Below are 122,203 nucleotides of genomic sequence, written 5' to 3'. Positions count from 1 at the left end.
ATCAAAAGGATATTTTTTTTAAAATAAAAAGACCATTGTAATTAATTTAAATAAAGTAGCCTAAATAAATAATAAATTATAAATTGAGCTAATTGAAATATAATTACATGAACTGGACTTACATTTTCTTAAAGTTAGCATGAAACGGAAGTTGCAATCACATTTTCTTCCTTATATTGTGATGTAGAGTAAAATGGCTTCTCGAACAAGTCATAATGTAGGACGGGACTTGATCTTGCCCACCGGGAAGTGATTGGATGGTTGTGGTTGTACCGGCCTCGTGTCAGTAAACACGGCATCAGAGAATGCAAGAAGCAAGGGAAGTTATTTTGATTCAAGATTACAAGGCACCTGAACAATAAAAAAAAAGTTCTGCACGGATACATCATTTATAATAAAACTGCATTATTCCATAAAAGTAAGAATTTTTTAATTGTGTGACTTTTTTTTTTACCCATGATGTAAAAATCCTATGGCCCATCCCTTAAAGTACCGGTAGGGTAATAGCACACCTCTAAAGCAACATTTGAGGTTCAATATAGCACAAACGAACGAATGAAACTTTACATTTCCCATTTGTTCTGATATAATGAACTGTGGCTGCAATAACCTAAAAGAGAAGTTTGGCACTTTCATTAGAGATGGTTAGACAACAATTAGAGATCTGAGAGGATCTACCCTACGGCAAAACACTGTTTCGCCACGCTACATGGTAACATGATGATCCAAATAAAGGATTGTTTTCTTTTCAACTGGCGTGACAACACACACGTTGATAGAGTTTGTTTGTGTGCGTGAGCATGTGTGTTTGTGGGCTAGGACTCATTATTATCATGTGACAGATTACAATACAAACTAAAGTGGGGAAGTTGGAGTGAGGGCTCTGTTTGGTGTGTGTGTGTGTGTGTGTAATTTACGTGACTTTTCTATGCTCTCAGCTCAAAAGGGGAATGTGAACATACAAGGGGAAGTATGAGGTTTTTTTCGTACAGAACTGACTGTTATCCTCTCATCTGCGGCAGCCTCCTTGTCCATTACCTTGTTATTGTTTACTTATAAAGCATCATATCTCAAGTAAGCAATTTTCTCAGAATGTTTCCCTGATGGTCATACAATTTTCTTTTAACTCAAAGTAATTCTCCAAGGATTACAAAAGAAGAACATATTGTATAATACGAGCTGGAGATGGTGTTTTGTGTGGGCTACGCCTGGCTAATGCTATACTTGCCAGTTAACTCTTTCTACAGCATTACATTTTTATATATATATCTGAACACACTATATATCAAAATAAATAACAGAGCTTCTTCTTCAAATTTAATTTATTTTTTATATATTCTATCTGGCTATCTGGTCTCGAAATGTATTTTTTACATAATTCATGGATTTTCTTTTTTTTTTTTTTAAGTTTGAGGTTTTTTTTAAGTTTAAGTTAAGGGTTTTTCTTTTTTAGCTTTTTTGTTACTACTTGTTTAAGAATGTTCAGTGAACATTCAAAAGTAATTTGCAAAATGATAAAATGTAATGTTCTAAACGTTCATGAACTGGACATTTTTGAATGCTCAGTGAAAATTCTGAAATAATATTTTCATGCCTTAATGTGAACATTAACAAAAGCGTTTTTTTGAATATTTTTTTCATAGCTGAAACGGGCCTTTACCTTGACCTCTGGATGGTGCAGTTTTCGAGATGAGTCACAAATACAAGACCAGCAGTGTTCATTACTCCATATTCATGAGCATGCCGATACATTATAGCCTAGACTCTTTTAAATAAATATAAATTGCCATACGTTCATGTAGCCTAATATACATGTGCATATAATACATCCATGTGTATTTATATACTGTGATGTCACGAGAGGCTGGGTCCTGGAAGGACGCTACATTCCCCTGAGATGGCTGCAACCCCGAACAGCTATGGCTCCATCTGCTGGTGGAGTCGGGAACTCCACCCCTCAATACACAACATTCCCGCACACCTGAAACTGATCAGGGTCTGATGAGCTGAAGGGCTTTTTAAGGGTTAGAGACACAGTGAGTGAGTGTGTGAGTTTTGGGAGAGAAGCTTCAGGCTGTGCTTTCTGTGGAGGACCGGACCAGCCCACAGTCATTTCCACAAAGAACAAGAAAGGTTGGAAATACTTATCATTGGAAACATCAGACCTTTGAAGGACTTACTGCTGGATTGGCCACGGGCTGCAGCACTGATTGGAAAAGGTTGGAAAAGACTGTTTATTTACCTGAGGGAATCAGGATTATGATTTCACCACCAGAAGAGGCATCATTTAAGTTTTGACTGTTGAAGACCAACCTGATCCTTAGTTACACTCTTGAGTGTGGAAGACTGTTTCTGTTAATTCCCAAGACCTTTAATAAAGTCCTTGTTTATATTTGAACTTTGTGTCCCTGCACTACTTGAACTGTCCCGCTAAGAGCTGTGTAGCCTCTCATGACGTCACATATGGTGGAGAATGCGGGCAAGCTCAAACGTTAATAGTGCATGTCAGAGGAGGACACTGAAAATTTGATTGCCCACTTTTCCAAATTGACCGTAGGCCCCCCACATAACAGAATGGAGGAAATTTTGAAAACCCTTATTGCTGGCCAACAAGCTCAGGTGCAAGCAAACGTGGCTCTCTTGGCGGAACAAAAAAGAGCCAACCTTCTAAAAGCAGAGGAATTGCAGCTACAGAAACAGATGGCCGTCCGGAATGTCCGCCCAATAAAGGCGAGTGACTTTATATCCAAGATGGGGGCTACAGATGACGTTGAGGCGTATCTGCATGCCTTTGAAGCCACGGCTACTAGGGAAGCCTGGCCCAGGGCACAGTGGGTTGGACTGTTAGCCCCCTTCCTAACCGGGGAATCATTGAATGCTGTCCGGGACCTGGGCCCCGACCGGGTGACTGACTATGATGCCCTGAAGACTGAGATCCTCAGCAGAAATGGGCTCACCAAGTTTGGTATGGCTCAGCGCTTCCACAGCTGGGCCTTCCAACCAGACCAGCCTCCTCGTGCGCAGATGCACGAACTTGTCCGTATCACGCAAAAATGGCTGGAACCGAAGAAAAATACGGTAGCTGCGGTAGTGGAAGCCATTGTGGTGGATCGTTACTTGCGGGCCCTGCCTTATGAGGCGAAACGGTTCATCAGTCAACAGGCCTTGACCACGGCTGATCTAACCGTGGAAGCTGTAGAAAGGTATCAGGCCACAACAGAAATGCTTCGTGCTTCCAGAAAAGAGCCCAGGAGTGCGTCCCCACCACAGACGGGAGGAACCCGTCTAAAGAACCCCAAGGTTTCCAACCCAGCCACTTCAGGAGCTGTCCAGGCCCCAGGGGGAGCCAGAAGCCGGCCGGGTCCAGGAAGAATACACCAGGAGAGTGAAACTCGACAGTGTTACCGGTGTGGGGAGATGGGACACATCTCCTGGCAGTGTGGGAAACCGGCAGATGAGCCTATGCCTACTGCTGAGTCCTCCAGCTCACCAGCCGCCCACCGTTTTGCCTCACTCGTGGGAGTCATAGATGGTGGCCCAGACCGACCCCCCACCTGCCCGGTGACTGTGAATCACCATGACGTGGAGGCCTTGCTAGATTCAGGTAGCCGGGTCACCCTGGTGCGTAAGGACCTGGTGGGTTCATCGTGTCTAACACCAGGGAAAGTCCTCCCAGTTTCCTGTGTCCATGGAGACACCAGAGACTACCCCATCACTGAACTCACAATGACCACTACCCGGGGAACCATACTCACGGTGGCGGGTGTGGTTGATTCCCTACCCGTCCCTCTCTTAATTGGACGAGACTGCCCAGCCTTTTACCCGCTGTGGAGAGAGACTCAGGAGAGGCTAGGCCGTGTACCTCGGAAGCGGAGAGGTAAGACTCATCCTGAGAATACTCAAGTGCAACCCTCAGAATCACCCACTCCGGCCTGTGCTCTTGCAGGAATGGCGGGTGCCCAGGCTGACACAGAGACTGGTCCAGACACGGGAGAAGAGAACATGGCCCAGGAAAGTGCTCCGATCTCCAGTGAAGAGGACGTCCGAGGCACCAAAGAGCTTCCCCCTCTCACAGGCCAGTATGGTACAGCCCAGTTACAGGATCCCACTCTTACAAATGCCTTAAGAAATGTGCAGGTTTTAGAGGGAGTAGTGCTAGGGGATAGGACAAGTCCTACTTACCCCCATTTTGCAGTAAGCCGAGGGTTAGTGTATCAGGTAGTAAAGAAGAACGATGAAGTGCATGAACAGCTCCTCGTACCACAGGCCTATCGGGCCACCGTACTTAACCTAGCACACACGCACCCGCTAGGGGCCCACCTAGGGGTAGAGAAGACTAAGGAACGAATCATACAACGCTTCTTTTGGCCAGGAGTACACAAAGAGATAGAGAACTACTGTCGTAGTTGTCCTGAGTGTCAGCAGGTGGCGCCAAAGCCCACATATAGAAGCCCGCTCATTCCCTTGCCCATTATCGAAACTCCTTTTGAGAGGATTGGACTGGACATAGTTGGGCCCTTACCGAAAAGTTCCAGGGGGCATCAGTACATTCTGGTCATCCTGGATTATGCATCCCGATATCCTGAGGCCATCCCGCTGAGGAAGGCTACGTCCAGACAAATCGCCAAGGAGCTGTTCCTTCTTTCAACTAGTCTGGGAATCCCAAAGGAGATATTGACGGACCAAGGGAGTCCATTCATGTCCAGGGTGATGAAAGAACTCTGTGCTTTACTGAAGATCAAACAGCTGAGAACCTCAGTCTACCACCCCCAGACGGACGGGTTAGTCGAACGTTTTAACAAAACACTAAAATCCATGCTGCGGAAGGCGGTTGGGGAAGATGGGCGCAACTGGGATCAGCTGCTACCATACCTACTGTTCGCGGTGAGAGAGGTACCTCAGTCTTCTACGGGGTTTTCACCCTTTGAGCTCTTGCTTTCCTACAGACCCAGAGGACTGCTGGACATCGCCAAGGAGGCCTGGGAGGAGCAGCCATGCCAACAGCGGACCTTGATTGAACATGTCGGGGCCATGAGGGAGAGAATGAAGGCCATCTATCCCATGATGCGTGAACACATGGAGACCGCTCAGCGACAACAGCAAGCCTCCTACAACAGATCTGCTCAACCCAGAGAGTTTAAGCCGGGGGACAGAGTGCTGGTCCTGGTGCCAACCGTTGAGTGTAAATTCCTGGCAACCTGGCAAGGACCATATGAGGTCATTGAACGTGTGGGAGAGGTAAACTACAAGGTAAGCCAACCGGATAAAAGAAAACCTGAGCAGATTTATCATGTTAACCTCTTAAAGAAGTGGCACGCCAGGGAGGCGCTGTTCAGCTGTCTACCCCCCACAGAGTCCAAGGAACCAGTGCGAGAAGAGGTTCAGGTGGGTCCAAACCTGTCCCCACATCAACGGCAGATGGCCCTGGAACTCGTGGATCGTAACCGAGATGTCTTCTCCTTCCTCCCCGGGCATACAGAGGTGGTCCAACACGAGATCCGCACCATGCCTGGCCAAACGGTAAACCAGCGCCCATACCGCGTGCCAGAGGCTCGTAAACTGGCTATTCAGGAGGAGGTAAGGAAGATGCTGGAGCTGGGAGTCATCGAAGAGTCCCAAAGTGCTTGGGCAAGTCCCATTGTACTGGTTCCCAAACCCGACGGGTCAGTACGATTTTGTAATGATTATCGGAAGTTGAACGAGGTGTCTGAATTTGATGCATACCCAATGCCTCGTGTTGATGATCTGATAGACTCCTTAGGGCATGCTCGCTTCCTAACCACTCTTGACCTCACAAAAGGCTACTGGCAGGTGCCTCTGACCCTGGCGTCCAAGGAGAAGACGGCCTTTGCCACACCGGAGGGGCTCTACCAGTATACCCGGCTCCCGTTTGGTCTCCACGGAGCACCTGCCACGTTCCAACGCTTGATGGATCGAGTCCTTGCTCCCCACAAGGGGTACGCAGCGGCATATTTGGATGATGTGGTCATACAAAGTCCAGATTGGGCCAGCCACATACCCCGAGTGCAAGCTGTGGTTGATTCGCTCAGGGAAGCAGGGCTCACAGCGAACCCAAAGAAGTGCAGGCTGGCCTTCAGCGAGACGAACTACCTGGGGTACACCATTGGGCGGGGGTTGGTCAAGCCTCAGGAAGCCAAGTTGCGGGCCATACAGGACTGGCCACAGCCCGTCACCAAGAAACAGGTGAGGTCGTTTTTGGGCCTAGCCGGCTACTACAGACGTTTTATTATGGATTTTGCTACCATAGCTACACCTTTAACAGAGCTGACAACCAAACGCCACTCACGGATGGTGAGATGGAACCCTGAGGCGGAGGCGGCCTTCGTCAACCTGAAGCGAGCTCTGTGCTCCAGTCCGGTCCTGGTGGCGCCAGACTTCAAGAAAGAATTCATTGTCCAGGCGGATGCTTCAGAGGTGGGTCTGGGTGCGGTACTCGCCCAGGCACACGGCGGTGAGGAACATCCTGTTCTCTACCTAAGCAGGAAGCTACTTCCAAGAGAGAAGAACTATTCCACTGTGGAGAAGGAATGTCTCGCTGTAACCTGGGCCCTGGAGTCCCTGCGTTTCTACCTCCTCGGCCGACGTTTTACGGTGATGTCTGATCATGCCCCTCTGCAGTGGATGGCCAGGAACAGGGAAACTAACAGTAGAGTTACCAGATGGTTTTTGAGCTTGCAAGCATTTAACTTTTCGGTTGTCCACAGGGCTGGCAAGTGCCACGGCAATGCGGATGCCCTCTCCCGGCGTGACGCCTTCTTCACCTCCTTCACCCCGACGAGGACGTCGGTCTCGAGGGGAGGGATGTGTGATGTCACGAGAGGCTGGGTCCTGGAAGGACGCTACATTCCCCTGAGATGGCTGCAACCCCGAACAGCTATGGCTCCATCTGCTGGTGGAGTCGGGAACTCCACCCCTCAATACACAACATTCCCGCACACCTGAAACTGATCAGGGTCTGATGAGCTGAAGGGCTTTTTAAGGGTTAGAGACACAGTGAGTGAGTGTGTGAGTTTTGGGAGAGAAGCTTCAGGCTGTGCTTTCTGTGGAGGACCGGACCAGCCCACAGTCATTTCCACAAAGAACAAGAAAGGTTGGAAATACTTATCATTGGAAACATCAGACCTTTGAAGGACTTACTGCTGGATTGGCCACGGGCTGCAGCACTGATTGGAAAAGGTTGGAAAAGACTGTTTATTTACCTGAGGGAATCAGGATTATGATTTCACCACCAGAAGAGGCATCATTTAAGTTTTGACTGTTGAAGACCAACCTGATCCTTAGTTACACTCTTGAGTGTGGAAGACTGTTTCTGTTAATTCCCAAGACCTTTAATAAAGTCCTTGTTTATATTTGAACTTTGTGTCCCTGCACTACTTGAACTGTCCCGCTAAGAGCTGTGTAGCCTCTCATGACGTCACAATACATACAAATATACATTTATTATTCATTCATTTAATATTAAAAGGTCAAATTTGAAAGTGCTAAACTGAGACCTAATTGGCTGTTGCAATGTTTAATATTAAATACATTTGGTTATACTAGATATGTCTTTTATCTTATTAATTTCAAGCATAATCAAGATGCTTCTCCTGCACCTGGGACTAATTTACACCTGCATTTATGAACCTTTGGACATACAGGCTCCAGGCTCCATGTACACATGGAGAAAAGTGTGATGAATACTAAGAGTTTCTTTTAAAGGGTTGGTAAAATGCCCTTTTCACAAGATGTAAAATAAATATCTGATGTCCCCAGAGTGTGTGTGTGAAGTTTTAGCTCAAAATACCTCACAGATATTTTTATATAGCATGTTAAAGTTGTCAGGGTTAGCAAAAACGCACCGTTTTGTGTCTGTCCCTTTAAACGCAAATGAGCTGCTGCTCCCGACAGAGAGGGCGGGGTTTCAAGAGCTTGTGTGTGTTAGCAGCTCCGATTACCTCACGCATACACACACTAAGGCCCTGTTTACACGTACATGGATATTTTGAAAAACGGAGACATTTCCCTTCGTTTGTGCCCTTCGTTTACATGCAAACGGAGAATTCGCCTCTGATTCCGATTATTTCTAAAAACTCCGGCCAGAGTGGAGATTTTGGAAAACTTTGTTTGCACGTTTGCATGTAAACTGAGAGAACTGAACTGAGTTTTAGGCAGCCGACGTCACAGTGTGTGACTATTTTCGGGATTCTGATTGGCTAACGTGGGTTTGAGCTTCTCGTTACGCTGCCACCTACAGGTTTGGCATGCTCTTGTCGGCATATACACGGGTTCGTGTAAACAAACACTTTTCTGAAAACTGACAGGTGTGCACAATGTTATTTTTGAAAACGGAGAGGCGTGAAATGTCCGTTTATATGAAAATAGCAGTCAGAAACTGTTCTGCCTTTTATGTTTAAACGGAGTCAGATAATGATGGAGTGATTTAAGAAGAAGTGACAACATGTAGAACGCAACAGGACGTCTCTGAAAGGTTAGTTGATGAATTTATGTTGCTGACGTGGAGTTAACTATCTTCAATTAGCATATTCTGTCATGATAATCTATAAATCACTCGTATAGGAACTGTTGTGAGATGCCCACAGAGTGACTTTCTATTGCATGTGAAAAGACGGATGCTAAAGTTTGAGCTGACTCACAAATGTGCTCGACTACAACAACTCTCCCTCTTCTCAACATGGTCTGCGTGTTCCCGGGGGCGGGTTTATGTACATTTTAGGGTTGCTGATGTCACTAACCCGTGAGGAATGTCGTGTAGTCCATACCAGCCGTTTGTTGTAGTCCTTTTCTTTAAAAGCAAATATCTTCCTTTGCTTTGAACTTTGAGCGTTGTAACTTTGCAGATGATGTTTATGCTCAAACAGCAACATTACACACTAACTAAAGTTAGAAAAGTGAAATCATACTCAACCACCCCTTTATTATCCTGCTGTACTAGTTGACAATCTGTTGTAAGACTGGTTTATTGATCTGAGTTGTATACATTATAAAGGAGAATGAGAAGAAAAAGCATAACTTTTTTTTTTTTCATGTGAAATCACATCCGCCTGGAAGCCAAAGATAATCACAGATGGCTTCATTCCAATCTAAGAAATAATCTTTATGAAAAACAACGATGCCCAGATGCTCTAAATATCATGGAATACTAAAAACGCAGGTATTTCCTCCATCACAAAGCACCTGCGATGTGGACAACATTAAACGCGGTGGAAAGGGACAGTAACCATGGCAACAATAACTTCCCCTCTCCAGACATCGTGGCTGCTTGAGGCGTTTGACATGGTTGGTGAACCGGTCAACAGGGCAAGTGGATTGTGGCTACACAGAAGAGAGGAGATGAGATCGGCCCACCTCAAGCCAGGTGTCTGAACAGTTGTTTTCACATTAGCAGCGTTGGAAGTCTGTTCCCTGTCACGCCGGCGCCAGGGCGCAGGGTCACGGCCGGGTCTCCGTGGACATGAAGGAAAATCTCAGCATTAAGGAGCATCGGAGAAAAAGGGAGGATTGCAGTGTTAGTTCTCGTGCCAAACAACAGCAATAAAATCTCAGAAATTAGAGCCGCAGAAGACAATGGGTTATAGACTACCTTTGATTTACAATTAAACAAGCTGTTACGCACTGGCATCCTTCCCAACCTGTAATTTACCATCCACTCGTGATAAGCCAGCTTAGTTGAAAGCATCCAGCAAAGCAGACAGAAGAAACAAGATGGATTTTAAAGGAACAGTTCACCCAGAAATAACCACACCGGTATGATTTTCTTTCTTCAGTGGAAGACAAAGGAGATGTTTAATCTAAAAGCTGCTTTCCCCCCCTCATAAAACAAAGGTAGATAGAGACAATGGACTGTCGAGATCCAGAAAGGAACAAAAAAGCACCACAAAAGTAGGCCATGTGATACTTGGTACACAATGGTAACCCCCCAAAACGGCAACATAACAGAAACCCCTATAAATTCCAACATAACAGAACATTAAACACTAATGGATCTCCATCTATATTAATTCTGTGCAAAAACACACAAAGTAACACTTAATTTCAATACTCTCAGCATTCTGGGAAAATCTATTTTTCCTCTCTCGATTTCCTAATTTATTGTTAAAAATATTGATATGAAATTAGTAATAATTGTAGTTTTTGAAACTGATCAGTATCATTTCTCCATTATCAAATATTTTGATTGAAATGTCATAAAAAATATTAAGTATATCTTAAAAATATAATATGTTGGTCAAATACCAATTTCCTTTTGTTACAAAAACTTAAATATGCAAAATGACCTGTTGGAAATTTAGCTATTTATTTTTGGTATGTCCAACTTAGACAATCATTTAAGTGATATTTAAATATTTAATAGATAGTACACTTATTTAATATTTTTTTTTAGGATACGTTTATGTACTAAAATGTACATAAAATTATGTACTAAAAACGGAAAAGTTCTCCTTCGCATTTTTCACGTACAAACGGAAACGTTGTCACAATAATCCCCATTAACACAGATCTGTGAAAACAACTGAAAACACTGTATTATTCATGCCAGGCCAGTAGTTGGCGATGTCACTTTCTAAAGAAAAAATATACGCCTATGGACTGAACGCTTGTGACAATACCGGTGTCGTTTTCAAAAACTTGCACTGTTAAACCTGTTTTTAAAAGTTTGCATTATCAGGCCCCCGAAACGTCGTTGTCGTGTAAATTAACGACCAAAACGCATAACAAGTTTTAATTTTTTTGTTGAAACCGGCGTCGTGTAAACGGCCCCTTAGAGAATGAGAGTATGCTGTATTTTAAGTCTTTGGAGCTTGACAGCACTTTTTTTTTCATGTTATATGAAAAAGCGCAGCATGAACGTTCTGCAAAACATCTAGAGTTTCACAAAAAAATAATATTGGAAGGTAAATAAATGTAAAGATTTAAATGTTTTCTCTTTAAGGCAACCTTTTCCTTTTCCAAGCCAATGATTTCTTCTCAGACGAATAAAAAAATTCACCCTTTGCCTAGTTTCCCTGTTTAGCTTCTTGTGATGACATATACATGATAACAACACAAATGTGTGTCAAAGAAGGCTGTTGTTGATGTTGTTATTGTTGTCGGCTTCCGCAGACTCAAGGACTCAAGACTTTTATCCCTGTTCTCACATTCAAAGACTTCCTCTTGGGACAAAGCTCCACGCTTTCCAAGAATCCCAAGAGGAACGCATGCCATCAGGCAAAACGATTAAGTTCAGCATAAATAATAGCATGCTTGATAGTACCTCATCGCTTAAAAACTACATTACATAACGCGTGTGTTCTTATCAGGTTTTTTTTTTATTACTGAAGGTAGATGAGAACACTAAGTACTGTAAATGCTAAACTAGGCCTCAGAAAGATAAATAAAGTACGGACAAGGGTCACACTAGTAACTAACATATAATCAAGTTCTTAGTAATACAAATTAATGACCTAATATGCAATTACTAGAATAGCTTGTAATTGCACATTGTTATTGCTATTGTAATTGATATTAATGTATACGAATGGACTCATTTTTAAAGGTTATGTTAAAATACTTCTTCTCTACACCCAGGCCTATAAGCAGAGACATATGTTTTTTGCAAACAGAAATTAGGTTGTTTTGAAAGAGATTAATTACATTTACATGCATGCATTTAGCAGAGCATATTTATTCATTTTAATTCACAATTTAGAATGTTACAAAAGATTTATATTTTAAATAAATGCTGTTCTTTGGAACTTTCTATTCATAAAACAAATGTAATTACAGTTTCCACCAAAAATATTAATCATCACAACTGCTTTTAACATTGATAATAATAAGAAATATTTCTTAAGCATGAAATCATCATATTAGAATGATTTCTGAAGGATCATGTGACACTGAAGACTGGAGTAATGATGCTGAAAATTCAGCTTTGATCACAGGGATAAACTACATTTAAAAATGTTTTTACTGTATTTTTTTTTTTAATCAAATATGTAGTCTTTGTGAGCATAAGAGAACCAAGACAACCAAACATTTGAACTATAGTGTATAAGTAAGTCATTCGTTGGATGATCTCCAAGGAACCAATGGTGTTAGTTAGGGGGCGGGGCTATCTGCTTTCCGAACAATGACAGACAAGCGGAGTGTTTCGAAGCCCTGTTTGATGTTTTAAAAATGGGACATACTGTATGACAGTAGCAGATGAAAAAAATAAAATAAATCTATATTTACTGAACACATTAAACATTTAGGCCTAGAATGTAACAACACGGCCAACTTATTTTAGACAACTAATAGGAAAAGTAAAAGTAAAAATGTTTTATCAACACGTAAACCCAAGCCAGTCTAGACTGGCGCATCCACCAGCCCCACTCTTATTAAACAAGCTCCCCTCTGAGCTCAAACGGCAAGTCCGTGTCTCTCCTTCGTCTGTACACCATAGAATCATAAACTCCGGCTGTAACGTCCACATCAGCTTTACCGTACACCCTTCCCTGTGGAGAAAAGTGCAATAAACGACAGCTATAAATAAAAGAGAAACAGCAAAGTGACAGAATCTATTATATACAAATATTCTGCAATACCATAATTCAGAGCTTGTGTATATACCATGTATCCTTTGAACTAAAACTGGGAATTTATATATGAAATGTACAGTTATGAGTTAGAGATCACACATTTGGCATTATATGCATCTAATGTTTGTTGGTTCACACACCAACCTCATGGTATGTGGAGACTGGTGCGCGTGGATCCGAGTGGCCAGCAGGGGGCAGCAGTGAGTAGCTCTGCAGGTCCTGGGACGTCCCCCAGCCTCTCACCTCCTCATAGTCATGAGCGAGAGGGCTGGTGCCGAATCTGCCATCTGGAGGGAAGAAAACTCAGCACATCAATACTTCAGCCGTGAACCTTCAAGTTGCAAAAACGTTTGAACGTTTGCTCAAATATTGAACACTTACTTTGCATAAAAACAAAAGAGCTTTTAAAAGCAGAGAACTTGGTTGATGAAGTGATCTAAAAAGACTCCACTCACACATTCAGAGTGAAAGAATATATGTCTTTGTAGGCAAGGATCACTATTACTATTACGCATACTTAAGATGGGGACACAATTAACGACTGTAAGGCCGATCATGAATGTAATTCGATACTTACGATTGATCATGCCCAAACGTGCCGAGTTGCATTAAGTCGGTGTTCACAGTCGGTGTTTAAAATCTGCTGCAGTCGATGGAAACAGTTTGTAAGTGTGTTCAGTTCAATCTTAGAATGCTTCAGCTAGTTGTTAAGTGTGTTCCCGGCATAAGGTATGTTCAAATCCCTAACTAACTATTAAATTAGTTACATGCTGTTTGTGCAATAGGCGTGAATGATAAATCAAATCATGTGGCTTGATGCGAGATAAGCTATTCGTCTTCTAAGTGATTTTGCCTGGCAGGTGATAAAACCGGTGAACAAATCCCACAAACTTACATCTAGGGACACACAAACACTCTGAATACCCTAGCGATGGGCTACAGACACTCAGAACACCTTAGCAACTGCATAGTGATGGGCTATAACCACTCAGAACACCCTAGCAACTGCATTGCAATGAGTTACAAACACTCAGAACACCATAGCAACTGGATAGTGAAGGGCTACAACCACTCAAAACACCATAGCAACTGCATAGTGATGGGCTACAAACTCTCAGAACACCCTAGCGACTGGATAGAGATGAGCTACAGACACTCAAAACACCATAGCAACTGCATAGTGATGGGCTACAAACTCTCAGAACACCCTAGCGACTGGATAGCGATGAGCAACAAACACTCAGAACACCCTAGCAACTGGATAGCGATGAGCAACAAACACTCAAAACACCCTAGCAACTGCAGAGTGATGCATTACAAACACTCAGAAAAGCCTAGCAACTGCATAGCGATGAGCAACAAACACTCAGAACACCCGAGCAACTACATAGTGATGAGCAACAGACACTTAGAACACCCTAGCAACTGCATAGCGATGAGCAACAGACACTCAGAACACCCCAGCAACTGCATAGCGATGAGCAGCAGACACTCAGAACACTCTAGCAACTACATAGTGATGAGTTACAAACACTTAGAACACCCTAGCAACTGCATAGCGATGAGCAACAAACACTCAGAACACCCTAGCAACTGCATAGTGATGGGCTGCAACCACTCAGAACATCTTAGCAACTGTATAGCGATAAGAAAAAAAACATTAGCAGTCACATAGAAATGCCCTGGCAACCACCTACAACACCCTTTTGTGGCACTGACATTAGAAGTAAAATATAGTTTATTTTGGGGATTTTTGCTAAATAGGCAGGAAGTTATTTAAGAAAGGGAGATTATATGAACCTAAAAAATATAAAAAGTTAAGCTTTAAATCCCTGTAAAGTGTGCATAACCACATTAAATGTAGTCTCACCATGATCCTCGGGGCCTTCAGGGTGAGTATACAGCGCAGGACTGTAGTAATAATGAGAACTCGGCTGCTATTGAGATGTAGGGAAAAAGAAAGGACATCCTCAGTAGCAATACATATTGTTTGTGAATTCAGTTGGGATCTTTTTCATTACAAGGCAGCAAACGTTCTTTTTTTATGTATTTTTATCTGAACGTTTTGCTAGAACAGCCCTTTCCATTGGCTGTGTGAGTGTCCATTGATATACCCGTCCGTAGCTCTCATAGACGCTGCTGTCAGGCTCAGAGCTGCTGTCGATGAGGAGCGTTCGCTGTGCCGAGGCGTTGATAAGCTCTCTGCTCGCATAGCGTGTTGAGCTGCTCGACATGGACCTGCAGAAACAGAGAAACTTCACATTCACAAATCACAACTGCAAGTTAAAAAACCAGACAAGAAAGAAGAACTTATGCAACCAGGGAGGAAAAAGTAGGAAAATTGGAAATTAATGGGAAATTATTAGAAGGTTTAAATTTTCAATCACAATTTATTCACTTAATGCATGTTGTATACATACACAGAATCATCATATATAGGCGTGTATAATTTTGGCATTCATTTAAATTTATACACACACACACACATAGGCCTATTCCATATTAATATATTCAAATCTGTTGATACATTAAAAATAATATAAATTATTTAATGTTACAAACTAATATAATTTTGATCCGCTTTCTTACCCGTATTTCAATTAGGCTATAATCATCTTAACCACGAAGTAATGCCCACTTTTCACTATCAACAAATATATAATGTATATTTCTCATTGAATATCCTGGGATATTTACTGCTTTATAAATGTCATTTTCTGTTAAATTTAAAGGTACATTACAGTATGTCACTTCTGGCCCTCTAACAGTTAAAAACAAAACTGCATGTACAGTATTTTGCAGAAGAACATTGTTTTGGTTGTGCTTAGGCTCTGCGTGAGGAATATGGTTATCCTACTGCTAAAAAAACCCCCCCACTACTAGGCTTTAAGAGAAATAATCCGTTTAGAGGATCTCAAGCTGAAGATGTTACTGTAGCTTTACCCATTAATAGACACGGTACTTCCTTGAAAATAAATTCCAGCACAGTGTTACAACAACCATAATGAAATGACCCTTCACAATAGATAATGCTTTACAATCAACTCTGTTAGAGAGATACATATGGCAATTTATCTCTTCAATAAAATACTTTACACACATATTGAGTAATATAAAACACCAACTCCATGTCCCTTTGACAACATTTTTAAATCCCTCAGTTCTCATCATCTCTGTAAAGCCAAGCTAATGTTGATTCTTGTTTCATTACAAGCTCTGTCACGTTCTCTTTTTCCCAGCAGACTCTCCTCTGTTCGGTGTTTGTTTAAAATGGGTGATTCCCCTGAGATGGGGAATCTTCTTTGCTCATTGTGACAACTAACCTCTGGCACTTCCACACGCCTCAAAGTAGCCGGAGCAGCTTTTCTCTATTTAGGCCCCGATCACACCAAACGCGTTTTTCAGGTTCGAAAACGCGAGGTGCACAGCACTGGCCCATTACACAGAACAAGCAGTGCGCTGTGTTTTTTATGTTGCTAGGCAACCATCGAACGACTGTCCTGTCAGTCAAGTAAACGTTAAATCAGCTTTTTATTAACTTTATTTACTTTCTGTTAACATTGTGGTAGTTACGGTCCGTGAAGTCGTTAGCCTCTGGTAACCCGCGAGAGCGCTACAAGTTGATCCTCTATCAACGCACTCTCTGGGCGTTCAAAGCAACTGTAGCTTTCATCACTACAACGGAAGGCCCGCCTCTCCATTCATTCGATTGGACAGTGGAAAAACACTCAATGACGTCAGGCGCTTTTCCACTCTGAGTTAATTTTTTTTCAACTGCAAAAACACGAGGCGCAGAAGGCGGTAAAACGCAAGGCGCCTGGTGCAAATAAACAGCGCACAGAACGCTCACTGCCATAGGAAAACAATTTTAAAAAGGCGCCTCTCACGTCTGGTGTGATCGGCTTAGGTGTGATCGTGTGTCCACCAAAGCGTTTTTTCACGCGGATGGCTGAGTGATCACCGTTTTTGACAGGTCGCCGAGAGTTGAAGGATGTTCAACTTTGGTTAAAACGCCGCGCTCATCACTGTCACTTTACCCAAACGACCAATCACAGTGGAGGAGGGTGGTTTACCACACCGACCAACGGATATTCTGTATCATAGCAACGAAGCGTCTCAACTGAAAAAAACTGCGCTGCCAAAACGCTCTCAAGCGCACATAGCTCGGCGTTTTCAGCTGGCTAAAAACGCTTTGGTGGACATATGTGACTTACAGATGTGACGGGCGAGTGACACAATTTCCTTTGAAAACCATCCCGACAAGTCTAAAATATAAACACATACAAGTTACCATAGTGAATCATGGCAAGACAAAAACACGTTTTGGAAGAATGATTGATCTCATTATTTAAATTGAGTTAATTTTACACAAAAACAAAGTCACATTGTGCACCTTTCAAGTTACATGCACTTAAGTTACACACCTAAGGTTTCTCTTTTTCCAATATCCAACTAAAACTCCCAAACTTTTGTCTATTCTGCCTGTTTTTTTTTTAAGCTCATGACTCTGTCAAATGTAGGCTGGTGAAATAAAAACTCTGTACTTCTCTGGAGTCTATTTATGGAGATGCAAGCTAAGCAGCATTTCTATACACCGTCTTGAGGGCTTCTATAGCCACTGGAAGCTGGAAGCCTCACCCAGACAGGCAGAAGTTGTTCTGAATGCCTTCAAGCCATCACAGCATGCTGGTCTTGCTTGTTAGTGCGGCTTTCTAAGCCACACAACACCATTGCTATTGCTCACATTAAGGCGTAGGGGCTTGTTCACTCTCCTAATCCCAAGCATTACACGTTGGCAGTAAATAACAACCTAGCAACCAAGTAACAAGTTTTGCGGTCACATGTTCATGAGAAACTAGTTCGTCTCTTATGTTTTCAGGGTGAAGACACCTCAGGGTCAGGGGCTGAGTGGGCATACTTGCAACAGAACTAACACGACTGACCTCTTCTCCTCGCTTTTCGTCTCCTGTGAAATGCTCCTGGTGTCCTCTGGAGGCAAAAACCAAAGGAGAGTGGGCTGTTAGAGGGCAAAGGTCACAGCATGACAGAAATGAAAGGACACCAGAAAAGACTGAACACCAGAAAGACAGAACACGAGATTGTTTGTGTACGGAACATTCATCATACACCATTTCAATTATTGGTTCCTCCCTACAAATTGTGTTGTGACAGTAGCTTTAATAAACTGATAAAAAGGACCGTCCAAATTGAAAGCGAGAAGAGAGGACGACAGGTTCATGAATAGAGGAAAAGGGGGAAAAAAAGTCGTGAGCGAGAGATGAGAGGGGAGAGACAAGACACCTGACAGTTTGAAGGAAGGGGCGAGGCGAAAAAAAGACAGATGGGGTGAGTGAGAGAGAGAATGACAGAGGACGAAAGGGAAAGGGGCGAGATAAGGGGAGAGACGAAGGGAGGAAGTGACAGCTGCCGCGGAAAGGAGAGATGGCGGGATGATGCAGATGGCTGAGGAGCCAGCGAGCGAGATAAGAGAAAGAGAGAGAGAGATGGATTTAAAAGTGAGAAGTCATATTAAGATTCAGACAGTTCATCCCTTTTGCGCTGCGTGCTGTCGCTGAGAGTCGACCAGTCTGGGACACGCTGTCTAACAGCGCAGAGTAGAAGCGCTGACACGCTGAGGAGTTTCGCTGTCGGATACCTTTCAGGCTCCGCCCTCTTTTAAATCTGGCCAATAGAAAGCAGCTCAGCGGATTTAGGAATAACAGGAGGCCGCCCACGACCAGGATCACCACGGCATACACAGGAAGACCACGACCTGTTGAGGAACAAGTGTTATATAACAAAACAAAACAAAAAACTGTGTGTATTTTATTAAAGGGATATACAGTCAGTGGCCCCAAATAGTATCTGGACTCTAAAGACAAGTGACTTTTCAAGCTAAACATTGTATGGTTGTAAGTATGGTTTTAAACGTGTAAAAACAATACGGTAACTGTTTACAATTAAGATCAAAATGTTGAAAGTATTTGGACACTTTCTGGTGGGTTTCAATCACACAATGTTTTTTTTTTTTTTTGCTAACTTCTGACCAATTAAAAACTGTCTGGACAGGAATGTGAGAAAGTGCAGCATATAATTTTATATAATAATAAAAAAATAATAAATTAAACAACACAATAAATCATTATTTATAATATATTATAAAAATGCTAATAATGATGATACTTAATATTTTTGTTAAATGTTATTATTAATTAAGAATTAACTATTAAAAATAATAATTTTCATTAATAATCTTTTTTAAATATATTTTTTTTATAACGGCTCATTTACTTTGTCCAACCAGCGCTGAATACTGAAACTAACGCCAATTTTCTAATAAATTAATTGTAATTAATTGTAACCAGTTTTATTTTAGTATCATTGATGAAATATTATACTTTTTGTTAATGTATTCAATTAGATTGTATTTTTATATTTTCTGTTTTAATTGTCTTGTCTGTCTATATACGAGTTTTAGTTTATTTAGTTTTAGTTATTTTAGTTCTGCACTTAATTAAAAATGAAAATGTTGCCTTGCGACTTATACTGTATATAATTGCTTTATATTTTAAGTTTAAATAATTCATTTAAATACAAATAAATATTTATTTTATTTCAAGTAATGCATTCTTTATGGTTTTAGTTAATGATAATATCTCGATTGTAACTTTTTTTAAAATACTTTTTAAGTACTTTTGGTGGAAAGGTCCTAAAAAGGAACATACTTAAAACATCCACTAAAAATCACACCAGTTGCTTAAAGGTATTTGCAAAAACAGCTCAGAATGTGTTAGCTGGCCTTACTTAGAGCATCATTTTTTGCTACTTTGGTAGATATTGTCAAGCAGTGCAATGGCATTTTAAAGCATGACTTAAGAATTCAAAGACTTTTTGGGCACAAGATACATATATTAATGGCAGCTGTGCCATTGTTCATGAAGTTGAAAGATGTCATGGATTGAATTTGCACAACTATTCTCTGTCACCGTCTCGTTGGATTTGCAATATGTCACTGTTTTGCAGAACAGAGCGTACAGATTTGACACGCTCGAGTCATGCCTCGCCGCGTGAAAAGACCTCCAATGCCGCATGAACTAGTTTATTCACATAGACGAGAGACGTTGATAAATCTCTCCCTGAAAGAAAAAAAAATCCCTCACACAGTGTATCATTCCCAAATCAATCTGATGACATAGGAACTATCCAAGGAAATTGAAAACCCTAATGAATCTTTTCTACACAAACCCAATCAAAATGCAAAGCAGTATCCGGCGGACCTCGAATTTGCCGCGAGCTAATGTCAGTTTATTCCGTACCCCGAATCAAGGGTCAATAACTGCCACTGTGTCCCATTAAATGGCACCAAAGCGTTCAGCTCGAGCAAAACTGCACCAAACCGCAGAAGAGAAAACACTGAGCCCCAAGGCTTTATGAAAGCACATGAAACAGGCCGGTAAAGGCCATGGAAACTGAAGTACGAGCTGAGAAATTGATCTGAATTCTGGGGTGTCAGGCCTTTTCTACATTTGATAAATAGCAGCTGCAGTGAGCCGGAGGAGGAAATGCAGCACCTGCAAAAGCTGAATCCTGGTCTTCTGGCGAGACCCCACCGTCAGCTTCCTCCGCATCTGAGAGAGAAACAGAGACGAGGTAAATCACTTAATGCAGAGGTTACGGAGCGCGGTCACTTTCTCCTGCTCTGACCACGAGTCTAAGCTCAGAAAATCAAAAACGAATATCGATTCACGCATTGTTCTTGCTTGCGATGTGTTTAAAAACACGCTGTGTTGTGTAGCACCTACAGCACTAGTACTCTGCATTAGAGTCCATTAGAGTGGACGGCAAGTGCAAAGTGGAAAATAATGAATTCCAATGTGTAAAATCAAAGATTATAGACTTAGTCTAGCCTGAAAAGCCCCACTGTGATATGTAAAGACTTGTGTCAGAGTGAATGGCTTATTTAATTTGACACACACGAAACGAGGTACTTGAATGGACTGTACAGTACGTTCACACCCTTGTTTTCATTTGCATTAAATGACACATGGCTTAAACCGAGTTGAAACAAGGTGATTGATTGCAGGATCAATCGCATTACATATACCTACGAAACTCACTCGTTTTCATAGTCTTGTTATTGCCGAATGCTTCTCAAGCCGTGTGTGTGATCAAATGGAATTGAGGATTTGTTATTGGAGTTTTAGTGAGAATTGTACAAACTAACCTGTTAGTTGTTATTCAATCCATATGCAAGTACAGTGAATGTGGACTGAAGCTTTCACTCTTCAAATAAAATACAACAATTTAAATGTAATGCATATTCAAATTTAAAGAAACACTTTACTAAACGTTTGGGATAAATAGGGAATTAATACTTTTCTTCAGCAAAAATGCTTTGAATTCATCAAAAGTGAAGGGAAAGACATTTATAATGTTACAAAACATTTCTATTTCAAAATGTTTTTGAACTTTCTATTCACCAATCCTGGAAAAAGGCACCATAAAAACACATAAACTGATGATGATAATAATAAGAAATGGTTCTTGAGCAGCAAATCAGCTTATATGATTGATTTCTGAAGGATCATGTGACAATGAAGACTGGAGTAATAATGCAGATAATTCACTCAAATATATTAAAATAGAAAACAGTTATTTGAAATTGTATTAATATTTCACAATATCACTGTTTACTGTGTTTTTGATCCAATAAAGGCAACCTTGGTGAGCAGAAGAGACTTAAGTGACATCAAACAGGGCAATTACAAAAATGTAAGACATTTTAGCAAAAATAAAAAAGGGAAAACAAATATTTTAGGTCTGTTCTTCACAGAAAGCAACCACCGTGTGTTTTTGTTGTATGTAAAGCTTAAATATTCTTAAAATATCTCCTTTTGTGCTCCATGGAAGAGATGGGTTTGTTATGATGAAAGTGAGTCAAATATATCAGAATTTCCCTTTAAATAGCTCCTAACTGTTAAATAACTAAGGTTTGTCAGTTCTACTACCAGTGAACTCTGTGGCAGAGCCATGTTGTGTTTTCAGCACTTCCGTCAGCTGCCTGGGCTCATGACTAATTTGTTTTGCAAATCAAATGCTATGACATTACAATTGCAGAATTCATTATGTTTGCCGAGGGAATGTAGCTTATCATCATTTATCATACATCACACGGTTTTGTTTTCTGTCTCTCTCCCTCTATCGCTCGATTTTTCTCCCTCTCCCTCGCGCAACCGGGCAAAATACCGACTGAAATATGCATTCAGAAAACACACTGGTGCACTGATTGGTGCAGACGTTCAGTCATTCGGCTTATTTGCATGAGACTCAGCCGTGATCTTTGCCTTACAAATGAGATGTGATCGGTCAGATTGATGAATGGCTCATCAAATCAGCGGAAAGTAAAGCCTGTATCTAAACCTACAAGAAAACCCGCCGTGGTCGGAACCCAAATGATGAATAATTTGGTTTATGTGTCGGGAAAGCTTTATTAGACAGGCTGAGCTGAATTTACCAGCAGTGGTGACCGTCAGTATTTTGTTGTTGTCTGCATAGCTGCTCTCTCCCATTGCATTGAGAGCGTTGACCGAAAAGTTGTACGCAGTGGAAGGGTTGAGGCCCTCGACGGTATACACCGTAGCTGTCGGAGGAAACACGTCCACGTACATGAAACTCGCCGATCCTGACCACTGGTACCTGACAATAAAACAGATGCTAATGTTTACATACTTGCATATGTTTTTTTTTCTTCTTTATTATTCATTTACATACATTTCTAAATTAAACTTGTTTTCCTTTCATTCTTTATTCATCTTGTGTTTTTAAATGACACCTGACTTGAGTCCAAAAGTCTGAGACCACCAATTTGTATGACCAAATGTATTATTATCACATAAACATCTATGTGAAAAGTTGAATGTAACAAATATCAATTGATGTCCTTTTTTTTTCTTTTTTCATACATTTTCATATTAAACTTGTATTTATTTTTGTATCCTTATTAATTTCTTAAATTCTATTATATTTCACTTTCATACAATGGGGTCCAAATACTGATGAAATTACTTCCATTTTTCCACTTTAATTTTACATATGAATAAACGTATCAATCATTATTAATTTCATTAGTGATTTGTCAAAAGGTGAATATTATCTGATGTTTGGTTTGTAAAACCTGATTATCATGTGACCCAGCATGATTTGAGAACGATCCAAAAAAATAATTACCGGTAATGAATAAGACATATTTAAGTTTCTGTATTCAAGGTGCTCACCTTGAGTTCAGGATATAAATATTTCTTATTAATTTTACGTCATAAATGTCCCGTGTTCCCTTTTGAGGGATCTCAGTGCTGCATTATGGCGTATCTAAAGGGACAACACCATGATGAAGTCTCGTTCCCTTCTGAGGGAACCGGGTTACATGTAACCCTGAGTCGTTCCCTTTCGAGGGACCTCAACGCTTCATTTTGTCGTTCCTAGCGTCAATGCCATGACGCAATGCATCGTTCCCTTCTCAGGACACTAGGTTACATATGTAACCCTGAGATGTTTCCTTTTGAGGTTGAAATTGCACTTTATTATTTATGTATTTGAAGTTTAAATCAGATTTTGAATCCCACACTTTCAACGTGATCTCAAACTTTTGAACCAGACGGGACTGAATTACCATGAAATAAACCTATACCTTTCCTATCAGGGAATCATATAGAAATTATAGTGTCATGGACTTATATAAGCATTTATATCAGCCAAAAAATGTCTGCTGTGTTGTGACACTAGACTGAGAGATAAAACATATCCACAACAAACTCCACGTTTAAGACACCTCACAACTGCATTTATGACAACGTCACCTGACACGGAAGTTCTGAGTCAAACCACCGTCAAACCCGGGCATCCACTCCAGAGTCACGGAGTTATGGTTGACACGGAGCAGCTTCAGGTCGGACGGGGGATCGGGGTGATCTGAGAGAGACGGAGAACACAAGCTCATTAAAACAAGAAAACACAACTACTGCCTAAATCATTTAGCACTGCTTCCAGAATGTGTATTTAACAGGGGTAGATAGACTGAGAGAGAGAGACAACGAGGAAGAAATGAACAGGCTACTGTACGGACAGAAAGAAATATGCGTGTCAATACACTATGAAACTGGTTAATTATCTTGTTGGCTCTCTTGGGAGGAGGTGAAGGGGTCAATCCGAAATAGCAAAGCAGGGAGCAAAAATCTGCAGCATTCTGTTCCCCAATTGAATGATGATAAGAAGCGAATACAATTTATTATCGCTGTGTCAGATTAATTATGAATATTCACGGCAGTAAAATCAGAGAAGGAGGTGTGGACAAAAAGAGGCGGATATTGGATTGTATTTCATGGTTTTTATGATAAACATTAAAACGTGCCTGACTGAGTCGATTCCAGAGACCTGAGAGAGAGAGAGAGAGAGAGAGAGAGAGAGAGAGAGAGAGAGAGAGAGAGAGAGAGAGAGAGAGAGAGAGAGAGAGAGAGAGAGAGAGAGAGAGAGAGAGCGCGAGAGCGAGAGAGAGAGAGAGAGAGAGAGAGAGAGAGAGAGAGAGAGAGAGAGAGAGAGAGAGAGAGAGAGAGAGAGAGAGAGAGAGAGAGAGAGAGAGAGAGAGTACAACAGAACTACCTGTAGCTATCGTGGCAGGGAATCAGTGAATAAACTGACTAAATATTATAAAATAAAAAAATCAGTGTATGATAAATATTCCGAATTTCATCTCTCTATTTTTTTTTTTTAGCCACGAGTTTCCAAACGGTAATTGAGAGAGCATTTTTTTAAAGAGATTTTCTGATAATTATACTCCGAGGAACTCTCAGTGCTGGAGAAACGGAGAAGTGGTTTGTAACGTAAAAAAGTAGCATCATTAGTATTACGAAGAGAGAGGGAGGCAGTCATTGTGTGTGAGAGGTAGACAGATCGATCCACCCAATTGTTCTGTAAATAAAGGGGACAGACTGAAAACGAGCGGATGTTGATTACCACAACTTCATAATTAATTGGTTCCCAGGTCGAGAACAACAAAATCTCATTGCAGGGCAGAAATCTCTTTCATGGCTCTTGCTCATCATCTTTGTGTGCGTTTATGAGTTGGAGATAAGAACCGCGACACCCAGACGCCGGTGTCTGTTTGTTTTCATTTATTATGCTTTTATTTATTCATACATTTATGCTAATTCACTTTCACCTTCCAGTGGGGTTCAAGAGCAGGTGACCTGACCATGCAGCTCAAGCTGACCGTTCCAACTTGGCCCTGAACCGCTCACTTCCTGTTTGTACGTACTGGTGCTGAGGAGCTGGATGTCCAGAGAGTCTTCTCCCATGCTGTTGTGGGCAGTGCAGGAGAAGATGGCATAGTCCAGAGCTGCACTCACGTTTATGACGGTCAGAATGCTGGTGTGGACGGTACCTGTCACCACCGTCTTCTCCTCGAACCTGTAAGAGGTCACATCAACACTAAAATGAGACATTCAGTATTAAAGCACAGTCAAAAATTTTTGAATTTCTCGAAGGAATTTAAAGCCATGCAAGGCAGCAAAAGCAACAAATCGTATATAGATAGGCCAATTACATTTGGGTATGCAAATTAATGCAGCGCACACACACACACACACACACACACACACACACACACACACACACACACACACACACACACACCGTTTTGTCAGTAATTTTCATTGATGAGATAACCACTGGATTACTATGAACTACTTCTATCATAGATTTTGTTCTTTTTTTAAATCTTAATTATTCTAATATATATATAATTTCTATGTAAAAATATATAAAATATATGATTTAAATATATAAAACACTTGTATAGACTTCATCCAAACTTTTTTTTATTTATTTAAATGTAATGAATAAACTATATAAAATAATTTTATGTATGTATGTATGCATGTATGTAATATGTATGTATGTATGGATAAATTGACAGAAAGACAGACAGACAGATAGATAAACAGTTGGATAGATGGATAGACACTGTCATTACACATTACACACACATACAAGCTATTTAAATGGGAACTCACCATTGACCTCTACTGATCTTACATTAGGCAAATTATAATACTATAGGCTAAAAAAAAAACTCTACCCAAAGACCCAAAGTCTATTGTTATCTTTTTTTAGTAGACATCTTTTTAAACTTCCCGACAGGACGTAGCTACAACAAACCAAATACAACAGGTCTTGACAACCAATGCTGGATGAAGCTACTGTATGAAAACATATAATGAAAATGTTTAATGAAAACCGCGGATCAACCTGGGGTTGCCCAAGTCCAAAGGGAATCCATTCTTTGCCCAGGTGAAGTGCACACGAGGAACACCCTGTGCCTGACACACCACATTAGCATCATTGCTGCCGTCCCCTCGGCTGGCCACCTTCCTCCACTGCGGTCCCTTCTGAAGCTCTGGAGCAACTGCAGGAACATGGAACAAGTGTTTTGAAGACCAGTACTCATTTACAGGAAACTGAATATAGCCTACAGTACCGGTCAAACGTACGGGGTCGGTAAGATTTGTTTATGCTCATCAAAGCTGCATTTATTTGAATAAAAATACAATAAAAACTGTGATATTGTGAAATATTACTACAATTTAAAATATAATATATTTTATATACTACATAATATATTTTAAAATGCATTTTATTTATGTGAATTTACAGCATCATTACTCCAGTCTTCAGTGTCACATGATCCTTCAGAAATCATTCTAATATGCTGATTTCGCGGCTCAAGAAACATTTATTATTATCATCAATGTTGAAAACAGTTGTGCTGATTAATATTTTTGTGGAAACGAATTATTTCATGATTCTTTGATGAATAGAACATTCAAAGCAACAGCATTTATTCTTAGTATTTTTTTTTTGTAACAATGTAAAAGTCTTTACTGTCACTTTTGATCAATTTAATGAGTCCTTGCTGAATAAAAGTTTTTTTTTTTTTTTTTTTAAACCTTACTGACTTACTGAGTTTGAATGGAAGTGTATTCTTTTTGTCATACATTTTTTTATACTTAAAATTAGTCCACACAAATTAGTCCACCTTATTCACACAAAGTATGGCTCCAAAATATTAATATATAGCATACAAATCATATGCAGTGTTAATTTTAGACAGTTAAAAAAAAAATGTAAATCCTTTAAACTGAGTCAATATTTTATCATTCCATTTTGTTTAATGTTTTATTCAAACTAAAATGACATCTAAATTAAGTCGATGAAAATAAGTTAAATTTTAGTTGATGAGAAAGTGCAAATTTCAAAAAGTCTTCTACATTAATTTAAACATATTTAATAATTTCACAAAAGAAATCAAAACCAATTTTCATTTACGAGATAACCACTGGTAACATTTGTGTTACCATGTACAATGTACTAAAAATAAAAGTTTTTTTTCCACATTAAACAAGCATTGTACATGATGTGACTCACAGCGCACGATGAGCTGTCCTTCTACACTGCCTGGAGGAGCAATGCCGTTGTCTGCTGTACACTGGTAAAAACCTGCCCGGTCACGGGTCACCTCATATATAGTTAACAAACCAGTGCCTTCATCTTCACTCTGCTCTCCCAGATCATCTACTTCCTCTTCACCCTAAAATAAAGCACACACACACACACACACCAGTAGAACAGGTAAAAAAGCCACAAACTCACAAACAAAAAAAGTCAGAAAGAGCCAAAAGCAGGCACAACCTCATACCAACTTCAATTTTCCCAAACGCACACATAAAAACGAGAGAAAGAGGGTCGGCTTGAGGTATCACAGACACTGACTAAGAATATGGGGAACTATAGACGCACAAATGGTAGGAAACGGCCGCAATATAGCGTGCTAACACTGAGAAATGTGGCCTTTGGAAAGGAGGCTTTAATGAAAGATATTTTTCTCCATTTAGGCCAGAAGTATTAAGCATAAAGGTGAGACATTGTTGTAGTTAGAAGGGTGAAATATAGCACCTCTATTACAGAGTAGCTGTGACACATGCTGAGAAAAGAGAAGTCAGAGAGAAAGAGGGCGTTCGAGACAAAGAGGAGAGATGCGAGAGATAAATAGAGGTGATAAAAAGAGAGATAGTGAGTTAACTCACCTAACAAAGGACAATATAGCGGGAAAGGGTGAGAATAAGCAAAAGAGAAAGGGGGGAGAAAGAAAAACCGACGTGACAAAGACATCACTCACCATCCACTTCCATGAAAACATACTGGAGGTGATGGGGTTGGCATCAGCGACACACAGTAAGTCAGCGGTGTCTCCCAAGTTTACAGACACAGGATCAGACTTCATATGAACAGTCGGGGCATCTGGAAACCATACCAAAAGATCAATAGGTTGTTATCGCAGAATAAACCCCTTCAGAGTGATGCACAAACCTGATCACCCTGTCTGGGTTTATAGATAACAACCGGCTGGATGTACATTATCCCTTATAATGTAATGTAATGTAATGTAATGTAATAAGGACCGGGAATCGCAAATTTTTTTTTTACTAATTAATTGCACAATTTGCTGTAATTAATTGTAAATAATATTAAACATCAATATATTATTCTTCATTCAGTTCCCTCTCAACATAACCAAATTTAACAGATGTAAAAAAAAAAAAAAAAAAAAAAAAAAATGTTAATACCATATCATAATATCAAAATAAAGTATAGTCCTACAAAGCAATTATTACCAGAGCATGTGATCAGAGCAGGTCATTTTACCCTTGTTGTCCAGCATGGCTATACCAGCTCAGTAGGGCTATTGCAAACAGAAGTCTACTACTGAGAAATTTCACGTTATTTGAGCGGACTTTGCTTTTCCAGTGCGTGATCGGTGCATGATTGGAGCGTTTGGGCCATACACGACAGAGCAGAACGCGCAGCGCAAACACGGAGCGGAGCGCCGACACACACACGGAGCGGAAAAGACCCGCTCGTGAAACCTGATTGCCGAACACGGAGTGGCGGGGTCGGCATATTTTCGGCCTTTTTTCCTGTTTCGGCCCAAAAACAAAAATTCCATTTTCGCCCGATGATTCTCGGCGGCCGCAAATTCACTGCATCCAGCTTCTATGGTATTTGAATTCAGCTTTGCTAATTGTACACAGAAACTTTGTTTTGTCAAACGCGCCATCTTTTTAAATGCAAACATTTCAAATTAAATAACGCGTTAAACATCTCAAATTAATCACAAATATTAACGCGTTATTTCCCCCAGCCCCAAATATAATACTCTGTTATATATATATATATATATATATATATACACTGTAGTTTGTTTTGTTTATTTTTTTCCAATTTTATTAGTTTTTTTTTTAAATATATATACTTAGCCTATATTTAGCTTCAGTTCATTTATTTTTATTTCTATATAACATTTATATTTTATTTGCGTTCTATCTCAATTAACGAAAATGTTGTTTAATACTGTAGTTTACTAGGTTCTGGGTGGTTGCCAGGGCATTGCTAGGGTATTTTGACATATTTAGTGATACCAATATTAATATAATTACTCCAACTAACATATTCACCCAATATTTGTCTGTGCTTTGTATATTTTGTGCTTAGAGTCGTTCGAGTCATTAGCATAACAACACGCTAACATCAAGTCTCTGGTGCTTCATACAGTATAGGGTGTGCTACATGTGAACATTAACCACTTCCCATGCAAAACTACATTCTGGTTAAGATACTTCCTTTAAAGCCATCTCACTAGGTGTTCAGCCCATAGCAGCGGCCCTTTTGTCAGGGCCATGACAGTTCAATTTCCACCTCAGCCAATTTCAACGACAGCACAAAAGATTTCGTAGGAAAGTTAACTTACGGAGTTTGATTTTCTAAATGTGGATTCTTGATGCTAGAGTTGCCATTGTTTAAGTCTCGATACAGTGTGTCTCTGCACTTCCTGTTTGAATTATTCACAGGGTGTGAAAAAAAAGCCTTTAAAATCAAGGTCTATTGTGATGTCGTCCCCATTATGTGCAGTGTAGGAACACTTTTATTTCAAATCCTCCGGTATTCCTACATGGCTGGTTGCAAACAGTGTTCAAGTCGCTGTCACTACAGCACAGGCCGCACATGTTGGAACAGAGGTAATGCTTACTGAGGCAAATTAATAACACCCTCGAAAGGCTACAGAACTAACGCCCCCTCAAAAAGTATCTGTCACACTCTGTCAGGATAACTGTATTATTAAAATGGATCAGAGAACATTAATGAAGAATTGCATCTGCAGAAGCAAAGTAGATACTAATAATAATAATAAAAAATCCATTAAGAAGCTTTATTCATCCAGCTACGTATAACTATTTTTATAGCTGAGCACAGCTGACATTTCCAGATGCTTGTACTGACCAGGTAAGGGCTTCACAGATCTATAATGATACAATGTAAGAATTGCTGAATTAATTTGTCAATAATAATTACATTTACGCCATTTAGCAATAAAGGTTCTCTCTTCCAGAGCTCTAAAAAAACAACCCTGTATATACTCACTTAGTTTGAGCGGGAGTAGTACTAAAGGTTCTAGTTCTCTTACGTAGAGTTCTCTCGTACTGCGTCGAAGAACGCTACGGGAAAGATATTTCTTTGTCGAGATTGAAGCCTAAAATTAATCCTTAATTTTGTAATAATGTAAAACGCTTTTCTGAAGCATACAACCTAGGCGGAGCAATACAGCTCACCCATTGGCTGCTCTGCCAGAAAAGCACAGCCTATGCGAGGCCAGGACGCTGACCAATGAGGGCGCTTCGCGCCCTTCTGCGTCACCTCCCGCCCAAACAGGCGTGGCCTAGGCCTATAAATACGAGCATAGCTGTCTAACACGCCGATTTTCTAAAATTCACGAGCTACACGCATCGTTGGATTGGATTCGAGCCGCCACAGCCGTTTGGAACAAGCACCTCAGCAGGACGCGCCTCTTACCTGAAGCCGCTGGTCTTCGCCGCCTTCAGCCGCCGTTCCCTGCTGCGCTTCTCCGGCGTGGAATATCCTTTACATTATGTGTGTGTGTTTTGTGTGTGTGTTCGCCGTCGCGACACACAGTTTTTCCACCACTAAAAGAGCCGAGCGTCTTTTTCAAGATGCCTCGCACCTCCTGTGGCTCGTGTAGAGCCCCGCTCAGCGACAGGGACCACGTGCTTGTGTTTCCTGCCTGTGAGTATCACGCAGCTTCAGCTCTCGTCGATGGCGGCTGCCATCGCTGTAATTTGATGCCTACGGTGACTCTGCGGACTCGCCTGGCGTTCATTTACTGAAGCTGCATCTTTTCCGCCTGCTGTAGTGCCGCGCCGTGAAAAGCGCCGTGCTTAGCAGAGCCCGGAACCTCCCTTCACCACGAGGTGCTCGCCGCTGCTGCCGCCAGCTTCTCCGCCCGCTTCGCTGGACTCTATGATCGACGGACAAGGGCCGCTGTGTGCCGCCGCGTCCGTCATGAACGAGGAAGGTGAAGCCGCGTCTGTGGAGGAAGACTGCTTTTCTCTCCCGCTTCGGATGGGCGAGCTCCGAGGATCTCCCCTCCCCCGCCGCTCATGAGCGTCGACGGAGAAAGACCAGCATCGATGCGCTTACCGGCTGGATGGCTGTTTTTCTGCAGAGGAACGTACGTTACCGTCCTCACGACCCGCGCCCCTTTTCTTCCTGAATTCACGAAGAAAGCGCGGAGTCCCGGAAAGCCCCGTCTTTAGCCAGGATGCGCACTTCTGCTTCGAGGGAAGCTACAGTGTTAAAATCCCGCCGCGGCCGGATTTCACTAAAATGTCTCGCTCGCACAGTCCCAACATACGCGACCGTGCCAGTGTATTTTGCAGTCACCAAATCAGCATCAATGCTCGTTTGCCTGCACACAAACGCCGTTTTCACGACGCCCCAGGTAAATCTGAAAATGTATTTTCTGGTGTCCCGGCCACGGCCGATGGTGTAATGTGTGTATCCGTAATGCCCACGACTCAGTGCCCATTCATACACACAAGCACAGCCCTGCACAATACAGGGCTTGCACACATAAAATCGACTCGTGTCGGTTGTGCTTCACATGTAAGTTAGTGAACGTGCCCGCTTTTTAGTGCCCACAATCACTACACACTGCATGTCCCGTGGTTTCTGTAAAAACGAAACGAATGCACGGTCAGTCGGTTCTGATAGACAGTACTCTCTGTGCTACACGGTGTCCCGGCCACAGCCGATGATGTAATGTGTGTAACTGCAATGCCCACGACCTAGTGCCCATTCATACACACAAGCACACCCCCACACAATACAGGGCTTGCACACATAAAATCGACTCAATGTCGATTGTGCACTATATGTAGTGAGCGTGCCCGCTTTCAAGTGCCCACAATCACTACAAGCTACATGTCAACATGGTTTCTACGGAGCTCGCACCGCGTGCTCTCTCTCTCAGCTGAGAGAGCTGAGCGCGCGCGCGGGCTGCCCGCTCGATAAGCGCGCCCCCGCATCACGCCATGTTACAGCACACGACTGCTCTCGTGTCGCCGCCATTTCGCGACCAGAGCCCGGTTTTTCAACCCGTGCAAGCACAGCCCCGTACAACACAGGGTCTGCACACATAAAAACGACTCAGGTCGTTTGTACTTTACATGTAGTGAGCGTGCCCACTGTCCAGTGCCCACAACCACTACACACTGCACGTTCCGCGGTTTTTCTGTAAAAACGAAACCAACGGACGATCAGTCAGTTCACAAACACAGTATTCCCGGTGTTATAAATGTGCCCGCTACCACGCGCCCACATTTATTCACAAATATACGAGCCCTACGGGCAGCCCCGTTCAACACAGGGTTTGCACACTTAAAATCGACTCAGATCGATTGTGCTTTACATGTAGTAAGCGTGTCCACTGCCAAGTGCCCACAACCACTACACACTGCACGTTCCGCGGTTTCTGTATAAACGAAACTAACGAACGGTCAGTCAGTACACAAACACAGTGTCCCCGGTGTTATAAATGTGCCCGCCACCAAGCGCCCACGTTTATTCACAAGCATAACGAGCCCTACGGGACTCGTCCCGCGCGCTCTCTCTCGACACAGAGAGCCGAGCGCGCGCGGGATGCATACTGTGTTAAACATGCCCCCCCGCCTCACACGCCACGGCGTCCATGTTACAGCACACGGTTGCTCTCGTGTCGCCGCCATTTCGCGACCAGGGCCCAGATTACATTCAACCCCTAGTCACACGTGCAGATGCATGGGAAGGACTTCCCGGGGTCTCAGAATGGGTGCTAGAGACTATAAAAAGAGGCTATTCGCTACAGTTTCATCGACACCCTCCCCGTTTCACGGGAAAAGTCGAAACCACGGTAAAAACAGAAGTAGCACATCTACTTCGAGCCGAAATAGCGAAGCTATTGAGCAAAGGGGCCATAGAGCCTTTATCTCAAGCTCAGAGCGAAGGGGGTCTGTACAGCAGATATTTCCTGGTACCGAAGAAAGACGGGGGTCTCAGACCCATTTTAGATCTAAGGCGTCTGAACAAAACGCTAACAAAGCGGAAGTTCAGAATGCTCACGACCAGAAGTATCCTCGCGCAAATTTGCCGAGGAGACTGGTTTATGGCAATAGATCTGAAAGACGCGTATTTTCACATACAAATTGCGTCACGTCACAGGCGATTTTTGAGATTCGCCTTCGAGGGCCGGGCATATCAGTACACAGTCCTGCCATTCGGCCTATCCCTAGCACCTCGTACATTTACAGTGTGCATGGACGCGGCGCTGGCACCCCTGAGACTCCGGGGCGTTCGAATTCTGAACTATTTGGACGATTGGCTAATTCTGGCTCAATCGCCGTCAGAACTCGCTCACCACAAGACACTAATACTCGATCACCTCGAGTGCTTAGGTCTGAGAGTCAATTGGGAGAAAAGTTCACTGTTTCCCAGTCAAAGGATCTCCTTTTTAGGACTGGATCTGAACTCACTGTCTATGACAGCACAGCTGTCATCACAGCGCAGGCGAAATACCCTGCAAATGGCGAAATCCTTCCTCAGCGGCCACATAGTGCCACTCAGGAGATTTCAGAAAATGCTGGGCCTCATGGCCTCAGCCTCAACAGTGCTGCAGTTGGGCCTGCTGCGCATGCGCCCACTACAGTTCTGGTTGAGAGCGCGCGTACCGCGCCGAGCATGGCTACACGGTCGCTATCGCCTCAAGGTCACTCAGGAATGCATTTCAGCCCTGACACCATGGAGAGCGTCAGACTGGTACCGGTCAGGTGTAAGCCTGGGGACTTCCTCGAGCCTGAAGGTGGTGTCCACGGACGCGTCCACCTCAGGCTGGGGAGCACTGCTCGACGGCAGTCCGCTCTTTGGCCAGTGGTCAGAGCGAGCCGAACTACCGCACATAAACTGCCTGGAAATGATGGCAGTGGACTTTGCGCTGAGGCGCTTCTGTCCCCGGATAAAAGGACACCACGTCCTGGTCCGCTCGGACAACATGTCGGTAGTAGCCTACATAAACCGCCAGGGTGGCGTGAGATCCCGGAACCTATTCAGGTTAGCGGAACGCATACTGGTGTGGGCCCAGCACAACCTACGCTCGTTAAGAGCAATGCACGTGCCAGGCCACTTGAACGTAGGCCCGGACAGACTCTCACGGAACAACGTTCCCACGGGAGAGTGGTCCCTACACACACAGACAGTGCGTCTGCTGTGGAAAACGTTCGGCAGAGCGGAAATAGACCTGTTTGCAAACCAGGAAAACGCTCATTGCCCAGAATTCTTTTCGAAGAGCGCGAACGCGCTGGCCAGAGTCTGGCCCCGCCGCCCGCTCTATGCTTTTCCTCCTGTCTCACTCCTGCCTCAAGTGCTGGAGCGTATCAAGGAGAGCGGATGCTCAGTACTGCTAGTTGCTCCATTCTGGACGAATCAGACCTGGTTCCCAGCTTTGATGCGACTGAAAAGTACTGCCCCGTGGCCGATTCCAGTGAGGAGAGACCTCCTCTCACAGGCCAAGGGCTCGATTCTGCATCCTCACCCCGAGCTTTGGTCCCTACACGTATGGGCCATAAACGGGTACCCGCTAACCTCCCAAGAGGAGTGTTAGACACGATCAAACAAGCTAGGGCTCCGTCTACTAGACGGCTCTACGCTTCCAAATGGTCGGTGTTCTCTGGATGGTGTTCAGATCAAGGTCTGTCACCACTTCAGTGTGGAGAACCGGAGATTCTCTCCTTCTTGCAAGAGCTATTGGATAAGGGAAGAACCCCATCCACGCTCAAAGTCTATGTGGCTGCCATATCAGCGTTCGTTAATCCAACGCTTGGCCGTTCACTAGGCAGGAACGACCTGGTGGTCCGCTTCCTGAGAGGCGCCAGGAGGATAAACCCTCCAAGGCCTCCTTCAGTCCCCGTTTGGGACCTTTCTACAGTGTTGAACGCTATGAAAGGGGCCCCTTTCGAGCCTATTCACTCAGTTGACATGAAACACCTGTCTCTCAAGACCGTGTTTCTTTTGGCTCTCGCTTCAGTGAAGCGTGTGGGAGACTTGCAAGCGCTCTCAGTGAGAGCTTCTTGTATGGAGTTCGGGCCAAACGACTCTATAGTCGTATTGAAACCGAAGCATGGGTACGTGCCTAAGTCCCTCAACACACCGTTCAGGGCTCAGGTCATCTCCCTGTCGGCCCTGCCGGCCTCAGAGGACGGAAATAGCTCCCTTTGCCCGGTCAGGGCATTAAGAGCTTACGTGTCCCGCTCCGCTGTTTTTCGACAGACGGAGCAGCTCTTTGTTTCGTTCAGCGGGCGCTCCAAGGGACGAGCCGCAACGAAACAGAGTCTGTCTCGATGGGTAGTGGACGCCATTGCGCTAGCCTACGCATCTAGAGGCTTGGAATGCCCTTTGGGCATCAGAGCACATTCCACGAGAGGCATGGCCTCTTCATGGGCTTGGTATAGCGGAATCTCGTTACAAGATATCTGTAAGGCGGCAGGCTGGGCCTCCCCGTCTACATTTATTAGGTTCTATAACCTAGAGGTTCCTGCGTTGCAGGCTAAACTGCTCTCGGTCTAGAAGACTATGTGTAAGTGTTCCTGCCCCGCGCTGCGGCCCAGGTCACTTCAATGTTTAAAATGTATAAGTGTTCCTGCCCCGCGCTGCGGCCCAGGTCACTTCAATGTTAATATGTATAAGTGTTCCTGCCCCGCGCTGCGGCCCAGGTCACTTCAATGTTTAAGCATCACTCACTGACAATGTGTCCCATGAGCATGCTATTACCCCTCATATATATCTATATTACATATATATGCTATTATGCCTTAAGAGGCACTACTATAAAGGGATGATGCTAATTTAGCCGCTCTCCCTATACTTCTTGGGGTAGGCACTTGTATACCAGGGCGCGCGCGCCCTTAGGTGTCTGTGTCGGTCCAAGAGCACGCACGGCGTTTTACATGGGGTTCCCGTAGCGTTCTTCGACGCAGTACGAGAGAACTCTACGTAAGAGAACGTACTCGGTTACTAACGTAACCTCGGTTCTCTCTAGAAGAGGGAACGAGTACTGCGTCTCATGGCCGTGCGTGTCCGCGCTGCGTCGCTTCATTGACGAAAATCGGCGTGTTAGACAGCTATGCTCGTATTTATAGGCCTAGGCCACGCCTGTTTGGGCGGGAGGTGACGCAGAAGGGCGCGAAGCGCCCTCATTGGTCAGCGTCCTGGCCTCGCATAGGCTGTGCTTTTCTGGCAGAGCAGCCAATGGGTGAGCTGTATTGCTCCGCCTAGGTTGTATGCTTCAGAAAAGCGTTTTACATTATTACAAAATTAAGGATTAATTTTAGGCTTCAATCTCGACAAAGAAATATCTTTCCCGTAGCGTTCTTCGACGCAGTACTCGTTCCCTCTTCTAGAGAGAACCGAGGTTACGTTAGTAACCGAGTACGTTTTAAATCATCATTTTACATCTTTAAAAATTGGATTTGTACAATAAGTATGGAGAAAAGGGATGGCTATTTATTTGATGGCGTGCAATAAAACCTGTATATTAGGTATAATTTTACACAATATCTGCAAGTCAGTGATTCTCATAAGTTTTCACTACTATAACCCATTCTGTGCTTTCCATAACTTGCTAATTTACATGACTTAAAATTACCCAAACGCCATCGTTTTATTTGTTCTTTGTGTTCATGTTTAAATATCCTCTATCCTCCATCCATCCATCCATCCATCCATCCATCCATCCATCCATCCATCCATCCATCCATCCATCCATCCATCCATCCATCCATCCATCCATCCATCCATCCATCCGTCTTAAAAGTCTTTATATTTTTTTAAACAAATCAAAGACCATGAATAATATTATTTATCATATATATATATATATATATATATATATATATATATATATATATATATATATATATATATAAATGGACTATAGGTATAATAGATATTATAATTATAAAAAAATCTAAATAAAATGTACAAATTATTTGAGAAGCAAGTTGTGTTGAAGTTCCTTGAACAGTGGACCTAAAATGGTCGCCTCAGGCACGTACGGTAAACCCCACCAATGCTGTTCTTCTGCCTCATCTCCACCCCTGCCCCCAGGAGGATCATATCCTCAACCAAGTGGGCCATTACCACCAGCGTAATCTCTGGCGTGTTGGCGTGTACAATCCTCCTCTGCATTGTTCCTAACGGGCAGAAAGAGGGGGGCCTACACGGAAAACAGTGCCATTGGTAAAAGCTATTCAAATGGCCCATACATAATGAATATCTACCACTGTCAGATGCTATTGTACGAGGACGAGGAGATCCATTAGTGCAGAAGGATTTGCAGGAACATGCAGGCCTAGATTTGAAGAAGTGCTATTATTAAATCATTAAGGAAGTGGGAGTGCTCTTTCTTTCTTTTCTTTTTTCTCCCTCTCTCTCTGCGTCCCTCTCTTTCTCTCCATTTCACTTTCAAGTGTGTGTACGTCTGTGTGGGTTTGAATTGGCAAATAAATATGTGGTACAAATATTGAGAACAACATAGATTGGCTTTGCAGTGCAACTTTTCTGGTAATTTATACTGAGGGAAACAATGTGTGCTATTCTGACTGACAGCCTTTTAATGATTAAATGAGATTTTCACAGTACTGTGACAATACATTCTGATTAGATTAATAAACATGTATGCATATTACATTTTAGTATTAAATGCTAACATCTTCAATTCACGTGGCATCCGAGTTTATTAGCTAAGACTGTGTCACCTCTCATGCTAATATGAGTTTGTTTTCCAATCAGCTGTGACTGTCAACAGCGTCAAGTCATTTTGGTGTCTATTTTCAATCACACGGTTTAGTCCCGGCCACAGTGAAATTTCATAGGTTTCAAGTCCGGCTTTACGAACTCCTTTTTTTTTTAAACATGCAGTGGCGCCTGAGACGACTGTACTCAACTCTTCAAATTAATACATTTTCAACTTCAAAATTACATTTTCAATACATTAATTAGAATAAATAACATGAATAAACATATTAGCAATAATGGTATTGAAATATACCATTAAAATAACTATTTTCTATGTTAATACATAATGATGGCAAAGCTGAATTTTCAGCTTCATTATTCCAGTCTTCAGTGTCACATGATCTTTCAGGATTCAATAATGCTGATTTGGTACTCATTTATTATTATTATTGGTGCTCGATTATTAATAATGCTTCTTATTATTTTCAATGTTTAAAACGTCTTTTGCTGCTTAATATTTTTGTTGAAAACCATGATACATTTTTTTTTTCAGGATTCTTTGATGGAAAGAACTGTATTTGAAATTGACATCTTTTGTAACATTATAAATGTCTTTACTGTCAATTTTGATCAAATTAATTTGCTGTTGCTCATTATAATATCTTATCAATCTAACCTAAACATTTACACCACGCTTTCCACAAAAATATGGAGCCGCACAGCTGTTTTCAACATTCATAAAAATAATAAATGTTTCTTGAGCAGCAAATCATCATATTAGAGTGATTTCTAAAGGATCATGTGACACTGAAGACTGGAGTAATGATCCTGAAAATTCAGCTTTGATCACAGGAATAAATTATTTAATAAAATCATGGTTTCAAATATTTCAAAATCCTTATTTCCAGTTAAAATCGCATATGTGGCCTCAGATTTTTAAAACTCCCCTATATATTTCGATTGGTTGTCCGTTGCTTCCTATAGCATTTTCCTTCCAGGGAGGATAAACTTAATATTCATAAATTGTTGCATATGGCCTAGTTAAGACAACCCATTCTAACGGCAATTCGTACAAATTTTATGAGGTTTAATTCGTACCAATTCATACGACCTCACTCGTACGAATTTGTAAGATTTTTGCTAAATCGTACATATTTTACGAGTTGCCAAATTCGTATGCATTCATACGAATGACCTACCCCTGACCCCGCCCCTAAACCTACCCGTCACGTGGGTTTAGACAAGTCGTACGAATTCGTACGAGTGAGGTCGTAGAAATTCGTACGAATTAGCCACCTTTTAATCACTCGTACAAATCTACATGAATTGGTCATGAGATAGCGTTGAGTTAAGATGAGGTGTCAGAGTTAGTTTTGAGTTCCTCACACTGTACATCCAGTTTGAGCTTTGTCTGGTTCTTCCCCTCATCGTTGGAACACTCTATGATGTAATCGCCCCCGTCTCGCCGAGAAACGTTCGCGATTTCCAGGGTCCAGTCGTCGAAGTGATAACGAGGATCTCTTTCTGTCGCAAACATGCAGAGACAAAACAGGTGAATCACAGAACTGCGACAATACAGTTTCACAAAAACAAACACAAAAGTTCAAATCCTGCACATAAACAGGTGGCCCATCCGGTAAAACTCGTCTCCCGGGGAAACCTCTTTGGAGGAATACCACAGGGAGTTGCTGAGATGCTTTCAACATGGAGATGAAGACCGGAAATGCTGAGACGCATTCAGAGCGACAGCGATGCTCATTTAGGCTGCATACATTATCACGAGATCACATCTGCCAAAGGTGCCGTGCCAGAATCCACCGATGTTTTATTTAGAATGCATATGGCAATGTGTGTTTGCGTCTGTTTGAGTGTTTAGAGGGGTGAGGGTGACACGGCTCGTAGTGTCATGTAGTGTCGTCTATTACCTTTCACAAGCTTCTCGCCCTGGAAAATCCACTCGCAGGTGATTTCGTCCGGATTGGCCAAGACTTCGACAGGAAGTGTGGCGGTTTCATCCTCAACGACCTGGACCAGATCGGGCTGGTCATCCGAAAACTCTGGAGGAACTGCATCACACACAATGACACACGGATGTGTCACATACGTTTGAAGGTGCTAATGTGGAAGCAACATCATGTTGAACACAGGAGTCAGTTACACAAAGCAGAGTGCTTGTCACACCATACGTACCGTAAGCAACATATTCAGCACATAATCACTTCATACATTAGCAGCTCTAATTCAAGACTAACACTTTCTCTGCACTGACATTAACACACCAGTATTTTCATTAATGTAACCATGTCAATTTAAAAGGCACATTTTAAGCTCAATAAGCTCAATTGGTGACACTTACTATGTTTTAAAATATTAAATTGTAATTAAAACTAATAATTAGAAAAAAGGTTAAAAAATAGATTAACTATAATGTAAACACACCCACGTTATTAAAAGTAAAAGTAGATCTAGCTAAAAATAAATAAAAAATAGATCTGTTTTGCAGTGCATTGCCCCCATCTACTTTTTGTAGTCAATGTTGGGGGGTATAGTATCTTTATTTTACTACTGGACAGAAAATAAAAAAATTATATTAAAATTATCATCTTAAAATGGAAATATTGAAATAATTTGTATAAAATACTCATAAGGTCCAAATTAACTGTTAAAGGATTAGTTCAGTTTCAAAATATTTTTTTGCTGATAATTTAGACCAGCACAAGACGAACAATTGTGGTTAAAAAGTATATAAATTGTATTTTTTTTTTTTTTAAATGAGCGATCGTTTCACTAGATAAGACCCTTATTTCTCGTCTGGGATCGTGTAGACACTTTGAGGCTGCATTGAGACGGACATTTGAACCTTCTTTTGAACATTGGGCTAGATGGTTGCCATTGAAGTCCATTCTGTGTAGAAAAAGCCTGGAATGTTTTCCTCAAAAACCTTAATTTCTTCTCGACTGAAGAAAGAAAGACATTGACATCTTGGATGACATCGGGGTGAGTAAATAATCAACAAATATTGTTTTGAAAGTGAACTAATCCTTTAAACGCATACCTTAGAAGTCCTTCACTACCCTCCTCATTTATTTGTTTAAAGTTAGACATCAACCTTCTTAGTATTCCTCAATCAATTCATTATAAACACTATAACAACAAGAAAAAATCTATATAAAAGAATGCCTGTTCTCCCATTCGTTTGTGCAAAAATGGTATAGGATCGCTAACGACCCGAGGTGTGTAACAGTGTAAGTATATTTATTCTGCACAACAATAACTGAATCTTTGATGACTGAACACCGGTAAGTGCAATTCAGTGTCTGATACACAACGATGAAGTGACGTTTCACTCATATTTACAGCAGGCAGAAAACAAAAGAATACACTGTAAAAAAATATACGTAGAAAATACTGCGATAACTAATGTGTGAAGATAACATACTATTTTGAGTTTCTGTTTATTAAACCATTCTTCTTCATTGTATTAACTCAACATTTTAAGGCAACAAGGTAACTTGCTTTTTTAAGTTAAACCAACATTTTTTTTACAGTGTATGAAGTGTCATCAGAAAAACTTGAAATGGTTCAGTGATTTACTGTAGAGCAAGTACTGAACGCGATCAGTGATCAAATATTGATTTTGAAGATGTTTAAAATGATAGTATTGAGACTGTGTTTGACATCATGAATGAGCCAGATGCTGAATGTTCTGGGAAATGAGCTCTGATGAGGACAGTGAGGATGGTATAAAACATCTGCTCAAACTCCAAAAGGTAACAAAATATGCTTTATTTTATTCTTCTGTAAGTGTTACTCTAATAGCAGGAGAGTTTTATATTATTACAACAGGTAAAGATCCGTGTTACACCCGAATACTGTATGTAATAATGGCAAAGCATTCATTTATTTAAGTGTGAAATGCAAGAAAACACTGGCTTTGGAGAGTTAATTATAACTGGACAGCTGTCCGGTAATGTTTTTAGAAATTGCAAAATACAAGAACAATATTCTATTGTTTTGATGCGAAACAAATCCAGGAGATACAGATGGACTACTAAAGTAAGGTTTAAAAGACATTCGGAAAATCACTCATATTCATGGCTAGTAACATTCTTAATTCATATAGGGCAAAAAGCTAATTTTGCAAATGCTCTTAAAAGTGATTTGAGAAAGCAGACGATTTTGCATCATTTTCTTCTCTAACGTCTGAGTGTGAATAAGGCGCGTGATTTATTGTGCTGTTGATCTCTCAGAGGGGCTTCTGTGTCTTTGTCTCATTAATGTACATTGTGTCACTTCAGAGCAAATGAAAATGCAAATGCAGATTTTAACACAAACGATTTACTTACATCTACAAGCAGACACGCACACGCTCAAACGCACACACACTAGGACAGTGAAATATGAAATATCATCTTAATATAATACAATAAAACAGACAAAGTGATCATTTATGGCCTGTTCTTACACAAATCACAAACTGTGGAGATTCTGAAATAGTCGACACACACACACACACACACACACACACACACACACACACACACACACACACACACACACACACACACACATTCCTTCATGCTCACAAAGCGTGTCAGGCTTTGAAGAAGAGGTGGCTGGCTCAGACAAAACAACATCAAAGTCAAACCATAATCATTGCAGACACAAAGACACACACAAACAAACACACACACACACACTACCATATACTCGCTATATGCATTAGCAGGAATAGACTCCTTCAAACACACATCAGAATGCTTGCCAGAGCAAAATAACAGTATATCAATCTTCATACCAGTAAACTACAGCAACCAAACTCATGTTAAAACTAAGGCTATCAATTAAAGGTACAGAATGTAATAATTTTGTAATAAAATATCCAAAAATCATTTGCAGAGTGTGATATATTTCCTGCAGTTGTGCACTTACAATATCCCAAAACTTGCGAAAGATTTTTAATTTCAGAGAAATTCCAATTTTAGATAATGGGTCGTCCCAGAATCCCTGTTCACTGACGTAATATCCGCGTTATCCCTGGTTTCCGCTCAAGAACTGCCATAACCATCCTTGGTGACAGACGTGGACAACTGCGTAGTGCATAACGTCTAGCTCCACGCTGTTTTTGTTTCGTTCAAACATTATGGACCATGGCAAGCAGACTTTGGGAAAAAAGGAGAACTAAAACGAGGATCAATATCAGCGTGCCGTTTTCGAGATGCCGAGAGCTCCACGTCCTTGACAAACTTCGACTTGACAGAGCTCTTGCATGTACTTTATCAGACAGGTGAGCAAATGTACATAAAACTAATCAATGTTATATAGTTCAGCATGATGAAATGTTAGAATATGATCTGTATGTTATTCTAATGTGGATCTTACTGATAGTCTCATATAGCCAACAAACTAACACATAGAATAACGTTATAGCTTTCAACACATTCAAATGCAGTTTTGTGTGATAGTTTAGTTAGTAGATCAAGTGAAACAGCGCTGCGTTACCTCACAAGTTCAATTTGTCTAATAAAGTAATATTTCAGTAATTCAGCACTTACGGGTAGTTCCTTTATATCCGCGGGACTCTATATGATATCTGTCTCTTATTAGCAATCGCGCCCTGCTTCATACCACAGTCATGATAAAAACATCAATGTATTCACTCATCCATAAACATTATTAGATCCATCGGCTTGGCGATTCCAATTCCATAATTCCGCAGAAATTTTGCGTCATCAACTTACGCCTTTGTTATTGTAAGAGGTTAGCGACCCCTAGCGGTGGAAAAAAATTACATATTGCATCTTTAATGTATAAAAATAACGCACTAGTGAAAAATGTGTATTAATGGGATGATAAATAATGAATCCCTTTCATTTATTGATAAATAAGTAAATACATAAATTAATTAATTTATGGAATATACGGGATAATACGTAAGTAAATTATCCCATTATTTATTGATTTATAAAAATGTATTTAGTCATTGTGTTATTTCTAAATAAATAAATAACAGGATAATTAATTTATTCAATTAATTTATGGGATATATCATAGAAGACAAATAAATTAACCATTTTCAAAACAATACTATTTGACTTATATTTTAAACCATCCTCATCTGCTCAAATGAATAGGATTCAAGCATAGATTTGAAAACAAAATCTTCAAATCTCACCAAAATTCACCACGGTTCTTAAGTCTGGACCTAGAGAAGGACAATCTTACATGTCCCGATGTGAGAGGTCTCGCTGATTAGTGGGGACGCACCAACTTATGCAATGATTCAAAAACCAAAATACATTTTTTTTTTTATTCTATACTTTTTAAGTTTTAAGGGCAACCAATGCAAAGGTGATGTGCTGAAATGTAAACATGCCAGTCTGAAACCTGGCCATTATCCCATTATAAATAAATACATATTGTGCAGAGGCTTACAAAATGGCTTATGTTCAATAATATGGAAATAAAACAATGTACAGTATTAACTTCTAAAGTCACTTTTTTTCATTTTAAATGCTTTACTCAGCTCCAACAAATCATTAAATCGATTATCTGATATGTGCAAATAGTCTGTTGACTATATTTGCATATCATGCGATTGTTTTGATTAAATACTGATCTGTAGTCAGCGGACAGTCCAAGTAATAACACATTCAAACATGCTCAAAAATAATAATACTCACAGAGCACATTGAGACTGTAGAAGTTGTTGACACCCTCGGACAGCACGTTACTGAAGGCCTGGCAGGTGATCCTTTTCTTCCAGTGATGGGAGCCAAGATTGAGGGACAGCTTACTGGTTCGGGACATCCCACCAAATTCAGCCTTTTTAGGAGCCTGGTCAACTCCTTTCAGCCTGAGAGAGTGAAAGTCAAGCTTACAGCGTTATTTCTCATGGATATTTTATACAAAGAAGAATTTCAAAAACATCCCCTTGGAGCAACACTGCTAAAATAGACTATGAATATTCGATAAAGCCTTCCACAGTAACAGTGTTCACCTGCTGTGAAATATTTTTGTTTGCCCGACATGCGTTAGGGTCCCGTGGGGACCATTCGGCAAAACTGAAACCCTATAAAACTCGAAGCGGACTGCTCACGGACACTGTAGTTTTATAGCTGAATTTCTTGTCTTAGGATGGATTTCCAAACTGTCCATCAGCCTTTGCTAACATTTCACACTTTCCTGTTTCTATAAAGAGCTTAGAGCCCTCCTGCACAAATGCTGCTCTTTTTGTACAGATACACACCACAAGTCATCTATTACTGCACACTTCTCAGCAATAAAAAAAACTACCTGGGTTATTTTAGAGCCAGATTCCAGAGACACTGAATGTAGCCAAGTTTCCAACCAATTTTGTTGCACTGTTTTGTCATCGACAAAGTGAATATGCTTTTTAAAAAAAGACTGCGCAGTTTGCTGTCTTCAGCCTGTTTCCATCCAATTGGCCTTTTACAGATACAATGGTGTGCGTGATGATGTCATCCCTAAAAAAAAGCATTTTAGTTGTTTTGTAGAATCGCTAATTAAAATTTTCCCTCAAGTCGTTTCCATAGATTATTTAGCGTATATCGCAAATTACAGGCCTATTATATCTTTAGCATCGCAAATATTTGTAAAAAGCAAAGAGTAATGAGACAATTGAAATTAGCCAGTTTACCGCTTACTATTTTCACGCATAATAGGCCTATTACTAAATTAGGAAATATTAATCAGAAGATCACGTTGAAGTCTGACAGGACTGCATGCGACTGCATTTATGTGACGAGGCCCGTGGTTTTGTACACAGGACAGCTCATTTGTCCTGTACATTTTAGGATCCATAAAATTGGTACAGTAAAATGTTCGGTACATTGCAATAGTCTTTAACGTAAGCCTTGAACATGCCAGTTTTTCGCGACATTTGAAGTATCGACATATCATTTATATGCTTAAGTTAAATGGAAAAAGATTGTGTCAACATTTGCAAAAAATTAGATAGGCATTTCCATCAGGTATATTGGTAAACATTTTGATGCACTAAACCTATTTTCACAAAAAAAATCCTTGGAATGAAACCTGGCTGATGATTTACCTGCGTTTTGTGAATCAAGGGTCAATACTCTGCAGTTTTATTGATATGAATAAATTAGATGGGAGGCGAAATGCCCTTTGGAGTGTTAAACAAAGTAATACAGTATAAGCAGTGAGTGTGTATTTGTGCATGTGTGTAATGATGTGGTGCTGCTTGTATATGTATAAGTGAGGGTTTTAGTACATGATAGGACCCAAACTCCAGCTGATATTTGCAGTGGGATTGCTGCTGCCAGCCAGGCAGTCCAGATCCAGATCCTGACCCCTGCGCAGCTCCTTCTGCTTGGCCACGATCTTCACGCTCACTGCGGGAACTGATCGAGGGAACAATGCAAAACAACCAATTAGAATGCGAGTGGGGATTGCCATAGTGTATCCTCATTTTAAGGCATATTCAAAAACAAGTTGTGCTAATTGACATTTACCAGATGCTTTTATCCTAACTCACAAGACAAAGAGTTCATTAAAGGATTGGTTCACCTCAGAATAAATTTTACTCATCCCTACGTCAGCCAAGATATTCATGTCTTTCTTTCTTCAGTCGAAAAGGAATGAAAGGCTTTTGAGGAAAACATTCCAGGATTTTTCTCCATATAGTGGAATTCAACGGGGAAAAAACGGGTTGTAAGTCCAAATTGCAGTTTCAATGCAGCCGAGGAATAAGGGTCTTATCTAGCCAAACGATCGGCCATTTTCTAAAACGACATTTTAATTCTGAAGTGAACTAATCCTTTAACAATCCCTACAAGATTGATCCAAATATTAAAAGTCCTTGATAAGAAAAGTGTATGATCAACTCTATGAAGACAGTACTATTTACTGCACACACTAAATAGTTGTACTCGTTGACACTTATTATATCACTTAGTAGGCTATATATATATTATTATTTTTTTCAGCCTCTAAGTGCCATCTGAAATTTTCTTCTAAAATTATAATTTTTATCAAGCTCGTATATTTAAATTCAGTAATTTCACTTTAAATTACAATTAATAGGTATTTTCATTGCCATTAAAGTGAAATAACTGAACTATAACTGAATAACTATATGGCCTCCAAATTCCCCAGATTATCTCAATCCAATTGAGCATCTGTGGGATTTGCTGGACCAACAAGTTCGATTCATGGCGGCTCCCCCTCGCAACCTTCAGGATCTGCTGCTAATGTCTTGGTGCCTAACCCTGCAGGACACCTCCAGAGGTCTTGTAGACTAGAGTCTATGCCTTGATGGGTCAGCGCTGTTTTGGCAGCACACGGAGGACCAACAGCATATTAGGCAGGTGGTCATAATGTTTTGGCTCATTTGCTATATGGTATTAAGAGTTAAGAAGTACACCACACTAACCCAAATAACTGATATGTTTGCGCATGTACACAGCACAGTATCACGTGAGTGAGGTTTAGAAACATACACAGAACCCTGAGTTTGCATTGAGCGGAGAGCACTTTCTTGGCTTTGTTGGAGGAGTCGCAGCGGTAGGTGGCCAGATTGTCGCTGGGCTGGAGGGTGAGAAGGAGATCTCGTGACACACCGCGCTCTGAAGACACCTGCTTAGATGCGGTCGGCACGACTTTGTTGTTCTGTAGTTCACACACACACACACAGACATGGAGGATTTTTTAATGGCAGAAATAACAAAACACACTTGTTACTAAAACACCATCAACAAAAGCTTTCATGTCACTACACACCTTCAACCACACCAGCTGACCTGTGGGATTTCCACCACTGGAGAAACAGACTAAGCGGAGAGTTGTACCAGAGTGTAAGAAGACGTTTGGTGGAGGAGCATCTAACCACACCTTCTGAGGAGGATCTAAGAATAAGACGAACAGACGTTAACAGAACTAATATTCCAGTCAGCACACGTGCATTGATGAGACGTTTGAAAAAGAGTGCATCATTATGTTTACATTTATTTATTTTAGACAATGGATGATTTTTCTCAACAATCACTACAGTTTAAATGTTTGGGATCGCTAATAATTGTTAAATGTTTTTGATAGAAGTCCCTTATGCTCACAAACACTGCATTTAGTTGATAAAAAATACAGTAAAGCTGTAATATTGAGAAATAATAAACTAAATGTTTTCTATTTAATATACTTTAATATGCATTTTATTTCTCTGATGGCAAAGCTACATTTTCAGCATCATAACTCCAGAATTCAGCGTCATCCTTCTAATATGATGATTATCAAGAAACTATTATCGATGTTGAAAACAGTTGTGCTACTGGAAACCCTGATACAGTTTTTTTTCAGGATAATTTAATTCATTAAAAAAGAGCAGCATTTTTAAAATAGAAATCTTTTGTAACATTACAAGTGTCTTTATTGTCACTTTTGTTCAATTTAATGCATCCTTGCTGAACATAAGTATTAATTTCTCTAAAACAACAAACAAACAAACAAAACGGTAGTGTATGTCTTCTCTAGGAAACAAACCTATAACTTTGCCTATAACTGTACCAGTAAAGCTACTGAAATATAATAATTCATTTATCAGGGATCATTCCACCTAAATGGAAGATACAAATGTTAGTGGTCTCTCACAGTAAACGATGAGCTCTTCAGATCGAACACTAGAGAAGCGGGTGCCTTTGTTGAACGCCTCGCAAGTCAGAGGAAGACCGTTGTCCTCACGTGACACTTTATGCGTCAAGTTAGACATCGTCATCATCCCACCGTTATCCCCCTGCAACACAAATATTTCATCTAAGACCTTACATTTTTACTGAGAACAATATATGGTCATCGTAAAGAGCCATTATAAGGGAACATAATACTCTTTGGACACAAGAGTGAAAACATCAAATTATACAACCATGATTCACTCTCTTTGATGGTACTCTAGAAACTGATGACATATGGTCATTAAAAACTAAGAAAAAACATAAGCGTTAGAATACATTGTGGCTCTATTATCGCACTAACTGCATAAACAGATGTAAGTGTGCCAAACTTACTGTGAGGATTATTTAGTTATTTGTTCGTTTAGTTACATTTTTATGAACTTTTAGTTTGCTTCTCTTGGTTCCTGTTGTCTCTGTTCGCGCATTCATTAGTTACTAGTGATAGATGTGATCATGACACCTGTTAGTCCTTTAGTTCGTTATCTGTATATATTTAAGTTAGTTTCTCTGCCTTCAGAGTCGGTTATTACTTGTGTTTGAGCTTGTGCTAGACACGCTGTTACGTTGCCATCGGCTCTGTGGATTACCTGTGCTTATTTTGCTTATTAAATACTTTTGTTTTGGAAATTCAGAATCTTCTTCATCTTTGAACCTGACTGAGTGTAACACTTAGGAAAGCCAAGGCTCTGAAATTATGGAGCTTATATTATGACAAAATGATTTGAATTTGAATTGTGTAAATCTGAATTATTTGCAAGTGTAATCTAACAAAATTGAATTTTAGGTGGTAGTTTAAATAGTTCTGAATTTGAATTTTTTTAAACGAATATTGAACATTTGAAATTTAACAAATTGAAATGTTTTTATGGCTGAATTTTATAGACATGTATTTTCAAACAGTAATATTCAGTTTAAAAAAATTCAGATTCAAGTTTTCAAGATGAAGAAATTCAGAACTTCAAATTCAGTTTTCTAAAATTCAATGTCAAAAATTCAAGTTCAAAAATTCAGATCTGACAGAAAGTAGGTCACAGGTCATCCACAGGGAAGAGTAGATGATCTCAGAAAAGTCGAACAGAGCATTTTGGCCAGTTGCCACTCTCTGAGGGACATTCTAAAACGCTTACGTGAAAAACGCTTAACGTGGCTCACTGTACGAAGACAGTGATATGAAAGGACCAAACTCAGTACAAATCATATTAATAAACCATACTTTGTATAAAAAATCAGATGAGCCCAGAATACCTACGCAACGCGTTTAATTGTGCGCTAAGCATTTCCTTACCATAGAAAACCGTTATAAGAAAACGCTTAACGTGGCTTACTGTACAAAGACAGTGATATAAGGACCGTACACATCATATTAATAAACCATACTATGTATAAAAAATCAGATGAGCCCAGAATATGAACGCAACGCGTTAAGCATTTCCTTACCATAGAAAACCGATAAGAAAACGCTTAACGTGGCTTACTGTACAAAGACAAGGACCAAACTCAGTAGCCTACGCATCATAATAATAACAATGTATAAAAAATCAGATGAGCCCAGAATATGAACGCAATGCGTTTAATTACGCGTTAAGCATGTTCTTATCATAGAAAACCGTTATAAGAAAACACTTAACGTGGCTTAATAAACCTTAAACCTGATTTTTTTATACATAGTAGGCCTATGGTTTATTAAGGACCATTTAAGGTTTATTAAGCCACGTTAAGCGTTTTCTTATAACGGTTTTCTAGTATTAGAACATGCTTAATTAAACGCATTGCGTTCATATTCTGGGCTCATCTGATTTTTTATACAAAGTGGTTTATTAATATGATTTGTACTGAGTTTGGTCCTTTAATATCACTGTCTTCGTACAGTAAGCCACGTTAAGCGTTTTCATATCGGTTTTCTATTAAGGAATTTGCTTAACGTGTAATTAAACGCATTGCGTTCATATTCTGGGCTCATCTGATTTTTTATACATAGTATGGTTTATTAATATGTGTACGGTCCTTATATCACTGTCTTTGTACAGTGAGCCACGTAGCGTTTTCTTATAACGGTTTTCTATGGTAAGGAAATGCTTAACGCACAATTAAACGAGTTGCGTAGGTATTCTGGGCTCATCTGATTTTTTATACAAAGTATGGTTTATTAATATGATTTGTACTGAGTTTGGTCCTTAAATATCACTGTCTTCGTACAGTGAGCCACGTTAAGCGTTTTTCACGTAAGCGTTTTAGAATGTCCACTCATGAATCGCCCGGAGGTAAGTGATTCTTAAACATGAATGATTTTGTGTTTATATGTTAGGTTAGCGTTCTCAGCACGTGGGACATTGTCTAAGCGGTCTCTGGTGTTTGTTTTAAAGTAGCCTACATTTTGTGTAAAATTGATTAGAACGCCACCTTGTCTACTAGACCTCAGTTACACAGACAGGACGCGAGCGGCGCGACGCAACACAGCTTGAAGCGACTGTTGCAAAGAGCTGGGACTAGGTCAGAAATAGGATGGGGAATCCGTGTGCTGTTGGGGATTTCACGGGTCGCGTCGCACCGTTCGCGTCCGGTCTAGACTGCGTCGTACATGTAATAGACCTCCGGGCGATTCATGACAAGAGTCAGAGAGTGGCAACTTCTTGAACCACCACCACGTTCGCGCTGGAAAACTTCCGCAGTCCCCAATTGGCCAAAATGCTCTGTTCGACTTTTCTGAGATCATCTACTCTTCCCTGTGGATGACCTGTGACCTACTTTCTGTCAGATCTGAATTTTTGAACTTGAATTTTTGACATTGAATTTTAGAAAACTGAATTTGAAGTTCTGAATTTCTTCATCTTGAAAACTTGAATCTGAATTTTTTTAAACTGAATATTACTGTTTGAAAATACATGTCTATAAAATTCAGCCATAAAAACATTTCAATTTGTTAAATTTCAAATGTTCAATATTCGTTTAAAAAAATTCAAATTCAGAACTATTTAAACTACCACCTAAAATTCAATTTTGTTAGATTACACTTGCAAATAATTCAGATTTACACAATTCAAATTCAAATCATTTTGTCATAATATAAGCTCCATATGAAATGGTTTTAAAAGTTCAATTCAACTACATAAGTGACACAAATTGAAAGTGTAAGCCATCTGATTTCTATGAGTCCTTCTTGGGAAAGTGTTGAAAACAAGATTTGACTTGAATATTTACATTATTTTAAAATCACCATGAAATCAAAATGGACATCTCTTATTTTATGGAATATTGCAGTATTCATTATAAATAATTTATCCGAGCACATTTTTAGAAAAATACATAATATTATTAATATTACGTATAATATAATCCTCATAATCTTCAATCAAAATAACTTCCCCTCCCTCTTGCAGAAGAAAGACTTCTCTTTTTTGATGTGTTTTTCGGCGCAAGGGCGGGTGTCAATGTGTCAATCACATGAGTTCGACCAATAGGAATTTCCTGTTCGAGAAGCTGCAACTAAAAACGAAAAAGAAGGAAAGGAAGGGGAAAAAAAAGTAACCCCTAAAAAAAAAGTAATGTGGCAAGCCTAAGGATGTCCCGCAGATGGCACTGTGAACTAGGGCTGAACGATTAATAATATCACGATATGACGACAACACGATTTTTTAACCTGCGATTACACTCTGGTCACATGACACGCGAGAGTAAAGCAGTCTGCAGATGAAGCATTAAGCCATGCTACGCATATAGACCTGACACAAAGGAAAGAACAGTTTATATTTCATTTATGTAATATTTGTGTCGGCCATATACTATACATTAGGGGTGGGAGAAAAGATTATATCTCCAACGATTCTGGATTGATTCTGAGCTTAGTTTTTAAAACACAGATTAGTGTTGCTTCCAATTCCTCACACACACACCACTCAAACCTTTCATAAAGTTCGGAAAGGTTGATGCGAATTACAAGGACATTTAGAATGCAGTGGGCTTATATATTAAAAATATGAATCACATTCACTCTGATTTATATCACAATATAGAAGAATAGACAAAAGCAAATTCAGTTTCGTGCCGACTATATAATGGTAGGTTTTAATTCTGCTCATTTGCTAAGCTCTAATTTACACCTTCTCAGAGAGTTGACCCTGGCTTCATGGTTACTTACGGCCAAACTATTAGAAAATATCATAAAGAGTAGCTCGGAGAGAAAAAAATAAAAAAAATAAATTAACACCGGCATGTAAATGAAAGATCAGATGTAAAACACCTCCAAATGAACAAGGAGTGTCCTGTGAAGCACAGAGCAGCCTCGGGTCGGCTTTTATTCACTTATGTTTCATTCAAATCAACCTCTGGAGAGGAAGAGAGATTAAAAAAAAAGAAAGAGAGACTCTAAAAGCCCCTGATCTCGCAGAATATTATGTAGTAACTAATAGAATCTAAAGTAAAAGCATAGTCTTGATGGAGACTTTGAATCACTCTCGGTTCAAGGCTCGCCGGCTTTATTTCACACAATAATTGAAAAAATATTCCTTTAATCAAGCGCTACACCTCACGAAGCCTTTCGCTGTCGGTGAAATGGCTCATGTGAGTGTTTAGATGGTAGTTTCTATTGTTGATGAACCTATCAAAAGCAAGACATGGAAACAGTTTCAGAGTGTCAAATAAAACAGTAGTTTTAATTATAATTGACACATTTTTGTAAGAGAGGATGTTTTCACGTCCTCTATCTTGACTGTTAAGGTTGAATACCTCAGAGATGGTAACATTCGTTCTGTTGAGCTCCTTGAACCCGAGCCACCAGCGGATGTGAACCGGTGGATTACTGGAGGACGTGTAACAGCACAGATTGATCTCCTGTCCCTCTACAGCTTCAAAGGAGCCCAGTAACGTTACCTCAGCTGGCTCAACTGTGAGCAAAAGTGATTACCACAACAGAAAGAGAAGCAAGATAAATGGAGTCAGCATATCTTCCCAGCAAATCGTTTAAACACGCTAGTCATGGCACAAAGGATTTGACGCCACTACGATACGTTCTCCTGATGCTCTTACAGTACTGAAATAATGATCTAGCTGATCAATGAAATGGTGAGAAGTGTCTATAGAGATCTTCTAATAAATGCCCACATGGTATCAGTATTTGTGTGACTATGTATTCTCAATGAGCCGTATGTGCTAATGAGAGTAGCTTTGTGATAAGACATGGATATTTGACATTTAGAATTTGTGGTGACAAGACCACCGTTACAAACCATCCTCTGTTAATGAAAGATTAGAGAAACTGCAAGTAGCAGCAAGTATTGACCTGATTAACTTGTCAGCCATGATACAGCCATGTGTAATTGGCTTATGGTAAGTGACAGTGTGTCATGAAAGATCAAGCTTTTGTTTTAAGGCTATGCTGAAAACTACTAACAACAACAGGCTTTTGGCCTTCTTAGAAGTTGAATGGGTTCTTGAGCAGAAGTTTTTTTAAGATTAATTTTGACTGACAACTCACACATGACGGTAAGAGTGCGAGTGAGGGACATTGGTGAACGAGACACTTGGTTGACGCTTTCGCACTGCAGCACAGCATGATTGTCCTCTGGCTTCACCTCCATTCTCAACATGCTACTGGACCTACGTGACACAACGTCCACCTCCCAGCTAGTCGACAGGACTTCCCCATTCTGAAAAAGAGAAAAGATGGTACTGACAGACATACCGAGAGACAGACAGATAGACTCAGAGACGATAGATAGACAGACAGACGGAGACACAATAGATAGATCGATCACACTAAATGCGTCTCTATAACACGCATGTGTTTATCGTGTAATTTATACGCGAAAATGAGTTTTTACGTGGATATGACACGCATGGGTTGGTTGGGTAGGTTTAGTAGTGGTGTGGGGTGCGTGTGTATTATATGTTTGGGAAGAATTAGTGGAGTGGGATGCGTGTGTATTACATGCAATGAAGTGAGTATCAAATGCACGCGAAAACTGCGTATCATATGCACGTAAAAACTAATTTTCGCGTATAAATTGCACGATAAACACTGAGTGCTATAGAGACGCATTTATGTGAGAACAGGCTGGACAGACAGACAGACAGTAGATAGATACTTGATAGACAGACAGATAGACAGACGGAGAGATGATTGATAGACAGACAGATAGACAGACAGACATACTGAGAGATGATAGATACAGACAGACAGACAGAGACACAATAGACAAACAGATAGACCACGAGACGACAGACAGACAGAGACACAATAGATAGACAGACAGACAGAGACACAACAGACAGACAGAGACACAACAGACAGACAGAGACACAACAGACAGACAGAGACACGATAGACAGACAGACAGACAGACAGACAGACAGACAGACAGACAGACAGACAGACAGACAGACAGACAGAGAGAAAAATACGTTTGTGTCTGAAATCAGTCATCCAGTCAACGCCTTTGCAGACACTAACATTTGCATTAGCTGAAAATTATTAGAGATGTCAGGACTGACACATTTTATCAAAGTAAAACGAGAGTCTCCACTGTGAGTCTGTCTGCGGGACACTACATGAATGGAAAAGTAGATTTGGCTGCCTAGACTTCACTTGCAAATGATTTAAAGCTTGACATCTTCTCTCTGTCTCTGAACACAGACATTTAATAAAGTTCTTCGTTGTAGCTCTCAGCTTTCCCCTAGGCTTGCTGATTTTAGTAATTCACACACAGATACACACACACACACTCACACAAACTAAATAAATGGTTGAATTACAAAAAAATACATTTACCATAGTTTCTTAATGTCCTATTTAAGAGAAGAATTTACACAAGGGCAGTCCCGGGTAACATTACCCGAGAGCCACGCTCAGAGTGTCTTTACGAAATGTTGAATGGCCTTTATAAGAAAGCACTGCTTTTGTTCATTCTCCGCTCTCGGCTCAGTCTCTTTGTGAACATATGCACGCTGTTATCTTGAGTTAGTCCTCCGACACAGTCTCAGCAGAGTTTTCAGTGGCACTGAAGCTTTGCATCACATTTATTAAGTTGTTTGAGATGCCAATGCTTCATAATTTCTGAGGTTGGGAAAATGTAAAGAATATAAAACCACTGGTGCACCTGCCAGATTCTAGCTAGCTTCAAATTACTTTAGCAACCTGCGTTCCACTGTGACCTTACTCTGGCATTACATTCATGGTAATTGGCCTGCAAAGCATTTTGGTAAACAGCTCTCACATGGTTGAATGATGCAGCCCATAATTTTTCATCTAACAGCTACCTGCTTAACGTAACATTTGGGCCAATTTATCTAAGTGGCACTTTCCATGAATGCTGTACACTTTGGTGTCCCATGACTTTTTAGAGTTTTTTTTTGGATTGTGAACTATTACATATGTTAGGTAAACTATAAAATTATCATAATAACTACTTTTCCAACAAATCCTCCACACACACACAAAACAAAACGGTTTTGGCCTCTCCCACATCAGAGGTCTTAACCTTCTTGACTATACTGTACCAAAAAAATGAAAATCATAAAATCCTTTCAGCATTTCATATTTGACATAGTCTGCAGAATATTCAATGTTTTATACAATAACAATGTCTTAAAATGTTTAATTTCTTATTTTTAAATGATTTACTATTTAGACATCATTTGGACCATTTCTACAGCGTGGCAAAAAAAAACAACAAAGGAAAAAACATTTATTTCATTCGTCAACTCTTTTAAAGGAAAATTTCACCCAAAAATGAAAATTAGCCCTTGATTTACCTGAAGCCATCCTATGTGTGTATATGACTTCTTTCAGTGAACGCAATCAGAGTTATATTAAATAATGTCATGGCTCGTCCAAGCTTCATAATGGCAGTGAATGGCTGTATGTCTTTGGAAGTCCATTGAAATGTCTTTTGAAAGCACATCTATTCATTATTAAAGTGCTCCACGCGTCTCCCGGGGTTAAAAAAGGCCTTCTGAAGTGAAGCGGTGCGTTCGTGTAAGAAAAATATCCATGTTTAAAACTTTATCGGCTAAAATAACTAGCTTCCGGCAGACGGCCGTATGCATCGATTTACGGCAAAAGAGTAACCCTTGAACATAGAGGCCGCAAATTTTCGGTGCATCAAATGAGAAAGACCCAAGCTAAATTCATGTATTCACACTATAAGAATAAAGAAATAACTCTAGACTTATTGGCTTTAAGTGCTGTGGTGGCAAATAAATCCAATCGACGCGAATCTAGATCACGATGTACTTGAATCGAAACAATATATCCCCATGGAGCTGTTCACTACAGGTGCAATCAATCGCAGAGTGACAAAGCAAGATTTTTTTCAGACCAGTGTGTAGATTTTTTCCTCATCGCCCCGCGATAAAACGAGCCACCCAATTCACCCTTCGCAGGGAGTTTGATTGACAGGCGATCCGACCAATTATCATCAGCCGAATCTTCCATTTTGTCTGAAAAAGCAGTCAGAAGAGTTAGTAGATTATAACGTCGCTGGACTTGAACTTGAAAAAACGGTGTGTACTTACGCCTTTCCACAGTTGAAACAACATTCCTTGTGATGTTCATTCAAGTTTATTTGATGCTATAAATTAACTAGAAGGAAAAGAACTGAGGCACTATACAGAGATCTGTCACAACACATTAAAGAGCCACAAAACGGTATTTATTGCTTACATTTCTTAAAGAAACGACCAAATTTGAAAGGTGAGACTTTGTTTCATATCAAAAGTAACCTGCTCTGTTCTGTCTGTCGGCACATTGTCAGTGTCCTTTTTGCTCCGCGATATATTTTTTCACTGCGTATTTTTGTGGCGTGAGAGCGGCATGGCTTGTCGGACATAGCAACAGTAGCTAAAGGGGGCGGGTCTTTTTTCAGCTTACCCGAGCCGCTGCTGTTGCACAAAAGTGTGAGAGTGGTGGCGCTGTTTTGCAAACCTGTGTAAACACCGAAGAAAAGTATTCCGGAAGAGATAAGAGAATGGATGTTGAGTGTTATCAGTGGTGTCTGAGAACAGATTTATTCTTACATGTTCTTTATACAGATCACCATTTCTATTAATTTGCCACTGAATTATGCGATCTGAAGAGCTTGGAGCGGAATACAGAGCGCTGGTTTCTTCCGTGCGTGTCTGTCATGAGTCAGAGAGCTAATTCGCTCTAGAGCTGTCAATCATATTAAGTATGTGATCATAACTCCTGCCCTTCCGAATGGCGGCGGTGTGTTCATTTCCTCGTTCTGACTTCCACACGGTTGCGCACATAAACAACTGAGAGTAACCCTTATTGTAAAGTGTTACCAATCAAAATAAATGTTGTAACACTTTATTTAATAGTGTCCTTGTTACACATTTTCCATGTAATTACTATAGTAATAATGCATAGAGACGTCCAATTAACCCTAAACCTTAACCCTAATTATATAGTAAGTACATGTAGTTAATTACTATTACTTAGTACTTAATTGTGTAATTACACTGTAACAGGGACACCTTAAAATAAAGTGTAACCGAAAAAGTTTCTTTCATTTATGGGAAATATAAGTTTAATCAATAACTACAAGCCAAACACAAGGTCTTAGTTTGTATCCTGTTCAAGTAAAGGTAAAAGCCAAGTAATTATTTCTGAAAAGGAAAAGGGCAACCAATGAAGAATTTAGTATATTTCTCTCACCTTAATCCAATGCAGAGTGGCTAAAGGGTTGCCCCCGTACGACATGCACACCACCTTTAGAAAGGAACCAGCATTGACCTCTCCATTTTCTAATCCCATGATCACCGGAGCCTGCGGCGGAACTGAACGAATGAAGCCACAAGAGAAAGAAGGGTTACAACATCAATAGAGAGAAGTTTGAATCATTTGTATGCATTCGCAGGGATCACAGCACAGCTCACACTGCTCTTAGTAAAAAATGAAATGAGTGCAGTTCATGTGCGAAAAGGAGGGAAAATATTATTAAAACAAAAGATATTGCCTTTGTTCTGTGAAGATGGGCATCTTTTCATGTTAGAGCCAGTCATGAGAGATGAAATGGAAGAACAAAGAGCAAGATAGAAAAACGACCCCTAGTTTCAGCATCACGGCGTCAGGAAGAGCACGACTCTATTTTAGTCCCGTACAACATTGTTAAATCGAGGACATTTAACGCCAGTGCAGCGGGAAGACATCGCTTGTCCCTTTGATGAAGCCATTAAGAATAAAGAGCGACCCACACACTGGCACCAGTCCATAAACCAAAATAACAGATGTTTAAACTGTAATAAGGCAATGTGGAACATGAATAAATTACAGTGGAGCTGAATAATACATTTGCCATCAAATAAATTATGGGGCAGGGCCGCTCTTTGTTATTGCCCCAATCAGTTTGGAAGCGGACGCGATGGACGGATGAGAGTCTGCCATGACAAAGTGCCGTCTTGCTTACAATCTGCTGCAGATGAAAATGGCCAGTGGAAAGTTGGATTTGATGGGCCAGGCGTGCTGAGTAAGGCAGCGTTGCTGGCCATCGGTTCTGCTACATTAGCACTTATTGCACTGGCTGGGCGGTAATGGAACCATGAGCTGGGGTGAGTGAAGGGGGGCAATGTTTTAAAGCATAAATTTAGCGAGCAGAGAAAATGTGATTGGCGTTTCGGGGGAAGCTTATGCCTGTGAAATGCATCATATCACATGGATTTTGTGCATTAGGTCGCATCGGTTTTCAAAGCTCACCTAATAACATAACAGATAAGCGTACTGACTTAACATGGAATTTTTTTTTGATAAAACATGATGCCCTAAACTGATTCGAAAGGACTTTGGTTTTTCAATTTAAAGTCAATATGAAACGGAAATCAAACCTACTTTGTACAAAATGGCAACCTGCAATTGTTACCTTAAAGGGATTGTTCATTCAAAAAGTTTGCACAAAAGAAGATATTGTGAAAACTGTCTCAGGGCCGTATCTTGCACCCAGCGCAAATGACTTTGTACGTCGACGCATGCATCATTCCTATTTTGCACCCGGACACAGCGGGCGGTCGATCGAAAAGAGGAGGCGTGTTCTGGCGCAAACGTTCCCTGGTGCTATTTTGCAGTTTGAAAAAACAATTCCGCCACTGACCAGGAAAAACCTAGTGTAAAGTCAGTGGCGCGTCATTCAGATGCTATTTTAAGGGCGCATGCTTGGCCATAATGTAGCGTGTGCACAACGCGGATACACTTTGCTTCTCTCATCCTCACAGAGGATATTCATATTTTTGCAAACAATACATAATTACAAGGAAAAATATTACCACGTGAGGGAGATCATTGAGGTGTCCATGAAGATCCGCCGTTTTAATAGCAATCCGCCACGGAACAAGCGCGCCTACTCTTAAAGGGAATGTGAGAGGACGCTCTGATTGGTTTATTGCACGTTACGCCCAAACCACACCTATGAGTAATGTAGATACTTCAGACCAACCCATTTTAGATTTGCGTCGGTCGCAAATCAGAGTCATTTATCCCGCCGTTATAATAGCAACAGCGCCCGAGATCCGCTCACAGAGTTACTTGCGTTTCGCGTTTAATACTTGCGTTTCAGAACGTTAAAATAGGGCCCTCAGTGTTTCTTGTCCATACGATATATATATATACTGTGTATATAAATTTTTTGTTTTTGTTTTTTTGGTATAACCTAATGTATTTAGGTTAATGTAAATAACATTTTTGACTGCCAATCAGCTCTAAATGAAAAAATATGTTTTTTTTCCCTCACCAAATGTCCGGTTTCATATTGTGGAAGGGAAAATGGGTTGCAAATAGCATTTAATGTTGACTTTTATGGTTCAGTGTGTACTCCTGGTACTTGGTAGTTGTTACCCTCTCAGAGTGAATGGAACATTTCTTCCCACAGTGAAAGGACAAGGAGTACTACTTGACAGGAAAAAGGCCCAATTGGCTACGAGTCACGAAGCTGTGGCCATGAACTTGCCACTATAAGAGCAAAAATCTATGACTTCGTCTTGGTGATGTTCATTATTTACAGTATGTACTCAATTTAATTACACTCTGTTTGAACTGAGATTTCAAATACCAAATCAAGTGGCTCTTCACATCACACATGAATAAAAAAAATGCATATATCATATCACTATTAATTATTAAGAGCACTCAATTGTAAACACATTCAGTGTGAATTTACACAATGTTCTTACAGTATACCCTCATGGTCATGCCAGTCTCAAGAGCTCGAGGGGAAGCTGGGTTCTTCGCTCGACACGTCAGTCGCCGTGTGTCATACGAGCTTTGTGCCCGGATGCTGTAAGAGAGAGTGGGATTGACTTACGTTAATGCATTTCACACTGTGACACTTTCTCCCAGTGTTGCCACAATTACCCACAACCCCACTGATCTCATAACTTTTACTCATTTGCCAGTCTGGAGCATTGCCAGTGTACACTTAACTATACCTGGCCTCCAAGATTTGATTGTTCAGCAATACCTTACTCAAGAGTGCAGCGCAAGTGGAATGCAGAAGATACACGTTTCAGATATTCTGACAAAATTCCAAATGGATTTCAGGATTTGCCCATAGACTAAACATTTATGAGGCTGCAGGCAAAGAAAATCCTTGGTCAGTCTAGGTAATTATGCTGCATAAAAAGCTGAAAATAGGTTTTAATAAAGAAAACATGTGGTTTAACATACTGCAATGGGGACATTCGTCAAAAAATGAAAATTCCATTGTCCTTTTTACACGTCATGCCAACTACTATGATTTTCTTTCTTTTGTGGAACACAAAACGAGACGTTAAGCAGAAAGTCCAGGCTGTTCATTTGCATACAATGAAAGTGAATGAATACTGAGGCTGTCAAGTTCTAAAAATGAAGAAAAGAAAAAAGAAGAAGAACCATAAAGTGGCACTTTGGTGCTATATTTCAAGTCTCCTGAAGCCACGAGACAGCTTTGCATTAAAAAAAAGCAGAACTTTAGGTTATAACTCGCTTATAAACGTTCCTCTCTCCAGTCCTCCGTTAGTAATTCTAAAACGCCACTTTAGACCGTGAAACAAAGAAACTCTGAGTCGCTTTATTGAAGCTTATTGTATTATGTAGAGTAAGGAATAATTGACATGCATTATTTTTACCACTTATAGACTACTACGGTATACAAATGATGATGTATTTCAAGACGTTCAAGAGAGAGAGAGAGAGAGAGAGAGAGAGAGAGAGAGAGAGAGAGATTAAGCACGTGTGCGACCTCAATCTGTGCGTCTCTCAACAGTGTTCGGCACCAGCGTCTACTAATAGCGAAACTACGTTTATTTGCACCTCGCTAGTGAGAAACGTCATGTAGCAACAAAAAAACAACAATGATGAACCAGTTGCGTAATATTACATTGAAATAATAACAGTTTATACTTCGGAGATTCAAACTTAACTACAGTGCCTTATGATGGGGTAAGTTAAAATGCTGGCTCAATTTACCCCACAGTATTTGGTTCACTTTGCCCTATAGCTGCCATTTTGGACAAAACTAGCTACAATGGCTAACCAATTCAGGCTAATATTTAGCTAAACTATTTGCATGGTTTTATACATCGCTATTTCACCAATACGAATCATAAATATTTTTAGATTTGGACAAATTTGCTTTGATGTAACAGCCATAACATCTGACAAAGCCAAAAACAGTTTTTAAACTGGTCTTAGAATCAGTCTTCCTTCCTGCCATGTGTTTCTCCTTTTCAAAGTCTGCAGAAATGATGGGTGGTTCCAAAACATATGTTCACATTACAATAAAAGTGTACGGTTTCCAAGATAAAGGGAGTGGGTCAACTTACCCACTGGCTCATCTTACCCCACTATCCCCTAATTTTGTGGCAAATGAAACCTTGGAAATAATTTGTCGTTTTTATCCTATTGTATATATGTATACTACAGTTCTTTCTGGTTCTGGAATCTGATTGGCTGCTACTGGGGGAATATTGCACTGCTCTCAGCCAATCAGATTCCAGAACCAGAAAGAACTGTAGTATACATATATATACTGTATATTAGAAAGAAATCATAAAGTTTTTGAATGACATGAAGGTGGATAAAAGAACGGCTCCTTTAAATGTAAAAAAAAAAAGTGTCATTTTTAGCGACATCTAGTGGTGAGGTTACGAATTGCAACCGACATAAGTTACGGTGGCCGACAGGAAAAAATGTCATCATCTGAGACAGCAGAGAATAGACAGTTAAACAATGAGGTTTCTTTACAAAGACAAATTAAGAAATTAGGTTTACTTAATTATTCAGTGAAAACGATGTTATTGCAAATATTATTGTTATTGTTCATCATTGTGTCAGTGTTTTATTAGATGACTTTGGCAAGCTTCTTTGCATGAACAACAACATAGTTGACGAAACACGTTTGTCCGTTCAGGGCTACCGCAAAAACGATGTCGGCGCAAAATGGCGACTTAACGTGTACGGTAAATAGAACTGTCTCATTCTAAGGTGATAAAAACATAACGGTTCATTATGTAAGGTCTTTATACACCACTCAAAACATAGTTATGTACAGTATATGATATTGCATTTCTGTCAACATCCTCCTAAGTATTACACAATCCACCTTTAAATACCCAATTCACATGTTTGTTAAATGAAAAGTTGTTTTCTTAACAAACTCCATCGACCACTGCTTCTTTTGCCTTTATATACAGTGTTTAAAATCTTATCCTAGGTATTTTCTAATTTCAAAAAGAGAAATTATCAAGGTCATACAGTAAAATGTGAGTGGTGAAGAGGATTCAACTGCAAATAATAATTTTTAACTTCATTGTTCGCACACAAACTTACATGACTTCGGCATGAGTTGTTAAAAGCTTATCCTGTGAGCCTGACATTGTGAAAGAATCGGTTTCCGTCAGCTCCTCTCCATCTGAGAAAGAAGGGGGAAAAAAAGCACAAAAGTTTTAGTCAGTAAGCTGCCTCAGGGTACTTCTTGCCAAGAGATGGTGTGACACAAACTTAGTAAATGAATCATGAAGTCTCTTGGATTGAGTTTACAGCCACTGCTTTGAAAGCTCCCAAAGAGAGTTTTCATCTTTTACCGGCGTTGTGTATCAACAGTAATTGTCTCATAAGAGCTATGCTTAATGGACGTAAGAAAGAGTGGGGCTCTTAAGTGATGGCGTACCTCTGAACATGGTGATTTCTGCAGGAGGTTTTGCATCAGGAGCGATGCAGGTCACCGTGTATTCGTCTCCCTCCACCCACGGCTCATCAGACTCCAGCTGGATGTACGGCTGTGAGGGTGGGACTTAGACAAGAGAGAGAATGAGGAGAAGGTGAGGAGAGATTAACCTGCAGGGGATTGTCACAATATATTATTTTATTGCAAGCTGTGAACTCATTTGGTGTCTGGTTGAAGAGATATTTCAGAGCTTTAAACACACACACACACACATACACACACACACGTTTCTGAGCGAGCTACTTTGGAGACTAAATTTATGGTATTTCTCCATAAGTAAGCTAAATTTGAAGGGTTTTTGCAACATGATAAAAACCTGCTTCATACAAAAAGTAAATGCATTTTTGTATATGTGTGGGGAAGCACATTTAACATTAATTTGTATCATTAATTATAAAAAGCAACGTTACTTTTTTAATTAATATTATATGTACATCATACAACCTGTTATATACTTTTATATCCGTTATACTTATACAATTAATACTAATAATACAATCGAATACATCATATTAATGTTCAAATGTTTTGGATCATGTGGATACTTTTTAACTTTGACTCTTTTATACTTTTATTCAGCAAGGATGCATTAAACTGATCAAAAGTGGAGTGGGCAGGATATTAGGTGGGATCGAGTCATCTATGATGAAGAGTGTAGTGGGCTGGAGAGGGACCAGGGACGAGCTCCGCAGCGAAATTGATGAGCCAGCGCTCCTCAACTGGCTCAATCGGAGAACTGTCTCACCGGACCTAACTCTTCGCTGGATCTGGTGATCGGCTTCAGCCTCGGGACGGCTGTGGCGACCTGCTTTCTCTCTGAGAGAGATGGCTGCTGGAGGTGTAGATAGTCCTGGGGAGTCAGCGATAATGATGTTTATTGTCCTCAACGAATCCCATAGTGAGGGAGGATCCGCACACCCGCAAGTCGTAATCAATGAATTCTCCCCCAACAGTGGCATCTGGCCGAGGATATCGTCCATCCAATTCCAGAAACCCTGTTTCAAAGTCATCCCAGCGCACCTCGTAAGAGAGTTCCAGGTACCTAATCGTCCAGCGACCGGCCGTTTTGTGAAAGCAGTCCTCATAATCTGTTTAGGTCTGTTCTTCTGTCACACTTGTCTTGGTAGTTTACAGAATCATGATGCAGAATATCAGATACTAACGTATACTAACTACACATACGTAAGATGAGAACCGACAATGAACTGAATGAGACAGGGAGTATAAATAAACTTAATGACAGACAGAAAGTAATCAGTAACCAAGGAGACTATCTAGTATGCAATCAAGACTAAACTTAACTGAAGCACATTAAACACTAAAGACAACATGATGTGCAATGATGTGTTTGACATCTTCAATTGGGGGCTTTTCTGATCATACTGTATATTAATAAAATATATGTGTCAGCAAGCAAATCATGCAATTAATTCAACAAATGCTTTATTATTTCACCCAATAAGTGCCAACATTTTTACATAAAAAGTGATTAGCATAATTTTTTGCCATTTGATGACCCTATTTTATTAACAGGTCTTCCGAACTAAAAAATATGCTCAAACTCCCTTTTAGGCAAAACGAAAGTAGTGATGCCTAGTAGTGTTGACGCTGCAAATTAAACTGGGATAGGAGAAAGTATTTCTTCAGTGAAAACATCACATACTTCATTTGTAAGGGTAGATTTAGTGTTTGGTTTACACCGTGTCCTGACCAAAGCAATGAAAGCTCTTTCTTTCATGTTAAGGCCATTCACACTGACAGCGCTTTGCAGAAACAAAGCGACCAGAAGTCATTCATTTTCAATGAGAGCTGGTGATCTGAGGCAACATTAGCGAGAGACAAATTTAAGAAAGTTCATCTTCATGCAAATGCACACTGACAATGCAGAGAATGCCAGTGAGAGTGCAGATAAGTTCTGAGTGGTTTTTAGCATGTTGTTACATTATGTGACTGCAAAGTTATTCTGACCAAGTCTACCGTCTTTACTTTATGATATGGCTCAGGTCCATCCTTCAATGTAAATCTGACAGATTTATACCCTCTTTATTGTCTGGCAGGAAATACAATTGTAAGTCTGATTGCTTTGAAGAGTAATAGCATCCCACTTTTTCACAAGCCAAACATTATCATTCATATAAGTATGTCCAGCTTATAGTAAACTAATATAAAGTAAATGAGTCTCATGAGGTTTGCTCTATGCAAATGAATCAATTATTTGTTAGATTGAATGCATGGATAAATAAATCATACAGGTTGTGTAAAATATGTTTACTTATGATTATCCACTTGTACAGCATAAAAAAAGCCTTTGCGATCATCTATGGTTTATTTGTTTTGGCTATTTCAGTATTTTTTACTGACGTGAATGCATAATTACACAACTCAGATGGATAAGCTTCCAAGGTTCACTTAAAACAGACAATAAAAATAGATCTGACGTTATTGACAAATGGATCCAATTTATCTTTATTCTTTAAAGAGGCGATATTATGCTTTTTTACAAAGTCTTGAATAGGTTTTTATGCTTAAATTTAAAATGTTTTTCACATTATTTACGCAAATCTCTTCCCAGTCTGTCAGTAACACTGTGTTTAGTTCCTGCCTCTATGAAGCCCCTCCTTCTAAAAAATGCAATGTCCTCTGATTGGTCGACTGGATCAGTTTGTTGTGATTGGCCAGCTGCTTCAAGCGAGTTTCAGAAATGTCATGCCCCTTACCATGATCGTTAGTTTCAACGCACTACTAACACTAACTCAACCAGGATTCGTCCCTTTATTTTGTGTATTTTGTTCGCAAGCTGCAACTTTATTAAGGGTGTTAGAAAGTCCGTCCTGGAACGGAAAACAGACAGCAGTTTCCGACGGTCTGATATGACAGTTGTTGCTAGCAGAGTGATGTGAAAAACATCTCCACCTGCTGTCCCTGGACATTATTTATGTTTAGCGATTTTGCAGACAAATATCAAAACATAACCTTCCATAATTCTCCACAATGATAAAATTGTAAATGGCTGCCTGACACGTGGAAATAAATAAGACAAACTTTCTCCAGTGCCTGATTCTCTAGCCGAAATCTATGTCCATATTTGTCCGCTATCAAATCAGTGAATTAAAGTAAATGCCTAAAACGTCCCATAGTAAATCCAGGACCTGCCAGCAGACCTGCCAGCGGAATTAGATTATCAGAGACTACGAACTCAAGCTAAAGAGGGTCAATGTGCTCAGGAAGAGGCTCTCATGGCAAAGGAGGCATTATCTAACCAGTTAGAAAGATGACGCAAGCTGAAAAGAGCAGAAACTGATTTAGAAGTGGCCAAACTGGTGAGATTCCTGCTCAGTAAAGATACAAGTTTGACTGATCCAGAGACTTGAGCATCACCAGACAACACATGGCAACCACCTCAGTTCCTTGTCATTCTCAGCCAACCCACCTATGTTTCAACAGTCTCCCTACCCATTATCGTCCATGATCCAAGCCACAGACTGTTCCAGAGGCACAGAGAACATGTGCCCAATGCACAGTTCAGTCAATAACCGAAACTCTTCGGTTGACATTACAAGCAACTATGTCTGCACGAGTTCCAGCTCCCACAGCACAATTGTGTATGGGTTGCATAAGACTTTGGCAAGCCAAATCGATCCCTTGGGGTTTATCATACCATTCACCAAAAGGGCCAAGATTCTTATTCAGGATCTATGGAAACATAACCTTGGCTAGGATGACCCAATTGAATCCTAACTCGACCTTATACTCCTGCCTTTGCTTGCCTTGCCTTTCCCTGTTAGGATGTTCAAGATGTGAATCAACAGCTCCATCATCCTGGTTCAGAGCGAGTTCTAGCAGATACTGGGTGCTTAGAGGCTGTAACACAACTGTACACAAATACCAACATTCTGATCAAGATTGCCAGTTTTGACGTGCAAAGCCACAGACCCTACAGATGGCTGATCTTCCTCCCAATCGGCTACACCTGCTCAAGCTGCCATTTTACTCCACTGACACAGACTGGTTTAGACTTTTTCATGTAAAGATATTAGAAAATATTTTTTTGTAATTTTGCAGACCTTTTACAGCAACATTAAACACTAAAAATTGAAAATGTAAAAAAGAGTAATAGCCAGCAGTAAAGTGCCGAGCACCCACAGAAATGGCCAATCAAAAAAATCAATTGAGATTCAGAACCTCTCTGATTGGTGGATTGTACATCTGGTCCTCGCAGGATGTAATACAGAATTTTACCATTACATAGCATTACAACATAACCTGACTCAAATGCTTGTACTTTCTGTTTTTTCCCACCATTATAAAATGCATTTTATGTGTTCAACTCTAAAACCATCAGGTACCGGTATATCAGTGAGAGACTGACTCGTGAAAACACTCATGGAACGAATATGTTTTTGTTTGGTTGGTAATGTATTTGCAGTCCAGGGGTTTCTCTTTACAATACATGAATAACCTTTGTGCAATTAATTAATCAAGTGCACCATCGCACGGAGAAAAAAGACTGTACTTTTCAAAAACACCAAGTATAGCCTAATAAGTATGGAGCAAGAGGCATGTTAAAATGTTTTAAGGGGCATTTGTTGCGAATGTGAATGTGTCACCTTGCTTAGCCCATTTATCATTTGCTCATGGAAACATAGGTGAATAAAGATGGTTATACTTGGTTGGTAATGAATTTGCACTTGCAAGTTTCCAATAAACAAAAATGAAAGATGTAGATGCGTTTGTCATCGCAGGGGGTGGAGTATGGAGTGTGGGCAGTGGGCACCCACTGGCAGAAACATAAATCGTCGCCTATGCATAATAGGTCCGCTTTAATGCTTTAAAACAAGTAGTGAAACAAATCTTACTTAGGGCCTCACAAACCCATGCACATGGTTATTTAAGATCTTAACGAAGGGCCTCGCAGTGTTTCTTGGTTGTTTTCTATCAGAGTACTTTCACTTTCAGTGGCCTCAGCACGACACTGCAGAAGCAGACCATCTCATTATCAATTGAAACGCCTGTGTGAATCACAGACGGATGATGAAGCGTGGCCCCTGCACTGTCGACAAGCCTGTGGAAATGCACTAAATGCTAATCTAGCATAGCGCTCTGCTTATAGGAAAAAAAGAGCAGCAGCAACAGTGCTGCAAATCACCTCCAGCAGAAGAGACGCGCACGCCGCCGATCAAAGCGCTCCCTCTTTACCTCTCCGCTGCGCAACTTTCCCCTGCATCGCTCGGGGCTACAGAGCGCTTCTCGCCGCTTTTGACGAGAGAGAGTGAAAATCAGTTTTTGTGCTCTGTTCAAACGAATCGAACTCAAGTGTGGCACTGTCCAAGTTTGCCCGAGTTGCACAGTTTTCCCACTGTGAGCTTGATATTGGATGCAAAAGTGTGAAACGGCATAATTTTTTGGTTGTACAATGTGAAAGGAATATCTTAAAATCCTGCTTATGAACTTAAGGCTGTTCACACAGGAAGCGAGTTAGCTGTAAAAATCCTAGACGGTACAAAGCGGTAGGGAAGAAAAAAACGCAGGTCTTGTGTTATTAAAGGCTGAATTATATAAAAAAAAAAAAACTAAATTTACTTCTGACAACAGTTAAAAAACAGTCCAGACCAAAAGCAAGACCATGTCCTGTGTGAACGGCCCCTGAAACTTTTGACTGAGACAAAGTCTGACAGCTTTCTACACAACACTATAACAAGAAAATAAATAAATAGCATTATGATTACAATTAAAATCTCAATTAACTATAAAATTGGTTATATGCACTAGAATGAAAACTTCTGTTTCTCTAAAAAAAATTTTTAAATAATAGAAGTCATGTATGTATGTGTATATATATATATATATATATATATATATATATATATATATATATATATATATATATATATATAAATATATAGCACTTCATTCTCGCTCAACTGTGTATATAAAGTTTATTATAAAATTATTTTTAATATCATGATTATATTTTCTATAAAATAAATTATATTATATTATATCTAGTATCTAGTTATATAGTATATTACATTATATCTAGTTATATATTTCTTATTTTAAAAATAAATAAATAAATATAAAAATAACATTATAATATAATATAATACTTATTATAATACTATATATATATTAAATAGTACATCAAAATAAAATATTATTAATAGATTATTATTAAGATATTTAATAATAAATAACTTCATTAATTACTAATAAAAAAGAAGAAAAAAAAGAATTATAAATTGGACTTCTAAGTCAAATTATAGCCAAATAAGATTATTTGTGATATTTACTATGTGAACTACTTTGATTTTCTGGCTTCCTTTGAAGCACAAGTCTCTGTGGAACATTCTCAAATTATACTGGATGACAATGATCATCAGTTTTTTTTTTCTCTCAGAGGGGCAAGCTTACATACCCAAAACAATATAAAATCCTTAATTTCACAAAAAAAAAAAAAAAAAAAACCTAGCAAATAAACCAAAGAAATACCCAGTGAGAACTGCACATTGTAATTAGAGCCTCAGTGTTGTTGTTCAGGTAGCCAGTTGCTCCCCTGGAGTTTCTAGGCACTAGGGGGCGTTATTGCTGTGTGCAGCTCGGCACTGAGGAGCGAGGGGCTTCACACCGAGACAGATGGGGCAAGTCTTGGGCTTCAGACGGATTTAAAGGAAGCAATAGGAGCTGTGCGGACACTGATGGCTGAGGAGAGCACTGCAGTGGAGCCCGCTTAGATAATGAGATGCATTTGTTTTCTCTTCTCTTCTGCTCTCCCTTTCTTTTTAACTGCTCACAATTTCCTCTCACTCTCTCGCTTTCTCACCCTCACGCCATCGCCCCCTCACTCTCTCTCTCTCTCATTCTCTGCAGATGAAGCCAGGCTCATCACTTGTTGTGGTAGAGAAGACATTGTTTAGGCACATAGATTTCCCAGTAAAGACTGATGGTGTGCTCACAGACCAAAGCAAGCAGGTAGAGCATTTCTCTCTTTCTCTCTCTCTCTCTCTGCCTCTATGCATGTCTTTCACTTCATCCTTCATTCTCGCTCTCTCAACTTTTGGCTCAGTGCTGGATATATAGCAAAGCTAAAAAAGCCAAAAGGTGCTTCAAAACAACAACAGCAAAAAATACTACAGCAATGCAAAGGTAGCAAAGGTAGCATGTAAAAACAACAGTGTTTCATCACAGTGCAACACGATCAAAGTGCGTATCCATACCACGAATGACATTTATACGCCAAAAATGTTTAGTTTTTTTGTGTCCATATGCTACCCACTGAAAACCCTTGGGTAGGATTAGGGATGGGGAGTGCGTGCGTATTACACGCCATAAAGTGCATATCAAATGCACGTGAAAACTGCTTATCATATGCACGCAAAAACAATTTTTGCCGTATAAATGGCACGAGAAATAACATTTGTGGTATACGCACTTTCATGAGATCGGCTGCACAGTGATGTCATATCTACAACAGACCATACTACTATTATTGAACTAATCTGCTGGTACTAAACTAATGTCCTCTTCTTAGTCACATAACAAAACTATACAGGATATTACCATAGCAAAATAGGTAGATTAAATGCATTCCAATACAATTTCAAGTATACGGATTATTGTCCTGTAGTGTTATAATAACATCATATGTTTCATATTATATTGTTTCTTTTTTCTTTGTATGTGATATTAATGTTTTCCATGTTTTAATCACTTTTTGCATTGAAAATTTGTGATCAGCCTGTAAACGAAGCTTAAAAAACGCGACCTTTCCCGATTTCCTAGGATATAAATGAAAGGTGAATGTAGTTCGCTAGAAAAATCAAAAGGCCGTTAATGCCTCTTTTCCGTTCCATGACACATAAAATAGATGCTTATACAATGTTTAGGATGAAGCTGAAAGAGCCATTCGGTACTGTAGTGCCAATGTGTCATGCAAAGAAAAGGGATTCATTACAATTATACTCTCACATTGTTCGATCTGTATAGTCTATAGTCTCAATTATATACTTTATAATTAAACTAATCATAACAGTGTGATTTTCATGACCTCATCTGTCGCCATGATGCCGGTGAATTGCATACGTACACATTGCTATGATCAGATGCTTTCTTAACGGCTGTTTTCTCACCGCTGTCATTTTTGTTGTGTGTTTCTTTGGTTATTGAGAGGAAAGCATGCAGCACATTTACAAATTCATCTAGCGTCGCGCTCAGCAGCGTGTACGGCATCTTGATGTCCGGTAACAGTGTATCGCTTCATAGGTATTTCCAGCGAAGAAGGAAAAATAACTTTGTCGTGAGTATATTGGGGCCTTGAATCAAGTTCAGTCTCTCGTACGTTACGTCTGCATGAATGCGAGCACGAGCAATAAGTTGCTGGCTGCAGTTCAGTTCACGTCCACAGATGTCGCTAATAACAAGGGTTTCTGAATTCTACATAAAGCCTTTCTAAAAATAAAGTTTTAATTATTACTTATATTTAAATATGTTTGAACTCATTCAGTCTGATGTCATTGAGACCAAATTTTTAAATGACTAGGCCTCTCAGACTGTTTTTAGAAACAACAAGGGGTGCAATGACTGGAACGAGGGGTCTCTAGCCCCCTGGACATTTAAACACCCTCCAGTTACCTCATTCTTTCTCCTTTCACTTTCTGCTGCAGTCAAGCTGCGGTAGAAACCAGGTGTGTGTGTGTGTGTGTGTGTGTGTTCAGCAGTCTGTTCTTTGAGACCGGAGAGAAGGAATGATGAGAGAGGGAGAGGTTGTGTGTGTGTGTGTGTGTGTGTGTGTGTGTGTGTGTGTGTGTGTGTGTGTGTGTGTGTGTGTGTGTATGTGTGTGTGTGTGTGTGTGTGTGTGTGTGTGCAGAGGTGTGTCTGGGTATGTGTGGGGAGTTTTATGTCTGTGTTACTGGGAGCATTAGGAGCCAGAGCATGACAGCCAATGGTTAGTCAGGCAAAGATTATGACCTCAGAGAAGCCCACCTGAGTCGCCCACCACACTTCCTGCGACCTCTCCTCCCTAGACAAATGTACGCTCACATGAACAGAGCAAATACAATGCCAGACATGCACACATACACATTTGTATGCAGAAGAACAGAGCAATGAACACACACGCACACACACACACACACACACACATACAAGCGCTCAGGCATTGAAACATTGAGCAGCGAAATTTGATTCATTAGACAAATGTAGACGGATGGACAGATATGGAAGATAAGAGGCTCATTAGCGCAGACAGATGAACATACCCCTTCAGTTTTTTCTCTCACATACTCATCAATAAACATATAAACATGCAAATGTTTTCCTCATAACCGATTCACACATGCAATAGCCAAGTGAATGAAAAGATAGTCAAAAGGCAATAATTTGATCACAGATGCTCGTTTTCAAGCTCTCTCGTGCACAAATAGACACATTTCCTGATGAAATAAACCAAAACAGCTCCCTCCCACATGGACAATTATATGTGTAAATGAATGTTGATGCAGTTTTGTCATCGAGATGAAACTGTGAAAACAGTGATGCTTACTTAAAGGTGCACTCGGTAATTGTTCCCTAATTAAAAAAGTTTCACATCATAAAGAAATGAAAAATCACTTCAGAAAAAGGATTACATTGTGAGATCTAAACATATAAATGTGGGTTGTCTCTAGACAAACTTTTAATGTTGGTATGACAACGTCATATTTCAAGTTCTGAAAAAAGTTTAAAAAGATAGGTAGGCAGACTTCAGTTCAGTTCAAATATTAGGAAAGTATTTAAGGAAACATTTACAGAACATGTTCAGGCAACATGAGACAGCATTTGCATTCAATGTTTTCTTTTAACACTGATGCCATCTAAGCTGTGTAGACTAATGGTTGTTAACCAATAGCCAAATAGCAGGTTAACATTACCCAACAGTGATTTCAGAAACCGAGCAGGTGCATTTTGATGATAGATTACTAAAAAAACGTATTTTTCCTTGCATCGATGGTTCACAATAAGTCCAGAAACGTGCATTAAGAAAGTAAACAGGGTCGACGTAATGTCAAGTTCACCGAGTCAGAGAAACCGTATTTGGCCGTATCTGAATAGAGATGAACTCCTGCATAGCCAGGTAACTTGAGGCCGATGGAGGGTCATTCATCTAAACTCAAGACTGCTCAAATTGAAAACCGTCTTTTCTCATGCACAACACACACACACGCACGCACGCACACACGCGCACACGCACACACACACACACATCAGAGCCGTGTTAGACCACATGAGCAAACACGGTCTGTTAACAAGCTTTGACCAGACATGCCTCAAAAGGCTTGAATACACTCATCCACAAACACACACATACACACGGTTACACTGGGCTCAGGTGTGAGCTTTGAAGCTAAGAGCCATTGAAGCAGTCCCATTTCTTCTCCTCTGCTCTCTCTCTTTCATTCCCTCTCTCATTTCATCTCATCTTCTCGTCTTCATACCACTGATCTTTCCACCTCTTCCTTCGCTCTGCACTTCTCCTCTCATCTCCTCCCATCTCGTTCCTGTCTGAAGAGTGCAGCAGGTGCATCTGAGGCAACAGAGATAACAGCAATTTCTCCCTCTCTCTGTCTTTCCCGCTCTCACATTCTTCATTTTGAGCCCACCGCATATGAAAATAAACACTTCCAACACTCGACAGAACAAGTCTTGATTTGAGGAAATCAAACCGACATATGATAAACAAAATAGTGTCCGAACCAGTTACCAACCATAATCTAGAGACTCGAATCCACTTCCCTATGACACACAGTCCCAACAGACACTAGCGCTCTCACACGATACAACACTTTCCAGAGAAAATTGGCAGAATTCTTGCTGCTTAAAGGGTTAATTCACCCAAAAATTTATATTCTGGCATTATTTACTCATACTTATGTTGTTCCAAACCCTTTCGTTCATCTTCCAAACACAAATAAAGATCTTTTTGGTGAAATCTGAGAAATTTCTGTACTCTCCACAGCCATGCAATTTAAAAAAAAAATCATAAAAAACAAAAACATAAAACTAATCTATATGAATTGAGCGGTTTAGTCCAAATGAAGAGATGAAGAGACTTGATCACTTTATATGATGAACGGATTTAATTTGATTAACATATAAACATTAAGTATATTAATTCTGATTATAATAATATACTGTATCATATTACACAAGATTAGGTCTATTTAAAACTAAAATGTATATATATATTTAATATCCAAATTACATAATAAGGACTAGATGTTACAATCACAACTGATTCAGTCCGATACCTGTCTTGAGTGGGTTTTACTGTAATATAATATAATATAATATTATATAATATAATGTATGCTGTAATGTAATATAATATAATATATTACGCAGTAATGCGATGTAGTGTAATGTAATATATCTATTCACACCTAAAATATTAGCTTTTGAGATCTGTTTCCAGAGTCGCTGCTCTCAAAGAAATCTAACCGTTAGCATTCCCATTAATCTCAATAGCAGTTTCCTCATAGGCACTCAGATTTAGAAACTTTTGTTGTTGAGCCAATCATCTGATCTGAGAATGCCACATGACTAATCACTCTGGAGCTGCAGGAAAAAAAACATAATCAGCCAACCATTGAGCCTCTTTAAAGCTTCATCATTTCTGGAGGAAGCTGTGTTGGACACAGTTTTGCATTTATATTTAGTCTGAGGCTATGCAGTGAAGCAAAAAACACCTCCGGGCTGGAGCACTAGGACGTGCAGTTGACTTAATGTGAGTGACAATCACGTATATGTGGCACAATTCATGACTCAGATACTGAATGTGGGCGGCAAAGAGATGCCTGAAGAAAACTGAGATCATGGCGACTAAGCGGTGACTCTCATCAGGAATGAGATTCCAGCTCTGCTAGAGAGCCTTGGGTCACGTTATTGCTGGACATTCCGTGTCATATCCGAAAGTTCAGAAATAAAGCCAACTTCTTGCATCTTTCCTTTGAATCAATCAATCAAATGAATCAACCTACGTATCAATCTGTGTATCTAAGTATGTATCTATGTAAGTAATTATGTATGCATGCATGTATCTATCCATCTATCCATCCATCCATCCATACATACATCCATACATACATACATCCATCCATCCATCTTGCATTACTCTCCAAAAAAAAGTAACTATTGCGTTTTTATTGAAAGTAATGTGTTACATTTCTTTTGCTACATAACTTTTGGATTACTTTTTCTTACCTGAGTTGGGCTGGCTTATTTGTTTTTTAATAACCAAGAAAAAACATTTTTTTTCTTGGGCAAATGTAAAGGCCCTTTCACACCAAACGTGAGGGCATATATGGTCTGCAAAGGGGGCGCTCGCGAGCACCCTTCTGAAACCTAAAATGACAAATGGGACACACTACGGACTCGTGGACTAAATGGACCGATTAGTGCATGCATATGATACCATTTTTTGTCATTTATGGTCATACAGACAAATGGTAATACATCATTCGAAACTGTAAAGGGTAACACTTATTTGTGTAAACTCACAATAACAACAAAACGTGCTTTTTTAAAATAAAGAATACACAAATAATATGGGCTTTCTGCCGTCTCAGTCTCCATGAACTGAAGCGCATCATAAAGATGACCCGAAACTCAGCGTATAGGCTACTTGCCTTGAAGACATTATAAATATATCACTAGAAAGCTTGAGATATCTACTTTTAAACAAACCAATTAAAATAAAAAACAAATACTCTCTGATTATATAATGAAAGATGCATTTATATCTAAAGGTGCGTCCACTATAGGCTACTGCGGAGATGGCAGCTTTGGAGCTGATACTGACTCAGAAATCATTAGTTTATCAATAAATTATGAAAATATCTCCTTGCTGTTTTTTTCCGACACATTCATAATTATTACTTTTGCTTTTGCAGCAAGCTTTATACCCATATAAAGGCTCGTTATCGTTTAGTATTCCCCCTAGTACATATTTAAGTAATTAAATTAATACAAGCGTGCAATTAGTCGACTAATGGCTAAAATGAACGACTACTAGTTGACTAGAAAAATCGATGGCAGCCCTTTTATCAAAATATATTACTATATATATATATATATATATATATATATATATATATATATATATATATATATATATATATAATGTTCATAATGTAAAATACAATCACACAAAACAAGTGCACGGATAAATTACAAGAAACAAACTTGCAACTGTGAGATAAAGACGCAACTATGGGAATTAAAGTCACAATTGTGAGGTATAAAGTGGTATTTTTAACTGTAAGACGGGAAAAGGTTTTTAAAATTAATCATTTTACACAGGCGAAAATAAGATTTTGTGCCAGATTTGAACCTGGTTGTATTTGTGAAATGCTAACAATGGTTTGCTAGGATGGATAGTCAGGATCAAAGGAGAAAAAGGACATGGCCGCATTATTGTTCAGGATTATAAGGTGCCACTTGAAGTGACAGCCATGGTTATCTTCTGTCTATGTGCGACAGAGAAGAAAAACACACACCGAAGCCTTGAGAAAGCTTCACGGCAGTGCCTGTGGAGATAGCTATTGACGCTGTGGCCACGCGCTTAGCTTCTAGCGAGCCAAGGGTGATTCATCTTGAATTAGGCCATTATAAAACATATCACATGGACATAGGGAATCCAATTAAGACCCTGCCTCATCTTTTAGTCTCTCGCTCAGTCTTCTCTCTTTTTTCCCCCACCTCACCACTCCCCTCTGTAAAGACATTATGCCATTTGGATTGGATTTACTGAGGTAGATTAGAAGCAGACACAGCAAAAATCCAGCCCCGAATGGGTGCAATGGTGAGGTAATGGATGGGAAAATACTGCTGCCTTCAGCACTCACATTTGCAAATGTCCATTTCAAAACATCACATAAACAAAAATTAGCCTATAATATTTCAGTTATATATGGAAACACTAAACAAAAAGTCAAATGGAGTGATGCATCTTTCACATAAGCAGACTATCGGGCTCAAATACATATTGTAATCAAATGAATTGAATGGCAATTAACAAACCCTGAAGTTAAGTTAGTACGATAAAGCATTAGCCTACGTTGTTGTAGCAGATAAGTAAAACCACAAATAGACATTACAAATAGTCACCTGAATAGTCAATATATTGTTTGTTATTTTCTAAATAAAAATGTATTATTAAATTATCATTGAACATATTGATTCTTCCAGGTACTGCCTCCCACCATATCCAACCTGGTATTATCTTTGTTCTGAATCATTATTGCTGTTTCAAGACAGCACTGAAACTTGGTATGGACTGTGAAATATCTGTTTAATCGAAATCGCTGTTTCGAGACAACTCTATGAACTGTAATTTATCGGTTTGTCCTGAAACATCGCTTTTTCAGGACCGCACTGAGACTGTTTAGTTGACCTTTTGGGAATGGGAATTACTGTTCTTGATCACCTTCGTCTTTCCCCGGGAACGCCTTGCTGTGCTGTGAAGCCGTGGGCCGTGCGACCGCCAGACTCACCCGAGCGAGAAGATTCTGTGGCTCCGCCTCCAGCCTCTGATCCTTTCGCTCCACCTCGGCCCATCGACCTGTCGGATCCGCCTTGGCTCCTCCTGCCCTCGGCTCCACCAGAAACCCTCGACTTTTGCGGCTCCCCCTTGGTCAGTCGTCACTCTACTTCAGCCACGGACTTCAGAGACTTCCACTGCGCTCAGTCCCTCCAACCCTACGGCTACAGCGGGTTCCTCCTTCCCTCCAGCTCTGCCTCTGTCCTGAGTCACACCGGCTCAGCCTTAGTCCTCGGACACTCTGGCTCCACCTCGAGCGCTCGTCGTCGCACCCTCGCCATGGTCTCCAGAGCCAGTGGTGTCACTCAAGCCAATCAGCTCTTCGTCTGCGCCCGGGGATCCTTTGACATCGTCTCCATCTCCGTCGGTCGTCACCCGGATGTCGGAGGTCACCTTTACACCGTGGCTCCTCTCGGTCACCAGGCAACTACCATCATCGCCTCCAGGGTCTCATCCGTCTCCTCTCACCAGCCCTTCGCAATCTTCTCGTCCACCTCCTAAGCCCCCGCCGTTCCTCCCTCACCTCTTCAGTTACGGCCTGAACTCGCACCTTCTCAGTGGGGGTGCAATGTCATGATCTGTCAGTTTAGTTTTCATTCTCATGAACTTTTAGTTTGCTTATTATTTCCTGTTGTCTTTGTTTATATTTCCCACCACTTGTTTGTTACCATGGATATTCATTTAATCATCACATCTGTTCGTAATTGAGTTCGTTATCACTGTATACTTAAGTTCCCTTTTACCTCAGTTGTTGGTGGGTTGTTGTTTGTGTCTAGAGCATACTGGAATATTCTGAGTTTATTTTATCTTTAAATCACTTAGTATTAGTCTTACTCTTCATCATCTTTGGATCTTTATATTGTAACATATTTGTAATTGTTCTGATTATATATATTAAACAAATAAATATGAAATTGGATGAATTATATAAAAATAAATTATATCAAGTTTTTAATGTATGATTTTATAATCATATTTGGATATCGTATCAGGAAATTTAAGTTCAGAAGGCATAATTGCAATATTTGTTGCATTGTTAGAAAAATATATATATTTATATATAATCATATAATTTTATACATTTATAAATATAATTCTATAAAAATGCAATTAATATATATATATATATATATATATATATATATATATATATATATGTATTTTTTTATAATATTTGGATTTTTTTTTTTTATAAAAGTATTATAATAATTAAATCATATACAATATATTCTGACTCTTTTTATTGTTATTTTTGAATAATTAAAACACACTAAAATAATATATTAAATGTACAGTCCTATTAAAAGTGCAAACACAATCTGTTGATTGTGATAAATGAGTGACTCAGGCCTGCTGCTGTTGATGCAGCAGCATGTGTGTGTGTGTTTGTTTCTGTAAGTGTGTGAAACTGAGATTCTGTTACAGCCATAACTATCTTCACTCTCTTGTCTTTTCTCTTTTTCATCGCTGTCAATAAAACCTGCTGCTTCCCAGGCAAAAGAAAAGCAGTCACCACAGCAACCGCCCTCCATTACAAACACACACACACACACACACACACACACACACACACACACACACACACACACACACACACACACACACACAGAGAAGAGGAAGTGAACGCTTGATGACTGGTGAAGAAAAGGGGCTTTCAAGACCCCCTGCCTTAGACATGTGGGCCGGCTCCCACCACAGGAGGCAGAAGGGATGGAAGGAAAGCAAAAGTCAGAGACTGAAAGGGATTGAGCAATAGATGGATAGATAGTTTGGAGAAAAAAAAAAGTGTGAAACAGGGAGGATTACGCATGCATTGCAGAGTGTGACTGTGAGCGAAGCCTAGAAAGTGAAAGAATGATACAGTGATGTGACGTGGACCAGTGACCATGCTCAGTAACATCCATCTGCCACACGACACCTCAGATTCATCTTGAAAGGTACGTTACACAAGCAATAAACTACAAACAAATGTATACATGCATGCCTAAACTACGAAAAGTGATGGAATAGCAAACCTTTAAGGTATATGTCATTACTTTTTTTTTCCCCTCATGTTTTTCTAAGTTAAACAAAAGGCAATTCTTTTTGAAGAGCCTTCATGCATCTTTTTCCCCCATACAGCAACAGTTCGTAGTAACTAACCACGTCTGTGGAGTTCCAAAAAGAACAAACGCCATCATAAAAACATACAACATGACATGCATTAACACTTTTGAAGCTGTGCACTAGCTTTGTGTGAGAAACAGATGAAAATGTCGATTGAAATCACTTTAATAATCTTGATTTTGCCTATGATTTGAAAACTAATTTCCCTTTCGAAGTGGAACTTCAACACTGCATCAATCCAACCCAATGGCATTCAAATTAAAAAAGTTTTCTCATAAGAAATAACAACAGATTAGTATAGACACAATTCATGAATGATTCATTCTTTTCAGTTAGTCATTGTACAATGCACTCAAATCAGACTGAACGATTCATTTTTGAATCAGTCTGTCGGGTCATAGTAATAGATTCGACAACTCACTCTCTCAATGATACAATGAGAGCTTTTCTCAAGCTAGCACCTCGCTGAATCTGTCTTCCGGTCATGTTCGAATCGAAGCGAGTCAAGAACGGTTGAGTAATAACATCCTCAGAGCTTGAGTGCTTAAGGAATTGACATGTTGAAACGGCTCCAAAGATCCTCAAATTGAACTCTGATTGGAAAGAACAGCTGCACAGGATTGAACCAATAACTACCAGCATCTTTCACTGAAATCAATTTGACACAAAGTCAAACTCCTTCCCTGTGATGTCAATGCATTTCCTTCAGGTATTCTCGAAGACAATTCGGCCTCAAAGGTTCACACAATACAAAGAGAATCATAGCCAAGTCACAAACTGATATTGCACTGAACCCGAAACTCAAAACTATGGTAAGAATTTCAATTTATTTGTTGGTCCAAAAGTCTTTTCAAATCTTCCATTCTCTCTGTAAAACCATAGCAGCACTTAACTTAACTACCTCCATAAAAGTTTCTACAGCAAAAGACAAAGTGAAACTCGACTGGACCAGTTTTATAAGTATAAACATTTTTAAAAAATGCAATAATAAATGACAAAACAATTTATTAAAATATAGATTTATTTGTATAATAATTTTAATTTATTTTATTTTAGTGTATTTTATAAAAAATATAATTTTTAATAAAAAAGTTACAGTTTGTTTTTGCTCTTTCCAAAACTTTTCTCTCTCTAACACTTAACAGCATTTAACTTGACTACCTTCATAAAAGTTTTTTTCAGTAAATGACAAAGCGAAAAATTATTGATGTCTGGACAAGTTATATACATATAATTACTTAAAAAAAACTGCAATAAAATATAAAAAACTTTAAAAAAACCTTTTTATAATAATAAGTATTTATTTTATTTTATTTTTCTCTTATTATAAAATAATATTAATAACATTTTATACAATATGTTGATTTCATTGGTCAAAACGTGCTACTTTTTGCTCTTTCCAAATCTTCGTTTCTCTCTCTAAAACATTAACTGCATTTAACTTGACTACCTTCATAAATAAATAAAAAATCGGTAAAGGACAAAGCGAAAGATTCTTGATGTCTGGACAAGTTATATAAATATAATTACTTAAAAAAAAATGCAATAAAATATTTATTTTTAATTTTCATAAATTTTTATAATAATAAGTATTTATTTTATAAAAAAATTCTCTTATTATAAAATAATTATATTAATACAATTATATAAAATATGTTGATTATTATTTATTATTATATCACTTGGTCAAAACGTGCTACTTTTTTGCTCTTTCCAAATCTTAATTTCTCTCTCTAAAACCTTAGCAACTCTTAACTTGACTACCTTCGTAAAAGTTTCTACAGCAAAGGACAAAGCGAAACCCATCTGGACATGTTATATTTCACAGTGGAGTTTAAAAAAGACACTAAATTAAAAGAAAAAAGTTATCACCCATGAGCAGGAGAACCTCGGGTATAGGTAAGTCTCAGATGCTGCCCGCCATAAGTGCCCTATCCGCTGTGGCCAAGCGCGCTGACTAATTGGCCACATCACTAATGCGAGCCATCACCGCTGTCATACACCTGTGACCAATGGGACTTTATCTGAAGTGCAGCACAAGGGATTCTCCACCACACTGCAGAGAAACTCCATGGCTCATTAGTACCCTGAATGTGGCTATAGTGACAGGCTTAGGTTTGCCACCGAGTGTCACCTTTTCAGTGCGTGCGCAGCCATTAGCGGCCCTGGTTGAGCGATCTGTCATGGCTAAAGTTGTCCCGTGTGCGCCGTCTTTTCCCCATTTGCACCCCCTTCCTTGCGCGGTGGTAAAAGAATGGTTTGCTTACTCTGCACATTGAGCCAGGCTGTGCGGGACACAATGGCGCGGCTGCTTACGGACCGCCCCACTTGGCACTCGTAGCTGCCGTCGTCTTCCAAACTCACGTTGAAAATCTGGAGATGGTACTGGCCTGTAAGAGAAAGCAGACAGAGGAGAAAATATGAGGCGTAAAGAAATGAATATGAGAGCAATTTAATGTTTCAATGACTTCTTGGCTCGGAATAGAGACTTGACAATATAGAATAAATATTCAGAGACTTATTAAGCTCTACTGGTATCATTTGTAATGCTGTTGAGTACTACAGAAACATTTTCATCCGGGCATTCAGTTTGGAGAATAGGCTGAATGTACGGCGGTTTCAAAAGTGCTAGACACAATACTCTGAAGTCAACTTGAAATTAAAAGTGACCAATATTTGTGAATCCTTGCTGAACACAGTGTAGCCGAGTATGGAGGATCTGTTTGGAGATCAAATATGTATTTTTCCAAGATGATGACGATCCCAAACACACAGTGAAAGCGCAATGAAAGTGATCAGGCTGAGCATTTTGAAGTCTTCAAATGGCCTCCTCAGTCCCCTGACCTTAAAGCCATTGAAAACGTATGGGAAGTTATAAACCTGAATTGTGATACAGGTCTTCCAATGAAGCTCAACTTTGGGTAGAACTTAAGGAGAGTTGGAAAGAAGTTAAGCACGATACATGCGCACATTTTAGTAAGTCAATACCCAGGAGAATGGCTGCCATAATCAAATACAAGGGGAGAACCAACAAAATATGAATAACTGATTACATTATGAATGCTTTATTTCCTGTGAGTTTTGTTTTTCAATGCCTTTTTTGCATAATACAATAAAACCCATTTTAATTATATGCTGGTGTTTGCGTTTCTTGTCAAATAATTTTGCCATTTTAATACCTCAACCAAGTTTAGTGTATTTTCTTCCAAATATAACATAGTCCTCATATTTTGATTGTTTAATAGCACCTGAAGTTTCAAGTATTTTACAAATATCCCCTACAGACACCACTTTTGGCCACTACTGTATTTGAAAAATAATTTATTGTAAAAGAATTTACTGTGCCTTTCGATCAATTCAATGAATCCTTGCTGAATAACAATATTATTTCCACAAATAAACCCCATCTCAGAATGCAATTGTGCTTGTTGTTGTTGTTGTTTTTGCAAACGTACAGTTTAATTTAACTCAGAATATTACTTGAACGTATGCGCTGATTGATGTCTTGGGTTTTTCAAGAGTTGCTAGAGTTCCCACCATTAAGAAGAATTCGGAGATTTGGCATGATCAAATGCTTCTTGAAATCCACTTATAATTAGCTAGAAACAAATCAGAGTAAAGAAATTACGATTGTCAAATGGCAGTGCTAAATTTGTATGCAATCTCAAATTAACGGTCCCAATTAGCTATGAACACTGTGGAGAGAAGAACGTGATTCATTCTGTTTGATGCAGCCCTTCAACATCATTCCTTTGTGTGCAAGATGCTTGTTATTTACTAGCAGAATATTGTGCCACCAAGGGGTTGTTTGTTCAACTACCATTCTGCCAGGATTAATGGCTGCTCCTGCAAAGTTTATGCAAGCTGTTCGAGCTTTGAACGTTTTTCTTTTGCTCCTTTTTCCTTTTCTCCTCCCCTCTGAAGAAAACCAACATGCAGAAAATAGTATCCTGATATGACAACTTCCACGGCTGAAAAAAGGAGGTGTCAGCCAGGATGGCAGGATAATTAACACCAACCAGCAGCAATTTTCAGATCTATGTGATCATAGAAGGAAAGGAAACCACTTTCAGATCATTAATGATTTTCCACTCTCTTGAAATTGCACTCGGAACACGCTGCCGCGGTGTTGCAGTTCAGGGTGTTTGCGAGTGCGTGTTTGAAGAAGTCCAATAATTATGCCTTCATAACTCTGGCATCTCTCTGGCCCGCTCTCTCACTCATTTCCTTTTGCAATGTATCCGAGAGTGTGCGAGCACCTACCGTTTGTCACGCCGTTTGCGTGAACTCATGTGGATACGCGGCTGCGTATCAGTAGATTAAGGTTGGCAGGGTTAACATTAAAGATGCTTTCAGCGTGTCTTTTTATGATATCATTTGTCCCTTACATGGCACTCTTTATCCGTCATGCTATCAATGCCTGGCGGCACAAGCGGTAGCATTGAAGAGCGTAAGCATTTTTTAAGCATTTGTACTTGCCTATGGAACAAACTGCCTCTCTCTTGCTATTCTCTATAAAGAGAAGCATTTGCTCGGGACATGTTTTTGTCTTTTAATTGGCTTTTTTATATGAAATGCACACTGGCCAAGTATCATAGGTTATTCAGTGCCTCAGCCCACTGCACAATGATCTCAATGTACATTACAGGGATGATTTTATCTATATTAATGATTTTATTTGTAAGGGAATTGTGTGTGTGTGGGGGGGGGGGGGATTTCAGGGGGTATTGCAGTCCTCTCACTTGCTCTCTTAAAAAATAAAAAGAGCTAATTTCTTAAATCTGTCTCCGGTGCTTAAATTAGAACCCCTTTGATAGCATCTCGCTAAGCTGTTTTTAAGAGAGCTGAGCGCATTTTGATGAGGAAGGCTGCATCTAAACTAGAAATTGAGACTGAGGCATCTATAGCCCTCTACAGATTATGAGAAAAACATTTTCTAATGATTCATGCTAATAATCTTTCACGCCGAAATAAAAAAAACACCCCCTTCCATGTATTAATGGTAATCTCACAAAATCTGTCAAGAGCATTATGGGTCGAATTTCACTCCAAAATCAAGAAGAAAAAAAAGTGTGTCCCAATTTGTATACTTGTGTATGTACTATTCTATGATGTTTTTAGAAAAAAAGTACACTTTAAACGGATGATGCACTTAATTAACTGAAAAGAATGAGGTGTGGAATGTTGGACACTTCATGCACTCAACTGTCGCACCTTTAAATACGTCGTGGAGGGGGAGGAGCTATCAGACTGACGCTGAATGACAAAATAAAATAAATAATAATAATAAAACATTATAAAGTTCATACACTGGCTGAGTACATACTGTATAGTGCTTTAAAAGTAATGCGTAACAATATTGCGTTACTCGCTAAAAGAGTAACTAATTGTGTTAGTTAGTTTTTATGGAAAGTAATGAGTTACGTTACTTTTGCATTACTTTTTCTCTCCTAGGATGGGCTTATGCACTTGCGAACTTCCCTAAGCACTTCCCCTCGGGGGAATCCCTGCCGCCATTTTGAAGTGCGTTTCACTTCGTGAAGTGGACGAGGGAAGTTTATATGGACAGACCCTACTACTAGACCCCTGTTGACTTCATATGTACACTTCAGGCAGCTCCATATACCACAATGTAACATGGGCAGGTTTTGCGAGATTTAAGGCCAAAGTATACTTCGGCCGTCCGCATTCCACGACGGTTCGCGCACTGTCTCTAAGTGACATCACTTGTCATCAGGAGGGTCCGTGGACGTTTACGCATGCTGACCATGTGCAGCCCAATGTTTGTGTCCGCACGGATGGAGCGTGTACAACAGCGCATGTGCGAGTGACTTGAGAGCCACTAGATGTGGGCACGCGCAGAACGCAACTTTCTGCTTTTCCCGTTTACTTTTTACAGATTTAGCCACGTTTATAAATTGTCCTGCAACATTTTCCAATTGAGTTGTTTTAGGCTGAAATGTGACTTGTGCAGGTTTTGTGAGATCCACTAATTAAATAAGCAAGCAAGTAAAAATATACTTTCTCTGATTTAGCCAAGTTTATAAAATGCGCCGTAACATTTTCTACCCTAGCTGTTTCGAGAACAGTTTCGCATTCTTGTACTCTTTGGGGACAGTTGCTCACTCATGCACATCTAACAACATGTCAGCAAACATTTCAGCAACTCGTAGACGTTTGTTTTTAATCACCGCATGTCATTCTTTCCATCCCTCCGAGTTCTCACCTTTCTGCTGGTCTCCTGTCATGCTGTAGCGTGGGTAGCCAGGCAGCGATCTCTGAGGTCCCAGGAGCAGCCCGTCTTTAACCCACTGCACGGCCCCTGAGGCCCTCAGCACTTCACACTTCAGCAGAGATGTGGCCCCCGCCCTGACCGTCACATTACGTGGCTCCGTCTTGAATGCCTGCTGCCCACACACACCTACAAAAAAAAGAAGAAAGACAACAGAAGAAAATGGGGGGGTTGACGGAGTCAAGGTTAGGATGGAGGAATCTTTCATTTCCGACACAAGCTTCTATTGCTGAAAGGGTCAGTTCTGTCAGTAATTACTCACCCTCATGTTGTTCCAACCCCGTAAGAATTTCGTTCATCTTCGGAACACAAATTAAGATATTTTTGATTAAATCTGAGAGCTCTCTCACTCCTCCATAGGCTTCTGTTGTAATTGAAACTAATTGTAACAGCGCAGCACTATTGGCCGACGCTGGTCATCTTTGGGTGAACTAACCATTGAAGGCTGAAAACATATTTGCAGGAACTGACTAACTAAAAGTAGAGTTTTTTTTAAAAAAATACACAAATTCATAAACGTAATACATTCCCTTTTTTTTCAGTCGAACCTCTTTGCCCTAATATTTAGCTACATTAAAAAATTAAGACAATAATTTAACATAAACATGCACATTTTCATGGTTCCCTGATGTACATGCAAGTAAAATATTCGAAAAAAAAATTTATATGTTTTTTTGTTTTGTTTTTATTTATTTATTTTAGTTTTAAATTTATATTTAAAGCCCACTTATTGTCTTTTCATCAACTTACGAAATCACTGCAGTTCCTCCACGCAATTCACCCGCAACCGCAAACCCTGACGTAACGTAAAAAAATTTAATATATTTGAAATATTATTATCATCTAATTTGCAATCAGTAATGGACTATAACTTGTATGTAATCTAGCACTTTGTAGCACTGGGAAATTTGATTAATTCTAATGAATCAGTTCATTCAGACTGGAGGAGAAAAAGATTCACTGAAAGTCCATGTATGTTTTTTTATTGTGAAATATTTAGTTAAATACTTACTTACATAACTCAATATTATAATCTACATATCTACTATATACACACACACATAGCAACCTGGTTGCTTTACCAGAGCTATTCAAATCTTATTTAAATATCCTCTGCCATTGTATCAGAGGTCAACAACTGTGGTAAGAGATTTCTTTTCTTCAGGAGGTTTGAAATGGCAAAGATAAATGAACGCCCCTTCAAGTTTCCATCTCTTGAAAACTCTTGAGCTGTGGTGCTTACAGCCGATGTGAGTTCAAATCTGGTTCTCAATATTTTCTAACTGGCTTAACTAACAGTGATAGTGAGCTTTGCCTCCAAATTCACAAAAATATTATTACAAATACTGTTAAAAATAAAGGTTCTTTATTGGCATTAGTTCCATAAAGAACCTTTAACATCCATGGAACCTTTCCTTCACACAATGTTCTTTATATTGGAAAAAGTTTCTTTACATGAACCCAACATTTTTTCTTTTTATGGCATCACTGCTAACCCCCCCTTTTGGAATCTTTATTTGCTGCTGCATTGTCACATTGTCAAAAATGTATCATCATGTTTTAAGTGCAAGAATACGTGAAAGAGAACTCATTTTGGTATTCGCTGTGTAAGAAGTTTTGTGTGCTTTCTTGAGCGCGCACTTCGAATGTGTGTTGCACACACAAATCTTTTCACACAGCGAGTCCCGAATTGAGTTTTCATGTAGAAATTGAATAACCAAATGTTAAATAGCACTGTATAATTTTCACTGTATAAATGAAATACAGATTACTCAGTGAGTGAGTGAGTGATGTTTTTGTCTTTTGCTGTTTGATTAACATTTAAAAACAGACTGTAGTATCATGTTTATTAGGCTGCTGTCACTTTAAGAGCAGCAGGGATCCAACATACTGTTACACAAGGATTTTACATCAACTGTTCACATTCACTTAAAACATAACCGACTATGTTGATGAGGATACTCGGTAATTCTGACATTTTGACATAATTATGTGTGAATATGTCCGTTCAAGCGCAAGAAGGTGCGAAAGTTAGACCTTCCTGAAAACCCTGAAAAGCACTGTTTATTTATTCTATATTGTAATTATTTGAGCTATTGCCCATCATTTTGTTTATTTGTTCTTAATTATTAATGACAGTTTACTTGTCTGTATCACTTTTTTAATTGAGTTGTATTGATTTGAGTTAGGATAGTAGTTTTTGGTGTCATCACCTTATTTTTTTTAAGTTATGGGTAAAAAAGAACGAAAACAACAAGTAGATTTTATTCATTTATTTATTAATTTTCCTGTGGTAGGGCCAGTGAATTTTTGCAGGGCAAGTAAAAAGTAAAAAATCCTTATAGCATTGAGCCCTGTGCCATATAAAAAAAAACTTTTGATTGCTACTGAATGCTTCAGTAAATTATTTTAATTTGGGACATACATCATTCACGTATTCCACCAATATTCAAATCATATTTATATGGCTGTATGTTATAGAAGTTTTCGTTGAATTCCAGTTGATAACTAAACCCATTAGTTCTTCATAGTTAACATTTTTCTTCAACGGGGAGAGTGTCACGCCAGCCCTGGTAAATCAGCATCTAGACGTGACAATCTTACAGAAAGCATAACATTATTTATGGTACTCTTAATCGTATGATAATCTTATGCAGAACCATTGAGCAAATGTCCTTATCTAGGGAAAAAAAATCATTTTATAACCAGTGTATATTTGCCAAGAGTCAAATGTGAATAAAAAATAAAAATGGTTTGCACGTTGAAAGAGAATAGGACATTGGTTTTTATATCAAAATATCTTAAATTTGGTGCAACTGTTTAGTGAATTTGCTCAATGGTTCTGCATAAGATTATCATAAGATTAAGAGTACCATAAATAATGTTATGCCTTCTGTAAGATTGTCACATCTAGATGCTGATTTACCAGGGCTGGCGTGACACTCTCCCCGTTGAAGAAAAATGTGCCTCCCACTATGATGTTGTACTTAAGCATTACTGTGCTGTTCCTCATCTCTGTGTTTTATTGACGACAGATTGGAGCCAATTCAGCTCTGCAAATGAGTCAATAAAGTAATTACCGAGAATTAAATCTCTCCTCGGTGAGAAGGAGAGCAGGGAAAAATGAAGGTATGAAGAGATCTCAAATCCCCTTGCTGTTTTCTCAGCTGTCAATACACCTACGGCTAATATCCACCCAGAAGAATAATGGCTGGGCTACAAAAAGGCGCCTATTTCCTCACCACTTGGGCTGTGGCATTATGATTTGTGTGACACCCATCTGCTGATCATTCTTTCGAATGGAGTCGGCTTGTACCTGTCATAAACATGATTTAACGGGACATAACACTGACGATGACTCTCCGACGACCCCGTTGTGTAACATCAGGCATGCAATTGTGGAAACTCAGCGTGGGAGATCGTACCTAATTAAAAGAATGTGATATCTAATAGTGATTTGAGATTTAAAGGAACAGTGTGCCTAAAAATTCTAATTCTGGGATTTCTTTCACCATTATCAATGAATAACAACTCAAAGAACAAGTTCACATAAAAATGAAAATTATATCATCATTTACTCACCTCTTTCCAAACCTGTATGACTTACATTCTTCACAAAAAATCATACTTAAAAGAACTAAATGTAGTCCAAACATCATTGGACTCTCTTGACTTTTACTAAATGGGGGAAAACACATTTAATATGTGAAGAAACTTGAATAAAATATATATTTCTATTTGTTTCTCATGCAAAGCTATTATTTGATTTCAGATTAACTCTTAAAAATAAAGGTTCAAAAAGCAGGCATCTGGTTCCATGAAGAACCTTTACCATACATGGGGCCTTTCAACGCTATCTCACGACCAATTCGTACGAATTTGTACGAGTGATTAAAAGGTGGCTAATCCGTACGACCTCACTCGTACGAATTCGTACGATTTGTCTAAACCCACGTGACGGGTAGGTTTAGGGGCGGGGTCAGGTCATTCGTACGAATTCATACGAATTTGCCAACTCGTAAAATATGTACGATTTAGCAAAAATGTTACAAATTCGTACGAGTGAGGTCGTATGAATTTGTACGGATTAGCCACCTCGTGAAATTCGTACGAATTGCCGTAAGATCAGGTTGGACCTTTCCATTGCACTAAAAAAATGCTCTTTAGATTATTAAAATGTCCTTCAAAATTTGAAAAAATATATATATATATTAAGAATTGTTAACTAAAAGATTATTTGTGGAACATTCAATTATTCAAATACTCTCACAGTGATGCCATAGCATAGAAGATCCATTTTTTTATTTCCCCAAAGAACCTTTCAGTGAACAGCTAACAGAACCATTTTCTTCTCAGTGTGAAGAACAATTTAATAATCTAAAGAACATTTTTCCAAATGTCAGTCTTTTGGCTAATAGAACATTTCCATTGATGTTGAAGGTTCTTCATGGAGCCATCGATGCCAAATGTAAATAGACATTTTAAGAACCTTTCACCAAAAGGTTATTTGGGAACCCAAAATGGATCTTAAATGACATTGCTGAGAAACTCTTTTGAAACCTTTATTTTTAAGAGTGTATACAAAATTTTTTTTGCCCTTTTTGGAACTTGAAAACTCACTATGAATGGTTGAATGGCAAGAGCGGCCTTTGTTTTTTGGGTGAGCTATTCCTTTAAAGTGATATACACGCTAGGAAGCAGGCATTCACACATTTCACGAGCCCCAGGCGTACTTGTTATGAATGCGGCGTCAGACTTTTATCAGCCTTCTCTGATCCGATCGTGACTTTATCCAGCCTTCAAAGACCTCTTAGAGACCATGATTACTCGGACACTCACTTAGTGTGTAAAAGCAAATGTAGCGTGCACAAAAGGGTCAGCTATTTTAGGACGCATTTTCTTGAAAGGCCACTCCCGAGAGCACGGGCGAGACTTTTCAAACCCCGGCACCTCTTTTGAGCCAATGACAAGTATCCAGTGCATCTGGGCGCACTCGACTGCTCTCAGAAACACGAACGACAGAAGCTGCAACTTCACATCAAGGCTGCATCAGTCACCTCACGTCAAACTTGAAGGGCACGATTGGACACAAGCGACAAGCCGAAAAACACATTAGCATAATGTTTACATAAATGAATACGTAAACACAGTGGCAAGATAATCAGCATGGCACATTTAAATGCTGCAGCCAGCCGTACTCGTGCGCCGAGAAGTCGCACTGCCTGAGAAGCAGCGATAGGAGAGGAAAGACATGTCAAACACGCACACCGGTCTGATTCCGACTCCTGATGCGGCGCGTTGACGTCTTATTTAAACAAGATAATGACATGGGATTAGGCTGCAGCATAGAACCTGACTTTTAGTCTATATAGCGGGCGACTCAAAACTACAGCTCCGAAACAGAAAGCATCAACGCTATGCGATGGACAACAAAGCACTATTCTGCTCTTTTTAAAGTCCAAATAAACACCACTTTGAGATTTTAATCACAACCTGCGTGTTTTTCATTCAAGGACTCAAAGGAGATGTACCAGAATGAAATTCAAAGTCTAGAACAAAGAAAAACAAACAAATATTTGCTTATATCTCCATCTGATTCGACAGTGAACGCCCACTTTAGATAGACAATTGAGTCATACATACAAAGTTATGCATAGACGAAAACACAGGTGGTTTAACACAACAATTTGAACGCTTTCGGCCTTGATTGGTCAGATCAGAGACTCACGCCGAAGACTTGCATATTGCCAGACATTATATTCAAACATAATTAAGGCACAAGCAGAGTCTCATATTTCACATACTGCAATCTCATGCAATCTCCTTCGCTGTAAAGCTTGTTGCACATTGCATACAGTATAAAAAGGTTGCAATTACCAGCAAACAATTGGATTTCTAATTATATTTAAGTAAAATCGTCAGTGTAAAAATTGCAGTGTTAAAAGTTATTAATTCCCAAAGAGTTAAATTAACAATCAACAATGTTAAAAAACACTCCTCTTCAGTGTAGTTACAAGTGTAATTTTATTTTTACACTGAAAGTGCAAAAACAAAAAGGCGCCGAATTGTATTGACTCCGCCCCTCGATGACTGCTGTCTCGAAAGACGACGACGCCATTTTATCTTCATGCGACCGAGACGGTAGGTTGAATTGCTTTTTTCTTTCTAAAATAAAAAAGTAAATACACTTGTTAACATTTTTGGTAAAATATGGTGGTGAACACATTTAGAAATGATAAACTGCGCGTTTTTGTCAGGATTAAGGAAACTCGTCAAGTTCATGAGATGCAGAGATGTAACGTTACAGAAGGATGTGAAGGTTTCTCATGACGATTTGATTTCCTGGATGAAGGTGATTTAACGTTTAAAATACATTTGTATTATAAATTATATTTGTATTACAAATATATTTTTTAGCTCATTTCATTTTGGTTTGTTGACAGCCTTCATGAAAGCCTTCCCGCCTCCAGTCGCGCCGAGGCCTCAACCGGTCTTACGACAAGCCTGGCACTAAAGTTGATGAGGAGGTCTGAAACAGCAGCTGCATTTGGGCTTCTTTTTTTCTGCGCAGATGAGAGAATTCTTCAAATGGTAAGTTTATATTCGTTTTGTGTGTATTAAAGTTGCTGTGTTATACATGAACGCGTTAACAGTTCCGTTTTTGTGACGCATGCGCATTATTAACAGCTCGTTTAAGTATCTTGTAAATTAGCGCGCAGTGCAAACAACAAAAGCACTTTTTTGTAACGTTAGACTGAGGTGGGGGAGCGTTTAAAAACGTTTTATTCGCCCTATGTTTAAGTGAGAATTACATATCTGTATGTTTGTTCTTAGCACTGAATATCATGTCGTCATATCTGCGTCAAGACACAAACATACGAACTTCCCATCAAATTTTTTTTTTTTCAAACATTGTGAAAGTGCATTAAAGCTAATCTGTAAATCCATCTGTCTTCCAAATCAGTTTACAGGTAACATTTTCGTATGCACTGGCAGAGAATACAGGTACTTTAGCTTGAAATCAGTCTTTATCAATTCATACTGCATGTTATTTTGGGATAAATTATGTCCTAACTATTTATCTGTCTGCATTTTATTAATATGAATCTTTATGTTCTGTTCACATTATAAATACCATTAATAAATGATGGGTAAAATAAATTCTAAATGCGTATTAAAATCAAGTTGATGCCTTATTACTCATTTAACTTATATAAATGTATTCAATAATCAGATTAAATGCATATTAATGCAATATAAATAATTTTACACCCATGCTTTATAGACAGCTCTCAGCATAATCGAAATTAAGGGTAATCACAATTATTTTTACCTTATTTACAGCCCCAATTTAAATTGTATTGCATTACTGAATTTTGGAAATATTAGCCTCAACTGACATATTTTTTTCAAATCCTTTTTCAATAGATTTGGCCCAGAACCCTCCAGTGTCAAGTGAAGGAAGCTCCTCTCATGAGATTGCTACAGAAACCAAGCAACAGAAATGAAGACGAAAGCAACAGAATGCTGAAGATGAATCCAGAATCGTGAGTGTCATTATATTTTATTCTATGTGCAGTACACATTTTAATACATGACGAATCAACATGAAACATTTAAACCTAACTGGGCAACCACACAATGCCTTTGTTCAGACCTGAAATGTACATGTGTCTTGGGTGATTGATGTCCTTCGGATGAGACGTTAAACCGAGGTCCTGACTCTCTGTGGTCGTTAAAAATCCCAGGATGTCCTTCGAAAAAGAGTAGGGGTGTAACCCCGGCATCCTGGCCAAATTTGCCCCTTGCCCTCTGTCCATCATGGCCTCCTAATCATCCTCCTATATATACTAATTGGCTTCATCACTGTCTCCTCTCCACCAGTAAGCTGGTGTGTGGTGAGCGTTCTGGCGCAATATGGCTGCCGTCGCATCATCCAAGTGGATGCTGCACATTGGTGGTGGTTGAGGAGATTCCCCCCCTTCTATGTAAAGCGCTTTGAGGTCTCAGATAAAGCGCTATATAAATGTAACAAATTATTATTATTATTATTATTAATTATTATGTATCTTGATTGTCATAATTCATGATGACACATCAATCACTATGTCATTGTGTTAATTCAAGATATTAAACTGCAAAAAGTTAAAGGGTTAGTTGACACACAAGTGTAAAATTGTTGTAATTTCTCACCCTCATGTCATTCCAAACCCAAAAAGACTTTAGTTCATCTTCGAAACTTAAATGAATGTATCAAGAATACTCCACGCAACTACCACTTTGACGCTTCAAAAAGTTCATAAAGAGATCATAAAACGAACCCATATGAATTGAGCCGTTTAGTCCAAATTTTCTGAAGAAACTTGATTGCTTTGTGATGAATAGATTGAATTTAGACTCTTATTCACATATAAACATGAATCAACCAACATGAACAGAAGAAAAAGAAAATTTGGACTAAACTGCTTGGTTCATGGATTAGTTTTAAGATCTCTTTGTTAACTTTTTGAACCGTCAAAGTGGTATTTGTGTAGCTGTCAATGGAAGGAAAGAAAGCTGTCAGATTTCATCAAAATATCTTCATTTGTGTTTCAAAGACTAAAGAAAGTCTTGCGGGTTTGGAACGACATGAGGGTCAGTAAATTACTGAATAATTTTTTTTGGGTGAACTATCCCTTTAATAAAAGAATGTGGCCTAGACCTCAATCGAATCTCAATGCGTCTTGGGTGCGTTTACACCTGTACTTCGAGTTGTTCGCTTGTGCAAGATGAATGTTAATGCCAGGTGTGAACGGTGCTACTCTGCGAATACACAATCATCTGAACAGAATTGTTCCTGAGAGAGATATGGTTGTCATTATGCTATGTAACTGTTTGATTGTTTTTGTTTTGATTTTTGTTTAGAAGACCTCCGCTAAGTTCCTGGAAAGGCTTCTCCCAAGACCTTCAAGGACCTGATTGACTGCAGAATCTGCTGTGAAAGATGATGAAACTGATGATTCAGGTTAGACTATAGTTCAGAATAAGATTATCTATACACGTTCATGCATGAATGCATTTTGCTGAAGTTTTCACGTGTTATTTAGAATGGGGCAGCGATCTTGCATCAATTCGTCTCCTGCAAGAGACCTGGAAAGATGTCCTCATATCAAGCTGAACAACACCTTGTCGTCTCCAAAAAGGTACATTTGGACATTTCTGTCACACTGCCTATTGTCTGCCTCAAAATATTGCCATTTGTGTTGATTGTATTGTGGAAAACGAATATAAAGACGGCCAATTGGAGAGCTGACTTTGAGTGTTATTTTTGTCTTTGGCAGGGACCAGCATACAAGACCACCTTGACTGCATTGAAGAGACCACACAGCATACCTGCTCGCGGCCGGTGATGCTGATATGGCAATAAACTCAAATACTACTTCCTGTTCGCTGAATGGGACAAAGAGGAACTGCATACATGGATGCTACACAACTGTTGACAAGTAGTTTTCTGCAATCTTGTTCAAATCTACCTGTCATATTTCTTCATGTCTAGGCAAATTAACATGATTTTATGTTTTTTCTTGACTTTTTTTTTCTTGCAACTCCTCATGAATGTGATAATTTGACCTTTACACATCTGGCATATGTTATAAAGGAGCCACTTTGCCTATTTGTTAAATAAACTTTGGATTTATACATCTGTCTGAAGACTCTTGATTTTATCTTGTACATTAACACTATATAATAGTGTAAATAGTTTTTGCACTGAACAGATAACTTTATAAATAACACTTATAGTGTAATCCAATAGTGTAAATCCAATGGAATTAAATCAACACCAGGGGTGTTAAAACCCCCAAGTGTAAAACTTAAACAACAATTTAAGTGTAACACTTTACACTCGAAGTGTAATTTTTCTACACTGTAAGGTGCTATATTAACACTGTAAATTCAACACTACAAACGGTGTACTTTTTACTCTAGATAGATTGGGACCATATATGATCCGGAGTAGTGTTAAAATTAACACTTTAAGTGTTAATTTGACACTGCGTTTTTTACTGTGTACAAAGCAAACACTGACACCTTTTTTTTTTATAAACTACTTCTGTGGTCTTCTATACGCAGGGGTTCTTTCAGCAGTTTTCAGTTGCGAATACCAAGCATGACAAAGTTTACAGCAACAAGAAATGGTCATCTACAAATATTAGTGTGTAATTGCTGAGCAACATGACAATCACAGCCAATTAGAAGTTGTGAATTTTGTACCAATTAAACTCACAGGGGACGGAGCTACACAGCGGATAGAAATTGGAACAAACAACAATTCTTTATAATGATTTAAATTATAGTCACATTACATCGCCAGTTGCAGCTAAAACATTTAAATCAAATATTTTGATGAGGCCTTCACTTTTTTAATGATCATTAGGTTTGAGAATTATTTTAATCTCTTTCTCTAATAAGCTATTTGATTTATTTTCTGTTCTATTATTGTATTGTACATGACTTCAGTCTATACTCTGTGGTTTTAAAAATGCTTCGCACATACATTTGGCTTTCATTTTTGTTTTTAAATAAATTCATTTAAATGTATTTTCTTTATTCTTCTTCCATTATTCTTCATAAAAATGCTATTTATTATTTTTCTTTATATCCTCTTGTCTTATAATACACAAGATGCAGATGAACACAAACACAGACATACAGACTACCACTCCTGTATAATGGCAACAAGAATGTTGCACACACAGCAGATTATTTCCTCGGTGCCATGCAACAACATATGCTACCATCCAGTGCAAATTGAGCCTTGGCATACAGTACATGGATAACCAATTTCAACTCCACTAAACTTGATTGTTGGAGCCTGATAATATACAGGCAGCAAAGTTATTATGAGCTAAAAGCTCACAGCAAGATGGTGAATAGAGGAAGGAGGAAGGCCTGGTATTCTGTGTCAAAAGCTTCTCAGACCGAGGAAGATGAAGGCAAGTCGGAGCTCCACGCTGTGTCACGTGGTGTTAGACTCGCAAATTGTGTACATGGAGGCAGAAAGGGAAAATGCAACAAGCAATCATTACAGTAAATTGCCTTGGCCATTTTTTCCATTCAGATGCAGAAACCGGTGAGGGAGCATTTACCGCATATAGCTTTGAGAATAGAAGATTTGAACATTTGCTCGTGGGCCAAATTGGCTAGATACACATTCAGTGTGACTGGCAGGAAATTTTTGAGGACATCTATAAGCATTCCACCTCTTGTATGACAAAAATACTCATATATACAGTATATACATATAATTGTGACTTGGGCAAAATACATTTTTGGGCCCACCAACCTCGACCTGTCAGACTGAAAACCAAGACTGAAAACCAAGACCAAAACGAGACGCTGTATTTTTACAAATAATTAAACAATGTTGTGTCATTATTTTATTAACAAAATCAAGCTCAAATTAAGTTTTTTTACTCAGCGGATGTCTGTTTGTGTCCGTGTTTAGAACGGCCGTATCTAAGACAATGAGTGCATCGCATTACGGGTGCGCATCTTACAAGTTATGAACTTTATTGTAGCTGTAGCTTTGTAAGCACTCCATTTGTTCTGTCAGTTGGCCAAAATATCATGTTATAAAAAGATTAGGTTATTTAAGGCAGTATTGCCTATGATGACCCGACGGCAAGACTAAGACACTCTTCTTCGCTCCTCAAATACATAAAAAAAATTGCCTTTATATTGTTTCTTGATTTACCATTGCTTTGCAAACAAGCAGTGACACTCCAAACTGCGAGCAGCACTTCAATCAAGATTCATGAAGCGGTTGGAGTAATGAGTTTGACCGATAGTTTAAGGAGCCAATGGAGTTACGAGGTTAACACGCAAGCTGTTTTTAATACTTTTCATTGGTTAAATATTTGCAAAATCCACAGACAGACGTAAAGGGTGACCAATAGTAATGATTTATGATGAAATATGGAGATACAAGTTTTCTGCCCAACAGTGACGATCTAGTTTAAATGTAAAGTAATTGTCTTACAGAATAGAGGTTTAGCATTAGAATTAAATAATAATATAATTAAAAAATATATTATTTGTCCTCATTGTAATAAGCACCCACTTGTAATTAGTGTTCCACTGCAATACTTTTGGTTTTGGTTTATCTTTGTAAACAAGCGTTTACAGCCATTGTGCCACGGCTCGAAGATTTTTTGAACATGAGCGCCATATTTTCAAGACACCATGTCATGTTAAAAAAGTTCAATTTCAAAACGCTTCTCAGAAACGCGTCTTTTCAGCAGCATTGAGCATCTGCAGTTGGTTAATATTTTGCAGCGTATAAACTCTTCAAATATAAGAGATATAAGAGTAAGTAGAGCCAGTTTCAGTGACAGCAAATATTACAAAAATATCTGACCAGGTGATGGAGTGAATGACCAATACAAAATCAAGTGTTCCACACAGCCTGAAATAAGAGTTTGATCTTTATTAAGATATATTTTTATATTTTTGCACTGATTTAAAAAAAATTGGTTTGCACAGGAAAAAGGTGAGGTGAAAAAGAGAAACTTCCTGATAATGATAAAATAAAAATAATAAAATGTAAAATAAATATCTTATTTAAACTCTTTCTGTTTATGTATCTTTAATGGTAAATCTGAAAACTACTTTACATGATCAAATACACCTTAACTGCAAAAATTCCTGAATTGTTGGATGAAAAGATTCCTTTAAAAGAAAACGGAGGTCACTTTTAACCCACATGCATTTCTGGGGTATCTGTGAATGCTTGGTGGAAGCTAGGATACCATGGAACATTTTTGAAAGTGTGGTGTAGTTTAGTTTAAGGCTAATACAATGGCAATGGCAAAGCAGTTTAAATTTGCTTCTCCCAATTGTGACAAACTTCTTTGTATTTGTACATTTGCACAAATCCGCTTACCGGTATGCTTTGATTTGTTGTTAATGGCAAAGCTATAGAAAAAGTATTTGGTATAATGACTCGTATGTTTCATTGCAAAGTTTAGATTAAGTAACTTAGTGCATGGAAGCTTGTTTACGCCATGGAATAAAAAATGATAATAATTGTGACTTTATCTTGCAATTTTGCCTCTTTTTTCTGAATTTCGAGATATAAACTCGCAATTGCGAGTTATAAATTCCAATTCTGAGCGGGAAAAATACTTTTTTCTCAGAATTTCCATATTATATCTTGCAATTCTGACTGTATAACTTGCAATTGCTAGTTTATATCACCCAATTCTGAGAAAAAAGCCAGAATTGGGAGAAAAAGTCACAATTACCTATTTTTTTTTATTCGGTGATGGAAACAAGCTTCCATTAGCGTGATCAGGTAAATGTATAAGATAGCTGTATTTTGACTTTCTGATTCAAAAGGTACCTTTGAAATCCATAAGGTGAAAAACCCAGGCACTTGGAAGTACGAATGAATACAAAAAATCCATCTCCTCCGATCACTCACCAACAAAAGAAATCTGTAAAAATAAGACAGAAAGGTACATTTGTAAAGACGCACACACACATACACACAGTTACCGCACTTAAGAAGGTCCAGGACATTACAATGACTCTTTCTCTCTCTTTTTTACCTTCACTCTCCATTGAAGCGCTCCCTTTGAATAAGTTCAAGTTTTCCGAGAGAACCTTAGGAACACTTCAAAGTGAAGCCCAGGGAGTGTTTCTATACTGCATGGAAAGAGCTCTCTCGGGTTCACGGCCATTACGCCACGCTTTAGCCTCCTCCAGTACACCCTATCTCTCTCTCTCAAAGCCAATAGCGCTTGCATTTCAAGTCAGGTTGCAATCTCTTCAAATTACCAACCACACTGGAACAAATAATAGTGATTTACTTAATTAAAAACTAAACATTTTCCCATCTAAATAAACAAAAGAAATTGAAAGCGCTGGCTCCTTGAGGCATCTCCCTCGGTCCATTAGTTGCAGTCCAATGGGCTTTGATAGGAATTAACTCACACTCAATTATCCTCTGTGCCCGCAAACAGTCCCAGACGCCAAAATGTGAATGCGCCGACTGCAATCTCCCTCCTCGCAACCGTGAATGGATGGAGGGCTTTCAACCGGAGAGTACGCAAGCTGTATTTAGACATTCTTTAAACATATCCCTTCATTTTCTCTGTCTGTCTTCTTTCGTCACATGCGCCCACGGACGCTTTTAGCCTTTTATCAGTACCGGGGCACTGGCTGCCAGCGACCCTGTAAAAAGACTATACTATAAGACTATTCGATACTCTGAGATTTTGTGAGAAGCATTTTTGCATATTCTTGAGTACTACAAATCTTTCTTTTGGGTCTTTTCTAAGTAAGTACACCACAGCTAGCCAATGCAAACTCAGATATCAAATTCATAGAGCAAGAAACAAGATATTCATGAACTTATTCAATTATTTATCATTTCAAATAGCTACTCATTTACCATTAACCACTAGCCACTTGTCAGTCTTTCCACAGCCTCTGTAAGTTGCCTATACACAACGTGATCTCTGAATAAAAACTTTGGTTCCACAAAAACTGTGTGAGTATGATTACTTTATTTGGGCTCATGGCCTAGTAACAATAGTCTAGTGATGTGTTGCTAACGTTTTCTTTCTTTCTTATTCTAATGTTCCCTGAGTGTGCTGAGGACCAATCAAAAGAGAAACTCACAGTTTTTGTACTGACTTTCACTGCTGTGCTAGTCACTGCTCGTTTAGAAAATTAACTTCTCTCTTCTTTTCTTTTTGACACAAACCTTATTTTTGTGCGTCGTAGGAAGGTGTCGGAGGTCTGTCAGGGAGATGCCATAAAGATTCGGAGTTATAACTGGAGTCTGGAGCTTTTCTGAATGACTCAGCGGTTCCTGTCCAGGTCTTTAATGAGATGTTCTTCAGGCCTGTCTAACCTCCCTTTTCCTTCGTCTCCAAAGACAAACAAGTACCTTAATTGCAGGGGGGGGGGAATCAACATGGCACAGGAAAAGGAAATTAATTAATGTTCGTTTTTTTGTTTCTAATGTCTTGTCAAGTTGTGGTACTGCAACACTGGTGATAAATTTACCTGATCAGACAAGGAATGGTAAAAAAACAACAGAGCTTGGGTTTAATTTATTTATTAAAAAATGGACTAAAATTAAAGGCAAATTAGAAATGGTTTGGCATAGAAACTGAAACAGTTAAATGTCAAACCATCCCTAATTTGCAGTTGTTGCATGTGTATAAAATATACATACATGTACATATACACACATATATATATATATTTTTATATATATATATATATATATATATATATATATATATATATATATATATATATACATGTTTTTTGTTTTGTTTTGTTTAGTTTTTTATCATGGCAACTCTCGGAATCGAACTAAAAGGGATTGTATTGGTAAGAATGGGAATGTGCCTTGTCTTGGCAGACTAGATCTGCAATCCGGCTTCTGCCGAAACATGCACATAAATACAGTGAGTAGGACATGAGAGCTGATGTGAGAAAAGTAGTGAGAACCTTCCAAATCTAGGCAGGTGGTGCTGGGGAAGTTGGGGGGCTATAGGAAAATTCCCATTGCACCGAGTTGTACAACACCCCACACTTCGTGCACACAATATAATAAGTCGTTAACTCTTTTTAATGTATATATATATATATATATATATATATATATATATATATATATATATATATATATATATATATATATTTTATAGTGTCTTTTAATATCATATGTTTTTGTCCTATATGTATTATTGACACATAATGTCTCTCAGAATAAGAATTACCTTTTCTCTTGTTAGATTGAACAGCTAATCTGTGCACATACAGGCTGCACCATCGGCATGTCAATATGATTCCTTCATGCTGTCGTGGATGTCATTGCACTCAGTGACAAGTGATGCTTGTGTTGCAATTTGTTTACATCTCATATATGTCCTTGTCAGTCTCCTTGTGTCTTCAGAAGAGTGAAAGTTAAAAGATATGAAATTCGATTCCCTGTGAGTACAAACCGGTAGGGTTTCTGGCTGGGCCGGAGAGGCATCACAGATAGTGACCCTTTCAGGTACATTTTGTGTGTGTTTTTCTTTTCTCATTACATCATCAATCAACCCTACACTCAAGCCTGTACATATTTGATGCAAAGACAGCATGAAATTTCCCAATGTGCAGAAAATGAGATCAACTCTGCTCTCCGACTGGGACATGCATATGTTTTTGCAAATTTTAAAACCAGTTTCATAACCAGCATCTCCTGGGTTGGTATCTGGGTTGGCTCAGTTATACCAGATACATGCACACTAGGACTACAGTTAAAAAAATTGGCGTCTTAAGAATATTTCATGTTTTTAAAAGAAGTTTCTTAAACTCACTCAAGCAACATTTATTTGATCAATAATACAGCAAAAACAGTCATATAGTAAAATATTATAACGAGTTAAAACAATTTTCTATTTAAATATATTTTAAAAGGTAGTTTATTCCTGTGATGATTTTTTACTATGACTCAAACTTTTACCATTACCAAGCCATTACTTCAGTCCTTAGTGTCAAATTCAGAAATCCTTCTATGATGATTTGCTGCTCAAGAAACATATGCAACACCAATTTGTATTTGAAATAGAAATGCATTGAATTAGCTGAATTAATTAAATAAGATTTGTAATACTGTAAAAATATGAACTATTAAAGGAATTAAATTCATTACAGTAGATTCACCTATTCTAAATCCTAAACATTATGAACTACATCTGTTGAAAATGCGATCTTAAAATCTTGGTGACAAATATGAACACTGCAATGAATACAAAAATACTAAAAAAGTAAAGTAAAAAACAATAAAGACAGGAAGTCATCAACAGATTCCGGGAATATTCTGGTAAAAGTGGAGAATTTTAAGGCCACTAATGGATTTCACCCACTTTTAGCTTCCTGAGGCAGCAGCGCTATTAAAATGCTCTTTGTTTTGACTCTTTGTCATACCGTTTCAACTTAGTATCGCAGCTTCCACACAGAAATACTTCTCCGTCTCTCCCTCATCCATCCCCTTGACACAGAAGTCAACTTAAAACTGACAAGGGAGAGAGAGTGAGACAACGGCCTTCTTTCATGCCTCCATCTCCTCACTCTTACTTGTCTTCTTAAAGCCGAAAGAGAGATGGGGGAAAAGAGGAACCGTATAAAAAAAGGTGTCTTTGAGCGTGATAAAACACTTGCATATGAGAGAACGCAGCTTACCTGTTGAGCTTCACCGCTCGCCTTTGTCTCGCCTCATGTGGAGGTTCTTCTCTGAAGACGTTCGCCAGCTCTGGTGAAGAACTGCCAGTGGGGCTCCCCTACGCACATTCCCCTCGTCCTGACGGTTTCTTAACAACCTGACAGCATTGGAGGAGTGATACGAGGGAGGATGAGTGAATGGAAATGAGATGAGCAAACTGCTGACTGTAAAAAAGCAGAGGAACACTTGTAACGTGGCACTGCATCTCTGTCCTTTCACCTCGTCATATTCGGGCATTAGCGGGCATTTAATGAGCTTTAACGGAGCTACAGAAGGGTGCTACCACAGGACACGACCTTTCTAATAGACTACATCTAGAACAACACTGCCATTTTTTCCTTTTCTGATTCGTTTCTTTTTCTTTTTCGCTCTGTTTGTATGTTGAGGGACCCTGGTACCCTTGTCGACACTGAAGTGAACGCTGCAGTCTCCACAGCGACCAGTTTTGTAACATTTATGCTCATGCATAATAAATACTGCACAGTCTATTCACTATATTTTATATACTGAACACTCCTTAGGGGCCCTTGGTTCTCTCAATGCGCACAGCAACAGATTTGACACAGAATTCATTTTCCACAACTGAATATTTGATTTGTCTGGTGAAAATCGTTGTTTTTTTACCCCCCTCTACAGTTTTTCTATTTTTTTGTTTTGTTATTATTATATGCCACCTAATGGACACCCGAGACATGGATTGACTCACTGCTGACGCCACCAAGAAAAAGCAGTTGGAATTTTGAGTGATTCTAGACAATGGATAAAGATTTTTCTTCTTTAGGAAAATCTATGCTTATAAACACAGGACAAGGGTCAATAGCCACGGCTCGTCTCATCATCTTCTGCAAAATTTAGCATTTGCAGGCTTTCAGGAACGCTGTTTTTCTACACAATGGATTTTCAAAGCTTGCATACATATGCATTATAGTGGTTATATAAAGAAACTGTATATCTCATAATAACTATAAGTTTCTCTAAGTTATATATATATATCTATATAGATGTATCCTCGCTCGGATCCCAGTCACTTCTAATCACAGCCACCTGTTATCAAGCACCGCACTCATCACTCCTGCATATAAACACACTCCCTGCACTGTCATTTGTCTGGTCTCAACTTGGACTATGGATTTACCTGTATTCCTAATATTACCTTCTGTGATTCCCAAGTTCCTGTCTCCTTGCTCCTGCGTCTGTTCCCCTTCTCCAGCGTTTTCTTCAGCGTTTCCTCAAGACCTGTAAGATAAACGGCCCTATTTTAACGGTCTAAGCACACGGCACATGTGCACTTTGGGCGCGTCCGAATTCACGGAAAAATGGTTCTGTGCCGGTTTCCACCATATCTTTATGTACACAATAATAATCTTTTACATTGTAATCCTTTATTTTTTTTATATATGGCATGTTTGTGTGCTGCTGCGCATCCCTGTGTGTGAAATAAGCAGTGTACGCACGTTGTGGACCCGCCTATAGGCGCTCTTTAAATATCAAAAAACAATTGCGCCATTGACCAACTGAAACCTGGTCTAAAGTCAATGGCGCAATTGTTTTTTGTTATTTAAAGATCGCATAATATGCGCCTATAGGTGGGTCTATTTCAGTAGCCTCAAAATAGCAACGCACCAACAATGCGCCTGACCACAACTCTTTTTCAAACCAGGACGCCAATGGGCGCACAAATGGGCGCAAATGCATTTGCTATTTAAACAACTTGGCGCAGGAAGTGAAAAAGATAACTGCGTCGGGCTGAAACTAGCAAAAAACACTTGCGTCGTGCCTGGCGCCGCGGCCCTAAGACTCTGATAACTATTCAGCCTGATAAACGACAAATAAAAGGTGTGTGTGGATTTACACACCTTTTGAAGCGACGATCACAATCTTTACTTACAAAACCTAAGAACTGAAGATTAATACCTGCCTTGGTCATCGATGTGTTATTACTCACCGGTGTTTGGAATTTCCAAATCTATCCATCCCTCTCGAGTCTGCCATCTCAGTTGATCAGTAGGAGCACTTCACACTTTTTGCTGAAGTGAAAGTTAAAAAAAAGTGAACTTAAAAATTGTTTATTGTTATGAAAAATGCGCAAAAATACTATTTTCAATTTTTATATGAACCTATATTTCGCAAAACATGTTTTACTCTAAACCTGCAAGAAAATTAAACTCATAAAACTAAAGCTGTGTTCCGAATTTGAGGTTGAAGACTCAAAAAAATTGTTTTCATTTAGCAAGTGCCAAAACCTTTACCAAGTTTCGTACCATTCCATTTAAATCTAAAAAAAAACAACCTTAAAATGTTTCTGTCAAAAATAACCAAAGGGTTTTCTTGACAAGAGAAGGTAATCAAAGCCATCAATTTTGTTCGATGTTCAAATCCTCACAACAACTACATAGATAAATGTTACTTATTCTCTAGATCTATTAATAAACTAAACCACTATCTTCCGATAGACAGATTTCCTACAAGGTCTCGCATAAAAGCGTTTTCACTGTATCTGGGAGATTGGAGAAGTGCATTGAATCTGAATGTGTAAAGAGCAAGAAGTAAAGTTCAGTCACAAGAGAAAGATCATAGATTTAAGCTGAACTTTAAAACCCTGGGTGTAGTGTTCTCACATGAGAACTATGAGCCTCTATCAAGGCTGCGGCCTTCAACACACACAGAACTACATGTACTGTACGCATACAACCGACACACACAGTGAGACGTGCTTTATAAGTGGAAGGAGGCGTGGGGTAGGTGCTTCATGGAGAGCCGGAGAGACAGATGTGAACAGCTGGGGCCTGTTGCTCAGTCATTATGTAGAGTGGCCCCCAGGCACAGGTTAATATGTACACACACACCCAAACACACACACATATGCAAATGCAGGCACATGCATTGCACAACAGCATAAAAACATTACTAATCAACTTGCACACAGTATCAGTGAAAAAATCTAACTAAAATTAACAAAAATGTCCCCCATTATTTTGCTGTCTTTGTCTTTAAAGGGGTTCTCACCCACTGGCAAAATGGGCTTTCAGTAGAACGTGGCTGCCTATGCAGTAGAAAGGCGGGGGAATTTTGAAATATGTGCTACCTGACTAGAGAAAACTGAGGAAAAGGGCTGTTGTCTTCCCTTTTGCCAAATTGGTAAACCTTCATCACCCATAATGCACTGGGCATGTTGCCGTCCAAGGCCACTTCCACCAGTCTGACATGGTGTCTGCTAACACTTCAGGGCTGCGTTGTGGTCGTGTCTAGACACAGGTCTTTCATCTGGAAAATATTTTTTTACATTTAAATAATTGCATTACAGTAATTGTTTTACAGTACTTTGCCAATATTGCCATTACTAATTTTAGAAAAAGTCAAAAGGAAAAATGTCCGGATGCATTATTGTAATACAGGTGAAACTCGAAAAAATTGAATATCGTGCATAAGTTAATTTATTTTAGTAATTCAACTTAAAAGGTGAAACTAATATATTATATAGACTCATTACATTCAAAAGTGAGATATTTCAAGCCTTTATTTGTTATCATTTTGATGATTATGGCTTACAGCTTATGAAACATCCCAAATTCAAAATTAGAATATTGTGAAAAGGTTTTCATAGCTGTAAGCCATAATCATCAAAATGATAACAAATAAAGGCTTGTACAATATATTAGTTTCACCTTTTAAGTTGAATGATTAAAAAATATATTAACTTTTGCACGATATTCTAATTTTTTGAGTTTCACCTGTATAATCAAATTTTACAATGCAAATTTAAATGATTCAATTTCTTTGTCATGTAATTACTTTTCTTTTTCTTTCTTTCTTTTTTTTTTTTTTTGGTGACCTGAGCATGTTTTTGAACCAGTTGCATAAAACTTTAAGAAAATGACAGATCTAAATATGCACTGAAAAAAAAGAGAAAAAACAACAGAGAAAAAACAACAGAGAAAAAACAACAGAGAAAGAACACACAAATTCAGAAAACAGAGGGATGGCAGAGGTGAAAAGCGAACGAGAGATGGATGGGGCAAGGCTAACCAGTGGAGAAAGAACCAGGAGATACAGCTGCTGCAGAGTTAGTTTACAGAAAGTGAAGAACACACACACACACAAACGCACACACACACACACACACACACACAAACGCGCATACACACACACACACTGTCAGGAGAGATTCTGTGAAGAACAAAAAATGGTCAAGGAAAGCAATATCCTCAGCAATAAAAGTATAGGTGCAAGACGGGCTCTGCAAGTAAAAATATATGTGAGAAAAATGTTCTCTATAATACAAAAAAAAAATGCTAATGTAATACAAATGTTTTCATTAAAAACTAATTGTAACCCTTCTAAGGGTTCTGAGAACATAAACACTGAATTCAGTTGCAAACCTCACTCACTGCAATGACCACAGTGGAAACAATGCTTTTATTGCATGGAAGCATTCCCAGTATTATGTAAAACAGCGCCAATTTTCTGGTAATATTGTTTAGTTGACATCAGGGGGCCAAATAATATCTTATTAGTTGTAGTTGGGGGCCAAATAATGTCATTGATAATAATAATGATAATAATAATAATAATAAACAACACCAATAATTATAATGTCAACAACTGTGCAATAAAATTTGCTTTAGAAATGTATACAATAATAATAATACATATTCTATATAAAACAACATAAATTATTATTATTATTAACACTGAAAATGTTTGTTGAACAATTTACTTTGAAACCATTTTTTACTCAGAATTTTCTTTTCTGACAAAGTACAGCAAGCAGTTAATGTTACTTCCACAGTTATATTTGGATCAGTTTATTCTCTGTGTACACATTACTGTGAAAGTGTTCTCTTAGCACAGATACATTCTCCAAAACACATCACCGCGCACACACACACACACACACACATAGCATCTATTCCCTTTTTAAACCACAGTGAGTAGAAGACAGGAAGTTTAATTACAAAATGCAAACAGTAGCTACAGGTTATAGAGATAAAAGATGAGGAAAAGGGGTTTTAGACACTAATATCCAAATTCATCAGAGGGAAATTAACACTCCCAGCAGCTCACTTTAAACAAGAGCTGTATTTAATGAAAAAGGACCCCACTGACCCAGGCAGACCTCTGAGGGCCCTAGCTCAAGATGGGATCCCATTTGTGTGCTCTGAGCCTAGGAATTACAACCTAACCCGTAGCCTTCGTGATCTGGATCCTATAGCCCTGCTGTCAGCTTGAGACTGTTAGCGGTGGAGCGCCGGGCTAATACCGTACAACAGCACTGCGGTTTTTCTCGTGATTAGTGCCAGATCCAACTGGCATGACTTCTACAATGCATTACTTCTGAATAAAACTGTGCCATGGTGGCATAAAGCAGTTTTTTTTTAACAAAAAGTAAAAGTTTCACTGCAAATCTGTTCTGAAGCTGCCTCATCGCAGAGGCATCTACTGTACCTTCTAGCACACGTGTTTCTGTGTTTTTTCGTTTACTTTTAAAAGCTGCACTTTTAACTTGAGCACCACAATTTGAGAATGTCATGTCATGCGTGAGATGCTAACGCAAAAGTAAAAAAAAAAACCCGTCCGTCTAGCGCATGTTTACAAATAACGATGGAAAAGTAGTGCAGTGGAACGGGCCCGTTCACACCAATGACAACTATAACCATTACATTAAAGATATAGTAGGACATATAAAAGAATAGCAGGGTTAACACCACGGCATAGGGAAACGATATTGTTGGAATGACATTCAGAAAACTGATTTCCAGTTGATGAACGATGAAAACATTGACAGCCAATCAGAATCCATCCCGCTTTAAAGAGTTTAAGCATTTAAAGAGACAGACGACAAACCTGAGGCGCGTATACAAATATACAGAGCGTTATCTTGTGGGAGTGGATGCTAATATACAGTAGTTATCATTATGATTATCTTATTATTGACTTTGGTGTGAACGGGCCTTTAGATTTAAAATGCTACATGCAAACCAATATGTTAATGATCAGTCACATGTACAACACACAAATAGCACACATCACATTAAATCCACAATAGTTGACTAATAGAGTGAGATTAGCATGTTGCTAAGCTAACAACTCCAGATGCTGTACACATTTGGGGTCAGTAAGACTTTTTTTATTTAAGGAATTCCTATTTTTATTCAGCAAGAACACTATAAATTGAACGAAAGTGACAGTAAAGACATTAATAATCTTCAAAAAGATTTCAGTTCAAATAAATAAAGGTTGTTCTTTTGAACTTTCTATTCATCAAAGGATCCTGACAATTTATAATGAAAATGCTGAAAATTCAAGATTGCCATCACAGTGATACACTACATTTTAAAAATATTGAAACAGAAAACTGTAAAAAAAAAAAAAAAAAAATCTTACCAACTCCAAACTTTGGCAAGGGAGAGTGAATATTCTGTGAAAAAAAGCTTACTTTCAGAAATAACTTCCTATTAATTAAATATGTAATCGACACTATCCTCATTGCAGTGCATTCTGGGATTGCCTTATGAGTGGTCAAAAGAAGGTATCTTGAGATGTAAAATAAGGTATTTTGCTCAAAAGAAGGTATCTTGCAAGGCAGCATGGTTGTGTTGCCTACTTTCTGTCAGAAACACACCTGGGATGCAGGACAATGAACAGAGATGTATGGATTCACTCCTGTTCCTAAAAATGGCACATACTTGCAGAAAGAATTAGCCGACTTAAGAATTACCCGTCTGATTACATTTGATTCAGTGACCTCTTTTAGATTATATGATTTGCAAGGAAAAATGGGCAGGTTTTTGTTAAAACATTATCTCTCCTTCCCTCAAGGGAGAGTTTAGCCCACTTCTGCGGTGGAGATTTACATTGGCTTGAATTTAGGTTAGTTCATTATATATATTTTTTATTTAATCCTTTCGTTTTGTGTGTGTGTGTGTGTGTGTGTGTGTGTGTGTGTGTGTGTGTGTGTGTGTGTGTGTGTGTGTGTGTGTGTGTGTGTGTGTGCGTGTGTGTGTTTCTTTTTGTTCTGATGCAAGGATCCAGCTAATGAATATGCATCACAGCTCCAAACTCGATTTTCAACAAAAGCATAAACTGCTTTCTGATCATATAAAACAATTGCTCTAATGTCCAGAAGTAATTGAGCCGTTTGATATCCAAATTGATCCTATTTACTTTCACAATACACATTCATTCCTGGTTTTATTGTGAACGATTCACGAGCACAGATATTCTGTAGAAAAAAGTTGGTCTTTGTCTATAATCTTTCAACAAAAAAACAAACAGAATTTGCTCGCCATGTGAAAAAAAAAGCAACATTTTGAGCAAAAAGCTGAGAATTTTTTTTTTGTTTGTCAAAACCATCTAAATCAGATTATGAACAATGATCAAAACATTGGTAGATTGATTCCATCAACACCCCAAAGCTTAACAGTCCTGTAACCGTTTCATTCGGTAACATTAGGCAGTTTTGATTTATATGCTGTTTAATGTTGATGATCATGTTATTTTACATACAGTATACATCTTCTTACATAATATGATATCACTTGTTTCTGCTTCTTCTTCGGGAGATTGTTCGGGAGATTTTGATCTGGTGCAGAATTATCAGCAAAACTGTAAAATAAGGTTCCATTTGTTAACTAAAGTTAACAAAGACTAATAAATCCTTTAGCAAATGTATTGATCATTGTTAATTAATGCATTAACGCTAACTAATATGGATGCTTATTGTTACTGAATTAACATTACATTAATTAATGAATTAATATTTCCGGTGGCGTTTTTTTTTTTTTTTTGAGGAGGCAAGGGAGGAAGTGCCATAGAAAATAATCCATATTACAAAAATAAAACAATGCATACATAACAAATTGTGACATTAAAAAAAAGTCTATAAATCTATCGGTTTTCTAAAGTATGAATGGATGGGGGAAAGTCACATGAGAGGAGGAAATGCCTCCATCGTGCTATGATTGGATATGATTGGAAATGATTGGAAATGATTGGAAATGATTGGAAATGATTGGTTCGTGTGATAAATCACGCCTCTTGTTTTCATGCGCGTTCACGAATCGGTCTGAATGAACAAAAAGGATGGCGTTAATAGGAAGACTAAGTAAACGGCTCATCTACTAAGATATCACTGATTAATGTCATGTCAATATCAAACTTGAAAAGGCCTGAAAACATAACTGTGGGTTGTTGGTTTTTTATCAATAAACTTGATGAAATTAAAGGTAAATCTTTGTGTCTGTGTCGTGACCACGCTGTAAAAAAAAAAAAGGTTGCTCCCTTAAATTTTCAAGTACAATCAACTTTGATGTGTAAGTCATTTCAACTTGACTTACATTAAACTGACTTAAATCAGTTGAATCTTGTATAACTTATAAAAAAAAGTAAAAAAATACTTAACTTACTTTGAGTTTTGATGAACAATGTAAAAAAATGTTGTCATAACTTATTGATCATAATTTGTTTTACAATGCAGTCTTTACTGACCTTGATGAAAAGAACTGAACAGTTCAGTAAATTGTTACTGTCTTTAGTTATTATTTTGGAATAAATGAAAACTTGAGATATATACTTGGTTTTAATAAATACATTAGTTACATTGTTAATGTAAAAATACAAAACAGAATTGTAGTTGGTTTCTTTTTCGAAGTAATGTAAAGTAATGTTTATTTAATTAGGAAAATGTGACAAGATTAAGTGAGCATTAGGTGAGGACTTTGCCTCCTCATTTCCGAACACAACTGCATGCCACAGCGATACAGTGTTTGTCAAGTTTCAGTACGACAGTATTACACTTGATGAGAGTTCTGAAGTGTAGCCCACTATGCGATAAGTACAGCCTTGACCCGAAGAAGACTCTCGCTCCGGTCCGTCTGCGGCTAAGTGCTCGGCTAATGCACTGCTGGAGAGCAAGAACCCGGCGGTCCTCATGAGCTCTCCAGCATAATCAACCCAACCAATAGGGCTCTGCGTCTCTGACTTTATAAGGGATGTGTCACAGAGGGTCAGCGTAAAAGAGGAAATGACTCAGTTGTTGTGCATTAACTTGAAAGAACTCAGAACGCCACTAATGCTGACACATCTTGCTCTTACTAGCCCAAATCTGCTTTAAAGGACTGCGCACACGCACACACACATAAACGCAGGGCAACACTCAAAACACAGGCACAACATCAAAACACACCAATCTGCCTATCTCTGATTACAGAAATCGCCTTCATCAACAAGCAACCGTCTGGCCGTGGAAGTCTGGCCAGGACACAAGTCCGCCGTAATCTCACAAGTCTCGGACAGATCTCCGGGATCTTCGTGCTGAGGAACGTCACATCGGCGTTAAAGGTCGTACTAATCCCTGAGTTGTTGATGACCCACAAGGCGCTGTTTTGAGCAGGTGGAAAAAAGTGATTAATTCCGGTTAAGAGGGATTTGGACCACGGATCGGGGTTGGTTTTCGCCGCCGTACACTCGCACACAAACACACTCTGGCAATGATACGGGGGGTCAGACAGAGTGTTGAGTGGAAACCAGCTGTGGTAGCCAGATTGAAGAGACGCTAATCCGCAAATCGGCTCGGTTTAACCCAAAACCGCAAATGAGCTTCTGAATATCAGCTATTTAATACAGTGATATTCTGACAGCTGATGAAGGGGCAGTTAAAGACATAGTTCACCCAAAAAAATGTCATCATTTACTCACCCTCAAGTTGTTCTAAACCTGTATGAGTTTCTTTGTTCTGTTGATCATAAAAGAAGATGTTTTGAAGAATGTGGGTTGCTGGTCCCCATCGACTTCTATAGTATGAAAACAAAATATTATAGAAAGTCAATGGGTATGAGAAAAACGTCGCATAAAATGATCCCATAGTGGGAAACGCTAAAAGTTTCTATATATGAAGAGCCTGAAGGAACCCTTTAAGGCTCTACATATCCTTTTCTGAATTATGCTTGGCTAACACTGTTGATCTTCCAAAACTGCAGTGTTATGCTTATTGTTTTCACGTCACACTGCTAGACTAGACAGGCCTATGTCATGGAGAAGGGAGAGATTAAATTTGTCATTAAATCGATCAATTAAATAAAAATGCAATGCACATCATTTCAGGTATGAAAACATAAAATCCAAAAATGGTTTTGTTTATTTGAGACTTCCATAAAAAGAATCTGATTACATAACACGCTTACCTCGTAATGTTACCCCAACACTGATTATGCGATGCAGAATAAATGCTTCAATGTTTGAAATAGATTTTTAATTAAAATTTAATGAGTCTTAAAGATTAAGGCTCATTTACCAAAGGAAACATTTGCTAGTGTGAGATGCATTTAAACTGGAAATACCTCATACCTAGGTTTTTTTTTTTTTTTTTCAAGAAATGCATATGGCAATGGCATGGAAGACTAGACCATGACTAGTCACTGTCAATTACTTCAAAGTCAGTTATTTCATGTCGAATGGCAACATAAATGAGTCCCATTACTCATTAGTTGTCTGATTTCTGTGTTTATAAAACAGATTAAATATGAAAGTAGATTTATATCTAGATATAAATAATAAATCAAAACTGACATGTGGCCTGCTTATTCAAAATAAAAATAAATGATTGTAGAATATAGAGATTAAATATAAAATGTAATCTATATATTTATACATAAGTATCAATAAAAACTTTGTCTGTATATAATTATTCATGATAGTAACCATTAACTGTAATTTATGCGACCATATGGTAGAGATTGAATGTAAAAGTTAATTTCTATCTAGATATAAACATAAATAAATAAAAGGTATAAAAAAGTGAATCACTATATAACAATCACTAATTATATACCGTACTGATGTGACTACCGGTATATGATATACATTTAAAATGAAGCAAAAAAAACATATGGTGTGTGTGCGTGTGTGTTTATTTAACAGCTGACAATAATAATCAGTAATACATATGCAGTTTATGCAAATATTTGTAAGAGATTAAATAATATACACAATAACTTCTACCAAGATGTAAACAAATAAAAATGGACATGTGGTCTGCTATGGTAATTATTCATAATCATAATCAGTGATTGTGTAGAATAATGATGTTACAAATGCATGAGTGGAAGAACGGCAGTGTGTGTGTGTGTGTGTGTGTGTGTGTGTGTGTGTGTGTGTGTGTGTGTGTGTGTGTGTGTGTGTGTGTGTGTGTGTGTGTGTGTGTGTGTGTGTGTGTGTGTGTGTGTGTGTGTGTGTGTGTGTTTGTTTGTTCCTGGTAAACCTTCTTGGTAAAAAAAACACAAAAAAGTTGTGAGTAACAAATGTCCCCACAAAGAGTAATAGTAGAGTAATAATAATAGTAATACCAGTACCAAGAGTTATAGTAATAACAGTAATGTTTGACTTTTTGAGGAATTTTTTGGGTCCCAATGAGGCAAAAAGCTCACAAATCATATTAAGTTTTGCTTTTTGAAAATGTAAAAACACAGAAAGTTTTCTGTGACGGGTAGGTTTACGGATAGAATATACAGTTTGAACAGTATAAAAACCATTATGTCTATGGAAAATCCCCATAAAACAAAGTGTGTGTGTGTGTGTGTGTGTGTGTGTGTGTGTGTGTGTGTGTGTGTGTGTGTGTGTGTGTGTGTGTGTGTGTGTTGCGCAACAACGCGCAAGAGAGAGGAAGTTGTCAGAAAGATAGAGGGAGGAAGATAGAGAGTGGAGAGAATGTGTGAGTGGTACAATATTACCAGGTCACTGTGAAGAGGGAGAGGGGTCAGATAATAAGACTCAATCGCGCTGAGTGAAACGTACTGGGAGAGAAAATGCTGACGTGTTCCCTCCACTCCATCCAATTCTGGAAGCACCAGCCCTCTCTTTCGCTCCCTCTCTTTTTTATGCAGTGGTGTGGGATCCACGGCCCACAAACTTTAGCACTTTACTGTCCATTCACGTGCCCATCTATCACAATGAAGGGCTGATGAAGAGACAGCAGGGTGAATGAGTGGAGAAGAGCAAGGGAGGGGAGGAATAAAACGAGGGATGGGGCCCATATTGAAACGGGAGGTCAGAGAAGATGAGCACCGTTGCCAACCTTGTGTGTCCCGTTCTTTTATTTACCGCTCCACCACCGTAAGCCTATTACTGATGCTATCTCTCTCTCACACACAAAAGACTAACTCAAACAAACACCCCGCATGTGACCTTTTGGGAACACAGCTAGAAAAATGCTCATTTGAATAACACCGAACTCCATCAAACAACCCCATACACACAGTGCTGCTAAACATGCTACTTTAGTGTAAAAAAAATGCATGTGCATGTCCTTGTACACACACACACACACAGAGATATGTAAGGCTACATTAGTGATGCCAAAGATGGTTTTCATATGACGTGAAAGCGTCTTCTCTCGTGTGTTTTTCTGTCGTCTCCGGTCATGTTATATGTAAGTTGCGTGAGCTTATTTCGTCAATTAAATCGAAGGATCTGAAAAAGCCCATTCATTTACCCGTCCATAGACCCTCCCCTTGAAGAAAACAGGACAGACATGGTCGAAAGTTGTCAAAAGAGACGGATTAAAACACCAGGTGTAAATGTGAATGTGTCTCACTCGTCTACTTGATCTGATCGACCAAAAGGAATCTTAATATTAGATATAAACAAGGCCTCATTGACTTCCAAACAAGTAATGCTCTGTAGTTCCTGTCTCTATGAAGCCCCTCCTTCTGAAAAGCACACTGTGTTCTGATTGGTCAAGCACTTCAATCGCGTATCAGAGATTTCATGCTCCTTACCATAACCGTGTTAGATCTGGTTGGGAAAAAACATCATCTCTTGAACACACTACTAACACAACTCAACCAGGCATCAACCACTTTTTTTTTTTGCGTATATGCCTTGGGCAGGAATTATTTAAATGAGGAATACTGTGACGTGAACGTTCCTAGAAGAAAACTCAAGGCTACAATCGAGGCGTTTCAGGGAGTTCAGAAACAGTGCGCACTGATATAGAAAATAACTACTTTTGGAGGGACTTTGAGCTTGAAAAAGGTCTGCAATCTTACAAAGCACAAAGAGCAACATTACACTCTAAAGAAAGCTGAATATGTAGCTGAAAAGGCCTCTTTAATTCACTCAACAATTTTAATCCTGACGTACCAAACCTGAATTTCTTTCTTCCAACAGACACAACATATTAACTTCACTTTCAAACTACAAAACTGACAAAAAAAAACTAAATAAAAGTACCATAAAAGTGGTCTGTAGGACTCGGCTATATTCCCAACACCGAAAATCTAAATGCAATGCATAAATACAATGTCAATTTAAGTTGTCATTCTCTGAAAATCCTCTCTTGTACAGTAGCTTTCAAATCTCACATGTGCAACTTGAATATGCGCATATTCAAATTTGCTGTGTTTGTTATGAGACACATGAAAACTAATGAGGTTATACCATTTTAAATAAACAATGGCAATATATTCAAATATATGTAACTGTAAATGAGATATTGGAGCTGCGGTGGAAAGAAGATTTAATGAACAACTAACATTTTTCCTCACACAAAGCTAATTTTACTTACAAACTTTTGTTTGTTGTATATGGTTTGCTATTTTTTGCATCAGTATTCTGTTAAACATCTCTTTTCGTGTCCAAGTGAGTAAATGAAAACAATACATTTTTAAATGAACTACTTTAATGCAAAAGCACAAGCAGCACAGCTGTTTTCAACAATATTATGGTTGTACAGTATTTCTGATCAAGTAAATGCAGCTTGGTGAAATTAACTCACTTAATTTCACTTAAAGTCCCCCTGTAGTAAATAATTGTATCCCTTAACACTCATCTTTGATCACCAAAAGGAGATATTTTAACCTTTTTTCCTTGAAAACAATTGATTAATGCCTCCAAAATAGATTGAATGTAACTCTATATTAAGCCTTGCCTAATTTAGTATACGCGGTACTATGAATATGCAAATTAGCCCCACCTCCACTCACTCACACCAGCTCAGAGATCCACTCATTGATGATCATTTGTTGACCTGATTGGTTACAAGGTAGTTTGTGACGTCAAAAACACCAACGATTTCAAACCACGTTTTTGAGACTGTCTTTGGTTCACTGCAATTTTAAGGAGAAAATACTCAGTAATGGTGTTGACATGAATTTCATGAAGTCAAAAGCACATTAAAAACACCACATAAACATATAAAAACATTAAAGCTTGATTTTCACCACAAGGGGTGTGGTTAAAAAACCTTACTGAACCCAACTTTTGAGCAGTAGCAATATATAATTTACATTTTGCGCCTTGTAGTTCTATATAGCTGACACACACTAACCCTCTCTCATTTAGTGCAAAACAACTGCTCTAACACAGAGCTACAGACTACAGGTCTCCAAGGACCCACAAACTCAAGTTGTGCCAAAGCACATCCGTTGTTTCAGCGAAGACACGATCATATCTGACAGTGATGGACATGGCAATGAAGTAGAGCCGTCTCAATGAAGGAGAACACACACGCGCATTAGTGGGCGCAGTACAATGAGCGCTGCAAACAGGTCTGAGTATCGCTAACAAAAAGAGTCAGATTAGAGGGGTAAACTCGGTTAAATCCTCCAAAAGAGGGAAACGGCAGCAGCAGAAATAACCCAGAACAGATCTGCATGGAGCCTGGAACAAAAAAAACGATTAAGCTGTAAAACAGTCCTTTAATAGCTTAAGCCATGTGCTCTATTATCTCCCATCCTCCACCCACATGCACTGTCTCATAGCTGCTCCTGCCCACGCGTAAATACACACACATGCTCGTACAGTCACGTAACCCAACAGATGGGGTTTGGGGTGTGTTTTAGGTGAAGGCCACTCTCTCAGTTCTTCTGCTTTGCGAAAGGCATTTTAATTAAGAGTTGAGGTCAAAAACTAGGCTAATCCTACGATAAAGCACCTTAGTTTAAAATGGCATAGTTAACGTTAGTTTTGAATTCATGCGTCGCATTACATTGCAACCCATATCTGACCATTGAATTATGCCGTGAACAAACTCTCAGGAAGCTTTCAGGATTCACAGAACTGATTCAAGTGTGAAATTCTCAATAGTTTTCGGTTTTCAAGTATTAATCTCGGCGAGTGTCTGCATTTCTCATTTTAACCGAAGCATATTTAAAATATCTGAGGCGGCTTTGATACGAGGCGACCGCACAATGAGATCTTACTCAGCTATGCTTTTCAGCTACACCTTTTCATCTCCATGTGCAAGGCTTTTTTTTTTTTTTAAGTGAACTTTGTCTGATTAAAATCATTTTTCACTTCCTCAAACCTCCAACTTCTCAACTGGTGATGCAGGGAAATGTGATTATATGAAACTTGCATAAATAGCTGAAGGCATGATGGTGCATGAGATAAATAATAATGTTTAGTCAAAGGCTAATTGCTGAGCGCGCGCATCTGCATGTAATTTCTATCATGACTTAATGTGTTGACAAGTGTACAAGACCTTGATCATCTGTAGATGAAAAAATGACATTTGATATATAAGGTGAGACATAAATTAGAGCTTTGTTCGCTGTTATTATTACGGCCTACTAGATGATGGTCCATTACAACCATGTTTGCCTTCATCTATTAAATAATGTCAAATAAATTAACTTGTGAAGCACATCATGGACATAACATTTCCAGTTCCACTTTCTTAAAGGTATAGTTTAGGTGAAAGTACCTTTAAGCTTTCTTATGTTCGAATTCTGGGTATGACTTTTATGATGCTAACTGGATTTAATACACTTCATGAAAATGTACAGTATTAAAACAAAAATCTGGTAAAACAGTAAACCTTTAATATTAATACTTCTCACACATAAAAATTTTTTTTTACATAAATTATTTTTAAAACTGCATTTAACAACTTTTTGAAACATTTTTTAAACCAAATATTAATATTATAAACAATATTGTAACTACATTATGTTTTATTTATTTTTGTGTGCATTCCTGAAGTGGCGCAAGAAACAGCAACATCATGCGTTCGATTCCCAGCGAATTAACATCCTTGTACTGATAAAAATGTACGCCTTCAACGCAGTGTACATTTCTTTGGATAAAAGTGTCTGCCAGATGCATAAGTGTACATTTAAATACCCTCAGAGAGTAGTTGAGAAAATTATATATATAAAAAAAAACATAAATCATTGTGTTTTGGTGGGAATGTGCAGATATGATTAATGAATTTGCGGGTCAAATTGACTCGCGGCGCAAACATCAAAATCTTTACGTTTTTTATGACCCTTACTGAGAAATTGTCGCAAAATTCCAAGATTGCAGTATTTCTGACAACTCAATTTTGGCCCCCAACATAATACAAGGAAGTAACAGGAAGTTTAAGATTCACCCAAAAATAAAAATGTTTGTCATCATTTACTCACCCTTATGTCGTCGTTCCAAACCTGTATGACTTTCTTTTTTCTGTTAAAGACAAAATATGTAATATCTCATTGAGAGTTATTCTTGAGTGCATGGATTATTATTATTTTTTTTTTAATCTTTCATTAAAATCAAAAGACTTGCTCTGTCTCCGAAATGACTGTAATTCTCGGGTGACATCAACCTCTTCCTTCCAAAGAAGGTGTAATATACCTGCGAGACAGACATCTGTTAACATTTCCATATGTGCCAGAGAGAACCAGCCCAACCTTTGAGCTCCTGCTTCAACAACTTTTCATGATCTAATCAATTCTCTTCAGACCTAAGAAAAAACAAGTTCCACAACTTGCTATTAGTTTTTTAGATAACAACAATTCCACTTTTAAATTAATCAGAGATGATCGTAAAACTATTCTTCAAAAATAATGAAAAAAAAATTATATATCAAAAAAACAATTAAACCACTTACATGACTCAATACTTAAAGCTGCAGTCCGTAGTTTTTCCCCTTTGTCGCCATCTCTGTTCGAAATCTGCAATTGCAGTTATTCACGGAATTATCAACTTTACGTGGGTTGTGCCTCGGCACGGCACGGCGCGGATGAATCCAATGTTTTGAGGAGAATGTGCGGCTGTCACTCCCAAGGCGCCAGAAACTGAAGCACGGTCAAGCGGCCCCAGCGGCACAATGTAGACGCCAAAGATGATAATCAATATTGCGTGCATCCTTTGCTCTGTCTCAGTTTCAAGTCTTCATGTGGAGTCCCACTTCAAATGTAAATTTCTGCAATATAGCAGGTGTTTGTCCGAACAATTGAATATAGTCAATTGTTCAGGAAAACCTTTTGAAAACAATCAATATTTATGGTATTTTGTTTGGTGCTGAAAGAATATTAAAGAAATGACACACTTGACATACTGGACATTATTTTGTGAGTTTGTTACCTTAACATTTAGATGGACTTAATGTCTTGCATTTAGCTTCATCGTTAAACATTTTATTACTGTGGTCACTATGGTAAATGTCCACCATAACTACATCTATCATTATATCACTACCTGGTTAATGTAAATGTAATATGAATGTATTTTATAAAAGCATTTTCTTGCTGACATTTATAATCATTAACTATTTTAAGTTGCCTATAAATTGCCTATGTATCTGGATAATTTTTTTTCAATGTAATTAACATTTTTTTTTTTTTACTGTTTTGCAGTAGTTTTCGCACCACATTTGTCTTTAAACAGTTTGACATTACATATTGTATTATGCTTTCAAAATTGTGTGCATGCATTATGCTTTTGCCTTTTGTTACATTTATTTTAATTCTAAGAGTGGAGAATGGCATAATTAAATGATTAAAGTTATACCTTTTATATTCTATACATACACTGTAAATGTTAGAAGCACTTTAGTACATGCAATTATCTTTAATTAAAATATTAATTTAATTAATTAAAATATATAAAACTACCTCAGCTGTAGGCCATTGCTTAGAAAAAAGTTTCTCTTTCACATGTATTTATGCATCAGTTTAACCACACACGGGAGTCTTTTGTTTTAAAATGCGAGTTGTATTATTTAATTAGAAGGAATATATATTTAACAGCCTACATATTACATATTTAAGGGAATCTATCCCTTCAGCCAGAACCGGAAGAGATCTGTCATCATTTATCATAAATTGACAAGTAAGTGTGACGCATCTGTTCAGCTGGGTTGTTATTGGCTGTGACTTTACCGCAGAACTCACTGTGATGGGACAATCGTTTAACCCATATAAATGTTACAAATTATGTTTTGGTTTTATTATTACGTTAGTTATACATTAAGTTAACTGTAAAGTGTCTCTA

The 122,203-nt window shown here is 38.9% G+C and overlaps 1 protein-coding gene and 1 long non-coding RNA gene across 8 annotated transcripts; one reads left to right on the top strand and one right to left on the bottom strand.

The window, feature by feature from the left end:
- Positions 1–11,329: 11,329 nt before the first annotated feature.
- Positions 11,330–105,979, bottom strand: nphs1 (NPHS1 adhesion molecule, nephrin). 3 transcript variants are annotated; one of them, XM_079609439.1, is made up of 33 exons: positions 105,894–105,979; positions 105,102–105,184; positions 103,909–104,112; positions 101,429–101,614; positions 100,061–100,154; positions 86,614–86,808; positions 82,655–82,777; positions 63,652–63,774; positions 63,312–63,393; positions 60,677–60,780; positions 58,173–58,294; positions 53,991–54,162; positions 53,243–53,400; positions 48,441–48,582; positions 47,577–47,701; positions 47,297–47,465; positions 46,069–46,198; positions 44,495–44,667; positions 39,737–39,877; positions 39,198–39,335; positions 27,814–27,935; positions 27,063–27,225; positions 25,887–26,043; positions 24,895–25,046; positions 23,441–23,552; positions 22,099–22,280; positions 20,156–20,212; positions 18,241–18,357; positions 17,528–17,573; positions 14,699–14,822; positions 14,455–14,521; positions 12,729–12,871; positions 11,330–12,500 (listed from the first exon to the last, which is right to left on the bottom strand). In XM_079609439.1, exons 5-33 carry the CDS (start codon positions 100,122–100,124, stop codon positions 12,384–12,386), a joined length of 3,720 nt encoding a protein of 1,239 aa, XP_079465565.1. In that variant the 5' UTR covers positions 100,125–100,154; positions 101,429–101,614; positions 103,909–104,112; positions 105,102–105,184; positions 105,894–105,979; the 3' UTR covers positions 11,330–12,383. The 3 variants fall into 3 exon arrangements, with proteins under 3 accessions (XP_079465565.1, XP_079465564.1, XP_079465566.1); XM_079609438.1 differs by having other exon boundaries at positions 103,909–104,045; XM_079609440.1 differs by lacking the exons at positions 101,429–101,614; positions 103,909–104,112; positions 105,102–105,184; positions 105,894–105,979 and adding an exon at positions 100,269–100,303.
- On the top strand, positions 92,693–96,357 carry LOC306996792. Of its 5 annotated transcripts, none has more exons than XR_013797179.1 (8): positions 92,707–93,031; positions 93,123–93,270; positions 93,644–93,684; positions 93,965–93,992; positions 94,108–94,226; positions 95,584–95,683; positions 95,766–95,861; positions 96,000–96,357. It is a non-coding gene; the product is annotated as an uncharacterized lncRNA (long non-coding RNA). The 5 variants fall into 5 exon arrangements; XR_013797182.1 differs by having other exon boundaries at positions 92,802–92,820; positions 92,937–93,031; positions 93,965–94,226; XR_013797178.1 differs by having other exon boundaries at positions 92,693–93,031; positions 93,965–94,226.
- Positions 105,980–122,203: the final 16,224 nt, after the last annotated feature.

Source organism: Phoxinus phoxinus (assembly GCF_949152265.1).
Source record: "Phoxinus phoxinus genome assembly, chromosome: 4".
NCBI classification, from domain to species: Eukaryota; Metazoa; Chordata; class Actinopteri; order Cypriniformes; family Leuciscidae; genus Phoxinus; species Phoxinus phoxinus.
The sequence above is the reverse complement of the archived record's forward strand: the minus strand, read 5'-3'. Positions and strand labels throughout refer to the sequence as shown.

Excerpts from the sequence above, each read along its gene's own strand:
- nphs1 (XM_079609439.1), bottom strand. The coding sequence starts at position 100,124 with ATGGATTTTTTGTATTCATTCGTACTTCCAAGTGCCTGGGTTTTTCAC. Across the intron at positions 14,522-14,698 it reads TCTATGAGAGCTACGGACGG|CAGCCGAGTTCTCATTATTA; the intron begins GTATATCAATGG and ends ACATCTCAATAG. Across the intron at positions 12,872-14,454 it reads TGAAGGCCCCGAGGATCATG|ATGGCAGATTCGGCACCAGC; the intron begins GTGAGACTACAT and ends TCTTCCCTCCAG.